Source organism: Saccoglossus kowalevskii, chromosome 19 (assembly GCF_978046115.1).
Source record: "Saccoglossus kowalevskii chromosome 19, keSacKowa6.1, whole genome shotgun sequence".
In the NCBI taxonomy this organism is placed as follows: domain Eukaryota; kingdom Metazoa; phylum Hemichordata; class Enteropneusta; family Harrimaniidae; genus Saccoglossus; species Saccoglossus kowalevskii.
The window spans coordinates 5,427,152-5,567,095 of record NC_140659.1 but is presented as its reverse complement, the minus strand read 5'-3'; the positions used below and the strand labels follow the sequence as shown (position 1 = coordinate 5,567,095).

The following is a 139,944-nucleotide window of genomic DNA, read 5'->3' as shown; positions in this document are numbered from 1 at the left end:
GCTGAAAAGTAGATGCAAAGTGCTGAAAAGAGAGGCAAAGTGCTGAAAAGTAGTGGCAAAGTACTGAAAAGTGTGGCAAAGTACGGAAAAGTTGTGGCAAAGTTGTTGAAAAGTAGTGGCAAAGTAGTGGCAAAGATCTGAAAAGTGTGGCAAAGTACTGAAAAGTTGTGGCAACGTACTGAAAAGTAGAGAGCAAAGTGCTGAAAAGTGTGGCAAAGTGCTGAAAAGTAGTGGCAAAGTACTGAAAAGTACTGGCAAAGTACTGGCAAAGATCTGAAAAGTCTGGCAAAGATCTGAAAAGTTGTGGCAAAGTACTGAAAAGTAGTTGCATAGTGCTGAAAAGTAGTGGCAAAGTAGTGGAAAAGTACTGACAAGTGTGGCAAAGTACTGAAAAGTTGTGGCAAAGTGCTGAAAGTAGTGGCAAAGTGCTGAAAAGTAGTGGCAAAGAACTGAAAAGTGAGGCAAAGTAATGAAAATTTGTTGCAAAGAGCTGAAAATTAGTGGCAAAGTATTGAAATGTGAGGCAAGGTAATGAAAAGTTTTGGCAAAGTGCTGAAAGTAGTGGCAAAGTGCTGAAAGTAGTGGCAAAGTGCTGAAAAGTAGTGGCAAAGAACTGAAAAGTGTGGCAACGTACAGAAAAGTGGTAGCAAAGTACTGAAAAGTAGTGGCAAAGTATTGAAAAGTGTGGCAATGTACTGAAAAGTGGTGGCAAAGTGCTGAAAAGTGTGGCATCGTACTGAAAAGTAGTAGAAAAGTGCTGAAAAGTGAGGAAAAGTACTGAAAAGTGTGGCAAAGTATTGAAAAGTACTGGCAAAGATCTGAAAAGTTGTGGCAAAGTTCTGAAAAGTGTGGCAAAGTACGGAAAAGTTGTGGCAAAGTTGTTGAAAAGTAGTGGCAAAGTAGTGGCAAAGATCTGAAAAGTGTGGCAAAGTACTGAAAAGTTGTGGCAACGTACTGAAAAGTAGAGAGCAAAGTGCTGAAAAGTGTGGCAAAGTGCTGAAAAGTAGTGGCAAAGTACTGAAAAGTGTGGCAAAGTACTGAAAAGTTGTGGCAAAGTGCTGAAAGTAGTAGCAAAGTGATGAAAAGTAGAGGCAAAGTGCTGAAAAGTGTGGCAAAGTACTGAAAAGAAGCGGCAAAGTGCAGAAAAGTGTGGCAAAGTACTGAAAAGTTGTGGCAAAGAACTGAAAAGTGTGGCAAGGTACTGAAAAGCGGTGGCAAAGTACTGAAAAGTTGTGGTAAAGTATTGAAAAGTGTGGCAATGTACTGAAAAGTAGAGGCAAAGTGCTGAAAAGTAGATGCAAAGTGCTGAAAAGAGAGGCAAAGTGCTGAAAAGTAGTGGCAAAGTACTGAAAAGTGTGGCAAAGTACGGAAAAGTTGTGGCAAAGTTGTTGAAAAGTAGTGGCAAAGTAGTGGCAAAGATCTGAAAAGTGTGGCAAAGTACTGAAAAGTTGTGGCAACGTACTGAAAAGTAGAGAGCAAAGTGCTGAAAAGTGTGGCAAAGTGCTGAAAAGTAGTGGCAAAGTACTGAAAAGTACTGGCAAAGTACTGGCAAAGATCTGAAAAGTCTGGCAAAGATCTGAAAAGTTGTGGCAAAGTACTGAAAAGTAGTTGCATAGTGCTGAAAAGTAGTGGCAAAGTAGTGGAAAAGTACTGACAAGTGTGGCAAAGTACTGAAAAGTTGTGGCAAAGTGCTGAAAGTAGTGGCAAAGTGCTGAAAAGTAGTGGCAAAGAACTGAAAAGTGAGGCAAAGTAATGAAAATTTGTTGCAAAGAGCTGAAAATTAGTGGCAAAGTATTGAAATGTGAGGCAAGGTAATGAAAAGTTTTGGCAAAGTGCTGAAAGTAGTGGCAAAGTGCTGAAAGTAGTGGCAAAGTGCTGAAAAGTAGTGGCAAAGAACTGAAAAGTGTGGCAACGTACAGAAAAGTGGTAGCAAAGTACTGAAAAGTAGTGGCAAAGTATTGAAAAGTGTGGCAATGTACTGAAAAGTGGTGGCAAAGTGCTGAAAAGTGTGGCATCGTACTGAAAAGTAGTAGAAAAGTGCTGAAAAGTGAGGAAAAGTACTGAAAAGTGTGGCAAAGTATTGAAAAGTACTGGCAAAGATCTGAAAAGTTGTGGCAAAGTTCTGAAAAGAAGTTGCAAAGTGCTGAAAAGTAGTGGCAAAGTAGTGGAAAAGTACTGACAAGTGTGGCAAAGTACTGAAAAGTTGTGGCAAAGTGCTGAAAGTAGTGGCAAAGTGCTGAAAGTAGTGTCAAAGTGCTGAAAATTAGTGGCAAAGTGCTGAAAAGTGTGGCAAAGTACTGAAAAGAAGTGGCAAAGTGCAGAAAAGTGTGGCAAAGTACTGAAAAGTTGTGGCAAAGAACTGAAAAGTGGGGCAACGTACTGAAAAGTGGTGGCAAAGTACTGAAAAGTAGTGGCAAAGTATTAAATGTGAGGCAAGGTAATGAAAAGTTGTGGCAAAGTGCTGAAAGTAGTGGCAAAGTGTTGAAAGAAGTGTAAAGTGCTGAAAAGAAGTGGCAAAGTGCAGAAAAGTGTGGCAAAGTACTGAAAAGTTGTGGCAAAGAACTGAAAAGTGTGGCAACGTACTGAAAAGTGGTGGCAAAGTACTGAAAAGTAGTGGCAAAGTATTGAAAAGTGTGGCAATGTACTGAAAAGTGGTGGCAAAGTGCTGAAAAGTGTGGCATCGTACTGAAAAGTAGTGGCAAAGTACTGAAAAGTTGTGGCAAAGTATTGAAAAGTAGTGGCAAAGTAGTGGCAAAGATCTGAAAAGTGTGGCATCGTACTGAAAAGTTGTGGCAAAGTACTGAAAAGTAGTAGCAAAGTGCTGAAAAGTGTGGCAAAGTGCTGAAAAGTAGTGGCAAAGTACTGAAAAGTGTGGCAAAGTACTGAAACGTAGTGGCAAAGTGCTGAAAGTAGTGGCAAAGTGATGAAAAGTAGAGGCAAAGTGCTGAAAAGTGTGGCAAAGTACTGAAAAGAAGTGGCAAAGTGCAGAAAAGTGTGGCAAAGTACTGAAAAGTTGTGGCAAAGAACTGAAAAGTGTGGCAAGATACTGAAAAGCGGTGGCAAAGTACTGAAAAGTGGTGGCAAAGTGCTGAAAAGTGTGGCATCGTACTGAAAAGTAGTGGCAAAGTACTGAAACGTAGTTGCAAAGTGCTGAAAAGTGTGGCAAAGTGCTGAAAAGTAGTGGCAAAGTACTGAAAAGTGTGGCAAAGTACTGAAAAGTTGTGGCAAAGTATTGAAAAGTAGTGGCAAATTAGTGGCAAAGATCTGAAAAGTGAGGCAAAGTACTGAAAAGTTGTGGCAACGTACTGAATAGTAGTAGCAAATTGCTGAAAAGTGTGGCAAAGTGTTGAAAAGTAGTGGCAAAGTACTGAAAAGTGTGGCAAAGTACTGAAAAGTTGTGGCAAAGTGCTGAAAGTAGTGGCAAAGTGATGAAAAGTAGAGGCAAAGTGATGAAAAGTGTGGCAAAGTACTGAAAAGAAGTAACAAGGTGCAGAAAAGTCTGGCAAAGTACTGAAAAGTTGTGGCAAAGAACTAAAAAGTGTGGCAAGGTACTGAAAAGCGGTGGCAAAGTACTGAAAAGTGGTGGCAAAGTGCTGAAAAGTGTGGCATCGTACTGAAAAGTAGTGGCAAAATACTGAAACGTAGTTGCAAAGTGCTGAAAAGTAGTGGCAAAGTACTGAAAAGTGTGGCAAAGTACTAAAAAGTTGTGGCAAAGTTGTTGAAAAGAAGTGGCAAAGTGCTGAAAAGTAGTGGCAAAGTGCATAAAAGTGTGGCAAAGTATTGAAAAGTACTGGCAAAGTACTGGCAAAGATCTGAAAAGTTGTGGCAAAGTACTGAAAAGTAGTTGCAAAGAGCTGAAAAGTAGTGGCAAAGTAGTGGAAAAGTACTGACAAGTGTGGCAAAGTACTGAAAAGTACTGACAAGTGTGGCAAAGTACTGAAAAGTTGTGGCAAAGTACTGAAAAGTTGTGGCAAAGTATTGAAAAGTAGTGGCAAATTAGTGGCAAAGATCTGAAAAGTGTGGCAAAGTACTGAAAAGTTGTGGCAACGTACTGAATAGTAGTAGCAAATTGCTGAAAAGTGTGGCAAAGTGTTGAAAAGTAGTGGCAAAGTACTGAAAAGTGTGGCAAAGTACTGAAAAGTTGTGGCAAAGTGCTGAAAGTAGTGGCAAAGTGATGAAAAGTAGAGGCAAAGTTCTGAAAAGTGTGGCAAAGTACTGAAAAGAAGTGGCAAGGTGCAGAAAAGTGTGGCAAAGTACTGAAAAGTTGTGGCAAAAACTAAAAAGTGTGGCAAGGTACTGAAAAGCGGTGGCAAAGTTCTGAAAAGTGATGGCAAAGTGCTGAAAAGTGTGGCATCGTACTGAAAAGTAGTGGCAAAGTACTGAAAAGTTGTGGCAAAGAACTGAAAAGTGTGGCAAGGTACTGAAAAGCGGTGGCAAAGTACTGAAAAGTTGTGGCAAAGTGCTGAAAAGTGTGGCATCGTACTGAAAAGTAGTGGGAAAGTACTGAAACGTAGTTGCAAAGTGCTGAAAAGTGTGGCAAAGTGCTGAAAAGTAGTGGCAAAGTACTGAAAAGTGTGGCAAAGTACTAAAAAGTTGTGGCAAAGTTGTTGAAAAGAAGTGGCAAAGTGCTGAAAAGTAGTGGCAAAGTGCATAAAAGTGTGGCAAAGTATTGAAAAGTACTGGCAAAGTACTGGCAAAGATCTTAAAAGTCTGGCAAAGATCTGAAAAGTTGTGGCAAAGTACTGAAAAGTAGTTGCAAAGAGCAGAAAAGTAGTGGCAAAGTAGTGGAAAAGTACTGACAAGTGTGGCAAATTACTGAAAAGTTGTGGCAACGTACTGAATAGTAGTAGCAAATTGCTGAAAAGTGTGGCAAAGTGTTGAAAAGTAGTGGCAAAGTACTGAAAACTGTGGCAAAGTACTGAAAAGTTGTGGCAAAGTGCTGAAAGTAGTGGCAAAGTGATGAAAAGTAGAGGCAAAGAGCTGAAAAGTGTGGCAAAGTACTGAAAAGAAGTGGCAAAGTGCAGAAAAGTGTGGCAAAGTACTGAAAAGTTGTGGCAAAGAACTGAAAAGTGTGGCAAGGTACTGAAAAGCGGTGGCAAAGTACTGAAAAGTGGTGGCAAAGTGCTGAAAAGTGTGGCATCGTACTGAAAAGTAGTGGCAAAGTACTGAAACGTAGTTGGAAAGTGCTGAAAAGTGTGGCAAAGTGCTGAAAAGTAGTGGCAAAGTACTAAAAAGTGTGGCAAAGTACTGAAAAGTTGTGGCAAAGTGCTGAAAGTAGTGGCAAAGTGATGAAAAGTAGAGGCAAAGTGCTGAAAAGTGTGGCAAAGTACTGAAAAGAAGTGGCAAAGTGCAGAAAAGTGTGGCAAAGTACTGAAAAGTTGTGGCAAAGAACTGAAAAGTGTGGCAAGGTACTGAAAAGCGGTGGCAAAGTACTGAAAAGTGGTGGCAAAGTGCTGAAAAGTGTGGCATCGTACTGAAAAGTAGTGGCAAAGTACTGAAACGTAGTTGCAAAGTGCTGAAAAGTGTGGCAAAGTGCTGAAAAGTAGTGGCAAAGTACTGAAAAGTGTGGCAAAGTACTGAAAAGTTGTGGCAAAGTATTGAAAAGTAGTGGCAAATTAGTGGCAAAGATCTGAAAAGTGTGGCAAAGTACTGAAAAGTTGTGGCAACGTACTGAATAGTAGTAGCAAATTGCTCAAAAGTGTGGCAAAGTGTTGAAAAGTAGTGGCAAAGTACTGAAAAGTGTGGCAAAGTACTGAAAAGTTGTGGCAAAGTGCTGAAAGTAGTGGCAAAGTGATGAAAAGTAGAGGCAAAGTGATGAAAAGTGTGGCAAAGTACTGAGAAGAAGTGACAAGGTGCAGAAAAGTGTGGCAAAGTACTGAAAAGTTGTGGCAAAGAACTGAAAAGTGTGGCAAGGTACTGAAAAGCGGTGGCAAAGTACTGAAAAGTGGTGGCAAAGATCTGAAAAGTGTGGCAAAGTACTGAAAAGTTGTGGCAACGTACTGAATAGTAGTAGCAAATTGCTGAAAAGTGTGGCAAAGTGTTGAAAAGTAGTGGCAAAGTACTGAAAAGTGTGGCAAAGTACTGAAAAGTTGTGGCAAAGTGCTGAAAGTAGTGGCAAAGTGATGAAAAGTAGAGGCAAAGTTCTGAAAAGTGTGGCAAAGAACTGAAAAGAAGTGGCAAGGTGCAGAAAAGTGTGGCAAAGTACTGAAAAGTTGTGGCAAAGTATTGAAAAGTAGTGGCAAATTAGTGACAAAGATCTGAAAAGTGTGGCAAAGTACTGAAAAGTTGTGGCAACGTACTGAATAGTAGTAGCAAATTGCTCAAAAGTGTGGCAAAGTGTTGAAAAGTAGTGGCAAAGTACTGAAAAGTGTGGCAAAGTACTGAAAAGTTGTGGCAAAGTGCTGAAAGTAGTGGCAAAGTGATGAAAAGTAGAGGCAAAGTGATGAAAAGTGTGGCAAAGTACTGAGAAGAAGTGACAAGGTGCAGAAAAGTGTGGCAAAGTACTGAAAAGTTGTGGCAAAGAACTGAAAAGTGTGGCAAGGTACTGAAAAGCGGTGGCAAAGTACTGAAAAGTGGTGGCAAAGATCTGAAAAGTGTGGCAAAGTACTGAAAAGTTGTGGCAACGTACTGAATAGTAGTAGCAAATTGCTGAAAAGTGTGGCAAAGTGTTGAAAAGTAGTGGCAAAGTACTGAAAAGTGTGGCAAAGTACTGAAAAGTTGTGGCAAAGTGCTGAAAGTAGTGGCAAAGTGATGAAAAGTACAGGCAAAGTTCTGAAAAGTGTGGCAAAGAACTGAAAAGAAGTGGCAAGGTGCAGAAAAGTGTGGCAAAGTACTGAAAAGTTGTGGCAAAGTATTGAAAAGTAGTGGCAAATTAGTGACAAAGATCTGAAAAGTGTGGCAAAGTACTGAAAAGTTGTGGCAACGTACTGAATAGTAGTAGCAAATTGCTCAAAAGTGTGGCAAAGTGTTGAAAAGTAGTGGCAAAGTACTGAAAAGTGTGGCAAAGTACTGAAAAGTTGTGGCAAAGTGCTGAAAGTAGTGGCAAAGTGATGAAAAGTAGAGGCAAAGTGATGAAAAGTGTGGCAAAGTACTGAAAAGAAGTGACAAGGTGCAGAAAAGTGTGGCAAAGTACTGAAAAGTTGTGGCAAAGAACTGAAAAGTGTGGCAAGGTACTGAAAAGCGGTGGCAAAGTACTGAAAAGTGGTGGCAAAGATCTGAAAAGTGTGGCAAAGTACTGAAAAGTTGTGGCAACGTACTGAATAGTAGTAGCAAATTGCTGAAAAGTGTGGCAAAGTGTTGAAAAGTAGTGGCAAAGTACTGAAAAGTGTGGCAAAGTACTGAAAAGTTGTGGCAAAGTGCTGAAAGTAGTGGCAAAGTGATGAAAAGTAGAGGCAAAGTTCTGAAAAGTGTGGCAAAGTACTGAAAAGAAGTGGCAAGGTGCAGAAAAGTGTGGCAAAGTACTGAAAAGTTGTGGCAAATACTAAAAAGTGTGGCAAGGTACTGAAAAGCGGTGGCAAAGTACTGAAAAGTGGTGGCAAAGTGCTGAAAAGTGTGGCATCGTACTGAAAAGTAGTGGCAAAGTACTGAAAAGTTGTGGCAAAGAACTGAAAAGTGTGGCAAGGTACTGAAAAGCGTTGGCAAAGTACTGAAAAGTGGTGGCAAAGTGCTGAAAAGTGTGGCATCGTACTGAAAAGTAGTGGCAAAGTACTGAAACGTAGTTGCAAAGTGCTGAAAAGTGTGGCAAAGTGCTGAAAAAATTGTGGCAAAGTACTGAAAAATGTGGCAAAGTACTAAAGTACTAAAAAGTTGTGGCAAAGTTGTTGAAAAGAAGTGGCAAAGTGCTGAAAAGTAGTGGCAAAGTGCATAAAAGTGTGGCAAAGTATTGAAAAGTACTGGCAAAGTACTGGCAAAGATCTTAAAAGTCTGGCAAAGATCTGAAAAGTTGTGGCAAAGTACTGAAAAGTAGTTGCAAAGAGCAGAAAAGAGCAGAAAAGTAGTGGCAAAGTAGTGGCAAAGTACTGAAAAGTGTGGCAAAGTACTGAAAAGTTGTGGCAAAGTGCTGAAAGTAGTGGCAAAGTGATGAAAAGTAGAGGCAATGTGCTGAAAAGTGTGGCAAGTACTGAAAAGAAGTGGCAAAGTGCAGAAAAGTGTGGCAAAGTACTGAAAAGTTGTGGCAAAGAACTGAAAAGTGTGGCAAGGTACTGAAAAGCGGTGGCAAAGTACTGAAAAGTGGTGGCAAGTGCAGAAAAGTGTGGCATCGTACTGAAAAGTAGTGGCAAAGTACTGAAACGTAGTTGCAATGCTGAAAAGTGTGGCAAAGTGCTGAAAAGTAGTGGCAAAGTACTAAAAAGTGTGGCAAAGTACTGAAAAGTTGTGGCAAAGTGCTGAAAGTAGTGGCAAAGTAATGAAAAGTAGAGGCAATGTGCTGAAAAGTGTTGCAAAGTACTGAAAAGAAGTGGCAAAGTGCAGAAAAGTGTGGCAAAAGTACTGAAAACGTTGTGGCAAAGAACTGAAAAGTGTGGCAAGGTACTGAAAAGCGGTGGCAAAGTACTGAAAAGTGGTGGCAAAGTATTGAAAAGTAGTGGCAAATTAGTGGCAAAGATCTGAAAAGTGTGGCAAAGTACTGAAAAGTTGTGGCAACGTACTGAATAGTAGTAGCAAATTATCTGAAAAGTGTGGCAAAGTGTTGAAAAGTAGTGGCAAAGTACTGAAAAGTGTGGCAAAGTACTGAAAAGTTGTGGCAAAGTGCTGAAAGTAGTGGCAAAGTGATGAAAAGTAGAGGCAAAGTGATGAAAAGTGTGGCAAAGTACTGAAAAGAAGTGACAAGGTGCAGAAAAGTGTGGCAAAGTACTGAAAAGTTGTGGCAAAGAACTAAAAAGTGTGGCAAGGTACTGAAAAGCGGTGGCGAAGTACTGAAAAGTGGTGGCAAAGTGCTGAAAAGTGTGGCATCGTACTGAAAAGTAGTGGCAAAGTACTGAAAACGTAGTAGCAAAGTGCTGAAAAGTAGTGGCAAAGTACTGAAAAGTGTGGCAAAGTACTAAAAAGTTGTAGCAAAGTTGTTGAAAAGAAGTGGCAAAGTACTGGCAAAGATCTTAAAAGTCTGGCAAAGATCTGAAAAGTTGTGGCAAAGTACTGAAAAGTAGTTGCAAAGAGCAGAAAAGTAGTGGCAAAGTAGTGGAAAAGTACTGACAGTGTGGCAAAGTACTGAAAAAGTTGTGGCAACGTACTGAATAGTAGTAGCAAATTGCTGAAAAGTGTGGCAAAGTGTTGAAAAGTAGTGGCAAAGTACTGAAAAGTGTGGCAAAGTACTGAAAAGTTGTGGCAAAGTGCTGAAAGTAGTGGCAAAGTGATGAAAAGTAGAGGCAAAGTGCTGAAAAGTGTGGCAAAGTACTGAAAAGAAGTGGCGAAGTGCAGAAAAGTGTGGCAAAGTACTGAAAAGTTGTGGCAAAGAACTGAAAAGTGTGGCAAGGTACTGAAAAGCGGTGGCAAAGTACTGAAAAGTGGTGGCAAAGTGCTGAAAAGTGTGGCATCGTACTGAAAAGTAGTGGCAAAGTACTGAAACGTAGTTGCAAAGTGCTGAAAAGTGTGGCAAAGTGCTGAAAAGTAGTGGCAAAGTACTGAAAAGTGTGGCAAAGTACTAAAAAGTTGTGGCAAAGTTGTTGAAAAGAAGTCGCAAAGTGCTGAAAAGTAGTGGCAAAGTGCATAAAAGTGTGGCAAAGTATTGAAAAGTACTGGCAAAGTACTGGCAAAGATCTTAAAAGTCTGGCAAAGATCTGAAAAGTTGTGGCAAAGTACTGAAAAGTAGTTGCAAAGAGCTGAAAAGTAGTGGCAAAGTAGTGGAAAAGTACTGACAAGTGTGGCAAAGTACTGAAAAGTTGTGGCAAAGACCTGAAAGTAGTGGCAAAGTGCTGAAAAGTAGTGGCAAAGTGCTGAAAAGTGTGGCAAAGTAATGAAAAGTTGTGGCAAAGTGCTGAAAAGTAGTGGCAAAGTGCATAAAAGTATGGCAAAGTATTGAAAAGTACTGGCAAAGTACTGGCAAAGATCTTAAAAGTCTGGCAAAGATCTGAAAAGTCTGGCAAAGATCTGAAAAGTTGTGGCAAAGTACTGAAAAGTAGTTGCAAAGAGCTGAAAAGTAGTGGCAAAGTAGTGGAAAAGTTCTGACAAGTGTGGCAAAGTACTGAAAAGTTGTGGCAAAGTGCTGAAAGTAGTGGCAAAGTGCTGAAAAGTAGTGGCAAATTGCTGAAAAGTGTGGCAAAGTGTTGAAAAGTAGTGGCAAAGTACTGAAAAGTGTGGCAAAGTACTAAAAAGTTGTGGCAAAGTTGTTGAAAAGAAGTGGCAAAGTGCTGAAAAGTAGTGGCAAAGTGCATAAAAGTGTGGCAAAGTATTGAAAAGTACTGGCAAAGTACTGGCAAAGATCTTAAAAGTCTGGCAAAGATCTGAAAAGTTGTGGCAAAGTACTGAAAAGTAGTTGCAAAGAGCAGAAAAGTAGTGGCAAAGTAGTGGAAAAGTACTGACAAGTGTGGCAAAGTACTGAAAAGTTGTGGCAACGTACTGAATAGTAGAAGCAAATTGCTGAAAAGTGTGGCAAAGTGTTGAAAAGTAGTGGCAAAGTACTGAAAAGTGTGGCAAAGTACTGAAAAGTTGTGGCAAAGTGCTGAAAGTAGTGGCAAAGTACTGAAAAGTTGTGGCAAAGAACTGAAAAGTGTGGCAAGGTACTGAAAAGCGGTGGCAAAGTACTGAAAATTGGTGGCAAAGTGCTGAAAAGTGTGGCATCGTACTGAAAAGTAGTGGCAAAGTACTGAAACGTAGTTGCAAAGTGCTGAAAAGTGTGGCAAAGTGCTGAAAAGTAGTGGCAAAGTACTAAAAAGTGTGGCAAAGTACTGAAAAGTTGTGGCAAAGTGCTGAAAGTAGTGGCAAAGTGATGAAAAGTAGAGGCAAAGTGCTGAAAAGTGTGGCAAAGTACTGAAAAGAAGTGGCAAAGTGCAGAAAAGTGTGGCAAAGAAAGGAAAAGTTGTGGCAAAGAAATGAAAAGTGTGGCAAGGTACTGAAAAGCGGTGGCAAAGTACTGAAAAGTGGTGGCAAAGTGCTGAAAAGTGTGGCATCGTACTGAAAAGTAGTGGCAAAGTACTGAAACGTAGTTGCAAAGTGCTGAAAAGTGTGGCAAAGTGCTGAAAAGTAGTGGCAAAGTACTGAAAAGTGTGGCAAAGTACTGAAAAGTTGTGGCAAAGTATTGAAAAGTAGTGGCAAATTAGTGGCAAAGAACTGAAAAGTGTGGCAAGGTACTGAAAAGCGGTGGCAAAGTACTGAAAAGTGGTGGCAAAGTGCTGAAAAGTGTGGGCATCGTACTGAAAAGTAGTGGCAAAGTACTGAAACGTAGTTGCAAAGTGCTGAAAAGTGTGGCAAAGTGCTGAAAAGTAGTGGCAAAGTACTGAAAAGTGTGGCAAAGTACTAAAAAGTTGTGGCAAAGTTGTTGAAAAGAAGTGGCAAAGTGCTGAAAAGTAGTGGCAAAGTGCATAAAAGTGTGGCAAAGTATTGAAAAGTACTGGCAAAGTACTGGCAAAGATCTGAAAAGTCTGGCAAAGATCTGAAAAGTTGTGGCAAAGTACTGAAAAGTAGTTGCAAAGAGCTGAAAAGTAGTGGCAAAGTAGTGGAAAAGTACTGACAAGTGTGGCAAAGTACTGAAAAGTTGTGGCAAAGTGCTGAAAGTAGTGGCAAAGTGCTGAAAAGTAGTGGCAAAGTGCTGAAAAGTGTGGCAAAGTAATGAAAAGTTGTGGCAAAGTGCTGAAAAGTAGTGGCAAAGTGCATAAAAGTGTGGCAAAGTATTGAAAAGTACTGGCAAAGTACTGGCAAAGATCTTAAAAGTCTGGCAAAGATCTGAAAAGTCTGGCAAAGATCTGAAAAGTTGTGGCAAAGTAATGAAAAGTAGTTGCAAAGAGCTGAAAAGTAGTGGCAAAGTAGTGGAAAAGTTCTGACAAGTGTGGCAAAGTACTGAAAAGTTGTGGCAAAGTGCTGAAAGTAGTGGCAAAGTGCTGAAAAGTAGTGGCAAATTGCTGAAAAGTGTGGCAAAGTGTTGAAAAGTAGTGGCAAAGTACTGAAAAGTGTGGCAAAGTACTGAAATGTTGTGGCAAAGTGCTGAAAGTAGTGGCAAAGTGATGAAAAGTAGAGGCAAAGTGCTGAAAAGTGTGGCAAAGTACTGAAAAGAAGTGGCAAAGTGCAGAAAAGTGTGGCAAAGTACTGAAAAGTTGTGGCAAAGAACTGAAAAGTGTGGCAAGGTACTGAAAAGCGGTGGCAAAGTACTGAAAAGTGGTGGCAAAGTGCTGAAAAGTGTGGCATCGTACTGAAAAGTAGTGGCAAAGTACTGAAACGTACTTGCAAAGTGCTGAAAAGTGTGGCAAAGTGCTGAAAAGAAGTGGCAAAGTACTGAAAAGTGTGGCAAAGTACTAAAAAGTTGTGGCAAAGTTGTTGAAAAGAAGTGGCAAAGTGCTGAAAAGTAGTGGCAAAGTGCATAAAAGTGTGGCAAAGTATTGAAAAGTACTGGCAAAGTACTGGCAAAGATCTTAAAAGTCTGGCAAAGATCTGAAAAGTTGTGGCAAAGTACTGAAAAGTAGTTGCAAAGAGCTGAAAAGTAGTGGCAAAGTAGTGGAAAAGTACTGACAAGTGTGGCAAAGTACTGAAAAGTTGTGGCAAAGTGCTGAAAGTAGTGGCAAAGTGCTGAAAAGTAGTGGCAAAGTGCTGAAAAGTGTGGCAAAGTAATGAAAAGTACTGAAAAGTTGTGGCAACGTACTGAATAGTAGTAGCAAATTGCTGAAAAGTGTGGCAAAGTGTTGAAAAGTAGTGGCAAAGTACTGAAAAGTGTGGCAAAGTACTGAAAAGTTGTAGCAAAGTGCTGAAAGTAGTGGCAAAGTAATGAAAAGTAGAGGCAAAGTGCTGAAAAGTGTGGCAAAGTACTGAAAAGAAGTGACAAGGTGCAGAAATGTGTGGCAAAGTACTGAAAAGTTGTGGCAAAGAACTAAAAAGTGTGGCAAGGTACTGAAAAGCGGTGGCAAAGTACTGAAAAGTGGTGGCAAAGTGCTGAAAAGTGTGGCATCGTACTGAAAAGTAGTGGCAAAGTACTGAAACGTAGTTGCAAAGTGCTGAAAAGTAGTGGCAAAGTACTGAAAAGTGTGGCAAAGTACTAAAAAGTTGTGGCAAAGTTGTTGAAAAGAAGTGGCAAAGTGCTGAAAAGTAGTGGCAAAGTGCATAAAAGTGTGGCAAAGTATTGATAAGTACTGGCAAAGTACTGGCAAAGATCTGAAAAGTCTGGCAAAGATCTGAAAAGTTGTGGCAAAGTACTGAAAAGTAGTTGCAAAGAGCTGAAAAGTAGTGGCAAAGTAGTGGAAAAGTACTGACAAGTGTGGCAAAGTACTGAAAAGTTGTGGCAAAGTGCTGAAAGTAGTGGCAAAGTGCTGAAAAGTAGTGGCAAAGTACTGAAAAGTGAGGCAAAGTAATGAAAATTTGTTGCAAAGAGCTGAAAATTAGTGGCAAAGTACTGAAATGTGAGGCAAGGTAATGAAAAGTTGTGACAAAGTGCTGAAAGTATTGGCAAAGTGTTGAAAGTAGTGGCAAAGTGCTTAAAAGTAGTGGCCACGTGCTGAAAGTAGTGGCAAAGTGCTGAAAAGTAGTGGCAAAGTGCTGAAAAGTGTGGCAAAGTACTGAAAAAAAGTGGCAAAGTGCAGAAAAGTGTGGCAAAGTACTGAAAAGTTGTGGCAAAGAACTGAAAAGTGTGGCAACGTACTGAAAAGTGGTGGCAAAGTACTGAAAAGTAGTGGCAAAGTATTGAAAAGAGTGGCAATGTATTGAAAAGTGGTGGCAAAGTGCTGACAAGTGTGGCATCGTACTGAAAAGTAGTGGCAAAGAACTGAAAAGTAGTTGCAAAGTGCTGAAAAGAGTGGCAAAGTGCTGAAAAGTAGTGGCAAAGTAGTGGCAAAGTACTGAAAAGTGTGGCAAAGTACTGAAAAGTTGTGGCAAAGTTGTTGAAAAGTAGTGGCAAAGTGCTGAAAAGTAGTGGCAAAGTGCATAAAAGTGTGGCAAAGTATTGAAAAGTACTGGCAAAGTACTGGCAAAGATCTTAAAAGTCTGGCAAAGATCTGAAAAGTTGTGGCAAAGTACTGAAAAGTAGTTGCAAAGAGCAGAAAAGTAGTGGCAAAGTAGTGGAAAAGTACTGACAAGTGTGGCAAAGTACTGAAAAGTTGTGGCAACGTACTGAATAGTAGTAGCAAATTGCTGAAAAGTGTGGCAAAGTGTTGAAAAGTAGTGGCAAAGTACTGAAAAGTGTGGCAAAGTACTGAAAAGTTGTGGCAAAGTGCTGAAAGTAGTGGCAAAGTGATGAAAAGTAGAGGCAAAGTGCTGAAAAGTGTGGCAAAGTACTGAAAAGAAGTGGCAAAGTGCAGAAAAGTGTGGCAAAGTACTGAAAAGTTGTGGCAAAGAACTGAAAAGTGTGGCAAGGTACTGAAAAGCGGTGGCAAAGTACTGAAAAGTGGTGGCAAAGTGCTGAAAAGTGTGGCATCGTACTGAAAAGTAGTGGCAAAGTACTGAAACGTAGTTGCAAAGTGCTGAAAAGTGTGGCAAAGTGCTGAAAAGTAGTGGCAAAGTACTGAAAAGTGTGGCAAAGTACTAAAAAGTTGTGGCAAAGTTGTTGAAAAGAAGTGGCAAAGTGCTGAAAAGTAGTGGCAAAGTGCATAAAAGTGTGGCAAAGTATTGAAAAGTACTGGCAAAGTACTGGCAAAGATCTTAAAAGTCTGGCAAAGATCTGAAAAGTTGTGGCAAAGTACTGAAAAGTAGTTGCAAAGAGCTGAAAAGTAGTGGCAAAGTAGTGGAAAAGTTCTGACAAGTGTGGCAAAGTACTGAAAAGTTGTGGCAAAGTGCTGAAAGTAGTGGCAAAGTGCTGAAAAGTAGTGGCAAATTGCTGAAAAGTGTGGCAAAGTGTTGAAAAGTAGTGGCAAAGTACTGAAAAGTGTGGCAAAGTACTAAAAAGTTGGGCAAAGTTGTTGAAAAGAAGTGGCAAAGTGCTGAAAAGTAGTAGCAAAGTGCATAAAAGTGTGGCAAAGTATTGAAAAGTACTGGCAAAGTACTGGCAAAGATCTTAAAAGTCTGGCAAAGATCTGAAAAGTTGTGGCAAAGTACTGAAAAGTAGTTGCAAAGAGCAGAAAAGTAGTGGCAAAGTAGTGGAAAAGTACTGACAAGTGTGGCAAAGTACTGAAAAGTTGTGGCAACGTACTGAATAGTAGTAGCAAATTGCTGAAAAGTGTGGCAAAGTGTTGAAAAGTAGTGGCAAAGTACTGAAAAGTGTGGCAAAGTACTGAAAAGTTGTGGCAAAGTGCTGAAAGTAGTGGCAAAGTGATGAAAAGTAGAGGCAAAATGCTGAAAAGTGTGGCAAAGTACTGAAAAGAAGTGGCAAAGTGCAGAAAAGTGTGGCAAAGTACTGAAAAGTTGTGGCAAAGAACTGAAAAGTGTGGCAAGGTACTGAAAAGCGGTGGCAAAGTACTGAAAAGTGGTGGCAAAGTGCTGAAAAGTGTGGCATCGTACTGAAAAGTAGTGGCAAAGTACTGAAACGTAGTTGCAAAGTGCTGAAAAGTGTGGCAAAGTGCTGAAAAGTAGTGGCAAAGTACTAAAAAGTGTGGCAAAGTACTGAAAAGTTGTGGCAAAGTGCTGAAAGTAGTGGCAAAGTGATGAAAAGTAGAGGCAAAGTGCTGAAAAGTGTGGCAAAGTACTGAAAAGAAGTGGCAAAGTGCAGAAAAGTGTGGCAAAGTACTGAAAAGTTGTGGCAAAGAAATGAAAAGTGTGGCAAGGTACTGAAAAGCGGTGGCAAAGTACTGAAAAGTGGTGGCAAAGTGCTGAAAAGTGTGGCATCGTACTGAAAAGTAGTGGCAAAGTACTGAAACGTAGTTGCAAAGTGCTGAAAAGTGTGGCAAAGTGCTGAAAAAAAGTAGTGGCAAAGTACTGAAAAGTGTGGCAAAGTACTGAAAAGTTGTGGCAAAGTATTGAAAAGTAGTGGCAAATTAGTGGCAAAGATCTGAAAAGTGTGGCAAAGTACTGAAAAGTTGTGGCAACGTACTGAATAGTAGTAGCAAATTGCTGAAAAGTGTGGCAAAGTGTTGAAAAGTAGTGGCAAAGTACTGAAAAGTGTGGCAAAGTACTGAAAAGTTGTGGCAAAGTGCTGAAAGTAGTGGCAAAGTGATGAAAAGTAGAGGCAAAGTGATGAAAAGTGTGGCAAAGTACTGAAAAGAAGTGACAAGGTGCAGAAAATTGTGGCAAAGTACTGAAAAGTTGTGGCAAAGAACTAAAAAGTGTGGCAAGGTACTGAAAAGCGGTGGCAAAGTACTGAAAAGTGGTGGCAAAGTGCTGAAAAGTGTGGCATCGTACTGAAAAGTAGTGGCAAAGTACTGAAACGTAGTTGCAAAGTGCTGAAAAGTAGTGGCAAAGTACTGAAAAGTGTGGCAAAGTACTAAAAAGTTGTGGCAAAGTTGTTGAAAAGAAGTGGCAAAGTGCTGAAAAGTAGTGGCAAAGTGCATAAAAGTGTGGCAAAGTATTGAAAAGTACTGGCAAAGTACTGGCAAAGATCTTAAAAGTCTGGCAAAGATCTGAAAAGTTGTGGCAAAGTACTGAAAAGTAGTTGCAAAGAGCAGAAAAGTAGTGGCAAAGTAGTGGAAAAGTACTGACAAGTGTGGCAAAGTACTGAAAAATTGTGGCAACGTACTGAATAGTAGTAGCAAATTGCTGAAAAGTGTGGCAAAGTGTTGAAAAGTAGTGGCAAAGTACTGAAAAGTGTGGCAAAGTACTGAAAAGTTGTGGCAAAGTGCTGAAAGTAGTGGCAAAGTGATGAAAAGTAGAGGCAAAGTGCTGAAAAGTGTGGCAAAGTACTGAAAAGAAGTGCCAAAGTGCAGAAAAGTGTGGCAAAGTACTGAAAAGTTGTGGCAAAGAACTGAAAAGTGTGGCAAGGTACTGAAAAGCGGTGGCAAAGTACTGAAAAGTGGTGGCAAAGTGCTGAAAAGTGTGGCATCGTACTGAAAAGTAGTGGCAAAGTACTGAAACGTAGTTGCAAAGTGCTGAAAAGTGTGGCAAAGTGCTGAAAAGTAGTGGCAAAGTACTGAAAAGTGTGGCAAAGTACTAAAAAGTTGTGGCAAAGTTGTTGAAAAGAAGTGGCAAAGTGCTGAAAAGTAGTGGCAAAGTGCATAAAAGTGTGGCAAAGTATTGAAAAGTACTGGCAAAGTACTGGCAAAGATCTTAAAAGTCTGGCAAAGATCTGAAAAGTTGTGGCAAAGTACTGAAAAGTAGTTGCAAAGAGCTGAAAAGTAGTGGCAAAGTAGTGGAAAAGTACTGACAAGTGTGGCAAAGTACTGAAAAGTTGTGGCAAAGTGCTGAAAGTAGTGGCAAAGTGCTGAAATGTAGTGGCAAAGTACTGAAAAGTGAGGCAAAGTAATGAAAATTTGTTGCAAAGAGCTGCAAAATTAGTGGCAAAGTACTGAAAAGTGAGGCAAAGTAATGAAAATTTGTTGCAAAGAGCTGAAAATTAGTGGCAAAGTACTGAAATGTGAGGCAAGGTAATGAAAAGTTGTGGCAAAGTGCTGAAAGTATTGGCAAAGTGTTGAAAGTAGTGGCAAAGTGCTGAAAAGTGTGGCAAAGTACTGAAAAGAAGTGGCAAAGTGCAGAAAAGTGTGGCAAAGTACTGAAAAGTTGTGGCAAAGAACTGAAAAGTGTGGCAACGTACTGAAAAGTGGTGGCAAAGTACTGAAAAGTAGTGGCAAAGTATTGAAAAGAGTGGCAATGTATTGAAAAGTGGTGGCAAAGTGCTGAAAAGTGTGGCATCGTACTGAAAAGTAGTGGCAAAGAACTGAAAAGTAGTTGCAAAGTGCTGAAAAGAGTGGCAAAGTGCTGAAAAGTAGTGGCAAAGTAGTGGCAAAGTACTGAAAAGTGTGGCAAAGTACTGAAAAGTTGTGGCAAAGTTGTTGAAAAGTAGTGGCAAAGTAGTGGTAAAGATCTGAAAAGTGTGGCAAAGTACTGAAAAGTTGTGACAACGTACTGAAAAGTAGTAGCAAAGTGCTGAAAAGTGTGGCAAAGTGCTGAAAAGTAGTGGCAAAGTACTGAAAAGTGTGGCAAAGTACAGAAAAGTTGTGGCAAAGTTGTTGAAAAGTAGTGGCAAAGTGCTGAAAAGTAGTGGCAAAGTGCATAAAAGTGTGGCAAAGTGCTGAAAAGTAGTGGCAAAGGGCTGAAAAGTGTGGCAAAGTGCTGAAAACTAGTGGCAAAGTAGTGGCAAAGTCCTGAAAAGTGTGGCAAAGTCCTGAAAAGTCGTGGAAAAGTGCTGAAAAGTGTGGAAAAGTACTGAAAAGTGTGGCAAAGTAATGAAAGACAAATTAATCGAGATGCAGAAAGCAGACACATCGTTGAAGAAGTATTATAATAAGAGAGAACCAGAAGTGAGAGGGCACCATACAACCGAGTTCCAGGTATATGGAGGCTTGCTATATCGTGTGTATCGGGATCATTCAGTTCCAGGAGGCAAGACAGTCAAGTGGTTGTGTCGAAACTGTTGAGGACTCGTGTTATGGAGATTGCCCATGATTCAATATTTGGTGGACACATGGGGATAAAGAAGACAGAAGACCGGATTGTGACTAGCTTTTATTGGCCTGGGCTACATCAAGATGTTACCTGTTTTTGTAGGTCGTGTGATGTGTGCCAGAAGACTGTTTCAAAGGGATCAGTTGTGAAGGCCCCATTAGGTAAGATGCCTTTAATTGATATGCCATTCAAGCGTGTGGCTATAGATTTGGTTGGACCAATTACACCAGCCAGTGACAGAGGTCATCGATACATCTTAACTATGGTTGACTGTGCTACACGGTATCCAGAGGCGGTTCCACTTAAAAGTATAGATACAGAGACTGTAGCCGAGGCGTTGATTGACTTTTATAGCCGATTGGGGGTTCCAGAAGAAGTACTAAGTGACATGGGGACTCAGTTTGTGTCAGAATGTATGCAAGAAGTATCAAGATTGCTCAGCATTAAGAGACTGACGTCTACGCCCTATCACCCCATGTGTAATGGACTGGTGGAAAAGTTTAATGGTACTTTGATGTTAAAGATGTTAAAGCGGTTGTGCCATGAACAACCAAGGCAATGGCATCGGTATATTAGTGCTTTACTCTTCGCATATAGAGAGGTACCGCAGGAGTCAATTGTTTTTTCCCAATTTGAGCTGTTATATGGTCGAACGGTTAGAGGCCCAATGAAGATCCTTAAAGAGTTATGGACCAAATAAAGCGATACTCCTGAGATAGTTAATAGTTACCAGTATGTATTTGAGTTGAGAGATCGGTTAGAACAGACTTTAGAGATTCCTCGAGAGGAATTACAAAAGGCACAGAACCGGTACAAGTGTTACTATGATCGTAAAACGAAGAAGCGAGTGCTTAAGGAAGGAGATAAGGTGTTAATTTTGCTGCCAACTGACAACAACAAGCTATTGATGCAATGGAAGGGTCCTTATGTGGTGGAGCAGGTAATAGGCGAAAACGAGTATCGAGTAAGGGTAGGTGACAAAGTGAAGAAGTATCATGTATATATGTTAAAGTTGTATGTTGAGCGGGAGACGTCACCTCAACAAGATGGAAGTGAGACAAGATACTCACCAAATACGGCCATAGACTTGATGAATGCTGTGCGCGCAGCTACAGTGGGGTGCAACGAGTCAGATGAAGAGAATGCTGTAGACGAAGATAATCTTCTAGAGTTGGGAACTTGTAAACCCAAGGAGTCAAGTAAAGATGTTCAAATTGGTACAGACCTGACAGAACACCAGAGAAAAGAACTGGTGGGTTTAGTCAATACTTATGATAAGGTGTTTACTGACTTGCCAGGAAAGACCAAGATAATCAGTCATAAGATTTACCTGACAAATGATACACCAATACGATCTAAGCCATACTCACTACCATATGCAATAAGGGAGAACCTTAGACAAGATATTGAAGATTTGTTAAAAATGGGAGTAATCAGGAAGTCCACACCACCCAATGTGTCACCAGTGGTGATTGCAAAGAAGGATGGATCGAATCACATATGTGTAGACTATAGGAAATTAAATAAGGTCACTGTAACCGACCCTGAGCCAATGGTAACAACAGGGAACATACTTCAGAGGCTACATAATATTAAGTTCCTGTCAAAAATTGATTTAAGTAAGGGTCATTGACAGATACCAGTAGCTGAAGAAGATATACCAAAGACAGCATTTGTTACTCCCGATTGAACTTATGAATTATGAAGGATGCCATTTGGAATGAAGAATTCGGGAGCTACTCTGGTGCGGGGAATCAGGAAATTATTGTCAGGTATGGAGGGGGTTGGAAGCTATATAGATGACTTGATAGTTTATTCAAGGTGCTGGGATGAGCATGTTCAAGTATTAGTGGTACAATCTCCGAACAAAAACGACTTTTTAGACTTTTACATTCTTTATTCTAAATTTAACTGCGGGGTTCTATATGAAATGACTTAGGGGAAATATACACGCATATCTACCAAATTTTCAATCGCTTTTCACATTCTAGGCTCCTTTTTAACATTTTACGGCTGGCTCATATGACAGGCTGCTAACATCGAAGGGTTTCACATGGATTTTATTCATTTTCCATACTTTATAAAGGCAGGGTTCAATATTACAACAACTTAGGTCAAATAAACACGCAAATCTATCAATTTTGCAATCGCTTTGCACAACTTTGCACACTGTTTTATCAGCTTTAGAACAGCTAGGTGCAGAGTGCAATAACTGTTTTTTGATTGAAAATACAAGCATATTTTAAAACTCTTCATGAACATGAAAATTTACAGTAATTTCCACAAATTTGTACAAAAAATGTTTGACATTAGAATAGGAAATAATGCACAAAAGTTACGTAATTGTATTTTCAATGTGAATTGGAAAACCCAAAAAAAATTTACCGACTGTTTTCTCAGTTGGCCTCCAACCACGACCTATTGATCTTTACTTCTGTGATCGGTCGATAAACTGACCGCTCACCTATGAGAATGATTTGAAATTTATTGAAATTGGAGACCTTTTAATGTTTGGCAATGTTTCAAAATCTAAGTGCTTCGACGGCAGCTACGATATTCAAATGGCATTTTACGAGATATTTATTAACTTTTCCGAACTTTTGACTACAGGTCTCGATAATGTAACAACATAGATATAATTTCCATGTAAATCTGACAACTTTGCACTAGCTTTTCACAACTTTGTAAGCACATTGTTTATCCTCTTACACTTGAGTAGTGGTACAATCTGCGAACAAAAATGACTTTTTTAGACTTTTACATTTTTATTCTAAATTTAACTGCGTGGTTCTATATGGAATGACTTAGGGGAAATATACACGCATAGCTACCAACTTTTCAATCGCTTTTTCACATTATAGGCTATTTTTTACATTTTACGGCTGGCTCATAGGACAGGCTGCTATCATCGAAGGCTTCAAATGGATTTTATTCATTTTGTATACTATGTAACGGCAGGGTTTGATATAACAACAACTTAGGTCAAATAAACACGTGTGACACGGATTTCCGACATAAATGGGGAGTGTCAGCAAAAATAATAGATTCTAGATCCAGGTTGTGCTTACGTATAACTTTTATTGACTGAGTTTCACGCCGTCGAGCAGGAAGAGCAATACACAATGGGTTCACTGAGTTTCACGCCGTCGAGCAGGAAGAGCAATACACAATGGGTTCACATGAAATAAAAACAAAAGCAAAAAATAAGCATCGATAACACGCTGGTTGTAAGAGTTGAATGTGCATCGTCATAGCAACCACTGATAACGTCGGCCCACGATTTCACACAATCACGTTCATTACATAGTAACCTGCACTATAGCAAAAGTTATATCCCAAGTTGAGTAACAAGTAACATTGAATCGAATATAACTGGTACTGAAAACATGATCAAAACAGCATAAAAAGCGAGTATCACGAAGCAAATAAAGTTCAATGTCTATGAAAGTTATCGTTCGACAGCTTCATTGATAACACAGTACAGCGTGTAGCATGTAGCGGCGATGGCATCATGACTTCTAAAAATAACGATTAAATGATAGAAACTGAACAGAAATAACTACAATCTCGTCAAATCAATTCCTAAAAACATACTGTACAAATACTGAAAGGCTGAATTACAGATGCAAATAATAAAAGCGAAAATAAAGCAGTTTCTGAACGGTCATAGTGTAACACCAACCTGAGTTTCACGCCGTCGAGCAGGAAGAGGCCCAAGTAGGGGATTTCCCTGACCACGTGACTCAGGTCAAACACCTCCGGCCGCATAGCGTTGCAGGCGGATCGAAAATAGAACAGGGGTGGACTACTCTGTTCTATATGAGTGTACAGGGAATTATTCTGTCCCGTTGCATTACGCTCATTCCTTGCATTTTGGTATTGTATAAATAATAATAAATAAAATTAAAGGGGTGTCCCAAACAGCTCGTCACATCCTCCCTCTGTTTGTCGAAACGACGTCCTCGGCGTTTAACTAATCCCAAGGCTAAACACTTTGCACTTTAGCTCCTTCCTTTGATTTTGTGAACATTGACATGAGGTAGTCTGCAAATCTCGCAGGTGGTTGTCTAACTCGCTGTGGATAACGTTGAATTGGTTCTGAGGTTGATTCAGAGTTCTGGCATGATGTATTACTTGCTAGTGTACGTGAGATATCTTGAGTTGAGTTAGTGGAAACTTCTCTTGGAATGTGTAAAGATTCTGTCACATTTATTTGTGTTCCTGTGGGTGAGCATGATGGTTGCTCTGTTAAAGCAGTTGGGCTACCTGTGACAATTGGTGGCTCAGCCTGTATAGTTGGGTTTGGCTGATGTTGAATGACATTGTTCAATGTTGAGGTAGTTTCTGTTACAGAGAAGTGTGGGGTTATATCTGTTTGAATGGATGTTAGTGGTGTCTGGCTAACAGAGAATTCAACAACATCCCCATTAGGTTCATCTTCGCTATCACTCAGATCATCTATGTCTGGATTTGGCTCTTGGCAGGTTGTTTCCTTTTGTTGTTTATGTGGAATATCTAGATTACTAGGTAGGAATGTACAAATTTTAAGCATATTGCGATGTAGGGTTCGCTCCTTGCAACTAGTTTCTGACCGTACAACATATACAGGCGAGTCTGGTTCCAGTTGTTTGACTATTAAATATGGTTCAGATTCCCATTTGTCACCAAGCTTATGCTTGCCAGTTTGTTTTAGTTTAGCTAGCACACGGTCTCCTGTATTGAATGGTATAGCCTTAGCTTTCTTGTCGTATCTGGTTTTCTGACGATTCCTAGCCTTATCTGCATGTTCTGTTGCTGTTTTGTAGGCGATTTTTAGTCTTTCTCGCAGAGATTTGACATAATCTGATGGATCTACACCCACACTAGATTGGCTGTTAGCTTTGTCAGTGTGGAAAATCAGGTCTACGGGAAGGTTTGGGTGACGACCATACATTAAATAATGCGGAGAGTAACCTGTTGAATCGTGACGAGTGCAGTTGTATGCATGAGTCATTGCTTCAAGATACTCCTTCCAATCTGTTTTCTGTGATTGATCCAAGGTGCCTAGCATATTCATGAGAGTTTGATTGTATCTTTCGGTCATGCCATTCCCTTCTGGATGATAAGGTGTGGTATGGGTTTTGGACATCCCAGCCATCTCACAAAGCTCCTTGACGACTGCGCTTTCGAAATTTCTACCTTGATCTGAGTGTAGTCTCTTGGGGAATCCATATTGAGAAAAGAAGTATTTCCACAGTATTTTGGCCACTGTTTTAGCTTTCTGATCTGGTGTTGAGTAGGCCTGTGCATATCTCGAAAAATGATCGGTAAGAACCAGTACATTCTCGATGCCGCCTTTAGATGGCTCTAAAGTTAGAAAGTCCATACATACCAGCTCCAAGGGCGCAGAAGTACGAATACTCACAAGTGGTGCTCTGTCTGCCGCTGGTGCAGCCTTGCGCAAACAACATCGTTTACACTCCTCACACCACACTTTCACTTGTGTGTACATCTGTGGCCAATAAAACCTACTACGAATAAGGTCCAGTGTCCTCTCAAAACCAAGGTGTTCCATATGGTCATGGAGAGCTTCAAAGATAGATCTACGCAGTTTAACTGGCAGGACCAATTGGTAGACTGGGTCTAAATTAGACAAATTCACCACACGGTAAAGTACACCTTCTCTCACACAAAGCTTATCCCATTGTCTCACGATCATCTTAGCCCTACTGTTCAAACTGTCTATCTGTTTCCTATTTGGCTTTCTCTGTAGTTTTCTGTAGGAAAGTGCAGGGGCGACCTCAACATCTTCCAGTTGATTTAATTCTAACTCCACAGGGGTCATGACAGGTAATGTGTTCGTCCCATCATTAGAAGTAATATCATACTCTGCGCTCTTTGTAGGTAGCTCAATATGTTTGTGCATACCACAAACTCCACGAAAAGTGTCTGCGACTTCACTCTGTGGCATTCGCGATAGTCCATCAGCGTTTGCATTATTTTTTCCAGGTCTGTATTTGATGTCAAAGTCAAATAATGCAAGCTGTGACACCCATCGTTGCCCTGTTGCGTCTAACTTTGCCGTTGTCTGAACATAGACGAGCGGGTTATTGTCCGTTAAAACAGTGAAGGTGTTGCCATATAGATGTTCCCTGAACTTATCTGTGACTGCCCACTTTAGGCATAGAAATTCCAGTTTATGGGCTGGATACCTGGTTTCAGCGGGTGCCAGACCTCTGCTGGCATAAGCTATTACTCTCTCTCTCCCTTCCTGTACTTGTGCTAGTACTGCCCCCAAACCTTCTCCTGAAGCATCGACCTGTAAAATAAAGGGTTTACTAAAGTCGGGGTAACCAAGCACTGGGGCAGTAGTCAACTTCTCCTTGATTTGTCTGAAGCTACTATCACATTCTTCAGACCATACAAAAGCGGTTGGGATACTCTTTGGCTGTTTACTACCCTTCTTCTTCTTCCTTGGGTCTCCTGAAGTCAACCGAAACAAAGGTGCTGCCAACTTTGAATATCCCTTGACAAACCTCCGATAATACCCTGCGAACCCAAGGAACTGAAGCACTTCCTTTCTGTCTGCTGGTGTCTTCCAAGACCTGACTTTGTCAGTCTTCTCTGGGTCGGTTGATACACCATGGCGGGAAACAACATGACCTAAATAATGCACTCTCTCTTGCAGCAGATGGCACTTCTGAGGTTTAAGTTTCAACCCATGTTCACATAACCGATTGAACACCATTTGTAACCTATCTACATGTTCCTCAAATGTTCTTGAAAAAATGATTATGTCGTCAAGGTAGATCAACAAAGTACTGAAGTTTTGGTCACCAAAGCATGTCATCATAAGGGGCTCAAATGTAGCTGGAGCATTTTGGAGGCCAAAGGGCATTCTATTCGCCTCAAACAAACCCATTGGGGTAGTAAATGCTGTCTTTGCTCTATCTTTCTCGGCTATCTCCACCTGCCAATAGCCAGCAGTAAGGTCAAGTGTTGAAAAATATTGTGCTTGACCAAGAGATTCCAATGCATCGTCAATGCGAGGGAGTGGAAATGCATCTCGTATTGAGCGGAGATTTAGCTGCCTATAATCAATACAAATTCGCGGTGTTCCATCCTTTTTTCGAACAATCACTATCGGAGAGGCATATGGACTCTTACTTGGACGGATAATGCCAGCAGACTGCATGTCTTCCAGGTGTTTCTTCACTTCCTGATATTGAGATGGTGGTATCCGTCTAGGGGGTAGACGGAATGGGTGGTCATCAACTAATGGAATCTCATGTTGGATTGTTGAGGTTTTACCATAATCAAGGGCATGCTGTGAGAACACATCATTGTTCTTTCTCAGTAACTCCTTTAGCTGGTCCAACTCATCCCCATTACTCACTGCTGACTGACTCAAGTCAACGTCAGGTAGATTGGCTTCTGTGTTATTTGAACTACGACAAGCAGCTGACTTAACATGTCTATGTGATCTACCATATTCATGACCTGAACCATGGTGTGCATTTTTCTGTTCCACTGTACTACCCCTTTTGGTAAAATCATTCTCAGATTCTTCTGGGGTGCCTGGGAAGTCCTGAACCATAATAACTGCATGTAGATCTGCAACATGGACTCTAGGCCGGATGGTCACTGGTCGCTGATTTAGGTTATTTACTCTAACCTTAATCAAACCACTATCTACATTAACTAACATTCGGCCAACCACTAGTCCATGGGGTAACTGACTATCTATAGGGTTCTCTACCAGCGCAGTATACGACTTCCCCTTTGGGCCTCTTGGTACTGTGCACAATACATGAGCCTCTTGCCCTGGAGGTATTTCCATATGGCCACGTCCAACACTTCTGGCTGGCCCAATACAACCAGTCTTACCTCCAAGCTCAGTTTTCTGTAAAGTCTGATATGTGTTGTACCACACCTTCGACTTCTTACGTACAACACTCTCATAACATTTACCATACACAGCTCTCAATGCATTCTGACTTCTACGAATCACATTTGTTCCTATTAACAAGGGAACATCCTTGCGGTACTCAGTCACAGGGACAACAAAGGTAGGCACATGGAGATATTGTTGCCCAAGAAACATCAAATCAACATAAATAACTCCATAATGAGGCACATCCGATCCACCAGCTCCTTCAATCTCCACATCAGACGGTTCACATTCCAGGCTTCTAAGCTTTTGGTGTGCTTGACAGAATTCATCTGTCACAGTGGTAACCTGAGAACCAGAATCAATCAATGCACGGCATATTTTGCCATTAATTTTGACCTCTGCCTCATTTAAAGGTCCAACAACTTGTTGCACTGTCTCTGCACTCCAGCTGGAATTTCTGTTAACTTGAACTGGGGGACATTTAACACTGTCACCTGTGGATAGTCCCTTTTCCACAGGCTTTACTCGTTTAAAGGCTTGTTTCCTTTCCCTGCTGCCCCACCATCCTGTGGTGTATTACGACATCCAATAGCAATGTGACCGGGTTGTTTACATCGAAAGCAAATTATCTCAGAACTATATGACTGAGTGCTTTGAACTGGTTTGTCTACTTTGTCAGACGCAGACTGACCTTTTGATTCTAACCTATCTAGCTGACTGGATTGCTGCTCCTGAGTCAGGACTATTTTATGTAGCAATGATGTAACCTCTGCAAGATCATGGGTAGTTGAACCTGCAGCAGCACTGCTGTCTGTGTAATGACTATCTTTAGACTTTTGCGGTTGACTCTGTGATTTCTTAACTTTCGATGCAGCAGGTATGGCTCTCTTCTCTCTGGCTATTTGTCTGAGTTCCTGTTGTAATCTATGGAATGTCATTCGCCTCGGCTCCATTGGTGCTAGTCTATTGTAGAGGTCAGTATCATTTATGCCCTTCATGAACTGTTGGGTCAATTTGTAATCCCTGTCAGAGAAGGGGTTTCCACAATTTTGTGTTTCTTCGATGGTTCTCATAATGTCCTCTAACATGATTGCATAAGTTGAAGCAGACTCACCAGACTTCTGTCTTCTCTCATAGAAATCAGCCATTGGGTCAAGTGAAAGTAACCCATCACCATATTCCGCCTTCAGTTCATCCAGTGCATTCTGTGGTCTCTGTTGCTCTTTGGGCAAATTCAGCACCAGTTTACGAGCTTCCCCACTCAAATGTCGCACTATTGTTGAAAATTTTACCTTTTCAGGCATAGCTCCAGCATCCATCAGGTATTGTATATCTCTTATCCAGTCCTCTATGAGTATTTTACCATCAAGCTGACCATTAAAAACAGGGACATTACGAACTTGATGTGATGACGTAATGTTATATATGTGGTTCAACCCGTGGGTTTAACACTACAGGTTGACTAAATTGTGGTACTGGAATTAAAGGTGGTTGCAAATACTGTCCTGTGCTTTGATTGCCCGGGTGGTATGGTGTCGATGTTGCCACTGGTAAACAATCTGACATGTTGTATGGAATGGGTGGCTGGCTCTGATATTGTTGCTGTGCATACCTCTGGTGTGTATTAGAGTGCACCGGGGTCGCTGTGGGTATGCTGCCAGTAGGTGGTGGAGTATATTGTTCACCCATTGGTACTGGACCATCCATAGTTAGCAAATCGTGTGGGTTTCCATTTTCCATGATGATACCATACAGTCAGTCACATGTAATGAAGAATACTACAACAGTTTACCACACACTGGCTCCAATAACATTACAGTTGAACTTCATACAAAGTCGAACTGGCTCCGCCTGTCCTGCACAAATAATCCTAGATCCTGGTCTCGGCACCAAAAGATGTGACACGGATTTCCGACATAAATGGGGAGTGTCAGCAAAAATAATAGATTCTAGATCCAGGTTGTGCTTACGTATAACTTTTATTGACTGAGTTTCACGCCGTCGAGCAGGAAGAGCAATACACAATGGGTTCACTGAGTTTCACGCCGTCGAGCAGGAAGAGCAATACACAATGGGTTCACATGAAATAAAAACAAAAGCAAAAAATAAGCATCGATAACACGCTGGTTGTAAGAGTTGAATGTGCATCGTCATAGCAACCACTGATAACGTCGGCCCACGATTTCACACAATCACGTTCATTACATAGTAACCTGCACTATAGCAAAAGTTATATCCCAAGTTGAGTAACAAGTGACATTGAATCGAATATAACTGGTACTGAAAACATGATCAAAACAGCATAAAAAGCGAGTATCACGAAGCAAATAAAGTTCAATGTCTATGAAAGTTATCGTTCGACAGCTTCATTGATAACACAGTAACCTGAGTTTCACGCCGTCGAGCAGGAAGAGGCCCAAGTAGGGGATTTCCCTGACCACGTGACTCAGGTCAAACACCTCCGGCCGCATAGCGTTGCAGGCGGATCGAAAATAGAACAGGGGTGGACTACTCTGTTCTATATGAGTGTACAGGGAATTATTCTGTCCCGTTGCATTACGCTCATTCCTTGCATTTTGGTATTGTATAAATAATAATAAATAAAATTAAAGGGGTGTCCCAAACAGCTCGTCACATCCGCAATTCTACCAACTTTGCAATTGCTTTGCACAGCTTCCACGCTGTTTTAACAGCTTTCGTGCAATTAGGTGCAGACTGCAAAAACTGTTTTTTCATTAAAAATACAGGCATATTTTAAAACTCTCTATAATCTTTTCAATGTGCGTGATGTAACAAAAAAGTACAGCTAGTTTACTCAGGGAGTCTCCCATGCAAGCACTAACCACGCACGTTGTGTTTTACTTCAAACATTTATCGTTCATCTAATCAAACGGCTGCATGGATTATTTGAAATTAGGCAGTTGGTGGCTATTTCATGTTTTTGGATGATTGCACAAGTACCTTCTAGACTTAACCTATGATCTCTACATACTTGGAGTAGCACTACCGTAATTTAACAGCAATTTACGATATATTTGTTCACATTTTCGAACTTTTCATGATAGGACTTGTTAATATGATATCACAGGTAACGATCCCGAATGAAACTATCAACTTTGCAATCGCTTTTCACAACTTTGTAAGAAGTTCGTTGTCGATTTTTCGGTTGACTATTGTGATAATCTGCTTATATATCAGGAATGTTCGGGACATTTACTTAATGGTCTCAAAAGTTAACTGCGAGGTTGTCATGATAATGACTTAGGAAAAATATACAAGCAACTCCGCCAATATTTCCTTCGTTTTTTTTCCAACTTTGCACGCTGTTTTCTAACATTTCACAGTCAGCTCATGTGAACATCTACAGGTTGCTTTCATCAGGCTTTCATTTAATTTGTCGACTTTACAACGGCGCCTTTCTATATATAAAGAACAACTTAGGTCATCTATACAAATACATCTACCAAATCTTCAATAACTTTGCTCAACTTTGCAATCATTTTGAACTGTGCGTTAACAGCTTAAATCTCACTTCGTGCCAACAGAATCAATAACTTGTTATTAAAAATTTGAAGGGATTTGCAAACTTCCCATTGATTAATAAAGTTACTAAAATTCCACGATTTTTTTACTATAAATGATTGACATCACAGTGAGAAATAATGCAGAAACATTGCCCTATATCTTTTCCATGTGCGTGATGAAACAAAAAAATAGCAGCTAGTTTACTCAGAGACTCTTCCATGCAAGTACTAACCACGCCCGATTGTGTTTTACTTTAAACATCTGCCATTCATCAAACCACACAGCTGCCTGGAATATTTGAATTTAGGCCAAATTGGCGGCTATTTCATGTTTGTGGATGTTTTATATTCAAACATATTCAAACATGCTGAAAAATTATCGACCGATTTCTAATTTGTCTTTTATATCTAAAGTCCTTGAACGTGTCGTTGCATCCAGAGTGAAACAACATTTAGAGAATTATTCGTTGTATGAAGAGTTTCAATCAGCGTATCGGACCGCACATAGCACTGAAACGGCTCTTTTGCGGGTCGCTAACGATGTACTATGCAGTATTGATAATTCTAAGAATTCAGCTGCTCTCGTACTTTTGGATCTTTCAGCCGATTTTGATACTGTGAATCACAGGATTCTCATCGATAGGTTGAGATCAAATTTTGGTTTAAATGGTCTCATCATCAAATGGTTTGAGTCGTATTTGAGTAACCGCATTCAAAAAGTGAAAATTGGAAATGTATTTTCTGATATGACGTCTATATTAGTAACCGGTGTTCCACAGGGCTCCGTCTTAGGGCCATTATTGTTCTCAATGTACATGCGTCCATTGGGCGAGTTATTGCGACGTCACGGCGTAAAATATCATTTTTACGCCGATGACACACAGATTTATTTATCGGTTTCTGAAGATGATCAAATTCGCGCCCGGGTGATACTTCAGACATGTATTCAAGATGTTAGCGATTGGATGTCTTGTAATTTCCTACTTTTGAATGTGTCGAAAACTGAATTTGTGTGCATGTCGTCTCGGAGATTCTCACAAGACTCGTGTCCTTTGTCTAGTATCGCAATTGGTGAAGAATTGGTTAGTGCTTCGTCAAGTGCTAGAAACTTAGGTGTCTTGTTTGATTCGCAGCTATCTATGGAAACACACATTTCTACTATTTGTAGATCTGGATATTCCCATCTAAGAAATATTAATCGTATTCGTAAATCATTATCCCAATCTGATACTGAAAAGTTGGTACATGCTTTCATATCTTCTCGCTTAGACAGCTGTAATTCATTATTGTCTGGTCTCCCTGTAACTAAGATAAAACCTCTTATTCGTGTACAAAATGCAGCAGCCCGCCTTGTCACTCGTGCTCGAAAATATGACCACATTACAGACATTTTTATTAAACTTCATTGGTTACCAGTTGTACAAAGAATCAATTTCAAATTACTTTTACTAGTGTATAAATCTTTGTATGGTTTTGCCCCAAATTATCTATGTGAATTAATCGAATTTTATGTACCGAGTCGTAGTTTAAGATCTGAATCGAAGTTTCTTATTAAAACTCGTCAGATGTGTAGTAAAAAGTCCAAGGTGTTATACAAAGACCGTGCTTTTGAAAATTTAGGTCCTAAACTTTTTAATGAATTACCTCTGTCTGTTCGTTCTAGTCCTTCAGTAGACATTTTTAAATCCAGACTGAAAACGCACTTATTTAAATGTGCTTTTAATATTTGACTGATTGTTTATTGTATCAGCGCCTTTGATCTTCATATGTTGGAATTGTTGCGCTTAATTAAATAGAGTTATTATTATTATTATTATTATTATTATTATTATTATTATTATTATTATTATTATTTAAAATCGCTTGCACAAGTAACTTATACAATTGATCTATGGCCTCTACATGCTTAGAATGACACTACGGTAATTTAACAGCAATTTACGAGATATTTGTTCACATTTTCAATGGCTTTTCACAACTTTGCGAGCAGTTTCTTGTCGTTTTTTTTCGGTTGACAGTTGTGATAATCTGATAGTATGTGTAACGAACTTGCACATGCGGTATTATCGACTAATGTGGTCATAGAAATGTGATCATTATTACCTGACATAGAGAAAGTCGTTGACAGCTTTTTGAACTTATGACCCTAGACGTAAAAACAGATTTTTTACTTCCATGGTTCAGTTTTGTCGTCAACGTGTTAGTTTTTATTTCAGTGCGATCCACTAAAGTTCTTTTTATTTGTAAATATTTAAATCAGAGCATAATATTATAATACAATTCTTCTGATGTTTTACGTGACATAGCAAACATTTACGGCCCATAATTTAGTGAAATCTACGCAAATGCGTTCATGGAGACTAACATGAATTTAACAGAAAGTCACTGACACGTATTTTGACTTCTGAACCCGATTTTGCATAGACGCATAGTTCACTTTTTATTTCAGTACGATCCACTATAAATTTTCTTCTAATCGGGTTATAATTGTTTACATTAAAAACAATGCTAGCTATAACGTTAGTCGTTCGGTGCTACGGCGGTAAAGCAAAGTGACACAGCAAATATTTATAGCTGGTAACATTGTGAAATCGACGCTTTCGGCAGAAACGTTTATACTACGATATCCTTAAAATGCACAAACATCAATTTGTTCTAGTCCGCTCGAGAAAAGGAGGCTGTGCACTGAATTGCCAGCTCATGAATATTCTTGCATAAATTTGCATATTGCGTGGAGCTCCGCGGTTACCGGGCTGGAAACCGCCGGTTTGATTTTGATCACCTTCCTTACTGGCTGGACATTATTATACAACTATTGACAGTATCGAGATGGACATGTGCAGTGCATTGCACAAAGTTTAATAAATGGACTATTGTGTTATGTGCTACGCTGCTTAAATGTATATATACAGATATATAGCCATACTGCAATAAGTTGAATAACATAATTCCAATCCCATGGTTTAAAAACGGTATTACTTTCAGTTTGCCCGCTTGATCACAAGAGGGCATCAACTTTAGCTACAGCTTGATGAATGTTTTTTGAACAAACATTATACAATATGTATAAATAAGAACAATCTACTTAATATAATTAATTCGGACACTGGTGGCGCTGTGTCATTACCACTAAAATCTGTATCAGGACAGAAGAAGACATGTCACAAAACCACCAGACGTCATAGTACATAGGTTATACATGTGCTAGCCAATAATGGGAGAGTCATTTTAGCAGGGTCGAAGGGACCGTCATTGTATTTATATATTTTTAAAAAGAATAGTTCACCAGTCCACCTCTAAGCTGTAGTTACCAACTGTGCCTACGACCCGTTACTCATACACAATATGAAGACTTACTGTGTCTTTAACAACCTTCACACCTTTACGATAATAATGACACGCTAAGACACCTTGAATTATAATTTTCTCCGTAAAGCCTGGATTTTTATTTTCTATAGATGTCTAGTCATTATACTCTACACCACACACAGTCGGTATAATAGCATTATCCCATTTGGAATACCCTTTTGTTAAATGATCTCTCCATAACGTGCACTGGAGATGGTGTCACGCAGTCCTGGTCAATTATTGTCGTTTACCAAGACTGCAAATGACGCCAATCTAGCAATATCAGTAATAACGCTACATTTTTTCGATATGCCCCATAGGACCGAGGGTAATCGTACTTTAACTTTGATTTACACCATGGCAACCGATTCATGCTGTTATTTACAAACTAAATATTCATGTGTAACTAACTAAGTATATTCTATTACATTGTCTCTGCTACTCTTTATATTTCGTATTTATAGCGATGATTTCGTTTTTAAGAACCGGGCAAATGCTATTTTGTGATGAACGTGTTTAGTCAGTTTCTCAGAAGGCACTGGCCAAAGAGGCATTACTTTTATAACACGCTTGTAAGAATTCTCATGAAATGAGCGTCGAGTAATGCGGCTCGGATAATACTGACGAAGACACGGTTCGACCAAGCGTCGATATTGAGCGATCACCGATTTATCATATACAAATCATAACGCAAAAGTCTTTTAAAACATCCGTTAATATTTTCATCGTCAATATCCAAACTATAACTCAATTTCATCTTCAAACATACGTAAAATGCACTTTCCTCTATTCCTTATTTAATTGTATACATTGTACTACCAAAGTTTGAAATAGCCTCCCAATAACACTTGATATGACACAGCCGTGAATAAGTCAAATAAAGAATCACAAGTGTTCACGAGAAAGGTAACGCTATTTATAATGGTTAATATTTAAACCCATTTGATGATATGATCGGCCGTGTGCTACGTGCAAATTGACTTGATAGATGATATCGATGATGGTACCACTTCAAGTAATGTGTCTTGTCATATCTTAGCGACCTTTGCGCCCGGCACCTCGCTCTTAAGAATTTGTTCACAGGCTTTTTGTCGTTGTCGCCCTAGTTGCCAGTTTATTGGCCGCATGGTCACACTGTTCGGAAGTTATACATCGGGGAGTTTTGTGAATCACTTTTATCATCCTCTTCATTATCATTCAATTTAGAAGATGACGTCATTGATGAACACATATAGTGTGTTGTTATTGTGCATGTTTGCGAACTTCCAGGTAGGAATGTGATTTGTATCAATGTCAAACAAGGACAAAATGAACCTCAATATCGATTATACTCATTTACTAATAGTAGAAATACATTCTAGTTTCGACATTTGTTTGCTCGAATCGAACGTATTCGTGGATAATATAATTTATAACGTCATTACTATTAGTACAGCAAGTCAAACTACAAATAAATTGTATGAGTATATCTTAACTCAAATTTGATCACGGTGACAACAATAAGAAATATAGTAAATCGCAGTGTTTTCAAAAACGCAATCAAGCGGGAGTTCACATTTAGCTCCATGGACGGTGAAACTCCAGGTTGAATTTCGTAATTTTTGCAGATTGTGAAGAGTGACATTGTGTGACATGGTTTTGCATGGCTGTTTGTGGTTTCAACTATGGCGTATGTACACTTGTAACTTGTATGTAAGCTGAGGAAATCAGCGTTTATTTTTTTTTTAAATCGCTGGCGTGCAGTTTTCTCTCTGGTCGACACCACGCTTAATGAAAATAGATCTTCGAAAATGAGATTATGTCATGTTACAATGCTGTAACTAACAAAAGGCTTTAAACTACATATAAAATGTGTATAATCCAAGTCCCGGGTCCCTGTGTCGAATCATATAATATCAACAACAACGAAACAATTAACTCGACATTATGTTTTTCGTTTGGTTATACAGTAGTCAATTACATTGCCGTACTGTTCATTATCATTGGTCTATTTGTACCACATGACGTGCAGTCCTGTTATCAGGCTTGGCAGTGATTGACATCTATGCACGGACATGCGAACTAGTGTGATTCTGCCATATCTACACAGATTTAGTTTCCCTACATTTGATCTTTTCACGTTAAAAAAACCCTGCTTAACCTGTTTCACTATTACCTAAGTATTCGCTCGTCGCTTGCTTGTTTACCGCGCTGTCGAAGATACCGTTACACGTATACATAATTTGGCGGTATAATAACTGTCAAACGGACCCCACAGTACTGCTAAATAATAGAATATGGACGGGGATATTCGCTTAAAAACTGTGCTCGACTTTCTTGTCCCTGCCGAGTCTTTACATATTGCTTATTTTAATTGACATTGTATTAACGCTCTATAATGTGATAATCAATTTATTTTTATATTATACTGGATGTATAACCTTATTTCACATTGTCCTGCGTCAGAGGTCATGGTTAAGTATGGCATAGTTTAGGGATGGTACGCCTTGGTACAATGACAATGAACATGGTTATCTCGTAGACAACCTTTGGCCATATACTAATATCACGTGATGTTGCCGACACTGTTAATGTTGTCTTTTTCAATTTAATGACACTTTACAAATAAAAGAGCAGAATTAAACTATGTATACCCTATTATAAAATTGCTGCAACGGCGGTCTTCATTGGTCGATTCGTACCACGTGCTGCTCAGTAATTAGACAATACCAGAACAGTGCTTGGAGACTATAAATGAGCGCACACATAACATTGCATAGTAATACGCAATATCCAATGTTTGCTCAGAATTGTACAGATCGTTTCAACAGCAAATCAATTAAGATTCGTTCATTTCAATCACTCCTGGTCATTTTCGTTCGAAAAATTATTCAGTATGGTGTTTTCGTAAGTCATTTGCTTGTGAACGTCATCGACTAGCACATGGGTTATACTGTGTAGCATTCTCCTAGCCAATCGAACATAGTGTTGATGTCACGTTGGCGGATTTAAACAATACGTATACAATTATTATTACAACCCACAAAATAGACAACTCAAGCAACAATCACAAAACTGTCCCCAAAACACATTTGCATCATGCTTAACACAGCTATTACCTAAATACACTTCGACGTGTGCGTGAAACTTTTGGGACATAAACAAAATCAGGAAAACAAATGAAATCAGTTGTCCAAGAGTTCAACTTAAGTCATGACACTGTCAATTGAACATTATTTAGGAATAATACGAAACGTTGGATGTTTACCTAAGTACTTAATTAAATCCAATAAAAAAGTGGAGTTGTGGTTTTGGAAGCCCTTCATGAGTTCATGATTCATCGGGATCTGTGATAGAAATCTTACACTTTTAAAGAAGGCTGCCTCGTTCTAAGCCTCGTAAGTGTAATATCAGGGGGTAAAATCTTTCTCCTCTCGGGGTCTCCACACTGTCGGGGGAATCTCGTCTCGTCTCTCTCTCTCGTCCCCTTGAGGTACGGGATCGGAAAAGTCACTTTAACTTTACAGTCAAATAAGGCACACACAACGAAATACGTTTCAGCTCTCGTCTTAGTCGGTCTGTCGAGCACTCTGTAAGACACAGCGCCCTGGGGAAAAGTCCCCAAGACTCTCACAAGGCTGAACCAAGACTCGCCCAAGACTGGACTGCGTCAAGGCTCGCCCCAAGACTCTCTCGGACTGACTGCGTCTGTCGTGGAGTATTCGCCAAGACCAACTCAAACTCTCTTTATTCATTTTCAAAACTCTAACCAATTACAGAGCAGTAAAAAGACTCTAGGGCGTAACCTTCAATCATAAAGCCAATCACACTAAGTACTGAATACGTCATATCTTTGATTAATCGTTCACTACATTAATAACTATGAATATAAACTGTCAGAATGGCGACGATTATCTCGTAATTAGTTCCAAATCACTGAGCCAAGTTCCGTCCAAAACTTCAAATAGGCCTACACGATGACAGACATAACACAGCAATTCGCTAATAATCAGTTAATTAAGTCGGTCAACAGATACGGGAAAAACGAATTCATGACACATCCCTTCACCCAAACTGAGATATGCCTCTCGGCATTGCACATTCACAAATCAAAGATACCGTCAGCCACTCATCGTCATACGGGTTAAATACAATACTAAGAAAAGGAATAAATCAAAAAGAGTAAAACACACTAATTAAGTACAATGATTATAAAGTCTAAATACAATGGTTATAAAGTCACAAATATCAACGGTTATAAATCAAAAACAAGGGAAAGGCTACCAAACGACTCACTTTTCTCAAAACGGTTCGCTGAGGTGACCCTTCGCTGCACTGTCTCCGTTACTAAGGTTACAAACTCTATATCAAAAGGTCAAAAAAACTAAGGCGTGGCGGTGTAACCAAGCGATCAGCCAATCGCTGCAGTCGACAGCATGATCACGTGATTACCAGGGATGCGTCTCTCGGTTAAAGCATTGCAAAGCGGTAACTAATAAACAATGAATAAAAAGCTATTAATCAAACTCCTGTCATATACGCTTATAAACTTCAACTGAACTCAAAAGTCGTTAATCTAAACAAAAGCCATACGGCGTGGAAACAGAATGCAAAGACAAATTCGCTTTCATAACACATTACTCCTCTGGCAAGAAGACGGGAAAGGCAAAACGATAGAAACTACTGAGTTACATATAATCCTGTCAATCATGAACAAAAGCTTGCGTTATCAAACAATACATATATAAAAGCACCAAACTCTCATCCCAAAAAGACATTAAAAAACGTTATAAAGGCGCTCTCAACTCAAAAAGCATCAGAAGTATTCCGGAAAACAACACATAAACAAAAACAACTCTTAAAACGTCGATATCTCTGTACTCGACAAATCTCAAAACTCTGAAAAACTCATTGGGGCATAACTTTCCCCATCATAATCCGTACTCATAAACTCATAAAAACTCCATAAAACATCACAAAACTCATAACACTGTGTTGCAAATACTTGTCCACTGAAACGCGCTTAAATCGTTGTAAAGGACCTCGCACGTCACTAAATATCAGTTCAAAACAAAGATCTGGGCGCTTACATACATACAATTCGACATCACTAAAAGAAACGGTAAGAAAAAACGATAGGAAAAGCAAGCAATACATTACATTACTGAACAATAGGGTTAGGATTGTGAAAAGAGTTCAACGTCCTTGAGTTACACAGTGTCAGTTACAGTGTCCAACGAGCGGTTCTCTAAGCAATACACAGATAGCTAAAGTCAAAGTCTATAAGCGTCTCTTCTCTTGTCGCGTTAGTCCGGGTCGTTCTTTCATCTTCTTCTTGTCTTTAATGTCGCTCAATTCTTAATTATACAGTCCTATACGATACTGGTCCTTCATAAGGGGTTCAGAAGTCTTAATCTCTTCAGTGTCGTTCATCGGTGCCATACTGTTAACGGTGTTAGTCGTCAAGCGCGGTTTCCGAGTCGTCTCTGCCATGGAGCTGGTTAGTTCGGTTCGCAAGAAAAACACACCTTCGCCATTTCACTTCTCTTCTCAGGATGTCAATGTGTGTAAAACACCTGCCCGGGATCTCCACTCACGTATCAGGGGTAAAATCTTTCTCCTCTCGGGGTCTCCACACTGTCGGGGGGAATCTCGTCTCGTCTCTCTATCTCGTCCCCTTGAGGTACGGGATCGGGAAAGTCACTTTAACTTTACAGTCAAATAAGGCACACACAACGAAATACGTTTCAGCTCTCGTCTTAGTCGGTCTGTCGAGCACTCTGTAAGACACAGCGCCCTGGGGAAAAGTCCCCAAGACTCTCACAAGGCTGAACCAAGACTCGCCCAAGACTGAACTGCGTCAAGGCTCGCCCCAAGACTCTCTCGGACTGACTGCGTCTGTCGTGGAGTATTCGCCAAGACCAACTCAAACTTTCTTTATTCATTTTCAAAACTCTAACCAATTACAAAGCAGTAAAAAGACTCTAGGGCGTAACCTTCAATCATAAAGCCAATCACACTAAGTACTGAATACGTCATATCTTTTGATTAATCGTTCACTACATTAATAACTATGAATATAAACTGTCAGAATGGCGACGATTATCTCGTAATTAGTTCCAAATCACTGAGCCAAGTTCCGTCCAAAACTTCAAATAGGCCTACACGATGACAAACATAACACAGCAATTCGCTAATAATCAGTTAATTAAGTCGGTCAACAGATACGCGAAAACAAATTCATGACAGTAAACAAGCGCCTCTTATTAAAGTGTAGGAAGACTTATAACTGTTTTACTCAAATTTTACAAGTTATTAATAGCTGTCTCTTTAAAAATTAATTATATGTGATCTTAGCATATTTAGGGAGATCGTGTTGTTGCGTCAGTGCAGAGTGTACTTTGTAATTTGTCTGTATTAACATATGTATACTGCTCTAATTTCTGACTTGTTAACGACATCAACACTAAAGAATGCCCAATAATAAATAAAAATTACATACATATTTTGTATGAGTTTTTGTGATAACGGTGAATCATAGACTTATCACGCACATCCAACCATATCTACACACTTCTAACTACTAGTATATAAAAGTCTTACATAGCATGCCGGGAAAACTGCAGTGCAGTACCTCAATTGCATTAGTAACAAAATAATTCCTATGTATGGTAGATAGTACACTGTTTCCCTAATAGGTTTTAGATTTACTTATATTTTCATACTTATTTTATTATTTTATTTTCATAATGTAGGTCATTGACGGGGAGTATCCATATGTACATGAAGACGGTATGTGTATATGGTATGGAGAGTGTGGTGAAAGTCCATCTGACACAGAAACAGGAAAAACTGTTAACTGTTTATATAATGATGTACCAAAGCCTTTAACGGATGAACTTGGCCTCAACATTTTGTTAGAACTCTGTCCAGATTTGATATATGTAGATAATATAACAGGAGATTACATGACATGTTGCGACACAGATCAAATAGTCACGTTACAGAAACAAACAGCATTTCCACAGTCTGCCTTTGCTCGTTGCCCGGCATGTTTAGCAAATTTCATGAACCTGTATTGTCAGGTTACTTGTAATCCACATAACAGTAAGTTCGTCAACGCCACGAGAACAGGCTACATCGAATATTACAATCAAACACAAATATACGAAGTAGACTACTATCTTAGTAAGAGATTTGCTGATGGCACATTCTACTCGTGCAATGAGGTCATCTATCCATCCACAAACTCCCCGGTGATTGGACTCATGTGTGGGCCTTATACGGCCGAAGACTGTACAACACAGCGTTGGTTGGACTACATGGGTAGTGCTGATAATGGAGTAACACCTTTCCAAATGAATTTCATTCTAGCAGAGAATGACACAGAGTATGGACACGGAATAGAACCTTTTGACATGCCTTTTGTACCGTGTAACATTGCACCGTACGACGACACGTACCCTTGCAGTTGCCAAGACTGCACGGCGGCATGTGGAGACGCCCTGGAACGACCACCAGAAGAGGCACCATGGATCATAGCTGGTTTAGACGCCGTCTTGTTCATAATGATATTGATATTCTGTTCATTTGTAATAATATACCTGGCATTTTTAGCTTTTTATTATATAATAATTAAAAGCAAGGATTCATATGAGATTGGGAAGCAGGACTTGTTAGTATCACCTGAGCAAATCACCTGCTTTGACAAAACGGCATTCTGCCTGGATAAATACCTTAACAAAGTATTTCGCTACTGGGGCATATTTGTGACGTCACACCCAATAAAAGTAATTGCCATCGCCCTTATAATCGTCATTATTTGTGGTCTTGGAAACATTTTCATAGTCATCACTGTTGATCCAATCGACCTTTGGGTTCCCGAAGACAGTCAATGCCTAAAAGAAAAGGAATACTACGATACACACTTCCAACCGTTTTGGAGAGTGTCGCAAGTGATAATCACACCAACTAATCACAATGCGTCTGTCTATGCAGCGTGGCCTGATGGACGCCATGAGAACTTCGGGCCAGTTTTGCAAAAAGACTTCTTACATCAGGTGATGTTTAATTTAATATTAAGTATATACTCATTTTGAGTGTCTTCTATGAAATGTATAAATATTTATATATGTAAATGTATATACTTTCATATTACGACTGGGCATATAAATATTAGATGTATTAATTTGCTTTTGAACATCTGGTTAAATATTTAATTTTCACGCTTGCTGCTATTGTTATTATTGAAATTCATTATTTAGTGGTGTCAAATTGAGACAGCAACTTTATTTTCTGGTAATTTTGTAAACAGAACTTGAACGCTATCTTGAACGAAAATGAACTAATGGTACATGTTCAATAATTGCTTTCAGACTTTGGTCATGCAAGATTATTTAAACTACATGAAGGTATACTATGAAGCCGATGACGAATATTTCACTCTGGAAGACATATGTTATGCCGCTCTTGCTCCAGATAACACAAAATGCACGATACAGAGTGTTTTGCAGTATTATCAAAATGACCATGTGTTGCTGGATAAAGTGGTACCGCCCAGTGGAGATGATGAATATTCAGCGGATTACAGAGATCATTTCTTGTATTGTGTAAAGTAAGTAATTTAGTAATGCTTACGCATTTTGATTTTTTTTTTCACATACACATATTGTATTATGTCTGCAACACTGGACGCATGTGCTAGGTTTTATGGGCACTGTTTGCATTTTCTGTTATTATTGTAAAATACTGAACATCATCTTTAATAACTTTTTCTTCGTTTAAATTATAATATTCTTACAATTGTCTGAACTACTTAGAGCGTGGATTTAAGATATCGTATTGTACTTCTCCAGCTCCCCTGCATCAATGCAAGATACAACGCCATATGCCGAGCAATGTCTTGCTGAATATGGGGGTCCTAATTACCCATATACATGTATGGGAGGATATGATGGTAAGATGTAATTTAAAATTAGTATTTTTTTTAATCTTTCACTAAACATAAATATACTTTTCTGGTTATGTTAATTATGTAATAATTATGTAATAATTATAAGTATATAATTGTTCGTCTAGATGATAACTACAACAACGCCACCGCTTTGTTGGTGATATTTTTGAATGACAACTATATAGACAATGACAAGGCCGTGGACAAAGTTAAAGTTTGGGAAAAGGCTTTCTTAGATGTTGTATCCAATTGGAATAATTCTAATTTTAGCCTTTCCTACTTCGCAGAGGTGAGAAAATGTAATTACATTCAACAGAAAGTGAATACATTTGCATTGAAAGTTGAAGCAATATTCGAAAGTAGTATGTGTTGTGTTATGACGTAGCATATACTTGACGCTACTTTTGTGAATAAAACCAGTGTGAATATTTGTGAATATACTATATTTCAGCGTTCAATTGAAGACGAGCTGATTCGTGCAAGTCAAGCAGATATTCTTACTGTCGCTATGAGCTATGTGTTTATATTTTGTTATATTACCATAGCTCTTGGTGAAATCTACCAATGTGATCGTTTGCTGGTAAGTATTTTCAAATATTTCTATTCGTAACCAGTTTTATTATTCCAAATATCTGCTCATCGTTCTTAGATGGTAAGCATTTATTTGATATTTTTGTTATTGTTGTCGTGGTATGTTGTTGTTGTTGTTGTTGTTATATGTAATGTTTAAAACGATATAGGAGGTGATATAGTCAACTACATAAATAGCTTTCATCGTAACGCCATAAGTTACAGCGTGCAGTAATTTTGCGGTATTGCATTGGGTATTTTCATCCTACCATATTAGGAAACGCGAAGTCCAAACATGAAACGATTAAGTAAGTGTCCTCTAATAAAAAAACATGGCTGCCCCCATGGTTTGACCGGTCCCACAAGCACAAGCACAAAGAAGTTCGCTAAATCTAAACGTTTTGTATTTCGGCATTCAGATGATGTATTTCTGAGAGGAAAAGATGTATAATAATAAGGTTATTACGATGATACTACAAAGCATGCTCGTAATAACTTCATAGTATGTTTATATATCTGAGCTTACTAAACACATAACCATCCTGAAACATACATATGTGTATTTGCATCTTTCTATTCACAGATTGACTCCAAAGTGACCCTCGGACTTGGTGGCATACTCCTCATTCTGTGTTCAGCCTTTGCTGCTATGGGAGTATATGGTTATATCGGTGTCGAGTCTACATTGATAATAATAGTGGTAGTGCCATTCTTATTGTTAGCTATTGGTGCTGATATGATGTTTATATTCGTTCTCGATTATCAGGTGAGTACATAATTTTATTTCAGCAAATAGGAAAATCAAGTAAAGCTTACTTTGAAAGTGATTTTATTTGTGCTTTCATTATCGAATAAAATATGCTTTTCTGTTGATATTATCCTGTTAGTCGGAGCACTGATCCACGTGTTTTCACATTTTTTCTCTTTCCTTCACGTTTTACCAGCAACCTGTTTTAGTCGCATGTTCAAATGTATATCACATTTGTATTGACAAACAATTACCATGATTAGTGCATATTAACATGATAGTTTCAATATTTTCAGAGAAGTACGCGTAGGTCTGGTGAAACAAGAGAAGAAAATTTAAGTCGTGTGTTAGGTGATGTAGCGCCTAGTATGGTGCTGTCGTGCCTTTCTGAATCAGTTGCATTCTTTTTGGGTAAATATTAATTGATTTGCTACATTGAAACTGGACACAGCTTTGGATGTTGTGTCCACAATGTCGACTGAGCACTCGATTCTTTCATATGTTTTCATCATAGCAACTGTTCATTTGATGCAATCATGCAGTTGTCCCTAGATTTTATTTGACCGTCACGTCAGCTGTTTATTTGATCAAATCGTGTATTTTCCTGTTATTGATTTGACTGTTGTGTCAGATATTCATTTGACTCATTCACGGATTTGGCCACCACATCAGCTGTTCATTTGATCTTTTCTTGTATTTAATCTATATGCGATTTTATCAGCTGTTCATTCGACCCAACGTTTTCTTTATATAGGTGCTTTAACTACCATGCCAGCTGTTCGTACATTTGCATTGTATGCAGGGCTTGCCGTATTGTTCAATTTTTTGTTACTAGTCTCCGCATTTGTTGCTTTAATGTCACTGGATCTCAGGCGACAAGAAGTAAGTACACTTTCGAATGATATTAAAGATAGTTTAAAAACAATGGTGCATAAGATGCTCCTCAGATATGCATTTACGGCGATATATAATTAAATTTGTTCTGTTCAATGCCATGATAAAACCGGAGTTCCCCCTTTTTATTTACGCTACACTTAAACTAGTTCATATACATACACAAAAATAAAAGCGTGTAGAGGCAGCAATACGTAATACACAATGGAAACTGGAGAAATCAGCCTGACATGTACACGAACATCAACTGCGTTCACATTTCTCAAAATTTACTCTTGTTCCTTTAAATCTTATTTCTCAATTCGCATGCTATGAACTTCAATATATATCACATAATTTGCATATCTCATAAATGTTTGTTTAGATCCGTGTAGTTATCTTGCGTAGCTTATAGTCATTGCTTTTTCAGTTTCACCCATACAGCTGATTGATGGACAAAATCATGAATTACATGTGTCGTGTTAATGTATACATGTAACGACATAGAGGAACGCTGTAGCAAATATTTAAATAAATATCACAAAAGGATTGATCAAAATCTGAAAACTGAATGACAAAAAGTATTTGTTATATTTAGACAAGAAATATAAAGCAACTTCCTCCAGAAAAAAATGTTGTCATTGTCTTAACCACGACTCTCTTGAAAATAATTGTGCCGGTCATGTTACTTATAAATCATATTCCATGTGTTATTAGGATGGACGGTACGATATTATTTGCTGCGTTGCACCTAAGAAAAAAAGACCAGCTCCAAAACATAAAGAGGTGTTGCACAGTTTCATGAAAAAATACTACGCTCCATTCATAGTTAACAAGTGGGTTCGCCCAGTCATTGTAAGTACATTATACAAAATTTACGCTGATTTTGTATACACATAGTATATTGGCAATTGTCAAATATCGTAATTCATGTTACTATTCTGCCTTCAGATTATCTCGTTTGTTGGATTCATGTGTTGTTGTATAATATGGCTAAGTCAGTTAACCATTGGATTAGACGCGTCATTATCGATGCCACGGGTGAGTTTTTACAATTATTTGGGATTATACCATAATACTATCTGCCAAAATAAATTCTCATACAACAGTCTCCAGCAGATAAACGTTTGGCCATTGTGTGCGAAATCCCGGTTGTTGATAATTTGTCAATAATATATAAACTAAAACATTATATACCACACATTGCATGTGTCACTACTACTGGGAGTGTGGCCAAACTTGGGAAAGGCGCTGATGCTAAAAGCCGATCCCATCTCATACATGATTACGGCAATCAGATATTACTTACATTAACAGCGATTAGAGTATAATAGTGAAAGCACAAACTAAAAACACGTTAAAAGCATAGGGGTGTGAGAATTAATCATGAATCGAGGTGTTCGAAGTATAGTTAAATCAATGAAAAATACATTATCACATAAATTAAATCCTCATTGCACTGCACCAATTATATTAAGAAGTTGATCCTGTATTAACTACATCAACAATAACGTACTAACCTCAATTGGTTTGCTTCTAGGATTCTTACGTAATTGATTTCTACGAAGATTTAGCCCAGTATTTAATGGTTGGTACACCTGTATACTTCGTCGTGGCAGGTGGCTACAACTACTCGACGATTGAAGGACAGAATAGAATATGTGGTGGCGCTGGGTGCTTCGAAGATTCGCTGACACAGCAGATATACTATGCCTCAAAGGACCCCGAGTTGTACGTTAAATTAAATATACACATGATACATGTAACCATTGAAACCACACCCAAACCATTCATAGTTGACTTAGTTGATCAAATGTCGCATTACCACCTTGTTTGACTATAAGCATCATACAGTCTATGGATTTTGTGGTGTTCTAAAAGCATCCTAAAACCAAATTTAAAAGTATCTTCTCAAGTGAGTTAATAAAACAATTAAAAGTGTGTTTGTTTTGACGATTGAACACAACGGCCCCCAGTGCATACTACTTCTGAGCGCTCCAATATGTCACCTTTTGTTGTCATGCCAACTAATCGCATCATTGCCCATGGTTATTACAATAATCGGTGGGAGATTGGAGTGATTGGATGATTAATACCATGTGACATACTATATCAATTTGAATATTCGGTAGAGAAAAGTGTAAAAGCCAACTTTGGCAGTTATTTAAGCACATCAGTATTTGTAATGGTTAACAAGGAAAATAAAAGAGAAACAAAACTAATTTATTCAAGAAGTGCTTTTTTTCACAGATAGAAATAGGTATGCACTCTCCGAACTGGATATATAACAAACTAAACAAATTAGCTCAACTCGGGGAGCGCGGAAAATATTTCTGCGGGACGGTTGTTCACATGAGTTTTTTTATTACAGTACCACAATTGCTATGCCCGCCATGTCTTGGATAGATGACTATCTGGATTGGTTACAGCCAACACTCACTGTGTTCAGACCATGTTGTCGAAAGTATCGGTTTAATGAAGACGAATTTTGTCGTTCTGATGGTAAGTGAATCACGATTGTTTACAAATGTGTTGCAAATCACCTCAAAGTGATATACCAGTGATAACTTGAGTGATATTATAATAATAATAATAATTTCAAATCATGTAGTATTTTATTCATACAATTTAACTGTATGTAAACAGTGTTGACTTCTTCGTGGACAGACGTGGTTAGTTGTTTTGCTGGAAGAAGTGTATTCCTTGAATAACATGCTTGAAAGAATCAGCAGTACTGTAGAACTGTTTGCCGATGATACAAAATTGTCCGGTGGTTTCTAAAATGCCCCCAAATGACTCTGAATATTTGACTATGCACCAGCGACATTAAATGTAAAGAACTCAGTTATTCACACCAAATATTGATCATTCATTGTCAACACTGATAATGATATTTATAGACGACATTGAAGAAATTGGGAGTGTCATGTCGCTTGTAATGTACACCCCTTCAAGCTATATAGAGCATATTAGTGTAGCATTTATCATTTGAGTATATTCCCCAAATCCTCTCAACGTTTTTAAAGCCCCAATATGGTTACGTAATTTGGTAGCAATGATTCACCGTTAGCAGATTAGCACATAAAATACATGATTTAATATTGTGTTATTACTACGGTTTTGCAGATCCTGGCTTAGAACTTCCTGATCTTCCCATATGGTTCCCACCGCCGATTCCGCGACCGAGCTTCTTGCCTGACATTGAACTACCGTCTCCAATCCCAGACCAACTCCTCACTATAAACTGCGTGCCTTGTCTTGACTTGGAGCAAAGTGGAGAAAGACCAACTATAAAACAGTTTGAAGACTACATGCCATGGTTTCTTGATGATTTGCCGACAGTATACTGTCAGAAAGGGTTAGTTGATTGACTCCTGGATATGAACATGTTTTTATTTTTTATTTTACTGCATATTATAAATAGTCACCTGTACATGTTTAATCAGATGAAAATACGTATTTTTCTACAAATAATTAATTTACATTTACAATTAACACCAGATGATTCTCTCATGTATCTGGTAATGTACGAATGAGGGATCATCTTTAAATGCTTTCTTTACTCATATCAATTATTTACAGAGGAAAAGCAGCTTATTCCGCTTCTGTTGAAATGATAGAAAATAACACTGCATACTGGGGTAGGTTATGCACGTTATATCTCAATTTTATATAATAGATAGGTTGTTCAATTGTGACCAATTAGATTGGTGGCTAATATTATATTATATATCGATGACCAAAGGTAGGGTGGACTGTTTTTATGATTTCAAATTAAACATCAATATAATTGTTATTTGTAGCTACCAACTTTATGACGTATCACACGGTACATGTGACGTCACAGGAGCAAACGAATGGTTTAGCTAAAGCACGATACATAGCCGACAACATCACATTGTCTTTGAATGCCGATGGCGGTGATTACTATGTCTTCCCCTACAGGTTTGTAATCAACTTATATATTTAACCGTATATGAGTGTGTTTTGGAGAAGGGTTTGGGGAAAAAACTTGTTTTAAACATTTAAGAAATGAAACATTGAACTTAGATACAAAAATCATACGAATGTCTATCAAGTAAGGTGAACGGTGATGTAATTATTAGTGTATAGGATAGTCACAATATAACATAATCTGAAATAATTTCATATAATTTCGTTTCAGCGTTCCTTACATCTATTACGAGCAGTACTTGACAATGGTTGAAGACACCGTCTACCAATTGACAATAGCCTTATTGGCCGTTTTCTTTGTCAGTTTTCTTCTGCTTGGATTTGATCTGCTCTCTTCCATCTGCATAATTCTGACTATCACTATGATAATTGTAGATATGTTAGGGTGTATGTATCTATGGGACATCGATCTCAATGCCGTATCGTTGGTAAACCTCGTTCTGGTGAGTCTGCAAACAAACACCCTAATGAAATTACCATCAGATAAATGGATTTTGTTATTTAGAAACATATTTATATATATTCTTGGATATTAATACTGGTTTGAAGTATGTATTTGTATTGTTCAAGTGCGTCTCAAAACCTGACAATAAATGCTAATTTTGTTCACAATATTTATTTCATACAGGCTATTGGTATTTCTGTGGAATTCATATCACATGTCACTCGGTATTTCGCACAGTGTACGGAAAAGACTAGAGTTAAGAGGGCAGAGGCTGCACTGGCGCATATGGGCAGTTCGGTAAGATTGAATCTGCCTTTATATGTATGATGGTTCTATGTCTCGTACACAATCAGTTTCTGTGGGGCTATGATATTATAATGTATTTAACAACACCTAACATTTATTGTGTTGAAGCATATTATATTGTAAATTGACAACGTCTTTTTGACAATATATATGATCGGTTTTTTTTTCTAGATTCTGAGTGGTGTTGCGTTCACCAATTTAGCGGGTATTATTCCATTGGCATTTGCTAACTCCCAGTTGTTTGAAGTGTTCTACTTCCGAATGTTCCTATTGATCACGATTCTTGGATGCGCACATGGCATCATATTCCAACCAGTACTTCTCATATACTTGGGTAAGTCAATAGCCATGGCTAGTCGACGTAGTTGTATTATGGCAAACATTGTGAACAATGCACTATTTTACCTGAATGTACTGTGAAGGGCTTAATAATATGTGAAAGCAATTAATATATTTGACGGTCACGTATGAACAATAAACTGCCCTTCACGTGTTAACAACCAACGTATTTACGTAAATGAATACAAGCTACTTTACATGTTGAACGATTGATTGATTTACATATTAGTCTGAACAACTGCCCGACGAACATCTGTCAAAATATGTCGGTATGTACACCAAACTGATTGACATGCGTGTACAATGAACTGACTCATGGTTATATCGTGTAAACTTCCCACATGTTAATCGATGCATCACGCTGTATTTCTAACAGGTCCAAAAGTGAACAAAGCCACATTGCATGCCAAGCAAAATATCGATGATTTTACAAACACTAATATTAACATGGGAATTGACAATATAGCACTAGATGGAATCAATGATGACGTAACAGAGAGTAAATCTAAAAAGTACCCAGATTCAATAACAGTGAACGACGGTAAGTCATCAAAATGAAATCAGCAATGTAATTTATTTTAGTCTTAGTCATTGTTATCAAGGTTATGTTAGTACTTTATAAAGGTTTGGGGTTGTTTATTTACCTGTCTAAGCCCAAAAGTGTTGATGCTATTTTTAGCTTCCGCAATATTTGTCCAAATCCAAATCAGCAATGCTTATGTTAGCAGCCTGGACAAATATTTTAAGAGACGTCTAAAGTAATGATGTCATTTTCGAACCATTTTATACATATATAGTTTTCTAAAACTTCGTTCCATGTATTTCTCCAAACCAAACATTTATAGGATATGCCAAAAATAATATTTACTCGGTCTAATTTTGAATTTATTGTATTTTAACTGAATGTAAACTTTTCTTGGTAATCTACCCATCTCCTTCCTGATCACTTGATCTGTTATAATCAATCATAAATATACATATAATATAATGTAATCTACTCATATTTCCAATATACTTGTTAGTGTGTCATTAACCTTGCTTTTCCGTTCATGGTATCCATTGACAATATTCCTAGCTAGTGTTACCAAATTTAACATCTTGCTATTAATGATGTATCATCTGCATAACGTGTGTTGTTATTCATATACCCGCCTCATTTACATATAGTATAACAACACAACGTGCACACAGTGTATTTTAAGTTCATAATGTTCTGTTTGTTTTTATAGGTCCATGAATTAACAAACGTAAACGGCGAATGACGCAGTAAATGGCGACATACTTCGTCACCTTGGCAATAACCAACCCACCACACTTATGTATTCAATGTGGACAATGTAACAGCATTACAGTAAAATCAGGGGTACTCATGTGTGATATTAACTTGCGTGATGTTAACGTTAAGCATTATTAATTGTATAATTTAATGACAAAGTCCACCAGATTAGACATTCATCATGTGAATGTCAACAGCGGCTAATACTCACTCGCTTGTATATGAAAAACACACTGCGACAGTTTTTATTTTATAATGTTGCGTAATACTTGATGGCAACAGAAATGTCATATAAGATACAAAATGACTTTTATAACTAATCAAATTATTTTCAATATTTTTAGTTTTCATAGTTTCTCGATACAATGGCACAGTTACGATGATTTAGCTAGTTTTACAAATGTGAAAATAACACGACATAGATAATATAAAGACGGAAAATTTAATTACGAACTATTTTCGAAAATCGCTTGTCAAATGTTTATTGAACTTAATATATGAACGTTTTTACCAATATCCTAACCATATGATTCCATTGAACACACGGCCAGTACAAGACGGTCGTACACAGATGCAATGCTCAATGCAAGTGAATCTAAACAACTATAAGTTTTTATTTTTCAATGAATGTAATATGTGCATTGAAGTTAATTTATTATAATGATGTCGATATCATATAATGTCGCAATAATATTGTTTTCAAGTACACGTAACTCATAAAAGTCAAATCCTGTTTTCAATTTAAATATGGAATTAGTTTTTTTTTGTTGTACATTTTACATCATTCATTTTAATATGAATGCGTATTGTAATGTCTTTAGTAATGTATGAATGGTGAATATTCGCGGCAGCAAACATCCGGATATTTTCACCGCCTGGCAAACACAACTGGTGTAAACAGTGAATGAAAACTTTCAAAACTGTGCTTTGGACTAGTTGAGATTATCCAGAACAGTGTAACAATAGTACTCGTACATATATATAAATTTGAGTTGATAATATTTGGTAATCGTTGTCCTAAGTATTAAAATAGCTTAACGTTTGGAGCAATGGCACTTTAATGATGGTATAGAAGTAAATGTATAAATGTATAGGTAGAACATAAGAACCATGAAGAATATAAGTGCCATTGCTCGAAACCTCTAGCTATTTTTAATAGTTATTTAGGACAATGATTACCAGATATTATCTACTATATATCATATTTATCAGAGCGAGCATCGTTTATTTATTAACTACATATATAAATTGTGTTGCTCAGGAATACTTCATAGTTGAGTTTCTGCTGTTTTTTCGACTTTAGCTGTTTTCATCGGCGTTCCACAGCTGCTCGCCGAAAGCCCATAGAAATACATGGCAACATAGAACTGTCTGTGACATGGATCCACCCCGAGAATAGAATGAATGTAGACTAATGATCGACAAATTAACCCCCTTGTTGACATAAAATCAGAGATATCATAGCAGTGTTTGTAAAGCAACAAGCGCAGCGTTCTTTACTGATAGTGGATGATTTTACAACTCTTTCCAACATAAAACAATTGTTAAATGATAACAGAAAGTAACTTTTAAACTTTTAATCAGCTGCCCCTAAGCCACTCACTATTCAACATTTCCCACCAACCAGAACACTCAATTTTCAACAATGGCTACCAACCCAGTCACTCAATCTTCAACATTGGCTACCAACCAGAACACTCAATCTTCAACATTGTTGGCTACCAACCAGAACACTCAATCTTCAACATTGGTTACCAACCAGAACACTCAATCCTCAACATTGGCTACCAACCAGGTCACTCAATTCTCAACATTCCCCACCAACCAGAACACTCAATTTTCAACATTGGCTACCAACCAGGTCACTTAATCTTCAACATTGGCTACCAGCCAGAACACTCAATCTTCAACATTGGTTACCAACCAGAACACTCAATCTTCAACATTGGTTACCAACCAGAACACTCAATCCTCAACATTGGCTACCAACCAGGTCACTCAATTCTCAACATTCCCCACCAACCAGAACACTCAATTTTCAACATTGGCTACCAACCAGGTCACTTAATCTTCAACATTGGCTACCAGCCAGAACACTCAATTTTCAACATTGGCTACCAAACAGGTCACTTAATCTTTAACATTGGCTACCAGCCGGAACACTCAATTTTCAACATTGGCTACCAACCAGGTCACTTAATCTTCAACATTGGCTACCAACTAGGACACTCAATCTTCAACATTGGCTACCAACCAGAACACTCAATCTCCAACAATGGCTCCCAACCCAGTCACTCAATCTTCAACATTGGCTACCAACCCAGTCACTCAATCTTCAACATTGGCTACCAACCCAGTCACTCAATCTTCAACATTGGCTACCAACCAGGACACTCAATCTTCAACATTGTTGGCTACCAACCAGAACACTCAATCTTCAACATTGGCTACCAACCAGGACACTCAATCTTCAACATTGGCTACCAACCAGGTCACTTAATCTTCAACATTGGCTACCAACCAGAACACTCAATCTTCAACATTGGCTACCGACCAGGACACTCAATCTTCAACAATGGCTACCAACCCAGTCACTCAATCTTCAACATTGGCTACCAACCAGGACACTCAATCTTCAACATTGGCTACCAACCAGGTCACTTAATCTTCAACATTGGCTACCAACTAGGACACTCAATCTTCAACATTGGCTACCAACCAGAACACTCAATCTTCAACATTGGCTACCGACCAGGACACTCAATTTCCAACAATGGCTCCCAACCCAGTCACTCAATCTTCAACATTGGCTACCAACCAGAACACTCAATCTTCAACAATGGCTACCAACCCAGTCACTCAATCTTCAACATTGGCTACCAACCAGAACACTCAATCTTCAACATTGTTGGCTACCAACCAGAACACGCAATCCTCAACATTGGCTACCAACCAGGTCACTCAATTCTCAACATTTCCCACCAACCAGAACACTCAATTTTCAACATTGGCTACCAACCAGGTCACTTAATCTTCAACATTGGCTACCAGCCAGAACACTCAATTTTCAACATTGGCTACCAACCAGGTCAATTAATCTTCAACATTGGCTACCAGCCAGGTCACTTAATCTTCAACATTGGCTACCAGCCAGAACACTCAATTTTCAACATTGGCTACCAACCAGGTCACTTAATCTTCAACATTGGCTACCAACTAGGACACTCAATCTTCAACATTGGCTACCAACCAGAACACTCAATCTTCAACATTGGCTACCAACCAGGTCACTTAATCTTCAACATTGGCTACCAACCAGAACACTCAATCTTCAACATTGGCTACCAACCAAAACACCCAATCTTCAACATTGGCTACCGACCAGGACACTCAATCTCCAACATTGGCTACCAACCAGAACACTCAATCTTCAACATTGGTTACCAACCAGGTCACTCAATTCTCAACATTCGCTACCAACCAGAACACTCAATCTTCAACATTGGCTACCAACCAGAACACTCAATCTTCAACATTGGCTACCAACCAGAACACTCAATCTTCAACATTGGCTACCAACCAGAACACTCAATCTTCAACATGGGCTACCAACCAGAACACTCAATCTTCAACATGGGCTCCCAACCAGAACACTCAATCTTCAACATTGTCTACCAACCAGAAAACTCAATCTACAATATGGGCTACCAACCAGAACACTCAATCTTCAACATTGGCTACCAACCAGAACACTCAATCTTCAACATTGGCTACCAACCAGAACACTCAATCTTCAACATGGGCTACCAACAAGAACACTCTATCTTCAACATGGGCTACCAACCAGAACACTCAATCTTCAACATTGGCTACCAACCAGAACACTCAATCTTCAACATTAGCTACCAACCAGAACACTCAATCTTCAACATTGGCTACCAACCAGAAAACTCAATCTACAACATTAGATACCAACCAGAACACTCAATCTTCAACATTGGCTACCAACCAGAACACTCAATCTTCAACATTGGCTACCAACCAGAACACTCAATCTTCAACATTGGCTACCAACCAGAACACTCAATCTTCAACATTGGCTACCAACCAGAACACTCAATCTTCAACATGGGCTACCAACCAGAACACTCAATCTTCAACATTGGCTACCAACCAGAACACTCAATCTTCAACATGGGCTACCAACCAGAACACTCAATCTTCAACATGGGCTACCAACCAGAACACTCAATCTTCAACATAGGCTACCAACCAGAACACTCAATCTTCAACATTGGCTACGAACCAGAACACTCAATCTTCAACATGGGCTACCAACCAGAACACTCAATCTTCAACATTGGCTACCAACCAGAACACTCAATCTTCAACATTGGCTACCAACCAGAACACTCAATCTTCAACATTGGCTACCAACCAGGACACTCAGTCTCCAACAATGGCTCCCAACCCAGTCACTCAATCTTCAACATTGGCTACCAACCAGAACACTCAATCTTCAACATTAGCTACCAACCGGAACACTCAATCTTCAACATTGGCTACCAACCAGAAAACTCAATCTTCAACATTGGCTAATAACCAGAACACTCAATCTTCAACATGGGCTACCAACCAGAACACTCAATCTTCAACATTGGCTCCCAACCAGAACACTCAATCTTCAACATTGGCTCCCAACCAGAACACTCAATCTTCAACATTGTCTACCAACCAGAAAACTCAATCTACAACATGGGCTACCAACCAGAACACTCAATCTTCAACATTGGCTACCAACCGGAACACTCAATCTTCAACATTGGCTACCAACCAGAAAACTCAATCTACAACATGGGCTACCAACCAGAACACTCAATCTTCAACATTGGCTACCAAACAGAACACTCAATCTTCAACATGGGCTACCAACCAGAACACTCAATCTTCAACATTGGCTACCAACCAGAACACTCAATCTTCAACATTGGCTACCAACCAGAACACTCAATCTTCAACATTGGCTACCAACCAGAACACTCAATCTTCAACATTGGCTACCAACCAGAACACTCAATCTTCAACATTGGCTACCAACCAGAACACTCAATCTTCAACATGGGATACCAACCAGAACACTCAATCTACAACATTGGCTACCAACCAGAACACTCAATCTTCAACATGGGCTACCAACCAGAACACTCAATCTTCAACATGGGCTACCAACCAGAACACTCAATCTTCAACATTGGCTACCAACCAGAACACTCAATCTTCAACATTGGCTACCAACCAGAACACTCAATCTTCAACATTGGCTACCAACCAGAACACTCAATCTTCAACATGGGCTACCAACCAGAACACTCAATCTTCAACATTGGCTACCAACCAGAACACTCAATCTTCAACATGGGCTACCAACCAGAACACTCAATCTTCAACATTGGCTACCAACCAGAACACTCAATCTTCAACATTGGCTACCAACCAGAACACTCAATCTACTGGGGATTATACGTTTGACAATATGCCTACTGTGAATTGTAATAGGTAATTGTAAGTCTGCAATTAGGAGTATTAAATAGAATTCAGTTGGTCTACTGGGGATTTAAAAAGGAGTAATACAAGTGACCTGACGATCGAAATAGCTCAGCTGTTGTACAAAGACATTGTGCACCTCAAATATCAAAGTAATCAGGTTGGTAGTTTTCAAGAAGAATTCTAAAATATCATTTTTTTACCAAAAATGACAAAAATACTTGCCAAAAATAGAGATAAAAATTAACAAAATGGATAAGAGGTCCACCCAAGGTACTTAAATATAACGTATCAAAGCAATCAGGCTAGTACTTCTCAAGAGAAAGTTGAAAACAATTTTTTTTACTCAAAATGACAAAAATATTTGCCATTGAATCAATGAAACAAATCTAACTCAGGTCCACCCAAGGTACCTAGATGCCAAGTATCAAAGCAATTAAGTTGGTAGTTTTCAAAAATAATTAGAAAATGAAATTGTTGACATGATGACGAACAATCACCTATATAAGCAGCTCAACTCTGTCATCTAAGATGACAGCAGAGCTAAAAGGTGACAGTTGGTCTACTAAAATTAAAAGTAAATGAGATGGTGGTTTTTCTACTGGAGATTAAAATAACAATGTTTTTTTTCAGTAGTAAAAGATTAGCTAACAGTGATCTTGCCACAGAAACAAAACAAATAATTTGTGGGATAAGGGTTCGCAGATTTTTAGTAAATTCACAGATCTGAAAGGTTTATGTGAGGGCAATTTTTGAAGAGCTCACATGTACTGAAGGGCCCAAGGTGAAACCATGGCCAAGGATAATCTTATAAGTGAGCTGAAGGACCATTTCAAAAGAAGTTTGCCAAGTTGCACAAACCAGGTGAATAGAGTGAACTCATCAAAAGAGTGAATTTTGAGTTAGTGCACAAATCCATGATTTGCACAATTTCCTTTAAGCCAAAAAAAATGGTTGGATGAACACTAGAAAATCATCCTTAGTATATCAGTGAAGACTGTCCAATCAGGTCAGTCCAATTGGGAGAAAGTTTTGTTTACTTGCAAGAATGTTATAATGGCGTGCAGGGCATTGATTCATAATCAAATATGATATATTGGGAAACAGACTTTTATCCCATCCAGAAATTCATAAAGAATGCCAGAAATTTACATTTGCTACAAACCAAGAGAATTTAGACTCAAATACAGATGATTTGGCTAAATATCATCAATGGGTTGCATGTTCTTAATAATTTTGTCTTGCATATCTACTAAACAAACAAAACCTATGATAGTCTGTAAACCTGAGCACACCTGAAAATTAATGACATGTTTGAATATCTGTAGTTTGGACTAGAAATAATAACTCAGCTCATGCAGTATACATGGTCATCAACATGTATAATAAAACGATGGTCCATTCATTCTTCAACAACTTACTGGAGTGACCATGTTATAAACTTGTGATTCATATTTACATATTAGATACATAACCATGTTAGAGGTTAGTCACTGGCGCCATTGTAAACATGTATCGGTAGAATCAAAGCTATTGAATGAGGTGTACATGATTTATGCAGACAATGCCAAATTTTTCCAAATTTATAAAGGCAAACTGTAAATATAATACCAGTACATAAAATAAATGTAATACATTTAAAATTTATAAATAACAAATGGCCTGTCAGTGTATGTAGTGCCACAGTGACTGTTTATGATTACAGAATTAACATGTGAGAACGAACAATGTTATTAACATACAATACTTTGCATCTTTTCCATATAAGGGTCAAATATCATAAACTAAATACATATTGTATTATCAAGCAATCATTTGATATCTGCATAATCAACTATGCTCTTAACACACTTGTATTCAAGGTAATTTGATAATAAAAGGATCAAACCAAAATCATAAAATAATAAACACAAAAATATCCAATCAAATTATGGAAGTAAACAAGCAGCCTATCGGCTGAGATAGCTCCGCTGTTAGCAATGCACATTTCAATTAAAGAACTGAAGACATCATTAGAAAATGAACAATATGAATAGTATCAAAGCAATCTGACTTACAGTTTTTAACAAGAAGTCGAAAATATCACTTTTTACCAAAAATTACAAAAATATTCACCAAAATAAATTAGAGAATTGAAGATATCATCACAAAATGGACAAATCTGAGAGAGGTCCACATGTAGTACCTATATATGTAATATCAAAGCAATCGGACTTGCAGTTTTTAACAAGAAGTCGAAAATATCACTTTTTACCAAAAATATTCACCAAAATTAGAGAACTGAAGATATCATCACAAAATGAGCAAATCTGAGAAAGGTCTACATGTAGTATCTATATATGTAATATCAAAGCAATTGAACTATTGGTTTTTAACAAGAAGTCGAAAATATTCACTTTTTACCAAAAATTACAAAAATATTCACCAAAATTAGAGAATTGAAGATATCATCACAAAATGAACAAATCTGAGAGAGGTCCACATGTAGAACAGTACCTATATATGTAATATCAAAGCAATCGGACTTGCGGTTTTTAACAAGAAGTCGAAAATATCACTTTTTACCAAAAATGACAAAAATATTCACCAAAATTAGAGAATTAAAGATATCATTACAAAATGAACAAATCTGAGAGAGGTCCACATGTAGTACCTATATATGTAATATCAAAGCAATTGCAATTGCGGTTTTTAACAAGAAGTCGAAAATATCACTTTTTACCAAAAATTACAAAAATATTCACCAAAATTAGAGAATTGAAGATATCAACATGAAATGAACAAACCTAAGAGAGGTCCACCCAAGGTACATATACACCAAGTATCAAAGCATTCAGGCTTGTAGTTTTCAAGAAGAAGTCGAAAAAGTAAAACATTGACACGGACGACAGACGACAGACGACGACGACGGACAATCACTCATATGATAAGCTCCGCTTGACAAAGTCGACAGCGGAGCTAAAAATTAGTGCAATCATTATTTTTCATGAAATATGAAGACAATAATTTGTTGATATTCCAACAAGATTATGGACTAGATGATGCCTAAGATTTTGAGACTTTAATTAAATAAAATCTACGAAGAAGTGAATTGGTCAGAAGCATTGCATCTGATCTTGCCTACAGGTCAGTCTGCACATGCAAGTTCCTATGGTAATGTACTTAAGTCATGGAGACAGCCAACCAGTGATAACACAGAATTCTGTGCCCACTACATATTTACATAACAATTCACCAAGCCATTTTTAAGTGTATTCACATAGGCTAACAAGCTTATTGGTTAAAATGAATTAAGGAAGCAAGGAATTTTCAGAATCAATTTTACATCAAAAATAGAAGTTAGTCAAGTAGTACTATTCTGTGTTAATCAGTACAGTATATCATTAGGTGAATAGCAAATCGATGATAGATGTTTTACACCAGAATATATTCCATTAAAGTAAAACAATATGTACAAATACTAAATACATTGTCAACTGTCACTAATTAACGATCAATTCAAAGAAAGCTTTTATTTGATTTGCTGTAATTTATTTAGAATTTGAATCTGAGAAATAAGTATAGATTAAACAAATTATTAATACACCTTAATTAAATAACAAATACATAACAGATTCTTGAAACTAAAAATTCTGTATAGAAAAAAGCATAATGTCTTGGTGAAGAATGTAACAAAAACTTGTCCTGAATGCAAAAAAAAAAAAATCAGGCAGGTATGTAGACAGAACAAGGTATGATTACTCATATTAAATATGAGAGCTCAAAATAGCTTTATAAAAAATAAAAAACAAATTAAAAAATCTGTAATGAAGATATTCATTGATTAAATATTAATTTATTATTTGCTGTGTTTGTTGTTCTTGTGTAATTAAGTGAGTTGTCATACAGCAATTAAATGTAAATTACTGTATAGCATGTCTTTTTAGCTAGCGTGTTATTTTAGCTAATTTAGCTAATCTGTAATTTCGCTAATTCAAAAAGTCACTAATTTAAAATAAAGTACATTTTCACAATGAGATTGTTGACACTTTAGCTAAATTTAGATTCAGTTAATTCATGCATGGATTCAAATTCGGTAAAATATCATGTAGCTATTTAAACATGTTTTACAGTATATACTAGTGTGTAGATATACTGTATTAAGTACAAATAACCATAAATGAACAATCTAACATAACAACCATCCCTTAATTAATACATTGCCAGCTGATATCATTTAATGATAACTGGCAATGTGTTAAACCAGGTTTTTAGTATACTGTAAAATACATTATTTTCACTTGAAATTAATTTTCACTATTTTCGCTGAAGGAATGATTCAGTGAAAATAAAATCCATCGAATATATCTTTTTTCTATATTTCACATTCAATTTGTCAAAATAAGTTCCATACAAAACATCCAAAATGTCTTTTCAACGAAAATTAATTCCAGCTTAAATGAAGTATTTTACAGTACTCAAGCAATTACAGAATGCAATAAAGGTTTTCACAAAGTCCTGTTATGTAATGATAAGCTAGACTAGCAGTGTTGGTCTACTTCATTGAGTATGTACCATATCTTCACCAAGGTACGCGAACAGAGCTCATCCCTTTAGTGCAATCTGGCTAATTTACTATTACACTGAAGGTTAAGACTTGAGATGTTTTACACATGAATGTAGAATATCAAACCCATTGTGTTCTTTCAGTTTCTTCATATGTCTGCGATATAAAATTCAAATAAAGATATTTTAAGCAATGTAATACAATACCTAATATTTCTACACAAAGAATTAGACATTTGATGACAGAACTAATACAGGTATCAAACTCCCTAGTGAGAGATTGTATACATCATTTATGACCATGTTGTAATCAGGTCTACCAGAATTTACTAAAAATGAGAATGATTTTCTGATTTTGAATGACATAACAGACCATAGGAATATGAGATATTTGCTATCAAAACCTTGATCTGCCCCTGCTTCAGACTTTTCAAGACCAATTATTAGCAAATGTTAACAACAAACTGAAATATATCCCTCACATTGATTTGAATATTATGCAATCACATTATACATATATCCTATCTTTGTACATGCAAGGCATGAAACATTAAGTGATACAGAGTGATCACAATAGTGATTTTTGATTTACGGGTAAGTGAAACTAAATTACATTAACAGATGTGACTGATAACTTTTATTATGAAAACCTTAACATCCCTTTGGCAGGCCAGTCACACTGGTTCTCACAAATGCTAAATAAACTGAAACATACATGAAATGAAATATTGTCCACCTATGCAAATCTGTTTGTGCAGGATTTTTACGATTGTATGTCCTTACTGACATCAACAAAACTGGAGGTAGTTGTGGCAAAGGGTAACCTCATTCTCCCATATACAAGAACTCTGCAACCGGATGCAGTTTTATTGTCATACCCAGGATCACAATAGTGAAACAAGCAGCCTCTCGCCTGAGATAGCTCCGCTCTCAGAAATGCACATTTCAATCAAAGAATTGAAGACATATCGTCACAAAAATGAACAAATCTGAAAGAGGTCCACCTGTAGTACTTTTATTTATAATATCAAAGCAATCGAAAATATCACTTTTTACAAAATCCAACTGTAAACAGCCGATAAATGCTTGATTTTGATGATTTTTCAATAAAAAATGGTCGCCATTCAGGCATCTTGAATCAGATCTGATACGATTTGATATGCACGCACACACACACGGTCACATGGATGCACAGAGGTCAATCCATAAGTCCCTGTTTTCAGACTGTGCCAAACAGGGACTAACAAATGTAAGTAAGACAAAGTCAAAAGCAGAGCAAAAAAAAAAATGTGTCACAACTGGCGTCACTTTGTAAATTTTGCAATTTAACTATTTGTTTCTTCAAATGTTTTCGTGATCACATAAAAAAACACACATTTTAGATGAGAATCATAAAGGAGATTACTGCACACCTACCTTACATCATTTGATACCAGCTTAGCTACAGCAATGGCGCAGTTCTGTTTGATGGCAGAATTCAATGAGTCTGTTCTGGCCAATAATTCCTGTATGATATTAGTATCCACCAAACTAACACAGATCTCACGGTCCTGACACATATTGGCAATACATAGTGCACTGTCTGCAACAACTATGTCTTCACACTCGCCCAATGATGCTCTCAAAACTTTCAGTTCTACACAAATGAAAGGAGTGAATATAAACTTTATACAAAATAACTTTTCAGTTAAAATTAATTCCAGCTAAATTAAAGTATTTTACAGAATAAAAGTTGTGAGTACTTGGGCACACGTTTATGGGTCATCGTACATTTCAACATAGTCACATTTAGCATATTTATGATTACTATAATGTTCAACAGAGATGTTTCACTAGTATTCTAACATCAACTACAAGTAGTTTTACCTGGATCACACTCCACAACTGTTTTCCTCGCTCCCTCATTGTATCTTGTAACAACAGCAAGAATTTTAACAGCATGAATTAGTGTTGTCTCCTCACCATCCTGTAAATAATGAAAATACCTTTACGTATCAATAGGCAAGTTCCATGGTTAGCTGAGAAACTTGTGCACTCTTTGTCTGCATAGAGGGCTTGATTTTGCTGTGTAAATGTTTGATAGCTCATCAGAATGCTGGAAACCAGGAAATGAAGCGAAAAATTGCACAAACTAGAAATCAACCCCCACATCTCGCAACCGACCAATAAGCATTATAACACAAACTTCGTCTATTTTTTTTAAATAATTTTGTTACACCAGGCGACAGTTCTGGACATGGAGTGCCACTGTTTTCTCTCCTGACTTTTTTATATGTGCAAATTGCAAGTGCTAGTGCTTCATGTTTGGGACTACATGACAGTGCTGTGTGGCCATCTCTCCGTCAAATGGCAATTTTAATGCGCTATCCTGACGTCAAACACAAGCACCTGCGCACCTTAACCAAGGTTCCCCCGAAGTCGCATTCATTAGTGAATGAATCTCGGCCAGTGGAATTGGCCTTCCCATTGAGTCTGTGGCACACAGGGTAGGGGTCGACCCGATGTTCAGCCTAAGGTAGGATTTGAACTTGGGTCTACCGATCTGATGCGACAACCACTATGCTACCAGTGAATACCATTATACAAATGTGACAGAGATACTTACAGGTAATAGATGCATAATATGCATTGGTAGAAAGTGTTGACAAGCAATGTTTATACATTCTTCACTATATGATATAAGTCTACTTATCAAACCATAACTTCTCTGTTTAATATTGTCATCATAATTTGTCACATACTCTACACTCGCTTTGATAATTTCTTGTGCCATGGATTTCAATGCATCACTTGTTTTCAAGGAAACATTCATCATCATTCCTAACATCACCACAATAATACGATCATCAGATTCTAAATTCTGCAAGAAAATAATTTAGAGACGTTACATGTTAACTATGTGATATTATTTCTCGTCTCTCTCACATTTATGATGCTTAACTTGAAATATCATCGCCGATATAGTATGATAAACTTTACGAAATGCACATAATCTTATACATGATTTAAGAGTAGAAAAAAATCATGTGACAGTTCCACACAAAAATTCAGACTGGGTAACAACAATTACAATTCAAATTTGTTTTTTTTGTTGTTTTAACATTTAGAGTTGGTTATGCGATAAAATAGTTATTGATTTTAGTCTTGTGTAGCAAATAGTTCTGGTGTTTATCAAGTCATAAAATAAACACGAGTGAAATTGGTCAAAATAGTTGATGCCATGTTGATAAGGTGTTTTCCTGAACAAAAATGGCCATTATAGATCAACAAATTGAAAAAAAACAACAAGCCAAAAAACAGTCTTCGTCAGTTATCAAATTTAAGATATATAGTTTTGTTTATAGTAATATAGTTGAAACATAAACATATGGATCCAGAAGCTGATGCTTGATTATGATGACTTTTTAACATTAAAATGATTGACATCTAGTCATCTTGTATCTGATTGTCAAACAAGTACTTTTAAATACTGACTAATATTTCTCTGGAACAGCATTAATTAAAACAAAATGGCCACCAGTCGACCATTTTGAATTGAATCATCTAACCAATTAATCTGTATATCTATGAGACCAATGTTTTTGGTCGGTTTTCAAAGGGAGTTGGTTTTATCAGGGTGGACGTGGTCGCAAAAAAATCAATAATAAACAATAATAGGAGTCACTCACTTTATATGCATGTCATACAATCGCATTTATTATGAATACAATTTATTTACATGGATAAAAAAATACACATAAGTACACAAGGTGTTATAAATAAAGAACAACACTAGTGTACAATGCATAACGAAACAAAAGGTACGTCATTTTTGTTGTTTCAAAGGACTAGAATAAATGACCTGTTTGTTTAATTAGCATAATTTATGTTGAATTTTGATGAAGCCAAAACAAAGTTTTAGGAAATTGATAACAGGATATTGGAAATAAAATGCCAGTCTATTATCTCATGAAAAACTTGTCCAATGTTGACTGCTTTTTAGCACAGCGTTTTTGTAGAGTTACTGCTTTGGTGATTGATTTTAAGTTCTGAACGCGGGTAAATAATGAGTCCTTACTCAGTGCAAAGTGATGTAATTTTGTCAACATGGATATTACATCTTCATGTGCCATTTCACTGCCATTGTTGGAGTCTGTGTTCTCAATGTTATCACAATCGATATTTGTATCATCACAATCTCCGCTGTCTTCTTCTGTCTTGTGTTCCTGTTCCCAATTGCCACTGTACATATCGTCAGTGAGTATGTTGTCGTCAAAGTTGACATACTGCTCCACGCTACACAGGGCCCCAGAACAAATTTGTAATTTCTTGTCCTCCTGTCCCTCATTGTCATCAGTTTCAGCAATATCAGCATTAAATCCACCCTTAGCGAAACAATTTTTGATGGTTTCTTTGTTGGTTTCACTCCATGCCGCATTAATCCAGTAAACAGCGTCTAACACATTGACAGATTTCGCAACTTTGCTAGCACTCTCGGCTGTGCCAATTTTAGCAATTACTGAAGGTAACAGTCTCTTTCGATATCTGGCTTTGAATGCACAATAACTCTTTGATCCAATGGCAGTGACACCGATGTTGTATTTGCGGGAAAGAACTTGGTTTTAATGCGTGAAAGTCTATTGTCCAGACCATGAGATATAGCATTGTCTATAAACAGTATAAAAAAAATTTCACTGCCCTTGCCTGTTAAAACCATGTCCACAACATGATGTTAATTTCTTCAAATTTGGACGTTGTTATGATTCGTCGATGGGAACCATCATCATTTTCTTCGTACTGTCTCAGGTAGTCAGCTTTCTTTCTTATGATGTCAGTAGCAGTCATTTTGCCGATGCCATATTTTGACCTAGTTGGTGTCGAGTTAATTTTGACGACTGTGCTTCCTTGATGAGTTTCACTTTGTCAGCGAGGGTAAGCTCTGTTCTCCAGCGTTTCGGTTGTGGTTAAGTCATGGCAATAACGTAATGCTGTATAGCGATAAATCGTAGTGAATAAGTGAATAAGTTAGATTTTAATGATCGGCTGCCGTATGCAGAATAATTTTTGTCTCAGTTCTGGTTTCATTATTTATAGGGATTTTTTTTGTTTTAGGTAATAATTGTACACAAGAATTGAAATAATAGTAGAAGTACACAGGGGTCAGTCTGGCCAGGATTTTTAACAAAGAAGTCTATATGTGTTTTACAGGACCAATGAAACCAGTCGGTGTTCACAGGTAGTCGGTTATCATATGAAATTTGAACAGAATTAAAGCATGTCAGAGATATGGCTCTAGAACTACATTCATTAAAACAAAATGGCCGTCAGTCAGCCAATTTCAAAAAAAAAAAAAAAAAAAAGATGTACTTCAAGGTCTCATTATGTTAAATGTATGTATCAAGTTTGATTGATTATATTATAAATCTATGCACCATGAATAGATTTATAATGCATCATACATGTTTTAGACTTTTAAAATTTACATACTAGGATTTTAACGCAACCTTCCCAGAATCCTTTGTGAGTAGTCATTTGATCTATTAACGATGACTCAGCAGCAAAAGTACCAATAAATAACAGACACGAAAGCAGCAACCTTTTCTCAATTTCCTCATGTTTTTTCTGCAAGAAATTTCACAACACGCTATTTTTAATAATTTTATTTACAATTTAAATTCACCAAAAATGATGCACCCGTCTAATTGTCAGTTTCACCCTACATTTGTCAGTTGTACAATGTAAATATTGTCAGTTGTACCCATGTAATTGTCAGTTATACCCAGGTTATTGTCAGTTGCTCCCATGTAATTGTCAGTTGTACCATGTAATTGTCAGTTATACCCAGGTTATTGTCAGTTGCTCCCATGTAATTGTCAGTTGTACCATGTAATTGTCAGTTGTACCATGTGATTGTTAGATGAACACATATTATTGTCAGTTGTACCCATGTAATTGTCAGTTGTACCCATGTAATTGTCAGTTGTACCCATGTAATTATCAGTTATAGCCATGTAATTGTCAGTTGTACACATATTATTGTCAGCTGTACCCATGTAATTGTCAGTTGTACCCATGTGATTGTCAGTTGTACCCATGTGATTGTCAGTTGTACCATGCAATTGTCAGTTGCACCCATGTTATTGTCAGTTGTACCCATGTAATTTTCAGTTGTACCATGTAAATATTGTCAGCTGTACCTATGTGATTGTCAGTTGTACCCATGTAATTGTCAGTTGTACCCATGTAATTGTCAGTTGTACCCATGTAATTGTCAGTTGTACCATGTAATTGTCAGTTGTACCCATGTTATTGTCAGTTGTACCATGTAATTGTCAGTTGTACCATGTAATTGTCAGTTGTACCATGTTATTGTCAGTCGTACCATGTTATTGTCAGTTGCACCCATGTAATTGTCAGTTGTACCATGTAATTGTCAGTTGTACCATGTAATTATCAGTTGTACCCATGTAATTGTCAGTTGTACCATGTTATTGTCAGTTGTACCATGTTATTGTCAGTTGCACCCATGTAATTGTCAGTTGCACCCATGTAATTGTCAGTTGTACCATGTTATTGTCAGTTGTACCCATGTAATTGTCAGTTGTACCATGTAATTGTCAGTTGCACCCATGTAATTGTCAGTTGTACCCATGTTATTGTCAGTTGTACCGTGTAATTTTCAGTTGCACCCATGTAATTGTCAGTTGTACCCATGTTATTGTCAGTTGTACCATGTAATTGTCAGTTGTACCCATGTTATTGTCAGTTGTACCAAGTGATTGTCAGTTGTACCATGTGATTGTCAGTTGTACCCATGTAATTGTCAGTTGTACCCATGTAATTGTCAGTTGTACCATGTAATTGTCAGTTGTACCCATGTTATTGACAGTTGTACCATGTAATTGTCAGTTGTACCAAGTTATTGTCAGTTGTACCATGTAATTGTCAGTTGTACCATGTAATTGTCAGTTGTACCTATGTGATTGTCAGTTGTACCTATGTGATTGTCAGTTGTACCATGTGATTGTCAGTTGTACCATGTGATTGTTAGTTGTACCATGTGATTGTTAGTTGTATGCATGTAATTGTCAGTTGTACCGTGTAATTGTCAGTTGTACCCATTTTATTGTCAGTTGTACCCATGTAATTGTCAGTTGTACCCATGTAATTGTCAGTTGTACCCATGTAATTGTCAGTTGTACCCATGTTATTGTCAGTTGTACCCATGTAATTGTCAGTTGTACCCATGTGATTGTCAGTTGTACCATGTGATTGTCAGTTGTACCATGCGATTGTTAGTTGTACCATGTGATTGTCAGTTGTACCCATGTTATTGTCAGTTGTACACATGTAATTGTCAGTTGTACCCATGTAATTGTCAGTTGTACCATGTAATTGTCAGTTGCACCCATGTAATTGTCAGTTGTACCCATGTAATTGTCAGTTGTACCATGTAATTGTCAGTTGTACCATGTAATTGTCAGTTGTACCATGTTATTGTCAGTTGTACCCATGTAATTGTCAGTTGCACCCATGTAATTGTCAGTCGCACCCATGTAATTGTCAGTTGTACCATATAATTGTCAGTTGTACCATATAATTGTCAGTTGTACCATGTAATTGTCAGTTGTACCATGTAATTGTCAGTTGTACCATGTAATTGTCAGTTGTACCCATGTTATTGTCAGTTGTACCATGTAATTGTCAGTTGTACCATGTAATTGTCAGTTGCACCCATGTAATTGTCAGTTATACCATGTAAATATTGTCAGTTGTACCTATGTGATTGTCAGTTGTACCATATTATTGTCAGTTGCACCCATGTTATTGTCAGTTGTACCATGTTATTGTCAGTTGTACCATGTTATTGTCAGTTGCACCATGTAATTGTCAGTTGCACCCATGTAATTGTCAGTTGCACCCATGTAATTGTCAGTTGCACCATGTAATTGTCAGTTGTACCATGTAATTGTCAGTTGCACCCATGTTATTGTCAGTTGTACCATGTGACTGTCAGTTGTACCCATGTAATTGTCAGTTGTACCCATGTAATTGTCAGTTGTACCCATGTTATTGTCAGTTGTACCATGTAATTGTCAGTTGTACCATGTAATTTCAGTTGTACCCATGTAATTGTCAGTTGTACCATGTAATTGTCAGTTGTACCCATGTAATTGTCAGTTGTACCCATGTAATTGTCAGTTGTACCATGCAATTGTCAGTTGTACCATGTAATTGTCAGTTGTACCTATGTGATTGTCAGTTGTACCCATGTAATTGTCAGTTGTACCATGTAATTGTCAGTTGCACCCATGTAATTGTCAGTTGTACCATGTAATTGTCAGTTGTACCCATGTTATTGTCAGTTGTACCATGTAATTGTCAGTTGTACCATGTAATTATCAGTTGTACCTATGTGATTGTCAGTTGTACCCATGTAATTGTCAGTAGTACACATGTAATTGTCAGTTGTACCATGTGATTGTCAGTTGTACGCATGTGATTGTCAGTTGTACCCATGTTATTGTCAGTTGTACCCATGTAATTGTCAGTTGTACACATGTAATTGTCAGTTGTACCCATGTAATTATCAGTTATAACCATGTAATTGTCAGTTGTACACATATTATTGTCAGCTGTACCCATGTAATTGTCAGTTGTACCCATGTAAATATAGTTATCGTAATCTGTCATATTGTGAGCAGCTATTTCGATCCACCTGGACATCCCAATATCCCAGTTACCTCGGGCATGTGCATATGCATATTTTTTGAGTTGGAACGTTTATGCGAGAGCGAGATTGTAGCGGGATCTTGGTATCATGTCACGGTAGTTGCAAACCTCAAGTAATGTACTAAGTACCTCTGGTTGTACCCATGTAATTATCAGTTGTACCCATGTGATTGTCAATTGTACACATATTATTGTCAGTTGTACCCATGTAAGTGTCAGTTGCACCCATGTAATTGTCAGTTGTACCATGTGATTGTCAGTTGTACCTATGTGATTGTCAGTTGTACCATGTGATTGTCAGTTGTACCCATGTGATTGTCAGTTGTACGCATGTAATTGTCAGTTGTACCATGTAATTGTCAGTTGTACCATGTAATTATCAGTTGTACCCATGTAATTGTCAGTTGTACCATGTTATTGTCAGTTGCACCCATGTAATTGTCAGTTGCACCCATGTAATTGTCAGTTGTACCATGTTATTGTCAGTTGTACCCATGTAATTGTCAGTTGTACCATGTAATTGTCAGTTGCACCCATGTAATTGTCAGTTGTACCCATGTTATTGTCAGTTGTACCGTGTAATTTTCAGTTGCACCCATGTAATTGTCAGTTGTACCCATTTTATTGTCAGTTGTACCATGTAATTGTCAGTTGTACCCATGTTATTGTCAGTTGTACCATGTGATTGTCAGTTGTACCATGTGATTGTCAGTTGTACCCATGTAATTGTCAGTTGTACCCATGTAATTGTCAGTTGTACCATGTAATTGTCAGTTGTACCCATGTTATTGACAGTTGTACCATGTGATTGTCAGTTGTACCAAGTTATTGTCAGTTGTACCATGTAATTGTCAGTTGTACCATGTAATTGTCAGTTGTACCCATGTTATTGACAGTTGTACCTATGTGATTGTCAGTTGTACCAAGTGATTGTCAGTTGTACCATGTAATTGTCAGTTGTACGCATGTAATTGTCAGTTGTACCGTGTAATTGTCAGTTGTACCCATGTTATTGTCAGTTGTACCCATGTAATTGTCAGTTGTACCCATGTAATTGTCAGTTGTACCCATGTAATTGTCAGTTGTACCCATGTAATTGTCAGTTGTATCCATGTTATTGTCAGTTGTACCATGTTATTGTCAGTTGTACCATGTTATTGTCAGTTGTACCATGTTATTGTCAGTTGCACCATGTTATTGTCAGTTGCACCCATGTAATTGTCAGTTGTACCATGTGATTGTCAGTAGTACCATGTGATTGTCAGTTGTACCATGTGATTGTCAGTTGCACGCATGTAATTGTCAGTTGTACGCATGTAATTGTCAGTTGTACCGTGTAATTGTCAGTTGTACCGTGTAATTGTCAGTTGTACCCATGTTATTGTCAGTTGTACCCATGTAATTGTCAGTTGTACCCATGTGATTGTCAGTTGTACCCATGTGATTGTCAGTTGTACCATGTGATTGTCAGTTGTACCATGTGATTGTCAGTTGTACCCATGTTATTGTCAGTTGTACAAATGTAATTGTCAGTTGTACCCATGTAATTGTCAGTTGTACCATGTAATTGTCAGTTGCACCCATGTAATTGTCAGTTGTACCCATGTAATTGTCAGTTGTACCATGTAATTGTCAGTTGTACCATGTTATTGTCAGTTGTACCCATGTAATTGTCAGTTGTACCATGTTATTGTCAGTTGTACCCATGTAATTGTCAGTTGCACCCATGTAATTGTCAGTTGCACCCATGTAATTGTCAGTTGTACCATATAATTGTCAGTTGTACCATGTTATTGTCAGTTGTACCATGTAATTGTCAGTTGCACCCATGTAATTGTCAGTTGCACCCATGTAATTGTCAGTTGTACCATGTAATTGTCAGTTGCACCCATGTAATTGTCAGTTATACCATGTAATTGTCAGTTGTACCATGTAAATATTGTCAGTTGTACCATGTAAATATTGTCAGTTGTACCATATTATTGTCAGTTGCACCCATGTTATTGTCAGTTGCACCCATGTTATTGTCAGTTGCACCATGTAATTGTCAGTTGCACCCATGTAATTGTCAGTTGCACCATGTAATTGTCAGTTGCACCCATGTAATTGTCAGTTGCACCCATGTAATTGTCAGTTGCACCCATGTAATTGTCAGTTGTACCATGTAATTGTCAGTTGCACCCATGTAATTGTCAGTTGCACCCATGTAATTGTCAGTTGTACCATGTGACTGTCAGTTGTACCCATGTAATTGTCAGTTGTACCCATGTTATTGTCAGTTGTACCCATGTTATTGTCAGTTGCACCCATGTAATTGTCAGTTGCACCCATGTAATTGTCAGTTGTACCATGTTATTGTCAGTTGTACCCATGTAATTGTCAGTTGTACCATGTAATTGTCAGTTGCACCCATGTAATTGTCAGTTGTACCCATGTTATTGTCAGTTGTACCGTGTAATTTTCAGTTGCACCCATGTAATTGTCAGTTGTACCATGTGATTGTCAGTTGTACCATGTGATTCTCAGTTGTACCATGTGATTGTCAGTTGTACCATGTGATTGTCAGTTGTACCATGTGATTGTCAGTTGTACACATGTAATTGTCAGTTGTACCCATGTAATTGTCAGTTGTACCATGTAATTGTCAGTTGCACGCATGTAATTGTCAGTTGTACCCATGTAATTGTCAGTTGTACCATGTAATTGTCAGTTGTACCATGTTATTGTCAGTTGTACCCATGTAATTGTCAGTTGCACCCATGTAATTGTCAGTTGCACCCATGTAATTGTCAGTTGTACCATATAATTGTCAGTTGTACCATGTAATTGTCAGTTGCACCCATGTAATTGTCAGTTGTACCCATGTTATTGTCAGTTGTACCATGTAATTGTCAGTTGCACCCATGTAATTGTCAGTTATACCATGTAATTGTCAGTTGTACCATGTAAATATTGTCAGTTGTACCTATGTGATTGTCAGTTGTACCATATTATTGTCAGTTGCACCCATGTTATTGTCAGTTGTACCATGTTATTGTCAGTTGTACCATGTTATTGTCAGTTGCACCATATAATTGTCAGTTGCACCCATGTAATTGTCAGTTGCACCCATGTAATTGTCAGTTGTATCATGTAATTGTCAGTTGTATCATGTAATTGTCAGTTGCACCCATGTAATTGTCAGTTGCACCCATGTAATTGTCAGTTGTACCATGTAATTGTCAGTTGTACCATGTAATTGTCAGTTGCACCCATGTAATTGTCAGTTGTACCCATGTTATTGTCAGTTGTACCATGTGACTGTCAGTTGTACCCATGTAATTGTCAGTTGTACCCATGTTATTGTCAGTTGTACCCATGTTATTGTCAGTTGCACCCATGTAATTGTCAGTTGCACCCATGTAATTGTCAGTTGTACCATGTTATTGTCAGTTGTACCCATGTAATTGTCAGTTGTACCATGTAATTGTCAGTTGCACCCATGTAATTGTCAGTTGTACCCATGTTATTGTCAGTTGTACCCATGTAATTGTCAGTTGTACCCATGTGATTGTCAGTTGTACCCATGTGATTGTCAGTTGTACCATGTGATTGTCAGTTGTACCATGTGATTGTCAGTTGTACCCATGTTATTGTCAGTTGTACACATGTAATTGTCAGTTGTACCCATGTAATTGTCAGTTGTACCATGTAATTGTCAGTTGCACCCATGTAATTGTCAGTTGTACCCATGTAATTGTCAGTTGTACCATGTAATTGTCAGTTGTACCATGTTATTGTCAGTTGTACCCATGTAATTGTCAGTTGCACCCATGTAATTGTCAGTTGCACCCATGTAATTGTCAGTTGTACCATATAATTGTCAGTTGTACCATGTAATTGTCAGTTGTACCATGTAATTGTCAGTTGTACCATGTAATTGTCAGTTGCACCCATGTAATTGTCAGTTGTACCCATGTTATTGTCAGTTGTACCATGTAATTGTCAGTTGCACCCATGTAATTGTCAGTTATACCATGTAATTGTCAGTTGTACCATGTAAATATTGTCAGTTGTACCTATGTGATTGTCAGTTGTACCATATTATTGTCAGTTGCACCCATGTTATAGTCAGTTGTACCATGTTATTGTCAGTTGCACCATGTAATTGTCAGTTGCACCCATGTAATTGTCAGTTGCACCCATGTAATTGTCAGTTGTACCATGTAATTGTCAGTTGCACCCATGTAATTGTCAGTTGCACCCATGTAATTGTCAGTTGCACCCATGTAATTGTCAGTTGTACCATGTAATTGTCAGTTGTACCATGTAATTGTCAGTTGCACCCATGTAATTGTCAGTTGTACCCATGTTATTGTCAGTTGTACCATGTGACTGTCAGTTGTACCCATGTAATTGTCAGTTGTACCCATGTTATTGTCAGTTGTACCCATGTAATTGTCAGTTGTACCATGTAATTGTCAGTTGTACCCATGTTATTGTCAGTTGTACCATGTAATTGTCAGTAGTACACATGTAATTGTCAGTTGTACCATGTAATTGTTAGTTGTACCATGTTATTGTCAGTTGTACCATGTAATTGTCAGTTGTACCATGTAATTATCAGTTGTACCTATGTGATTGTCAGTTGTACCCATGTAATTGTCAGTAGTACACATGTAATTGTCAGTTGTACCATGTGATTGTCAGTTGTACGCATGTGATTGTCAGTTGTACCCATGTTATTGTCAGTTGTACCCATGTAATTGTCAGTTGTACACATGTAATTGTCAGTTGTACCCATGTAATTATCAGTTATAGCCATGCAATTGTCAGTTGTACACATATTATTGTCAGCTGTACCCATGTAATTGTCAGTTGTACCCATGTAAATATAGTTATCGTAATCCGTCATATTGTGAGCAGCTATTTCGATCCACCTGGACATCCCAATATCCCAGTTACCTCGGGCATGTGCATATGCATATTTTTTGAGTTGGAACGTTTATGCGAGAGCGAGATTGTAGCGGGATCTTGGTATCATGTCACGGTAGTTGCAAACCCCAAGTAATGTACTAAGTACCTCTGGTTGTACCCATGTAATTATCAGTTGTACCCATGTGATTGTCAATTGTACACATATTATTGTCAGTTGTACCCATGTAAGTGTCAGTTGTACCCATGTAATTGTCAGTTGTACCATGTAATTGTCAGTTGTACCATGTAATTGTCAGTTGCACCCATGTAATTGTCAGTTGTACCATGTAATTGTCAGTTGTACCATGTAATTGTCAGTTGTACCATGTGATTGTCAGTTGTACCCATGTGATTGTCAGTTGTACCCATGTAATTGTCAGTAGTACACATGTAATTGTCAGTTGTACCATGTGAATGTCAGTTGTACGCATGTGATTGTCAGTTGTACCCATGTTATTGTCAGTTGCACCCATGTAATTGTCAGTTGTACCATGTAATTGTCAGTTGTACCTATGTGATTGTCAGTTGTACCTATGTGATTGTCAGTTGTACCATGTGATTGTCAGTTGTACCCATGTGATTGCCAGTTGTACCCATGTTATTGTCAGTTGCACCCATGCAATTGTCAGTTGTACCGTGTAATTGTCAGTTGTACCTATGTGATTGTCAGTTGTACCATGTGATTGTCAGTTGTACCATGTGATTGTCAGTTCTACCATGTGATTGTCAGTTGTACGCATGTAATTGTCAGTTGTACCATGTAATTGTCAGTTGTACCATGTAATTGTCAGTTGTACCATGTAATTGTCAGTTGTACCCATGTAATTGTCAGTTGTACCATGTGATTGTCAGTTGTACCATGTGATTGTTAGTTGAACACATATTATTGTCAGTTGTACCCATGTAATTGTTAGTTGTACCCATGTAATTGTCAGTTGTACCCATGTAATTGTCAGTTATAGCCATGTAATTGTCAGTTGTACACATATTATTGTCAGCTGTACCCATGTAATTGTCAGTTGTACCCATGTAAATATAGTTATCGTAATCCGTCATATTGTGAGCAGCTATTTCGATCCACCTGGACATCCCAATATCCCAGTTACCTCGGGCATGTGCATATGCATATTTTTTGAGTTGGAACGTTTATGCGAGAGCGAGATTGTAGCGGGATCTTGGTATCATGTCACCGTAGTTGCAAACCCCAAGTAATGTACTAAGTACCTCTGGTTGTACCCATGTAATTATCAGTTGTACCCATGTGATTGTCAATTGTACACATATTATTGTCAGTTGTACCCATGTAAGTGTCAGTTGTACCCATGTAATTGTCAGTTGTACCATGTAATTGTCAGTTGCACCCATGTAATTGTCAGTTGTACCCATGTTATTGTCAGTTGTACCATGTAATTGTCAGTTGTACCATGTAATTGTCAGTTGTACCATGTAATTGTCAGTTGTACCATGTGATTGTCAGTTGTACCATGTGATTGTCAGTTGTACCATGTGATTGTCAGTTGTACCCATGTTATTGTCAGTTGTACCCATGTAATTGTCAGTTGTACCATGTAATTGTCAGTTGTACCTATGTGATTGTCAGTTGTACCATGTGATTGTCAGTTGTACCATGTGATTGTCAGTTGTACCCATGTGATTGTCAGTTGTACCCATGTTATTGTCAGTTGCACCCATGTAATTGTCAGTTGTACCATGTAATTGTCAGTTGTACCATGTAATTGTCAGTTGTACCTATGTGATTGTCAGTTGTACCATGTGATTGTCAGTTGTACCATGTGATTGTCAGTTGTACCAAGTGATTGTCAGTTGTACGCATGTAATTGTCAGTTGTACCATGTAATTGTCAGTTGTACCATGTAATTGTCAGTTGTACCATGTAATTGTCAGTTGTACCCATGTAATTGTCAGTTGTACCATGTGATTGTCAGTTGTACCATGTGATTGTTAGTTGAACACATATTATTGTCAGTTGTACCCATGTAATTGTTAGTTGTACCCATGTAATTGTCAGTTGTACCCATGTAATTGTCAGTTGTACCATGTGATTGTCAGTTGTACCATGTGATTGTCAGTTGTACCCATGTAATTGTTAGTTGTACCCATGTAATTGTCAGTTGTACCCATGTAATTGTCAGTTGTACCCATGTAATTGTTAGTTGTACCCATGTAATTGTTAGTTGTACCCATGTAATTGTTAGTTGTACCCATGTAATTGTCAGTTGTACCCATGTAATTGTCAGTTGTACCCATGTAATTGTTAGTTGTACCCATGTAATTGTCAGTTGTACCCATGTAATTGTCAGTTGTACCCATGTAATTATCAGTTATAGCCATGTAATTGTCAGTTGTACACATATTATTGTCAGCTGTACCCATGTAATTGTCAGTTGTACCCATGTAAATATAGTTATCGTAATCCGTCATATTGTGAGCAGCTATTTCGATCCACCTGGACATCCCAATATCCCAGTTACCTCGGGCATGTGCATATGCATATTTTTTGAGTTGGAACGTTTATGCGAGAGCGAGATTGTAGCGGGATCTTGGTATCATGTCACGGTAGTTGCAAACCCCAAGTAATGTACTAAGTACCTCTGGTTGTACCCATGTAATTATCAGTTGTACCCATGTGATTGTCAATTGTACACATATTATTGTCAGTTGTACCCATGTAAGTGTCAGTTGTACCCATGTAATTGTCAGTTGTACCATGTAATTGTCAGTTGTACCATGTAATTGTCAGTTGCACCCATGTAATTGTCAGTTGTACCATGTAATTGTCAGTTGTACCATGTAATTGTCAGTTGTACCATGTAATTGTCAGTTGTACCTATGTGATTGTCAGTTGTACCCATGTAATTGTCAGTAGTACACATGTAATTGTCAGTTGTACCATGTGAATGTCAGTTGTACGCATGTGATTGTCAGTTGTACCCATGTTATTGTCAGTTGCACCCATGTAATTGTCAGTTGTACCATGTAATTGTCAGTTGTACCTATGTGATTGTCAGTTGTACCATGTGATTGTCAGTTGTACCATGTGATTGTCAGTTGTACCCATGTGATTGCCAGTTGTACCCATGTTATTGTCAGTTGCACCCATGCAATTGTCAGTTGTACCGTGTAATTGTCAGTTGTACCTATGTGATTGTCAGTTGTACCATGTGATTGTCAGTTGTACCATGTGATTGTCAGTTGTACCATGTGATTGTCAGTTGTACGCATGTAATTGTCAGTTGTACCATGTAATTGTCAGTTGTACCATGTAATTGTCAGTTGTACCATGTAATTGTCAGTTGTACCCATGTAATTGTCAGTTGTACCATGTGATTGTCAGTTGTACCATGTGATTGTTAGTTGAACACATATTATTGTCAGTTGTACCCATGTAATTGTTAGTTGTACCCATGTAATTGTCAGTTGTACCCATGTAATTGTCAGTTATAGCCATGTAATTGTCAGTTGTACACATATTATTGTCAGCTGTACCCATGTAATTGTCAGTTGTACCCATGTAAATATAGTTATCGTAATCCGTCATATTGTGAGCAGCTATTTCGATCCACCTGGACATCCCAATATCCCAGTTACCTCGGGCATGTGCATATGCATATTTTTTGAGTTGGAACGTTTATGCGAGAGCGAGATTGTAGCGGGATCTTGGTATCATGTCACCGTAGTTGCAAACCCCAAGTAATGTACTAAGTACCTCTGGTTGTACCCATGTAATTATCAGTTGTACCCATGTGATTGTCAATTGTACACATATTATTGTCAGTTGTACCCATGTAAGTGTCAGTTGTACCCATGTAATTGTCAGTTGTACCATGTAATTGTCAGTTGCACCCATGTAATTGTCAGTTGTACCCATGTTATTGTCAGTTGTACCATGTAATTGTCAGTTGTACCATGTAATTGTCAGTTGTACCATGCAATTGTCAGTTGAACCATGTAATTGTCAGTTGTACCATGTGATTGTCAGTTGTACCATGTGATTGTCAGTTGTACCATGTGATTGTCAGTTGTACCCATGTTATTGTCAGTTGTACCCATGTAATTGTCAGTTGTACCATGTAATTGTCAGTTGTACCTATGTGATTGTCAGTTGTACCATGTGATTGTCAGTTGTACCATGTGATTGTCAGTTGTACCCATGTGATTGTCAGTTGTACCCATGTTATTGTCAGTTGCACCGAGGATGTAATTGTTAGTTGTACCCATGTAATTGTTAGTTGTACCCATGTAATTGTTAGTTGTACCCATGTAATTGTCAGTTGTACCCATGTAATTGTCAGTTGTACCCATGTAATTGTTAGTTGTACCCATGTAATTGTCAGTTGTACCCATGTAATTGTCAGTAGTACCCATGTAATTATCAGTTATAGCCATGTAATTGTCAGTTGTACACATATTATTGTCAGCTGTACCCATGTAATTGTCAGTTGTACCCATGTAAATATAGTTATCGTAATCCGTCATATTGTGAGCAGCTATTTCGATCCACCTGGACATCCCAATATCCCAGTTACCTCGGGCATGTGCATATGCATATTTTTTGAGTTGGAACGTTTATGCGAGAGCGAGATTGTAGCGGGATCTTGGTATCATGTCACCGTAGTTGCAAACCCCAAGTAATGTACTAAGTACCTCTGGTTGTACCCATGTAATTATCAGTTGTACCCATGTGATTGTCAATTGTACACATATTATTGTCAGTTGTACCCATGTAAGTGTCAGTTGTACCCATGTAATTGTCAGTTGTACCATGTAATTGTCAGTTGCACCCATGTAATTGTCAGTTGTACCCATGTAATTGTCAGTTGTACCATGTAATTGTCAGTTGCACCCATGTAATTGTCAGTTGTACCATGTGATTGTCAGTTGTACCATGTAATTGTCAGTTGTACCATGTTATTGTCAGTTGTACCATGTAATTGTCAGTTGTACCCATGTGATTGTCAATTGTACCATGTGATTGTCAGTTGTACGCATGTAATTGTCAGTTGTACCATGTAATTGTCAGTTGTACCATGTAATTGTCAGTTGTACCATGTAATTGTCAGTTGTACCCATGTAATTGTCAGTTGTACCATGTGATTGTCAGTTGTACCATGTGATTGTTAGTTGAACACATATTATTGTCAGTTGTACCCATGTAATTGTTAGTTGTACCCATGTAATTGTCAGTTGTACCATGTGATTGTCAGTTGCACCCATGTAATTGTCAGTTGCACCCATGTAATTGTCAGTTGTACCATGTAATTGTCAGTTGTACCTATGTGATTGTCAGTTGTACCTATGTGATTGTCAGTTGTACCATGTGATTGTCAGTTGTACCATGTGATTGTCAGTTGTACGCATGTAATTGTCAGTTGTACCATGTAATTGTCAGTTGTACCATGTTATTGTCAGTTGTACCCATGTAATTGTCAGTTGTACCCATGTGATTGTCAATTGTACCATGTGATTGTCAGTTGTACGCATGTAATTGTCAGTTGTACCATGTAATTGTCAGTTGTACCATGTAATTGTCAGTTGTACCCATGTAATTGTCAGTTGTACCATGTGATTGTCAGTTGTACCATGTGATTGTTAGTTGAACACATATTATTGTCAGTTGTACCCATGTAATTGTTAGTTGTACCCATGTAATTGTCAGTTGTACCCATGTAATTGTCAGTTGTACCCATGTAATTGTCAGTTGTACCCATGTAATTATCAGTTATAGCCACGTAATTGTCAGTTGTACACATATTATTGTCAGCTGTACCCATGTAATTGTCAGTTGTACCCATGTAAATATAGTTATCGTAATCCGTCATATTGTGAGCAGCTATTTCGATCCACCTGGACATCCCAATATCCCAGTTACCTCGGGCATGTGCATATGCATTTTTTTTGAGTTGGAACGTTTATGCGAGAGCGAGATTGTAGCGGGATCTTTGTATCATGTCACCGTAGTTGTAAACCCCAAGTAATGTACTAAGTACCTCTGGTTGTACCCATGTAATTATCAGTTGTACCCATGTGATTGTCAATTGTACACATATTATTGTCAGTTGTACCCATGTAATTGTCAGTAGTACACATGTTATTGTCAGTTGTACCCATGAAAGTGTCAGTTGTACCCATGAAAGTGTCAGTTGCACCCATGTAATTGTCAGTTGTACCCCTGTTGTTGTCAGTTGTACCCATGTAATTGTCAGTAGTACACATGTAATTGTCAGTTGTACCCATGTAATTGTCAGTAGTACACATGTTATTGTCAGTTGTACCCATGTAATTGTCAGTTGTACCATGTGATTGTCAGTTGTACCCATGTTATTGTCAGTTGCACCCATTTAATTGTCAGTTGTACCATGTAATTGTCAGTTGTACCTATGTGATTGTCAGTTGTACCATGTGATTGTCAGTTGTACCATGTGATTGTCAGTTGTACCATGTGATTGTCAGTTGTACCATGTGATTGTCAGTTGTACGCATGTAATTGTCAGTTGTACCATGTAATTGTCAGTAGTACACATGTAATTGTCAGTAGTACACATGTAATTGTCAGTAGTACACATGTAATTGTCAGTTGTACCCATGTTATTGTCAGTTGTACCCATGTTATTGTCAGTTGTACCGTGTAATTTTCAGTTGCACCCATGTAATTGTCAGTTGTACCCATGTTATTGTCAGTTGTACCATGTAATTGTCAGTTGTACCCATGTTATTGTCAGTTGTACCATGTGATTGTCAGTTGTATCATGTGATTGTCAGTTGTACCCATGTAATTGTCAGTTGTACCCATGTAATTGTCAGTTGTACCATGTAATTGTCAGTTGTACCATGTGATTGTCAGTTGTACCATGTGATTGTCAGTTGTACCATGTGATTGTCAGTTGTACGCATGTAATTGTCAGTTGTACGCATGTAATTGTCAGTTGTACCGTGTAATTGTCAGTTGTACCGTGTTATTGTCAGTTGTACCCATGTAATTGTCAGTTGTACCCATGTGATTGTCAGTTGTACCCATGTGATTGTCAGTTGTACCATGTGATTGTTAGTTGTACCATGTGATTGTTAGTTGTACCCATGTTATTGTCAGTTGTACACATGTAATTGTCAGTTGTACCCATGTAATTGTCAGTTGTACCATGTAATTGTCAGTTGCACCCATGTAATTGTCAGTTGTACCCATGTAATTGTCAGTTGTACCATGTAATTGTCAGTTGTACCATGTTATTGTCAGTTGCACCCATGTAATTGTCAGTTGCACCCATGTAATTGTCAGTTGTACCATATAATTGTCAGTTGTACCATGTAATTGTCAGTTGTACCATGTAATTGTCAGTTGCACCCATGTAATTGTCAGTTGTACCCATGTTATTGTCAGTTGTACCATGTAATTGTCAGTTGCACCCATGTAATTGTCAGTTATACCATGTAATTGTCAGTTGTACCATGTAAATATTGTCAGTTGTACCTATGTGATTGTCAGTTGTACCATATTATTGTCAGTTGCACCCATGTTATTGTCAGTTGTACCATGTTATTGTCAGTTGCACCATGTAATTGTCAGTTGCACCCATGTAATTGTCAGTTGCACCCATGTAATTGTCAGTTGTACCATGTAATTGTCAGTTGCACCATGTAATTGTCAGTTGCACCCATGTAATTGTCAGTTGCACCCATGTAATTGTCAGTTGTACCATGTAATTGTCAGTTGTACCATGTAATTGTCAGTTGTACCATGTGATTGTCAGTTGTACCATGTGATTGTCAGTTGTACCATGTGATTGTCAGTTGTACCATGTGATTGTCAGTTGTACGCATGTAATTGTCAGTTGTACCATGTAATTGTCAGTAGTACACATGTAATTGTCAGTAGTACACATGTAATTGTCAGTTGTACCCATGTTATTGTCAGTTGTACCCATGTTATTGTCAGTTGTACCCATGTTATTGTCAGTTGTACCGTGTAATTTTCAGTTGCACCCATGTAATTGTCAGTTGTACCCATGTTATTGTCAGTTGTACCATGTAATTGTCAGTTGTACCCATGTTATTGTCAGTTGTACCATGTGATTGTCAGTTGTACCATGTGATTGTCAGTTGTACCCATGTAATTGTCAGTTGTACCCATGTAATTGTCAGTTGTACCATGTAATTGTCAGTTGTACCCATGTTATTGACAGTTGTACCATGTAATTGTCAGTTGTACCAAGTTATTGTCAGTTTTACCATGTAATTGTCAGTTGTACCATGTAATTGTCAGTTGTACCTATGTGATTGTCAGTTGTACCTATGTGATTGTCAGTTGTACCATGTGATTGTTAGTTGTACCATGTGATTGTTAGTTGTACGCATGTAATTGTCAGTTGTACCGTGTAATTGTCAGTTGTACCCATGTTATTGTCAGTTGTACCCATGTAATTGTCAGTTGTACCCATGTAATTGTCAGTTGTACCCATGTAATTGTCAGTTGTACCCATGTAATTGTCAGTTGTACCCATGTTATTGTCAGTTGTACCATGTTATTGTCAGTTGTACCATGTTATTGTCAGTTGCACCATGTTATTGTCAGTTGCACCCATGTAATTGTCAGTTGTACCATGTGATTGTCAGTTGTACCATGTGATTGTCAGTTGTACCATGTGATTGTCAGTTGTACGCATGTAATTGTCAGTTGTACGCATGTAATTGTCAGTTGTACCGTGTAATTGTCAGTTGTACCGTGTAATTGTCAGTTGTACCCATGTTATTGTCAGTTGTACCCATGTAATTGTCAGTTGTACCCATGTGATTGTCAGTTGTACCCATGTGATTGTCAGTTGTACCATGTGATTGTTAGTTGTACCATGTGATTGTTAGTTGTACCCATGTTATTGTCAGTTGTACACATGTAATTGTCAGTTGTACCCATGTAATTGTCAGTTGTACCATGTAATTGTCAGTTGCACCCATGTAATTGTCAGTTGTACCCATGTAATTGTCAGTTGTACCATGTAATTGTCAGTTGTACCCATGTAATTGTCAGTTGTACCATGTAATTGTCAGTTGTACCATGTTATTGTCAGTTGCACCCATGTAATTGTCAGTTGTACCATATAATTGTCAGTTGTACCATGTAATTGTCAGTTGTACCATGTAATTGTCAGTTGTACCCATGTAATTGTCAGTTGCACCCATGTTATTGTCAGTTGTACCATGTAATTGTCAGTTGCACCCATGTAATTGTCAGTTATACCATGTAATTGTCAGTTGTACCATGTAAATATTGTCAGTTGTACCTATGTGATTGTCAGTTGTACCATATTATTGTCAGTTGCACCCATGTTATTGTCAGTTGTACCATGTTATTGTCAGTTGCACCATGTAATTGTCAGTTGCACCCATGTAATTGTCAGTTGCACCCATGTAATTGTCAGTTGTACCATGTAATTGTCAGTTGCACCATGTAATTGTCAGTTGCACCCATGTAATTGTCAGTTGCACCCATGTAATTGTCAGTTGTACCATGTAATTGTCAGTTGTACCATGTAATTGTCAGTTGCACCCATGTAATTGTCAGTTGTACCCATGTTATTGTCAGTTGTACCATGTGACTGTCAGTTGTACCCATGTAATTGTCAGTTGTACCCATGTTATTGTCAGTTGTACCCATGTAATTGTCAGTTGTACCATGTAATTGTCAGTAGTACACATGTAATTGTCAGTAGTACACATGTAATTGTCAGTAGTACACATGTAATTGTCAGTTGTACCCATGTTATTGTCAGTTGTACCCATGTTATTGTCAGTTGTACCGTGTAATTTTCAGTTGCACCCATGTAATTGTCAGTTGTACCCATGTTATTGTCAGTTGTACCCATGTTATTGTCAGTTGTACCCATGTTATTGTCAGTTGTACCATGTGATTGTCAGTTGTACCATGTGATTGTCAGTTGTACCATGTGATTGTCAGTTGTACCCATGTGATTGTCAGTTGTACCCATGTAATTGTCAGTTGTACCATGTAATTGTCAGTTGTACCCATGTTATTGACAGTTGTACCATGTAATTGTCAGTTGTACCAAGTTATTGTCAGTTGTACCATGTAATTGTCAGTTGTACCATGTAATTGTCAGTTGTACCTATGTGATTGTCAGTTGTACCTATGTGATTGTCAGTTGTACCTATGTGATTGTCAGTTGTACCATGTGATTGTCAGTTGTACCATGTGATTGTTAGTTGTACCATGTGATTGTTAGTTGTACGCATGTAATTGTCAGTTGTACCGTGTAATTGTCAGTTGTACCCATGTTATTGTCAGTTGTACCCATGTAATTGTCAGTTGTACCCATGTAATTGTCAGTTGTACCCATGTAATTGTCAGTTGTACCCATGTAATTGTCAGTTGTATCCATGTTATTGTCAGTTGTACCATGTTATTGTTAGTTGTACCATGTTATTGTCAGTTGCACCATGTTATTGTCAGTTGCACCCATGTAATTGTCAGTTGTACCATGTGATTGTCAGTTGTACCATGTGATTGTCAGTTGTACGCATGTAATTGTCAGTTGTACGCATGTAATTGTCAGTTGTACCGTGTAATTGTCAGTTGTACCGTGTAATTGTCAGTTGTACCCATGTTATTGTCAGTTGTACCCATGTAATTGTCAGTTGTACCCATGTGATTGTCAGTTGTACCCATGTGATTGTCAGTTGTACCATGTGATTGTTAGTTGTACCATGTGATTATTAGTTGTACCCATGTTATTGTCAGTTGTACACATGTAATTGTCAGTTGTACCCATGTAATTGTCAGTTGTACCATGTAATTGTCAGTTGCACCCATGTAATTGTCAGTTGTACCCATGTAATTGTCAGTTGTACCATGTTATTGTCAGTTGTACCCATGTAATTGTCAGTTGCACCCATGTAATTGTCAGTTGCACCCATGTAATTGTCAGTTGTACCATATAATTGTCAGTTGTACCATGTAATTGTCAGTTGTACCATGTAATTGTCAGTTGCACCCATGTAATTGTCAGTTGTACCCATGTTATTGTCAGTTGTACCATGTAATTGTCAGTTGCACCCATGTAATTGTCAGTTATACCATGTAATTGTCAGTTGTACCATGTAAATATTGTCAGTTGTACCTATGTGATTGTCAGTTGTACCATATTATTGTCAGTTGCACCCATGTTATTGTCAGTTGTACCATGTTATTGTCAGTTGCACCATGTAATTGTCAGTTGCACCCATGTAATTGTCAGTTGCACCCATGTAATTGTCAGTTGTACCATGTAATTGTCAGTTGCACCATGTAATTGTCAGTTGCACCCATGTAATTGTCAGTTGCACCCATGTAATTGTCAGTTGTACCATGTAATTGTCAGTTGTACCATGTAATTGTCAGTTGCACCCATGTAATTGTCAGTTGTACCCATGTTATTGTCAGTTGTACCATGTGACTGTCAGTTGTACCCATGTAATTGTCAGTTGTACCCATGTTATTGTCAGTTGTACCCATGTAATTGTCAGTTGTACCATGTAATTGTCAGTTGTACCCATGTTATTGTCAGTTGTACCATGTAATTGTCAGTAGTACACATGTAATTGTCAGTTGTACCATGTAATTGTCAGTTGTACCATGTTATTGTCAGATGTACCATGTAATTGTCAGTTGTACCATGTAATTATCAGTTGTACCTATGTGATTGTCAGTTGTACCCATGTAATTGTCAGTAGTACACATGTAATTGTCAGTTGTACCATGTGATTGTCAGTTGTACGCATGTGATTGTCAGTTGTACCCATGTTATTGTCAGTTGTACCCATGCAATTGTCAGTTGTACACATGTAATTGTCAGTTGTACCCATGTAATTATCAGTTATAGCCATGTAATTGTCAGTTGTACACATATTATTGTCAGCTGTACCCATGTAATTGTCAGTTGTACCCATGTAAATATAGTTATCGTAATCCGTCATATTGTGAGCAGCTATTTCGATCCACCTGGACATCCCAATAACCCAGTTACCTCGGGCATGTGCATATGCATATTTTTTGAGTTGGAACGTTTATGCGAGAGCGAGATTGTAGCGGGATCTTGGTATCATGTCACGGTAGTTGCAAACCCCAAGTAATGTACTAAGTACCTCTGGTTGTACCCATGTAATTATCAGTTGTACCCATGTGATTGTCAATTGTACACATATTATTGTCAGTTGTACCCATGTAAGTGTCAGTTGTACCCATGTAATTGTCAGTTGTACCATGTAATTGTCAGTTGTACCATGTAATTGTCAGTTGCACCCATGTAATTGTCAGTTGTACCATGTAATTGTCAGTTGTACCATGTAATTGTCAGTTGTACCATGTAATTGTCAGTTGTACCTATGTGATTGTCAGTTGTACCCATGTAAGTGTCAGTAGTACACATGTAATTGTCAGTTGTACGCATGTGATTGTCAGTTGTACCCATGTTATTGTCAGTTGCACCCATGTAATTGTCAGTTGTACCACGTAATTGTCAGTTGTACCATGTAATTGTCAGTTGTACCTATGTGATTGTCAGTTGTACCATGTGATTGTCAGTTGTACCATGTGATTGTCAGTTGTACCCATGTGATTGCCAGTTGTACCCATGTTATTGTCAGTTGCACCCATGCAATTGTCAGTTGTACCGTGTAATTGTCAGTTGTACCTATGTGATTGTCAGTTGTACCATGTGATTGTCAGTTGTACCATGTGATTGTCAGTTGTACCATGTGATTGTCAGTTGTACGCATGTAATTGTCAGTTGTACCATGTAATTGTCAGTTGTACCATGTAATTGTCAGTTGTACCATGTAATTGTCAGTTGTACCCATGTAATTGTCAGTTGTACCCATGTAATTGTCAGTTATAGCCATGTAATTGTCAGTTGTACACATATTATTGTCAGTTGTACCCATGTAATTGTTAGTTGTACCCATGTAATTGTCATTTGTACCCATGTAATTGTCAGTTATAGCCATGTAATTGTCAGTTGTACACATATTATTGTCAGCTGTAGCCATGTAATTGTCAGTTGTACCCATGTAAATATAGTTATCGTAATCCGTCATATTGTGAGCAGCTATTTCGATCCACCTGGACATCCCAATATCCCAGTTACCTCGGGCATGTGCATATGCATATTTTTTGAGTTGAAACGTTTATGCGAGAGCGAGATTGTAGCGGGATCTTGGTATCATGTCACCGTAGTTGCAAACCCCAAGTAATGTACTAAGTACCTCTGGTTGTACCCATGTAATTATCAGTTGTACCCATGTGATTGTCAATTGTACACATATTATTGTCAGTTGTACCCATGTAAGTGTCAGTTGTACCCATGTAAGTGTCAGTTGTACCCATGTAATTGTCAGTTGTACCATGTAATTGTCAGTTGCACCCATGTAATTGTCAGTTGTACCCATGTTATTGTCAGTTGTACCATGTAATTGTCAGTTGTACCATGTAATTGTCAGTTGTACCATGTAATTGTCAGTTGTACCATGTAATTGTCAGTTGTACCATGTAATTGTCAGTTGTACCATGTGATTGTCAGTTGTACCATGTGATTGTCAGTTGTACCCATGTTATTGTCAGTTGTACCCATGTTATTGTCAGTTGTACCCATGTAATTGTCAGTTGTACCATGTGATTGTCAGTTGTACCATGTGATTGTCAGTTGTACCATGTGATTGTCAGTTGTACCCATGTGATTGTCAGTTGTACCCATGTTATTGTCAGTTGTACCATGTAATTGTCAGTTGTACCATGTGATTGTCAGTTGTACCTATGTGATTGTCAGTTGTACGCATGTGATTGTCAGTTGTATCATGTGATTGTCAGTTGTACCATGTGATTGTCAGTTGTACGCATGTAATTGTCAGTTGTACCATGTAATTGTCAGTTGTACCATGTAATTGTCAGTTGTACCATGTAATTGTCAGTTGTACCATGTAATTGTCAGTTGTACCCATGTAATTGTCAGTTGTACCATGTGATTGTCAGTTGTACCATGTGATTGTTAGTTGAACACATATTATTGTCAGTTGTACCCATGTAATTGTTAGTTGTACCCATGTAATTGTCAGTTGTACCCATGTAATTGTCAGTTGTACCATGTGATTGTCAGTTGTACCATGTGATTGTCAGTTGTACCCATGTAATTGTTAGTTGTACCCATGTAATTGTCAGTTGTACCCATGTAATTGTCAGTTGTACCCATGTAATTGTTAGTTGTACCCATGTAATTGTTAGTTGTACCCATGTAATTGTTAGTTGTACCCATGTAATTGTTAGTTGTACCCATGTAATTGTCAGTTGTACCCATGTAATTGTCAGTTGTACCCATGTAATTGTTAGTTGTACCCATGTAATTGTCAGTTGTACCCATGTAATTGTCAGTTGTACCCATGTAATTATCAGTTATAGCCATGTAATTGTCAGTTGTACACATATTATTGTCAGCTGTACCCATGTAATTGTCAGTTGTACCCATGTAAATATAGTTATCGTAATCCGTCATATTGTGAGCAGCTATTTCGATCCACCTGGACATCCCAATATCCCAGTTACCTCGGGCATGTGCATATGCATATTTTTTGAGTTGGAACGTTTATGCGAGAGCGAGATTGTAGCGGGATCTTGGTATCATGTCACCGTAGTTGCAAACCCCAAGTAATGTACTAAGTACCTCTGGTTGTACCCATGTAATTATCAGTTGTACCCATGTGATTGTCAATTGTACACATATTATTGTCAGTTGTACCCATGTAAGTGTCAGTTGTACCCATGTAATTGTCAGTTGTACCATGTAATTGTCAGTTGCACCCATGTAATTGTCAGTTGTACCCATGTTATTGTCAGTTGTACCCATGTAATTGTCAGTTGTACCATGTAATTGTCAGTTGCACCCATGTAATTGTCAGTTGTACCATATAATTGTCAGTTGTACCATGTAATTGTCAGTTGTACCATGTAATTGTCAGTTGTACCATGTAATTGTCAGTTGTACCATGTGACTGTCAGTTGTACCCATGTAATTGTCAGTTGTACCCATGTAATTGTCAGTTGTACCCATGTAATTGTCAGTTGTACCCATGTAATTGTCAGTTGTACCCATGTTATTGTCAGTTGTACCATGTTATTGTCAGTTGTACCATGTTATTGTCAGTTGCACCATGTTATTGTCAGTTGCACCCATGTAATTGTCAGTTGTACCATGTGATTGTCAGTTGTACCATGTGATTGTCAGTTGTACCATGTGATTGTCAGTTGTACGCATGTAATTGTCAGTTGTACGCATGTAATTGTCAGTTGTACCGTGTAATTGTCAGTTGTACCGTGTAATTGTCAGTTGTACCCATGTTATTGTCAGTTGTACCCATGTAATTGTCAGTTGTACCCATGTGATTGTCAGTTGTACCCATGTGATTGTCAGTTGTACCATGTGATTGTTAGTTGTACCATGTGATTGTTAGTTGTACCCATGTTATTGTCAGTTGTACACATGTAATTGTCAGTTGTACCCATGTAATTGTCAGTTGTACCATGTAATTGTCAGTTGCACCCATGTAATTGTCAGTTGTACCCATGTAATTGTCAGTTGTACCATGTAATTGTCAGTTGTACCCATGTAATTGTCAGTTGTACCATGTAATTGTCAGTTGTACCATGTTATTGTCAGTTGCACCCATGTAATTGTCAGTTGTACCATATAATTGTCAGTTGTACCATGTAATTGTCAGTTGTACCATGTAATTGTCAGTTGTACCCATGTAATTGTCAGTTGCACCCATGTTATTGTCAGTTGTACCATGTAATTGTCAGTTGCACCCATGTAATTGTCAGTTATACCATGTAATTGTCAGTTGTACCATGTAAATATTGTCAGTTGTACCTATGTGATTGTCAGTTGTACCATATTATTGTCAGTTGCACCCATGTTATTGTCAGTTGTACCATGTTATTGTCAGTTGCACCATGTAATTGTCAGTTGCACCCATGTAATTGTCAGTTGCACCCATGTAATTGTCAGTTGTACCATGTAATTGTCAGTTGCACCATGTAATTGTCAGTTGCACCCATGTAATTGTCAGTTGCACCCATGTAATTGTCAGTTGTACCATGTAATTGTCAGTTGTACCATGTAATTGTCAGTTGCACCCATGTAATTGTCAGTTGTACCCATGTTATTGTCAGTTGTACCATGTGACTGTCAGTTGTACCCATGTAATTGTCAGTTGTACCCATGTTATTGTCAGTTGTACCCATGTAATTGTCAGTTGTACCATGTAATTGTCAGTAGTACACATGTAATTGTCAGTAGTACACATGTAATTGTCAGTAGTACACATGTAATTGTCAGTTGTACCCATGTTATTGTCAGTTGTACCCATGTTATTGTCAGTTGTACCGTGTAATTTTCAGTTGCACCCATGTAATTGTCAGTTGTACCCATGTTATTGTCAGTTGTACCCATGTTATTGTCAGTTGTACCCATGTTATTGTCAGTTGTACCATGTGATTGTCAGTTGTACCATGTGATTGTCAGTTGTACCATGTGATTGTCAGTTGTACCCATGTGATTGTCAGTTGTACCCATGTAATTGTCAGTTGTACCATGTAATTGTCAGTTGTACCCATGTTATTGACAGTTGTACCATGTAATTGTCAGTTGTACCAAGTTATTGTCAGTTGTACCATGTAATTGTCAGTTGTACCATGTAATTGTCAGTTGTACCTATGTGATTGTCAGTTGTACCTATGTGATTGTCAGTTGTACCTATGTGATTGTCAGTTGTACCATGTGATTGTCAGTTGTACCATGTGATTGTTAGTTGTACCATGTGATTGTTAGTTGTACGCATGTAATTGTCAGTTGTACCGTGTAATTGTCAGTTGTACCCATGTTATTGTCAGTTGTACCCATGTAATTGTCAGTTGTACCCATGTAATTGTCAGTTGTACCCATGTAATTGTCAGTTGTACCCATGTAATTGTCAGTTGTATCCATGTTATTGTCAGTTGTACCATGTTATTGTTAGTTGTACCATGTTATTGTCAGTTGCACCATGTTATTGTCAGTTGCACCCATGTAATTGTCAGTTGTACCATGTGATTGTCAGTTGTACCATGTGATTGTCAGTTGTACGCATGTAATTGTCAGTTGTACGCATGTAATTGTCAGTTGTACCGTGTAATTGTCAGTTGTACCGTGTAATTGTCAGTTGTACCCATGTTATTGTCAGTTGTACCCATGTAATTGTCAGTTGTACCCATGTGATTGTCAGTTGTACCCATGTGATTGTCAGTTGTACCATGTGATTGTTAGTTGTACCATGTGATTATTAGTTGTACCCATGTTATTGTCAGTTGTACACATGTAATTGTCAGTTGTACCCATGTAATTGTCAGTTGTACCATGTAATTGTCAGTTGCACCCATGTAATTGTCAGTTGTACCCATGTAATTGTCAGTTGTACCATGTTATTGTCAGTTGTACCCATGTAATTGTCAGTTGCACCCATGTAATTGTCAGTTGCACCCATGTAATTGTCAGTTGTACCATATAATTGTCAGTTGTACCATGTAATTGTCAGTTGTACCATGTAATTGTCAGTTGCACCCATGTAATTGTCAGTTGTACCCATGTTATTGTCAGTTGTACCATGTAATTGTCAGTTGCACCCATGTAATTGTCAGTTATACCATGTAATTGTCAGTTGTACCATGTAAATATTGTCAGTTGTACCTATGTGATTGTCAGTTGTACCATATTATTGTCAGTTGCACCCATGTTATTGTCAGTTGTACCATGTTATTGTCAGTTGCACCATGTAATTGTCAGTTGCACCCATGTAATTGTCAGTTGCACCCATGTAATTGTCAGTTGTACCATGTAATTGTCAGTTGCACCATGTAATTGTCAGTTGCACCCATGTAATTGTCAGTTGCACCCATGTAATTGTCAGTTGTACCATGTAATTGTCAGTTGTACCATGTAATTGTCAGTTGCACCCATGTAATTGTCAGTTGTACCCATGTTATTGTCAGTTGTACCATGTGACTGTCAGTTGTACCCATGTAATTGTCAGTTGTACCCATGTTATTGTCAGTTGTACCCATGTAATTGTCAGTTGTACCATGTAATTGTCAGTTGTACCCATGTTATTGTCAGTTGTACCATGTAATTGTCAGTAGTACACATGTAATTGTCAGTTGTACCATGTAATTGTCAGTTGTACCATGTTATTGTCAGATGTACCATGTAATTGTCAGTTGTACCATGTAATTATCAGTTGTACCTATGTGATTGTCAGTTGTACCCATGTAATTGTCAGTAGTACACATGTAATTGTCAGTTGTACCATGTGATTGTCAGTTGTACGCATGTGATTGTCAGTTGTACCCATGTTATTGTCAGTTGTACCCATGCAATTGTCAGTTGTACACATGTAATTGTCAGTTGTACCCATGTAATTATCAGTTATAGCCATGTAATTGTCAGTTGTACACATATTATTGTCAGCTGTACCCATGTAATTGTCAGTTGTACCCATGTAAATATAGTTATCGTAATCCGTCATATTGTGAGCAGCTATTTCGATCCACCTGGACATCCCAATAACCCAGTTACCTCGGGCATGTGCATATGCATATTTTTTGAGTTGGAACGTTTATGCGAGAGCGAGATTGTAGCGGGATCTTGGTATCATGTCACGGTAGTTGCAAACCCCAAGTAATGTACTAAGTACCTCTGGTTGTACCCATGTAATTATCAGTTGTACCCATGTGATTGTCAATTGTACACATATTATTGTCAGTTGTACCCATGTAAGTGTCAGTTGTACCCATGTAATTGTCAGTTGTACCATGTAATTGTCAGTTGTACCATGTAATTGTCAGTTGCACCCATGTAATTGTCAGTTGTACCATGTAATTGTCAGTTGTACCATGTAATTGTCAGTTGTACCATGTAATTGTCAGTTGTACCTATGTGATTGTCAGTTGTACCCATGTAAGTGTCAGTAGTACACATGTAATTGTCAGTTGTACGCATGTGATTGTCAGTTGTACCCATGTTATTGTCAGTTGCACCCATGTAATTGTCAGTTGTACCACGTAATTGTCAGTTGTACCATGTAATTGTCAGTTGTACCTATGTGATTGTCAGTTGTACCATGTGATTGTCAGTTGTACCATGTGATTGTCAGTTGTACCCATGTGATTGCCAGTTGTACCCATGTTATTGTCAGTTGCACCCATGCAATTGTCAGTTGTACCGTGTAATTGTCAGTTGTACCTATGTGATTGTCAGTTGTACCATGTGATTGTCAGTTGTACCATGTGATTGTCAGTTGTACCATGTGATTGTCAGTTGTACGCATGTAATTGTCAGTTGTACCATGTAATTGTCAGTTGTACCATGTAATTGTCAGTTGTACCATGTAATTGTCAGTTGTACCCATGTAATTGTCAGTTGTACCCATGTAATTGTCAGTTATAGCCATGTAATTGTCAGTTGTACACATATTATTGTCAGTTGTACCCATGTAATTGTTAGTTGTACCCATGTAATTGTCATTTGTACCCATGTAATTGTCAGTTATAGCCATGTAATTGTCAGTTGTACACATATTATTGTCAGCTGTAGCCATGTAATTGTCAGTTGTACCCATGTAAATATAGTTATCGTAATCCGTCATATTGTGAGCAGCTATTTCGATCCACCTGGACATCCCAATATCCCAGTTACCTCGGGCATGTGCATATGCATATTTTTTGAGTTGAAACGTTTATGCGAGAGCGAGATTGTAGCGGGATCTTGGTATCATGTCACCGTAGTTGCAAACCCCAAGTAATGTACTAAGTACCTCTGGTTGTACCCATGTAATTATCAGTTGTACCCATGTGATTGTCAATTGTACACATATTATTGTCAGTTGTACCCATGTAAGTGTCAGTTGTACCCATGTAAGTGTCAGTTGTACCCATGTAATTGTCAGTTGTACCATGTAATTGTCAGTTGCACCCATGTAATTGTCAGTTGTACCCATGTTATTGTCAGTTGTACCATGTAATTGTCAGTTGTACCATGTAATTGTCAGTTGTACCATGTAATTGTCAGTTGTACCATGTAATTGTCAGTTGTACCATGTAATTGTCAGTTGTACCATGTGATTGTCAGTTGTACCATGTGATTGTCAGTTGTACCCATGTTATTGTCAGTTGTACCCATGTTATTGTCAGTTGTACCCATGTAATTGTCAGTTGTACCATGTGATTGTCAGTTGTACCATGTGATTGTCAGTTGTACCATGTGATTGTCAGTTGTACCCATGTGATTGTCAGTTGTACCCATGTTATTGTCAGTTGTACCATGTAATTGTCAGTTGTACCATGTGATTGTCAGTTGTACCTATGTGATTGTCAGTTGTACGCATGTGATTGTCAGTTGTATCATGTGATTGTCAGTTGTACCATGTGATTGTCAGTTGTACGCATGTAATTGTCAGTTGTACCATGTAATTGTCAGTTGTACCATGTAATTGTCAGTTGTACCATGTAATTGTCAGTTGTACCATGTAATTGTCAGTTGTACCCATGTAATTGTCAGTTGTACCATGTGATTGTCAGTTGTACCATGTGATTGTTAGTTGAACACATATTATTGTCAGTTGTACCCATGTAATTGTTAGTTGTACCCATGTAATTGTCAGTTGTACCCATGTAATTGTCAGTTGTACCATGTGATTGTCAGTTGTACCATGTGATTGTCAGTTGTACCCATGTAATTGTTAGTTGTACCCATGTAATTGTCAGTTGTACCCATGTAATTGTCAGTTGTACCCATGTAATTGTTAGTTGTACCCATGTAATTGTTAGTTGTACCCATGTAATTGTTAGTTGTACCCATGTAATTGTTAGTTGTACCCATGTAATTGTCAGTTGTACCCATGTAATTGTCAGTTGTACCCATGTAATTGTTAGTTGTACCCATGTAATTGTCAGTTGTACCCATGTAATTGTCAGTTGTACCCATGTAATTATCAGTTATAGCCATGTAATTGTCAGTTGTACACATATTATTGTCAGCTGTACCCATGTAATTGTCAGTTGTACCCATGTAAATATAGTTATCGTAATCCGTCATATTGTGAGCAGCTATTTCGATCCACCTGGACATCCCAATATCCCAGTTACCTCGGGCATGTGCATATGCATATTTTTTGAGTTGGAACGTTTATGCGAGAGCGAGATTGTAGCGGGATCTTGGTATCATGTCACCGTAGTTGCAAACCCCAAGTAATGTACTAAGTACCTCTGGTTGTACCCATGTAATTATCAGTTGTACCCATGTGATTGTCAATTGTACACATATTATTGTCAGTTGTACCCATGTAAGTGTCAGTTGTACCCATGTAATTGTCAGTTGTACCATGTAATTGTCAGTTGCACCCATGTAATTGTCAGTTGTACCCATGTTATTGTCAGTTGTACCCATGTAATTGTCAGTTGTACCATGTAATTGTCAGTTGCACCCATGTAATTGTCAGTTGTACCATATAATTGTCAGTTGTACCATGTAATTGTCAGTTGTACCATGTAATTGTCAGTTGTACCATGTAATTGTCAGTTGTACCTTGTGATTGTCAGTTGTACCATGTGATTGTCAGTTGTACCATGTGATTGTCAGTTGTACCATGTGATTGTCAGTTGTACCATGTTATTGTCAGTTGTACCCATGTAATTGTCAGTTGTACCCATGTGATTGTCAATTGTACCATGTGATTGTCAGTTGTACGCATGTAATTGTCAGTTGTACCATGTAATTGTCAGTTGTACCATGTAATTGTCAGTTGTACCCATGTAATTGTCAGTTGTACCATGTTATTGTCAGTTGTACCATGTGATTGTTAGTTGAACACATATTATTGTCAGTTGTACCCATGTAATTGTTAGTTGTACCCATGTAATTGTCAGTTGTACCCATGTAATTGTCAGTTGTACCCATGTAATTATCAGTTATAGCCACGTAATTGTCAGTTGTACACATATTATTGTCAGCTGTACCCATGTAATTGTCAGTTGTACCCATGTAAATATAGTTATCGTAATCCGTCATATTGTGAGCAGCTATTTCGATCCACCTGGACATCCCAATATCCCAGTTACTTCGGGCATGTGCATATGCATATTTTTTGAGTTGGAACGTTTATGCGAGAGCGAGAATGTAGCGGGATCTTTGTATCATGTCACCGTAGTTGTAAACCCCAAGTAATGTACTAAGTACAGTGCGATGCGCCTCAAAAATCACGAGCGGCGAGGCGAGGGTGCACCGTGGGCTAGCCCGGCGAGCAGGGAGGCGCAGTGAAAAACTAGCCTTGAATTTGCGTGGGTGCGCCGAATTTGTGTGGGTACGCCGGATTAAAAGAGGCTCGCCTTTTCCAAAGAGTGCGCCATAATGTTAGCAGGTCGGCGTGCTGCTTTTCTAAAGGAAGTTCGTTTCTTTCACTATTTACGCTTTGTGAAGTAATGCTGTATTTGGGAAATGCGTGGACCTTAAAATTAAGGTCTTTGGAAAAAACTACGTGACTTTTACGTTCTCCAGAAGAGCGTGTACAGTACGCGACCGTAACTGTAAATTCAAACACGTACAGACAGTGTACATTTCGCTTTGTTTCTAGTCAAGTCAATAATAAATAAATCAACGGCAATTTAAAAAAAAACTCTGCAGGAGAATTAATTTACATCTGTATGTTTCTGGTGAATTTCTTCTGTTGGTTATTTATTATTTAGAGAATACGTTATTTATTCCACGGATCGTCGGTTTTGGGGGGATTGTGGTTTGTTGAAACAAAGCTTTCTACCAGCCGTGTTTCGCACAGCAGCAATTCGATTGGCCATACAATGTACTTTGTATCTTATTGTGCGTGCGTAAAACACGGTAAAGGACCAGAAAAATGTACAAAGATAATCGCACGCACGCCCGTTGATTCGACCACTTTTAATTATGTTTTGTTTCGACTATACTATGTAGTGTACAGGTTAAAGGAACTAAATTATTAGTTGTCAGTATATTTTAAAATCGGTGGAAGAAACAATTTACAAATTTGGTTAAAATCTGATCCGGTTTGCAGCAGCTCGTCAACGCGGTGACAGGTCAACTCAAATTGATCACGCCACAGTTGCCGCCGACAACTGACTTGATAACACGGTCGTTTGCTACACATTTTCATGTTTTCCCAAAACGCTGTTTAACAATCATGACCAATCCAACAACTTTCGTTGGGAAATTATTTTTTTTTGTTTTACCTTCGTCGCTCAGACTTCGATACCAACTAATTACATACCAATGACGTAAGCTACTGCGTGGCGCAGCGGTAAAACTTTGACTTTGCGTAATGCTAATTTATTTGATACCGCGTTCGAATCCTGCGCGCGATATATATTTTTTTCCTCGTACAAATTTGTTTTTACTCTAAATATAGATCATATAAATCAAATCATGAATAATAATTTTTAAATGGATTTATTTGAATACGAAAGTGTATAACATTTGCTTGTATTACGTGTAAAAATGTATTCTGTTCTTATACTGTAAATGCGCGTTCAGTGCAGGCAGCATTTTATCAGTCTACGTCAAAGTAGGTCATTGCCTAGCAACAGTCACATGCTCAGTCAGTTGCAGTGATTGTTATGCCACAGTCGGTTGTAACATGAAAATAAACATGGTTATCAAGATTAAAGAAAAAAATAGGAATGTGAAAATATCAACTGATTCCCAGCGAAAAAAACAATACCGTCTCTTCACTCCCGAACGATTGGTTAAAGTCTCTAGTTCAAAACAGGTTTTATAATAAGTAGGCACTGATTGCCAAGTGATTACATGTCTTGTCTCATTTCATATTTGGGACATGAGAGTTGAGGGAGTTTTGTACGGTGGTCATTTGTTTGCCGATTTCGCCGGGAATTGGCTGATATTTTCGCAGGCATTTCGGAATATATATTATGTTGCCGAGCCATTGGTGCTTCAAAGTTCGGCATGTTTTTGACATAAAATCTATAGATTAATAAAAAAAAAAAACACGGGAACCCCGGACTTTTTTTAAGTTGTACCACACATATAGACAGGGCACGGTTTCTAGGTTATTCTAGTAACCGTGGACATGGGGGCCGACAATACACCGATGTTTTTTTATTCAACATTGTTACAAGCGATCATGGCATGAATGCTGCAGGAGGTTGGGGATTTTGGGAAGTTTAGTTTTTAGAAGACTGCCTATTTATATTTAAAATGAATTCAATGCATCATTTATATTTAAGGTAAGTCATTGCACATTTGATCCAATTATATTAAAATAAAACAACAATTCTGTTGAATGCAGCAATATCATCTGTTTTGTTTCGTTTCGTGTGTGACCTTGTTAGTATTCAGTGAAAGGGCGCGCCGGGTGCGCCCCTCTAAAACCGTATGACGTTAACGATATGCTCCTCAAACCAGGAAAGACTTACATCCACTCTCTTATGATCAATTTCTCAAAAATCTAGATTAACACATTTGCGTACGTCATACAATAATTTAAAAAAAAGGATAAATATCGTATTCTTTTTCGCTTTTATTTTTGAAAAATATAGGAATACACATATACATTTTATGCCTATATAAAATGTTTTAAAACCCTATGCATGTAAGTTGAAGCTGACCTTGCGAATATCCAGTGAAAGGGCGCGCCCGGTGCGCTCCTCTAAAACCGTATGAAGTTAACGATATGCTGCCCTAAAACCAAGAAAGACTCACATCCGCCCTTTCTTATGATCAATTCCTCAAAAATCTAGATTAACACATTTGCGTACGTCATACAATAATTTAAAAAAAAGGATAAATATCGTATTCTTTTTCGCTTTTATTTTTAAAAAATATAGGAATACACATATACATGTACTGTGAAATAATGAATATTAGTTAGAATTAATTGTCTCAGGCAAGGCTTTTTGATATTTCGTGTGGAATTTATTTTCACTATGGATGGGTTGAACGCAAAATAAAAAAAGGTATATTCACTGGGTTGTATTTTCACTGAATCAGCCCTTCAGCAAAAAAAATTCAAAGCGGAAATAAAGTATTTTACAGCAGTCAATGTGTCATGCGATAAACAATAAACGAATGACATGCAATAAACGAACGTGTCGCGATAATTTGTATAGACAACACGAAGGCGAGAAAAACAGAAAAGTGTTATATTATGCAATCGTTGGATTACTTTCACTATGGCGATTCATATTTCAGGTGACTGTTTTTATTAACGTTACCCCCATTTTACTCGCGCCTGCCTTTTCGTTGTTTCAGTTTAGGCAATTTTCGATTTTCGGTACTCCTATGAAATATTGCGTTATGTGTGAGCGTCGTGGGCCGAACGTCTGCTGCAAAAATGGAGTGATTTTGAAACTTTGATTTCTCCTTTGTACCCATAGTTCATCAAAAAAGGCCATCGTCAACTAAACATCGATATTTTGACGTCACTAGCGAAAATCTGTTAATGTTTTCACATTCCAGATTGGGTATTTAATAATGTAAAAGTTTTGCTATCGTATTTTTCTACAGTCTGATTGATTGCAGAGATTACAGCTGTTCAAAGTTGCGTTCGAACCTACTTTAATACATTGTAACAAAGTCGGCGCCGGGGATCTCCCGTCTGTACGCAACTTGGCCAAAATAAAAAGCATTTGAATACTGCTCGGGAGAATATGTGACACGATTGAATACAACAGCATAACACCAGGAAATAGTGATCGATCCGTGTCGGTGTGACTGAACTGTGCGGTCATGAACCGTCATATTTAAAAAATACCCGTTCGTCCACACAGGTCTTCAAATAGCATTCTAGAAATTCTCAAGCAACATGATTATAATATAATCTGAATATAATATGTTCATTGTAGCTTTGAGAATTCCGTCATTGTTATTGTGGCAGATCATACCACTACAAAGCAAACAATAGTTGCAAGTGTCTAGGAAAAGTGTATTACCGTACCAATAATTTTACTGTCAATGCGACTTCAAATAAATAAAATCGTTATAGGTAAAACTATTCATTAAAACTAGGTTTATGCCGTGACCTGTAGCAGTAGCAATGTTACCGTCGAGCAGGAACAAACTGAAGGCAGCGACTTGCATGATGGATAAATGTCCAACGGCGGCGGCCTGCGTACATCACACATATTGCTGATTACCAAAAAGTCCACATCAAGGCTTGCTAAAACACGCAAGTTGATATATTTTGACGAATGTCACCATGGGATTCACTTTCAATCATAGTTAAAAACCCAGGTAAAACGGCCATGCTTTCAAACTCACATCACAAGTTGCGGGAATAAATATTAATTTGTGTTCGTTTTTGGTACAAATATTCTGATTGGTTTGTTTTCGAGTCAATCGTGGCTTTATCCAATCAAATACGCTGTTATATAATACCAGGGTTCACGCAGTCAAAGTAACTGATTCGGGTGTAAATTATTCTTTTAAGTATGTATTTCTATATAAATGCTATTATTTTTATAGAAACTGCAGATCGAGATTCTTCTAGTATTTAGATTTGATTCCATTTTATCACATTGCCTGTTGGAGACGACAATACCATGCATTCTAGTTAGTTTAATGAATCACTGCTTGTAATGTAGCAGTGATGCCAAAGGTAAAGTGCCACGCCCACTGTGTCCTAGATTTCGACTCAAATATTTGCACGATTGTACATTTTGCACGAAGCTACGAACAAATATCAAGTTTTTTGGCTATTGTCATGGCAACAGTAGGCAACATTTGTTTTTTCAAATGTGTCTACTTTTCAAGAGTGCAGGTGTGTCCAAATTTGCCTAAATAACTGTCGACGCCAACACTGCTATTTAACCATTATGGAAAAAGTTTGATAAATTGTGGAAAAAATACAAATTAAAAATGTCATAATCTGAAAGTATGCGCCTGTGAGATCGGCATTAGAAGGACATTACGAAAACACATGGAGCAGGTAAATGCGACTGCGCTAGGAAATCATCTGGTAAACATGTGTTACGCAACTAAAAGCACTAATCCTAACGGCGTAATCCCCAATAAGCGTCGCTAGTTTGTTCCCTAGTAGTCCGGGGGCGTGAAAACGACACACACGCACAGAAGTGATCATAAGATACATCCTATCAGAGCGGATCGCAAAGAGTGGGAAAAGTGGGAAAATACGTGACAAAATCGCGGTAGTAAAAATTGAAACATGTAGGGTTCATGTACGTTTGGAAAATGCTGACAGGTGAATTGAACTGCAGAATTGTGCGACTATTTCTCTTTCGTTTGTGAGGCGAACCGAGAGGCGAGCCGGGGCGAGCTTGGCGAGCCGGGGCGAGCTTATTCTATATCAGTGATAAGCTGTATTTAGTAGTACAAGTAATCATTAATTACGTTGAAATGTAGTATGGACGAAAACATATAATTTTGTTGTTGCTCGATACTCCATACCAAAGAGCAAATGAATTAAAATTTATGACGAACTAAACATGTTGAATTTGCTGAAAACGCAACAGTATTCAGTAAATTATAAATCAAAACAACTAATACTCATGTGCAGTGACTGTTATAGAATGTCACTGTTTCATCGAGTTATTGGATTTGTGTGGCAAGTTTTATATATTCCGAGCCTTTATCTCATGAGTACTTGTTTCGTTACTTTTCTTTACCTAGAACCTATTGAATGTTTGTTTGCGTTTTGAAAGGGGCAATATTGTCATTCAATACAGATGACTTGCTTCCCAGCAAGGGGAAAGGGGTATTTCTCCGTAGGGTACACAGATCTCTATGATAGCTAGATCACTCTCAAAGACAAGTCATTTTAATAATTATTGGGGAAAAAATACACTAAACAGTATACTGTGCAAAGTGGTTTATTCAGAATAAAGTGTCATTCTATGTTTGAAAGAATCTACAGACGATTAGAGGTCACCCAGGGAATCATCAAGTGACAAAGTTGACAAGTTAACTTCATTTTATCGCGGGAAAGTTCAATTTTCAATTATTTTTATTAGTTCAATGAATTTTAGTATATTGTATGTCCGAGATGCTGGTGATCAACTTGGCATGGTATTTATTTGCCAGAATTTCATTAAAAATGTTTGTTGCGTTTTACCCTTCGATAACTTCATCGATGTTTTATTTTCGAAATACGATGTGTTTAACCATGGAACTACATGTAGAACTAACATGTATACCTAATGGTTACTTACTGTCCCGAGTAATCATAGTTAAAAGGACTGGAGATTTGTATACTAGTATTTGGATTTTGGTGTTCACCAGCCAGTGCTAGCCGATGTTCCCTCCAATGCGTGAACACAAATCGCTATAGCCGATATGCAAACACTGGCTTAGCCCGTGCTTGGTCTAGCCTGAACTTTACTATTGTGTCTAATTGTTTGATACCAGTATGGTGCCAGCTGAACTCAGGATATTTTCCATGGAGCCAAACCAGCTAAATAGTACGACTTTGCATAATATAATATTCCTCTATAACATTTAATGCGTCAATATTTAAACGATAATAGGTATAAACTGTGGTGATTCAGACACAAGATCTTATTTTTTCTGGATTTGTGGCTGTTGAATACATTACGTAATGATGAATTTATGCTAAAACAATGGATGTTTATTTGGCCTTCGACCATCCCCATATTTCTAAAGGCATTTTGTAAGCAACTGCTAGACACGATATCAGCGATTGCGTAGAAGGAATAGATGTTTATTATGTAAATGTACAACACTTGTAAAACAATGACCCGTGTATTATAATTTCGTCTGCTCACAACCTCGTGATAGAATGCAAGTCAAAGGGAATTAAACTATTTCTAATTTTCAACTTTGTAATACTAGTAAGAAATGTAGTAGATTGAATATAAAGTATGACCGAAAAAGCGTACATTGGACAATATATTAGTCGTTTACCCGCGAAGACCAATTTTTGAAAATTGCAAATGTCACGTTGCAACACGTTGTTCGCGCTATAAACATGCATAAATTACACCATTTACTCACATCAAGACCAAAAATGACAGACTGGTTCGTCATATTGACGGACTATACCTTCCGGCAAGTGTACGGCCCACAATTACAACTACATGTTTATAATCGGCCGACGCACTGTAATTTCGCATAAACATTGGAAAAAACACCGAAAGCAAGGACAGCGAAAAACAGCCAAATTCATAATCCAATTAAAAAAAACATGAAAACATATGTATGTGTACTGGTATAGTCAAAGTTAATTAAAGATTTTTTTTAGTAACCGTGCTCGCAGTATACCACATGAGTTATTTATTTTAAAAAAAATCAAAATTACCCCTACCATAATGAATAATTACGCAAAAAACACAAGAAAAGTTTCGACATTGTTTATTTTATTGCCGAAAAAATTTGTATAGTACCAACATGTATTGAGACCTGCTCCCTGGCAATGGGCCGTCACAAGTTTGAATATATCCTGTTACCCTCCAGACATATACATATACATATACTTTGTGGTCGGACTAGTTCCCACAAATTGTGTCTGTTTCATTTTGCCGGCATAAGGAACAATTTGAGGTATCTTCGAGAATAATTTGTAAATTTATAGAACAGTGACACGTCAAACGTAATTCAGTAACAATGGTCCGCGCTGTATCAAATCTAGACTGGCAAAGTCGGGACTTCTTTTTTGTTTTAAAAAATATAATTAATGGTCAATTAAGCCTTTTTAACGTGATCGCAAAAACTAGCGTAAAAGAACTGAAACAATTAATTATTTATTTTTGTAAAACAAAAAAGAAGTCCCGACTTTGCCAGTCTATATTAAATCATGGAGGTAGATCTACCCCCATGATCAAATCAGTCAAAGTCTCTGTGTGCCAGTTAACGTTCACCGCATTACCCGTAGACAAGTATAAATTGCGAAAACACAGGAAATAAAATGAGAATAGACAGTGATGCATAAATTGTAATCCAGTGCACTCGCCTGCTGTCACATCGAAACACTGTACTGTCCACTTGTTTTAGCCCATGACCTGCCGTATTATTGGTTATCATGAGTATTGAAAATACAACCAAAAATGCAATTAAAGTATAAGAGATTGCGAAACGTAAATTTTTAATTTAGTAAATTACAATTCAGCGGCGTTGCAAAGAACGATAGCCAAAACCACGCCCACGTGCCGAAGCACGTAGGCAAACTGTCAGTGAGCTCGCGGTCAACTACCGTTCAACTGCACTACCGGTACGAGACAAACAACAACTCGTTCGCATTAAATTAAAAATGGGTATAAATTGTCGAAGGAATTGCGTTCTAACAAACTGTAACTTAGTAAACTGATGTACTGACAGTGCACCGAAAACACACAAATAAAACAAAATCGATACTAGCATGGGGACTCGAACTATTGACAAATACACGTGCCACTACGCTGTCGGACAATCAGGCGTTGAAATTGACGTAATTGAAGAGTATACAGGGAAGATTGAATAAATAAAAGGAAATTGTTTTAATTATTACATTTTAAATGATGTAATTATTCGAAATAATTAGCTAGACACCCGGTCACAACCGCTCACTTTCTATCTCGTCGTTCCATAACCTTTACTATCGTTTCAGTCATTCTTTGAACGATTATGTTTAACTAAATATTGCTACACTACAGCAAGTTATTATCAACATTGTCTGTAAATGTACAGCAATTGCTTCCAATGTTGTTGCAGTTGTTTTGCTACAATAAAGTTTGTTTTGATACATTTGCGACACACCCAGACTTCAAGTCGCCGCTCCACTGTCCAATCACGCACTCGTTGAATGTGACTGTCACATTCACCTGCGATTCGCGAAAAGATAGTTGAGCTGTATTTAGAAGGAAAATCTTTTGCTGACATAGCGAAAAGGGTTGGCGTGACGAAATCTACTGCGGTCCACAGCAATGCCCGAAACTTAATGATAACGACAACGTGTTACAGCACATCGAATTATACAAGAAAACTAAGCCAAGTATTTATTTGAGGGACATTAGAATAAATTTAATTGCCGAAAATGTGTGTACCATCGATACTGTCCCGTGCTTGTCGACTATTCATTGTGCTATTACTAAATATTTGGGGATGAGCCGAAAGAAGTTGACCAGTGTTGCCGCCGAGTCTAGGACGGAACGCATCTAAGAGTGGACTCTGGATTTCATAGATATTGTTACCAACTATGATGTAGAGCAACTACATTGGTTTGATGAATCATCCGTTATTAAAACTACTGGAAAGCGTTGTGGGTCCAATGACGTGGCTAGAAGTCTGGGTGCGTCGCAAATGTATCAAAACAAACTTTATTGTAAGTTCACACAGCGGTGTCATCCAACGACCTACATTTGCGGACTCGAGGGACGACGATTTGCGTAAAATTCCAAAACCGGGCAATGCCACATTTTCTTACTATCAATCACATTTAACCTATTTAAAATAGGAATTTGAAATCCACCTGGGTACGTGTTTCAATACACACATTTCTTTTTTCGCTCTCGCTATATCCGATCGAATCGGAACTCGACATTACGGTTCGAACAGGTTCATATTTCACACCATGCCATTTTATTACCGGATGTTTTATTAAAAGAGCACGAGCACGAGTACTAACAACTTTCTGTGGGAAATCATGCTCATTATGCAACGGCAAGTGCAGAGAAATTGGGCACGTGTACACAGACAATGAACTGAATATGTACGTCTATTTCGATTACGTTCGGTTCTAGTACTTTCCTGAAAGGCAACGCCAATATATATGCACAAAATATATCTTGTGAATTATCGATCTTTATTGGTTTCTTGAAAGATTGGGCAAAATTTTGTTTCTCAAGAGTAGATTCTATTACTTTTTTTAGTATTGACACATTTTTAATATTGCATACGTTTTTAAGGAACGTAAATATTTTCTGTGTTTCTCATTACACCATTTTCACGCGCCTCGATGCGGCGCACTTATTGCAAGTTAGGTGCGGCGCGCCTATTGACTATTGTGTGCGCCGGGCGCGCCTATTGACTATTGTGTGCACCGGGTGCGCCGAGTGCACCATTTAAGCGGTGCACAATGGGCTAGCCTGTTCATGATTTTTTAGGCGCATTGTACTGTACCTTTGGTTGTACCCATGTAATTATCAGTTGTACCCATGTGATTGTCAATTGTACACATATTATTGTCAGTTGTACCCATGTAATTGTCAGTAGTACACATGTTATTGTCAGTTGTACCCATGAAAGTGTCAGTTGTACCCATGAAAGTGTCAGTTGCACCCATGTAATTGTCAGTTGTACCCCTGTTGTTGTCAGTTGTACCCATGTAATTGTCAGTAGTACACATGTAATTGTCAGTTGTACCATATAATTGTCAGTTGCACCATGTAATTGTCAGTTGTACCATGTAATTGTCAGTTGCACCCATGTAATTGTCAGTTGCACCCATGTTATTGTCAGTTGTACCATGTAATTGTCAGTTGTACCCATGTTATTGTCAGTTGTACCATGTAATTGTCAGTTATACCATGTAATTGTCAGTTGTACCATATAAATATTGTCAGTTGTACCTATGTGATTGTCAGTTGTACCATGTTATTGTCAGTTGTACCATGTTATTGTCAGTTGCACCCATGTTATTGTCAGTTGTACCATGTTATTGTCAGTTGCACCATGTAATTGTCAGTTGCACCGATGTAATTGTCAGTTGTACCCATGTTATTGTCAGTTGTACCATGTAATTGTCAGTTGCACCATGTAATTGTCAGTTGCACCCATGTAATTGTCAGTTGCACCCATGTAATTGTCAGTTGTACCATGTAATTGTCAGTTGTACCATGTAATTGTCAGTTGTACCATGTAATTGTCAGTTGCACCATGTAATTGTCAGTTGTACCCATGTTATTGTCAGTTGTACCATGTGATTGTCAGTTGTAACCATGTAATTGTCAGTTGTACCCATGTAATTGTCAGTTGTACCATGTAATTGTCAGTTGTACCCATGTTATTGTCAGTTGTACCATGTAATTGTCAGTTGTACCTATGTGATTGTCAGTTGTACCATGTGATTGTTAGTTGTACCATGTAATTGTCAGTTGTGCCATGTAATTGTCAGTTGCACCCATGTAATTGTCAGTTGTACCCATGTAATTATCAGTTGTACCCATGTTATTGTCAGTTGTACCATGTAATTGTCAGTTGTACCCATGTTATTGTCAGTTGTACCCATGTTATTGTCAGTTGTACCCATGTAATTGTCAGTTGTACCCATGTTATTGTCAGTTGTACCATGTAATTGTCAGTTGTACCATGTAATTGTCAGTTGTACCTATGTGATTGTCAGTTGTACCATGTGATTGTTAGTTGTACCATGTAATTGTCAGTTGTGCCATGTAATTGTCAGTTGCACCCATGTAATTGTCAGTTGTACCATGTAATTATCAGTTGTACCCATGTTATTGTCAGTTGTACCATGTAATTGTCAGTTGTACCATGTAATTGTCAGTTGTACCATGTAATTATCAGTTGTACCCATGTTATTGTCAGTTGTACCATGTAATTGTCAGTTGTACAATGTAATTGTCAGTTGTACCATGTAATTATCAGTTGTACCCATGTAATTGTCAGTTGTACCATGTAATTGTCAGTTGTACCATGTAATTGTCAGTTGTACCATGTAATTATCAGTTGTATCTATGTGATTGTCAGTTGTACCCATGTAATTGTCAGTAGTACACATGTAATTGTCAGTTGTACCATGTGATTGTCAGTTGTACGCATGTGATTGTCAGTTGTACCCATGTTATTGTCAGTTGTACCATGTAATTGTCAGTTGTACCCATGTTATTGTCAGTTGTACCATGTAATTGTCAGTTGTACCATGTAGGTGTCAGTTGTACCATGTAATTATCAGTTGTACCTATGTGATTGTCAGTTGTACCCATGTAATTGTCAGTAGTACACATGTAATTGTCAGTTGTACCATGTGATTGTCAGTTGTACGCATGTGATTGTCAGTTGTACCCATGTTATTGTCAGTTGCACCCATGTAATTGTCAGTTGTACCATGTAATTGTCAGTTGTACCTATGTGATTGTCAGTTGTACCATGTGATTGTCAGTTGTACCATGTGATTGTCAGTTGTACCATGTGATTGTCAGTTGTACGCATGTAATTGTCAGTTGTACCATGTAATTGTCAGTTGTACCATGTAATTGTCAGTTGAACCCATGTAATTGTCAGTTGTACCATGTTATTGTCAGTTGTACCATGTGATTGTTAGTTGAACCCATGTTATTGTCAGTTGTACCATGTAATTGTCAGTTGCACCCATGTAGATGTCAGTTGTACCATGTAATTGTCAGTTGTACCATGTAATTGTCAGTTGTACCTATGTGATTGTCAGTTGTACCCATGTAATTGTCAGTAGTACACATGTAATTGTCAGTTGTACCATGTGAATGTCAGTTGTACGCATGTGATTGTCAGTTGTACCCATGTTATTGTCAGTTGCACCCATGTAATTGTCAGTTGTACCATGTAATTGTCAGTTGTACCTATGTGATTGTCAGTTGTACCATGTGATTGTCAGTTGTACCATGTGATTGTCAGTTGTACCCATGTGATTGTCAGTTGTACCCATGTGATTGTCAGTTGTACCCATGTTATTGTCAGTTGCACCCATGTAATTGTCAGTTGTACCATGTGATTGTCAGTTGTACCATGTGATTGTCAGTTGTACCATGTGATTGTCAGTTGTACCATGTGATTGTCAGTTGTACCATGTTATTGTCAGTTGTACGCATGTAATTGTCAGTTGTACCATGTAATTGTCAGTTGTACCATGTAATTGTCAGTTGTACCCATGTAATTGTCAGTTGTACCATGTGATTGTCAGTCGTACCATGTGATTGTTAGTTGAACACATATTATTGTCAGTTGTACCCATGTAATTGTCAGTTGTACCATGTAATTGTCAGTTGTACCATGTGATTGTCAGTTGTACCATGTAATTGTCAGTTGTACCCATGTAATTGTCAGTTGTACCCATGTGATTGTCAATTGTACACATATTATTGTCAGTTGTACCCATGTAATTGTCAGTTGTACCATGTAATTGTCAGTTGCACTCATGTAATTGTCAGTTGTACCATGTTATTGTCAGTTGTACCATGTGATTGTTAGTTGAACCCATGTTATTGTCAGTTGTACCATGTAATTGTCAGTTGCACCCATGTAGATGTCAGTTGTACCATGTAATTGTCAGTTGTACCATGTAATTGTCAGTTGTACCTATGTGATTGTCAGTTGTACCCATGTAATTGTCAGTAGTACACATGTAATTGTCAGTTGTACCATGTGAATGTCAGTTGTACGCATGTGATTGTCAGTTGTACCCATGTTATTGTCAGTTGCACCCATGTAATTGTCAGTTGTACCATGTAATTGTCAGTTGTACCTATGTGATTGTCAGTTGTACCATGTGATTGTAGGTTGTACCATGTGATTGTCAGTTGTACCCATGTGATTGTCAGTTGTACCCATGTTATTGTCAGTTGCACCCATGTAATTGTCAGTTGTACCATGTAATTGTCAGTTGTACCTATGTGATTGTCAGTTATACCATGTGATTGTCAGTTGTACCATGTGATTGTCAGTTGTACCATGTGATTGTCAGTTGTACCATGTAATTGTCAGTTGTACGCATGTAATTGTCAGTTGCACCATGTAATTGTCAGTTGTACCATGTAATTGTCAGTTGTACCCATGTAATTGTCAGTTGTACCATGTGATTGTCAGTCGTACCATGTGATTGTTAGTTGAACACAAATTATTGTCAGTTGTACCCATGTAATTGTCAGTTGTACCATGTAATTGTCAGTTGTACCATGTGATTGTCAGTTGTACCATGTAATTGTCAGTTGTACCCATGTAATTGTCAGTTGTACCCATGTGATTGTCAATTGTACACATATTATTGTCAGTTGTACCCATGTAATTGTCAGTTGTACCATGTAATTGTCAGTTGTACCATGTAATTGTCAGTTGCACCCATGTAATTGTCAGTTGTACCATATAATTGTCAGTTGTACCATGTAATTGTCAGTTGTACCATGTAATTGTCAGTTGTACCATGTAATTGTCAGTTGTACCATGTGATTGTCAGTTGTACCATGTGATTGTCAGTTGTACCATGTGATTGTCAGTTGTACCCATGTTATTGTCAGTTGCACCCATGTAATTGTCAGTTGTACCATGTAATTGTCAGTTGTACCTATGTGATTGTCAGTTGTACCATGTGATTGTCAGTTGTACCATGTGATTGTCAGTTGTACCATGTGATTGTCAGTTGTACGCATGTGATTGTCAGTTGTACGCATGTAATTGTCAGTTGTACCATGTAATTGTCAGTTGTACCATGTAATTGTCAGTTGTACCCATGTAATTGTCAGTTGTACCATGTGATTGTCAGTTGTACCATGTGATTGTTAGTTGAACACATATTATTGTCAGTTGTACCCATGTAATTGTTAGTTGTACCCATGTAATTGTCAGTTGTACCCATGTAATTGTCAGTTGTACCCATGTAATTATCAGTTATAGCCATGTAATTGTCAGTTGTACACATATTATTGTCAGCTGTAGCCATGTAATTGTCAGTTGTACCCATGTAAATATAGTTATCGTAATCCGTCATATTGTGAGCAGCTATTTCGATCCACCTGGACATCCCAATATCCCAGTTACCTCGGGCATGTGCATATGCATATTTTTTGAGTTGGAACGTTTATGCGAGAGCGAGATTGTAGCGGGATCTTGGTATCATGTCACCGTAGTTGTAAACCCCAAGTAATGTACTAAGTACCTCTGGTTGTACCCATGTAATTATCAGTTGTACCCATATGATTGTCAATTGTACACATATTATTGTCAGTTGTACCCATGTAATTGTCAGTAGTACACATGTTATTGTCAGTTGTACCCATGAAAGTGTCAGTTGCACCCATGTAATTGTCAGTTGTACCCATGTTATTGTCAGTTGTACCCATGTAATTGTCAGTAGTACACATGTAATTGTCAGTTGTACCCATGTAATTGTCAGTTGTACCATGTGATTGTCAGTTGTACCCATGTTATTGTCAGTTGCACCCATGTAATTGTCAGTTGTACCATGTAATTGTCAGTTGTACCTATGTGATTGTCAGTTGTACCATGTGATTGTCAGTTGTACCATGTGATTGTCAGTTGTACCATGTGATTGTCAGTTGTACGCATGTGATTGTCAGTTGTACCCATGTTATTGTCAGTTGCACCCATGTAATTGTCAGTTGTACCATGTAATTGTCAGTTGTACCTATGTGATTGTCAGTTGTACCTATTATGTGATTGTCAGTTGTACCATGTGATTGTCAGTTGTACCATGTGATTGTCAGTTGTACCATGTGATTGTCAGTTGTACCATGTGATTGTCAGTTGTACCATGTAATTGTCAGTAGTACACATGTAATTGTCAGTTGTACACATGTAATTGTCAGTTGTACACATGTAATTGTCAGTTGTACCATGTAATTGTCAGTTGTACCTATGTGATTGTCAGTTGTACCCATGTAATTGTCAGTAGTACACATGTAATTGTCAGTTGTACCTATGTGATTGTCAGTTGTACCTATGTGATTGTCAGTTGTACCATGTGATTGTCAGTTGTACCATATAATTGTCAGTAGTACACATGTAATTGTCAGTTGTACCCATGTAATTGTCAGTAGTACACATGTAATTGTCAGTTGTACACATGTTATTGTCAGTTGTACCCATGTAATTGTCAGTTGTACCATGTAATTGTCAGTTGTACCTATGTGATTGTCAGTTGTACCATGTGATTGTCAGTTGTACCATGTAATTGTCAGTAGTACACATGTAATTGTCAGTTGTACCCATGTAATTGTCAGTAGTACACATGTTATTGTCAGTTGTACCCATGTAATTGTCAGTTGTACCATGTAATTGTCAGTTGTACCTATGTGATTGTCAGTTGTACCCATGTGATTATCAGTTGTACCCATGTTATTGTCAGTTGCACCCATGTAATTGTCAGTTGTACCATGTAATTGTCAGTTGTACCATGTAATTGTCAGTTGTACCATGTAATTGTCAGTTGTACCCATGTGATTGTCAGTTGTACCATGTGATTGTCAGTTGTACCATGTGATTGTCAGTTGTACCCATGTGATTGTCAGTTGTACCCATGTTATTGTCAGTTGCACCCATGTAATTGTCAGTTGTACCATGTAATTGTCAGTTGTACCTATGTGATTGTCAGTTGTACCATGTGATTGTCAGTTGTACCATGTGATTGTCAGTTGTACCCATGTGATTGTCAGTTGTACCCATGTTATTGTCAGTTGCACCCATGTAATTGTCAGTTGTACCATGTAATTGTCAGTTGTACCTATGTGATTGTCAGTTGTACCATGTGATTGTCAGTTGTACCATGTGATTGTCAGTTGTACCATGTGATTGTCAGTTGTACGCATGTAATTGTCAGTTGTACCATGTAATTGCCAGTTGTACCATGTAATTGTCAGTTGTACCATGTAATTGTCAGTTGTACCCATGTAATTGTCAGTTGTACCATGTGATTGTCAGTTGTACCATGTGATTGTTAGTTGAACACATATTATTGTCAGTTGTACCCATGTAATTGTTAGTTGTATCCATGTAATTGTCAGTTGTACCCATGTAATTGTCAGTTGTACCGTGTAATTATCAGTTATAGCCATGTAATTGTCAGTTGTACACATATTATTGTCAGCTGTACCCATGTAATTGTCAGTTGTACCCATGTAAATATAGTTATCGTAATCCGTCATATTGTGAGCAGCTATTTCGATCCACATGGACATCCCAATATCCCAGTTACCTCGGGCATGTGCATATGCATATTTTTTGAGTTGGAACGTTTATGCGAGAGCGAGATTGTAGCGGGATCTTGGTATCATGTCACCGTAGTTGCAAACCCCAAGTAATGTACTAAGTACCTCTGGTTGTACCCATGTAATTATCAGTTGTACCCATGTGATTGTCAATTGTACACATATTATTGTCAGTTGTACCCATGTAATTGTCAGTAGTACCCTTGTAATTGTCAGTTGTACCCATGTAATTGTCAGTTGTACCATGTAATTGTCAGTTGCACCCATGTAATTGTCAGTTGTACCATATAATTGTCAGTTGTACCATGTAATTGTCAGTTGTACCATGTAATTGTCAGTTGTACCATGTAATTGTCAGTTGTACCATGTGATTGTCAGTTGTACCCATGTTATTGTCAGTTGCACCCATGTAATTGTCAGTTGTACCATGTAATTGTCAGTTGTACCTATGTGATTGTCAGTTGTACCATGTGATTGTCAGTTGTACCATGTGATTGTCAGTTGTATGCATGTGATTGTCAGTTGTACGCATGTAATTGTCAGTTGTACCATGTGATTGTCAGTTGTACCATGTGATTGTCAGTTGTACCATGTGATTGTCAGTTGTACACATGTAATTGTCAGTTGTACCATGTGATTGTCAGTTGTACCATGTGATTGTCAGTTGTACCATGTGATTGTCAGTTGTACCCATGTTATTGTCAGTTGCACCCATGTAATTGTCAGTTGTACCATGTAATTGTCAGTTGTACCCATGTAATTGTCAGTTGTACCTATGTGATTGTCAGTTGTACCATGTGATTGTCAGTTGTACCATGTGATTGTCAGTTGTACGCATGTGATTGTCAGTTGTACGCATGTAATTGTCAGTTGTACGCATGTAATTGTCAGTTGTACCATGTAATTGTCAGTTGTACCATGTAATTGTCAGTTGTACCCATGTAATTGTCAGTTGTACCATGTGATTGTCAGTTGTACCATGTGATTGTTAGTTGAACACATATTATTGTCAGTTGTACCCATGTAATTGTTAGTTGTACCCATGTAATTGTCAGTTGTACCCATGTAATTGTCAGTTGTACCCATGTAATTATCAGTTATAGCCATGTAATTGTCAGTTGTACACATATTATTGTTAGCTGTAGCCATGTAATTGTCAGTTGTACCCATGTAAATATAGTTATCGTAATCCGTCACATTGTGAGCAGCTATTTCGATCCACCTGGACATCCCAATATCCCAGTTACCTCGGGCATGTGCATATGCATATTTTTTGAGTTGGAACGTTTATGCGAGAGCGAGATTGTAGCGGGATCTTGGTATCATGTCACCGTAGTTGTAAACCCCAAGTAATGTACTAAGTACCTCTGGTTGTACCCATGTAATTATCAGTTGTACCCATGTGATTGTCAATTGTACACATATTATTGTCAGTTGTACCCATGTAATTGTCAGTAGTACACATGTTATTGTCAGTTGTACCCATGAAAGTGTCAGTTGCACCCATGTAATTGTCAGTTGTACCCATGTTATTGTCAGTTGTACCCATGTAATTGTCAGTAGTACACATGTAATTGTCAGTTGTACCCATGTAATTGTCAGTAGTACACATGTAATTGTCAGTTGTACCTATGTTATTGTCAGTTGTACCCATGTAATTGTCAGTTGTACCATGTGATTGTCAGTTGTACCCATGTTATTGTCAGTTGCACCCATGTAATTGTCAGTTGTACCATGTAATTGTCAGTTATACCTATGTGATTGTCAGTTGTACCTATGTGATTGTCAGTTGTACCATGTGATTGTCAGTTGTACCATGTGATTGTCAGTTGTACCATGTGATTGTCAGTTGTACGCATGTAATTGTCAGTTGTACCATGTAATTGTCAGTAGTACACATGTAATTGTCAGTTGTACCCATGTAATTGTCAGTAGTACACATGTAATTGTCAGTTGTACACATGTTATTGTCAGTTGTACCCATGTGATTGTCAGTTGTACCCATGTGATTGTCAGTTGTACCATGTGATTGTCAGTTGTACCATGTGATTGTCAGTTGTACCATGTGATTGTCAGTTGTACCCATGTGATTGTCAGTTGTACCCATGTGATTGTCAGTTGTACCATGTGATTGTCAGTTGTACCCATGTTATTGTCAGTTGTACCCATGTAATTGTCAGTAGTACACATGTAATTGTCAGTTGTACACATATTATTGTCAGCTGTACCCATGTAATTGTCAGTTGTACCATGTGATTGTCAGTTGTACCCATGTGATTGTCAGTTGTACCATGTGATTGTCAGTTGTACCATGTGATTGTCAGTTGTATCCATGTTACTATCAGTTGTACACATATTTTTATACCAGAGTATGTAAGCAATGGCAAAACACAAAATTTACCCACTGTAGCACAATTCTGCTTGCACAAAAAAACAGTATGAAATTAATTCTCACCAAAAGTTTTTCTATCAATGGTAGAACTGGATCCTTAATTCTAGCATAAACTTTGTGAAGAAATCTAAAATGACAAAAATATTGTTTTAAAGTAATTTCAATCTTTATAACAACTGCATCTCTCAATTTTATATATGAATTACTATATGCCATACAAATGACGTAACGTAACACTCGTAAAATGTTTAACACAAAACCTGTTTAGTATGCATGAAAATAGTAGGATTATAGACCAATGTATAGTGGATGTTGATGTGACCTTCAATAAAACAGCAAGTTCTATTATTGTTTTCAGTGCTGGGCGTACAATAAATGTAAATTTTCCTTAACCTTTTCACCACAAATTCAAAAAATAGTCCTGTTTATAGTTTGTATTTTCTTTCAGAAGATTGGGACAAAATTAGCCAATTGTTTTGAATAAAATCTAAAAATTGACTTAAATTTTGTCTGTTGGCTCCAACATTAGGGTTGATTTCCAGAAATATTGAAGAATATAAGAAAAAAGTGAAGAAATTCAAACAAGAAAAGTTAAACTATTCACCTTTTTTCTGTTGCTAGATTAGTTAATGTGTCAACCGCTTCCTTTGATACTTTGCTGGATGCCATTATGAGTTCAAATAAACTTTGTATTAATCTGTAAGTAGCATTATAAAAATAAATGATATTATTGCTGATTTTGTAACTATCGATGAAAATAACAAATTCCATTAATGTATTTCAAAGGGAAATGATTGCCGATATGTGTTGTATGCAACACGTTGTTTGTATAAACATTGAATGTAATACTGTAAAATACTTTATTTTTGCTGAAGGAATGATACAGTGAAAATAAAATACAGCGAATATATCTTTTTACCTATATTTTACATTCTACATTTTACATTTTCCTCAAAACTCAGAGAAAAACATTCAAAATTCCATTCAAAACACTCAAAAAGTATTTTCAGCAAAAATTAATACCAGATAAAATAAAGTATTTACAGTACATGATATCATTTCAACCACATTTGAATGCATTAAAATTATGTGAAAATACTGGTACACACCATATTTGACCCACATATATACATGTTGCTATGCATACAATGTAGCATGGGACCCATGCTGAATTCACAGTTTCAGGTAGAAGGAATATTTCATACTATTTACTGAGTGGTTAAAAAAACAGACGTTTTAAGCTTTCTGAAATGCATTTTGTTTGGCATTGCATAGAAAGGTAACGAAAATTTGTGACAGTATACATAACTTTATACATGTAGCACCGTAAAGTCTGTATTAGAAGCTGCATCCCTAATAGAAGCCATACCCATTCTTTTTTAACAATTGACAACTAAAAATTCACCCTTTCTCATATGTGTAGATGCTCTAATAAAAGCCGCATCCCCTCCTGTTGCATTGTACCATTTAATAAAAGCCGCAGCTTCTAATACAGATTTTACAGTAATAGCAATTACTGTATTCAGGAAGGAAATTCAACAGGTGGTCATTAGTTTACAAGATTTACATAGTTGTTTGGGTTGAAATGATAAATGAAATAAAATGATAGAATTTAAATACAAAAGTCTATTGAATGCTTCGTCATTTACTCATTTATAATTCAACGCATATCATATGACATTGACAGAACCATTCTAATGCATATATTTATGGAGAAACTAAATTGGTATCCACAATAACTCAGTTATTCCTACTTGTTGTGATTGATGTTGTGGGTTAGAACCCTTTTATTGGCCTGCTTTTTCAATAGTTAAGAAGAACCCTATTTCTTTGCCAGCTCTGAATGTTGCACCTTGACTAAAGATGCACAAGGTTCAGGGCCAGGTTTACATATTATGTACAGTCAAATGTGTGGTATAGCAGCCAATAAAGCAATTCCAGTAAAATAGTCTGTATTTATAGACAGGTGTTTTTTACATTTGAGGCTGAAAGTCAAACATTTTACATAATATTTGTCCAGAAAATAATTACATGATGCAGTAACATATTTTGTAAACTGCTAATGTAAATCAAACCTTAATTCCCCCTTGGTTAAGACTGTGTCACTATTGTCTCAGTGCAACGTCTGGAGATGATAAGACAGAGGGGGATTATCCTTAATTATTGAAAATGTTGGGCAAGTTTAAACCCACAACCACAGCAGATAGACTATCGCCATTTCCATTGGAGGAGACGGGGAAAGTAGGAAAAAGGTTCATTTCAATGTGAAGTGATACGCTTTGAATTATTCATGAGCGAATGGCAAAGCTTACAATACATAATTTGTATTTATGTAAATTAACATATGCTCACTGCTGTGTAACAACTAAATGCTGAATCTTTCAGTTTTGTAATTTTGTTAAAGTGTCATTAAAAAACACTCGCTCGATAGTGTGGGGTAATAGATATAATGCCCACATTTAATAAATATACGTCCAGATCAATAAATCACACAAGGTACATCTATAATATATCAAACAAACATCTACTGACCTCACAATGTCTAGTTTGTTGACTATGGCTTTTTTACCAACATCATTCTGAGACATGGTATACATAAAAACTACACATGCCTCCGTGATCTGTGGGTATTGTGAAGTCTCCAACATATCCATACACTTATCTAATAATTCTGGCATCTCTGAAAGCACTTTTTGATTCTCTTCTGAAAATGAACAATGTGGATTCAAATAAAAACCTACAGTGGATTGAGTTTTCCGAAATCACATATACATATTTTGTAATTTTTGATTTCAAATACTTTCTTTTAATTAAATTCATCATAAAAATTAACTTATCTATACATATATATAAAGTTGAACCGCAATTAAGTTATAGCAAAAAAAAAGAGTGCAGCTCATTGACAAAATAAAAATAAAAAACTTACATACATGTGCCAGTAATTATACTGACACCATTTTGTTTTTTTTAATTGGCTTTTAATAACACACACAATAGTTGCTCTATTAGAAGTACATCTCCAATAGAAAATACCGTAAAAGAAGCCGCACCCACATTTTTGAATAACTGAGAACCAAAAATTCACCATTTCTCATATGTGTTGATGCTCTAATAGAAGCTGCATCCCTTCTGTTGCAAAATACTATTTTAATAGAAGCCACGGTTTTAATACAGATTATACAACACTATTTATTGTAGATGAATCCTTAAAATATGACTCATTTTTACCTTTCATTTACATATGCTACTAATAAAGCAAATATGGTATACTTATTTTCTTACCAATATTTTTACAAGATGCTGTGTAAAGATCCAAAACCGTGGAACATAAGTCAACTTGCTCTGATGATAAGTTGTCTGACATAGTCATGCATCTGAATAAAAAATTAAATTTAACATTTGTGAAAATCAACATGCAAATTTTCATTTTGTTGGAATCAATACACATTTTGCTTTTCAGCTCAGGCAGTCGGTGTATTGACAGGAAACGCGAGCATGGAGAAGACCGGGTAGGGGTTTAGTTCTCTCAAAATAAGCTTAGGACAATTTGTTATAATAGCAATTATAATGTCATGGGATGTTTCTACTTTGCCATATTTTGTGTGTAAACTTAACTGAAAACATATAGGGTTTTGTCTGAAATGATTGAACAAACTTATTTTGAAAAAATGTACAGTTAATTGGTGACGTCTGGTGAGCATCTAAATTACTTGCCACTGTTCTATAATACTGATAATTACTTGCCACCGTTCTATATACTGATAATTACTTGCCACTGTTCTATAATACTGATAATTACTTGCCACTGTTCTATAATACTGATAATTACTTGCCACTGTTCTATAATACTGATAATTACTTCCCACTGTTCTATAATACTGATAATTACTTCCCACTGTTCTATAATACTGATAATTACTTCCCACTGTTCTATAATACTGATAATTACTTGCCACTGTTCTATAATACTGATAATTACTTGCCACTGTTCTATAATACTGATAATTACTTGCCACTGTTCTATAATACTGATAATTACTTGCCACTGTTCTATAATACTTATAATTACTTGCCACTGTTCTATAATACTGATAATTACTCCACATTAACAGTAATAGTATTTTGAATTCATTACAGATAATTTCCATATTTGGAAAAAATGTCACATTTTAATCACATAATTATGAACCGTAACTATGTACATGTATATATCATATAGAGGCACATTCAATCAGACATATGTGATCAAATACGTTACGTTACCTCTTATTAATTTATATTTAATAGAAATATGACAAAATGTCTTTAACTTAAGTTGTATTACTTATTAAATAATTTGAAAGTCTACCATATCTATTAGAATGAGCCATGAACCAAAAAAGCAGTAACTGTAACTATAACAGTGTTCACAAGTTATGTGAATCAGAACCCAACTAATTCATTTATTATCTGGACATCCTGTAATCCCAGCATATGACATTGTTTTGCATCCATCTTTGAAACATGCTAAACACAACTAACTTAAGGAGTATAATAGGTTCCATGCTAAACACAACTAACTTAAGGAGCTTAATAGGTTGCATGCTAAACATAACTAACTTAAGGAGTTTAATAGGTTCCATGCTAAACACAACTAACTTAAGGAGTTTAATGATTTCCATGCTAAACACAACTTAGGGAGCTTAATAGGTTGCATGCTAAACATAACTAACCTAAAGAGCTTAATAGGTTGCATGCTAAACATAACTAACTTAAGGAGTTTAATGGTTTCCATGCTAAACACAACTAACTTAAGGAGTTTAATGGTTTCCATGCTAAACACAATCTAACTTAGGGAGCTTAATAGGTTCCATGCTAGACATAACTAACTTAAGGAGTTTAATAGGTTCCATGCTAAACACAACTAACTTAGGAAGCTTAATAGGTTGAATGCTAAAAACAACTAACTTAAGGAGTTTAATAGGTTCATGCTAAACACAACTAATTTAAGGAGTTTAATAGGTTCATGCTAAACACAACTAACTTAAGGAGTTTAATAGGTTCCATGCTAAACACAAGTACTTTACGAAGTGTAATAGGTTCATGCTAAACACCACTAACCTAAGAAGTTTAATAGGTTCCATGCTAAACACAACTAACTTAAGGAGTTTAATGGTTTCCATGCTAAACACAACTAACTTAGGTAGTATAATAGATTGCATGCTAAACACAACAAACTTCAGAAGTTTAATAGGTTCATGCTAAACAACTAATTTAAGGAGTTTAATAAGTTCCATATTAAACACAACTAACTTAAGAAGTTTAATAGGTTGCATGCTAAACACAATTAACCTAAGAAGTTTAATAGGTTCCATGCTAAACACAACTAACTTAAGGAGTTTAATAGGTTCCATGCTAAACACAACTACTTTACGAAGTGTAATAGGTTCATGCTAAACACAACTAACCTAAGAAGTTTAATAGGTTCCATACTAAACATAGCTAACTTAAGGAGTTTAATAGGTTCCATGCTAAACACAACTAACTTAAGGAGTTTAATAGGTTCCATGCTAAACACAACTACTTTACGAAGTGTAATAGGTTCATGCTAAACACAACTAACTTAAAGAGCTTAATAGGTTCCATACTAAACATAGCTAACTTAAGGAGTTTAATAGGTTCCATGCTAAACACAACTAACTTAAGGAGTTTAATAGGTTCCATGCTAAACACAACTACTTTACGAAGTGTAATAGGTTCATGCTAAACACAACTAACTTAAAGAGCTTAATAGGTTCCATACTAAACATAGCTAACTTAAGGAGTTTAATAGGTTCCATGCTGAACACAACTAACTTAAGGACCTTAATAGGTTCCATACTAAATACAACAAACTTAAGGAGTTCAATAGGTTCCATACTAAACACAGCTAACTTAAGGAGTATAATAGGTTCCATGCTAAACACAGCTAACTTGAGGAGTTTAATAGGTTCCATGCTAAACACAGCTAACTTGAGGAGTTTAATAGGTTCCATGCTGAGCACAACTATCTGAAGAAGTACAATAGGTTTCACATTCACAGTTCACTTGAATACAAAATATATTATGAATTATCATATCATGTTATGTTAGAAGTAGCCTAAAGGCAGAGAATAGAAAAAACGCAAGAGGTGGATGTTTATCACAATATTAACATATATACGATGTCATTATAGACATTTGGGCTATCTGATGACATGTGAAACAAGAAAGCTTCACATAGAATTTTGATTTTAATTTAACAATTTTAAATGTGACTTGAAGATGCTGTAATTTGTCAATCAGAGCTGAAACTCAATCACAATCAACAGCCCATAATGGTGAATGCTTCCACCAAGTTTGAAGTAAATCGGCCAACACAGACAGATATCTGGTTCTGGACATGATTTTAGAGTACTGGTATAAAAAAAATGGCCACCAGTCTGCCATATTTGAGCCAATCGAATTCCTCGTACATGTACCGTACTCGACCGCGTTAGCACCCATGCCCGGGCAAGCGGCCACCCCCACTTTTGCACAATTTTTATATTTAGGGTCATATTCGGCATGCAACTAATTTAAAACTTGCTCTTGCGTAACGAATCTTGGTAATCATTTTTATACGATACAGCGTGGATATCAACCGCTGTGAACATGTTGTGAATGCGTAGAATACGGTAACCGTGGTTAAACTACGCTCCGACGATGACCTGTTAATACAAGTATAAAATGCGGTAAATATTTCATGTCATATTCAGTTTACCTCTCAAAAATGGCTAGTTACTAGTTTTTTGGAAAAACCATGTCGTTTATTCGCTGAAATCAATTCCAACAGATCATACTTCGACATCGATAATTCACTTCCGCATTGCGTTACCGGAAAGTCTTCGGAAATTTCCGAAGAAATGCGTCACTACAACACAGCATTCTGATTGGTTAATAACCAACTTGACCCATTAGGTCAAACGACGCTGCTGCAGGTCAAATCTGCAAATGCATCGTGGCGGAAAGTGATTTTCATCAAAAGTTTGCGTACAATTCAACACCTTCGTCAGTGGAGATAATATGACAATTTTGACTTCCACTGTGTTCCAACAGACTCAAATGTTTTTAATTTTGTGAATTCTGGTGGTACGTAATTAATATTGTAATAAAATGTGCATATTTTTTTGATCATTTCTGTTTCTTCATTGTGAAAATCAATGACGACTCAACTAATTTTGTAATTTGATTTTCCCTCAAAGACGTAATCTGTCACACAATGAATCAAATTTTTGATTTGCAAATTTTTTCAAGGGGAGTGCTCGGGTAAATGCCCACCCCTAAAAATCATACTTTTCTGAGTTAAGGCCCCTGGGCGCTAACGCGGTATATGTATCAGACTAGGTGTTAAATATGTGCAAGGTTTGACGAAAATTGGTCAAAGTAAATCTGAGATACAGCTTTGGATGTACACATGGGTGCAACAAAATGCAATGTCACATAGTTTGATACCTACCTGATGATCACTTCATTGCTGGAGATGATGGAAAACCCACCATGTGTTCTAAATAATGTACAAGACATTTCTGAAACATAGAAAAAAAGTAAAAACATTATTACACATATTTACTGTGCAGTGAAGACTGGTGAGACTTTTCAGTATATTGTATTTTTCAGAATCTGGGAATAAACTTTTAAGATGTATAAATTATAAACCCATTAGAGCCATAAATTTTTTTTACATATTATTTTATTTTTTTATTTTTATCAGGTCACAAGCGCATAGACAATAAACGGAAACGCTATCAATTTGGGAATCAGAAATTGAACTCTATGAGGTCTCACAAAGCCAAAAGCCTTTATAACGAGTCACATATGGCAATTTCAATTTCTATTTTAACTTGTACTGTAATTATGATGACCAAGGGATTTACACCAAATGTGCCATCACTTTCTCATACATTTGGCGAAATTTTCCTTTGCATATGCTTTAATTGAATTCCCAATACGAAAATATACCCACATTTCCGAAATAGATAATGTTTGTTGGAGAGTGCTTAATCCATTTTTAACTTACTATCCTTCAACATAGGCACCAACAACTGGCAACCACCAGTATAATACAAAGCTGGTTGGTCTTCTTTTTTTATTTTTTTCAAAAGTTCAGCAATAGTTTGGATTTCTTCATTGCCTTTTTCGTATAAAAGTTCAACTTTTTTTTCTGCTTTTGCAGCAGCTTTGGCTAATTTTGCTGCAGCAATATATTCTGAAAAGAAAGAATAACAAACAACTAGGTGGTCAAAAGAACTCGTGTGTCTGGTAAGAATATTGTTGTCATCAAGCAATGAACATTCACTACACTAACTACAGCGCATGCACACGAAAATAATTTGCGTTTGTTAAGGACATATCAACCTACAAATCAATAACACATCCATGAGGTCAAATATTCAATGAGATAACATAACCCCAACCCTCCCAGTCAAAAACTAGAAAGACAAATAGTTTTCAAGAAGTCAAAACTATTTTTTTTTACTTAAAAAGGTAATCAAAGAAAGCTTAGAAAGAACGCCCGTGTGCTGAGAGTATTGAAGACACATTAAAAATTAATTCAAAATTACTTGTACATGAGATATTGATGGAAAAGCTGAAAACTAATTATGTAAATCAGGTAACTAATTATGAAAAAAATATGAATTATAATGCTAATTAGAGAATTAATATGAACAAATTTTAACCCAAAATTAATCAGGCCTGTCTATTGTTCTAGAGCATTTATGTACCAAATTTTATTCAAATGTGATGATCAGTAATTGAGATATCAGTGTTAATTAATTATGTTAATTAGGAGATTAATAAGCATAAATATTTACCAAAAACTAATTGGGTTTCTGCATAGTTCTCTTTAAAAGTTTCATTAAAATCCAATTTGTGGTTCTTTATATATCAGAGGAACATTATGCAAATTAGGTAATTAATATCCATTTAAAACTAATCAGGTCTCTGCATAATCCTAGAAGATCTATGTAGCAAGTCTCATTGAAATATGATGATTACTACTTGATATATCAAAAGCTGAAAATTAATTAATTATGCAAATTAGGTAATTAATATGTACTCATATTACCCTAAAAACTATCAGGTCTGTGCAGTGTCCTATGACATCTATGTACCAAGTGTCATTGAAATGTGATGATTTCTACTTGAAATATCAAAAGCTGAAAATTAATTAATTATGCAAATTAGGTAATTAATATGTACTCATATTACCCTAAAAACTATCAGGTCTGTGAAGTGTCCTATGACATCTATGTACCAAGTGTCATTGAAATGTGATAATTTCTACTTGAAATATCAAAAGCTGAAAATTAATTAATTATGCAAATTAGGTAATTAATATGTACTCATATTACCCTAAAAACTATCAGGTCTGTGCAGTGTCCTATGACATCTATGTACCAACTTTCATTGAAATGTGATGATTACTACTTGAAATATCAAAAGCTGAAAATTAATTAATTATGCAAATTAGGTAATTAATATGTACTCATATTACCCTAAAAACTATCAGGTCTGTGCAGTGTCCTATGACATCTATGTACCAAGTTTCACTGAAACGTGGCAATTACTACTTGAAATATCAAAAGTTGAAAATTAATTAATTATGCTAATTAAGTAATTAATATCTACTGATATTACCCCAAAAACTATCAGGTTTGTGCAGTGTCCTATGACATCTATGTACCAAGTTTTATTGAAATGTGATGATTAGTACTTGAGATATCAGTGGAAAAGCCGAAAATTGATTAATCATTATGCAAATTAGGTAATTAATATTGGACAGATTTTTACCCAAAACTAATCAAATCTGTGCATTAGTTTGGAGCATCCGTGTGCCAAGTTTCATTAAAATCCAATGAGTGGTTCTTTAGATATCAGTGGAACAGTCATGGAACAGCTAAAAATCAGCTCATTATCATGCAAATTAGGTGATTAATATGCATGGATTTTTACCAAAACCTAATCAAATCTGCGCATTGGCCCAGAGCATCTATACACCAAGTTTCATCAAAAACTGATGCATGGTTCTTGAGATATCAGTGGAACAGACGGACACACATACACACACACACACACATACACACACACATACAGACACACTAACTGCAAAGACTCCCTTTTTGTGCTTCGCACATGGGAGTCAAAAATATTTGTTTAAAAATATACTATAGATTATATTGATAAAAATCAGATACAGGTCCACTCACAGTACCTACATATCAAGTATCAAAGCAATTGGGCAAGCAGCATAAATAGACAAACATTGGGAAGCTTTAATTAACACAATAATTTGCATACTTTCTAAATTTATGTATTTTAAAGTTTGTTGCATAAATGCAGACAAAATTTTATGCAACACTTGCCGCAATGTATTTTTGTATATTATGGAGGATAATTTTTGGATGCAATTTTGCAATAGCGCCCTCTATACTTCATACGTACTTGTGTAAGAATCTCTAACATCAGGGTCATAGGTCAGAGCAGCTAGTTGTCAGGTGTCTTATTGAGTTACCAAGATCCACAGATCAACTATACTTGTCAATTAAACAGAGCTTCATACATGAGTCTAACAGCTGACATAATAGAAGTGCACCCTCACACATCGCATTTTAAGGAAATGTCAACATAATATAAACACTGTTGCAACAAACAGACCTCTAGAATGCAGATATTCATGTTAAATATTTTAAGATGGCTACCTTTCACTATTTTCTCTTGTTTTGGATCAAATTCAAGGACCTCTTCATAAGTTGAGATGGCTTTAGTGTACTTCTTTTTAGCTAGATAGGCCCTGCCTTTCGTTATGTATGCTTTAACACACTTCTCGTCTATTCGCATAGCGAAATCACAGTCTTCAATAGCTTTGTCATATTCACTGATTTTGATGTATGCCTGTAAAAGAATACATAGACTCTAATGTGAGAATTAGTTTTATTACCTTACCTGCATATAAAAAAAAAAAAAAAAACCCTAACTGTCAAATGTCTAATATAACCTGTCACATCCAAATGATGATCACTGTGAATGTCCAATAATGACCTCACTATGAGACATTGATAAATAATGACCTCACTTTGAGACATTGATCTAAATAATGAACTCACTTTGAGACAGTAAATTAAATAATGATCTCACTTTGAGACAGTGATCTAAATAATGACCTTAATTTGAGACAGTGATCTAAATAATCACCTCACTTTGAGAAGTGATCCAAATAATGACCACACTTTGAGACAGTGATCTAAATAATGACCTCACTATGAGTCAGTAATCTAAATAATGACCTCACTTTGAGAAGTGATCCAACTAATGATCCACTTTGAGTCAGTAATCTAAATAATGACCTCACTTTGAGAAGTGATCCAAATAATGATCTCATTTTGAGACAGTGATCTAAATAATGACCTCACTTTGAGAAAGTGATCCAAATAATGACCTCATAATCAAACATCTAAACCTTAGTAACTTGCTCCCCTCTTTGTGTTTAAAGCTGATGTTGGATTTAATTTGATGCAAGTAAGTGCATAATATGAGGTTATGACAAGAATACCACAAAGTATGCACGAGGGCAGTAAGGTGATCCTATCGACTAACGTGTAGTTGAGGTCAATGCATTCCTGTACTGCCTGAGTTCATACTTTGAGGCATTCTCATGATAAACCTATTATTATACGTTATTTTCCTGCTTGTTTTAATGAACGAAACAACTAAAAAAGTGTTGTTTGTAATGGATGTGACATTGAGGTGACACACATTTTCTAAATAAGAAAGTTATTCCTGGGATATATTGTTTCCAGTGTCAGATGTATACTGGTAATTATAATAAATAATCTTTACCTGTGCTCTATTGGTGAACAAGTCTGAGTAATCTTTAATGATGTCCATTGCATCACTGTACAGTTCAATAGCTCGTTTAAAGTCACCATTTTTAAATGCTAGATTGCCTTTATCTTTAATGACAGTGGCTCTTTTTCTACTTGCTTGTTTTCTTTCATATCTAGCTTGTGCGTCTGCTTCCAAGTTTTTCAAGAATGCATCCTGGTCTACCTGTCCATCTGGTTCTGAAGGCTGCAAATTAAACATATTTTGAACCACAATTAAAAACATATAAATGAAATAACATTTCCAGGTACTGTAAAATGCTTTATTTTCGCTTGAAATTAATTTTCACTATTTTCACTGAAGGAATAAAATAAAATCCAGCAAATATACCTTTTTCCTATATTTTACATTTAACTTGCCAAAAATCAGTGAAAATAAATTCCATACAAAACACCCTAAATGTTTTTTCAGTGAAAATAAATTCCAGCTCAAATTTATTGGAAAGTGGATAAGTTTTTGGTATTTGAATTCATGAATAGACTTCCACATTAAGTCAGCTATGTTGTTTTATCCTATATACACTGTAATAGTCAAGTGTGACTCAAAAACAAAACTGAGACCATAAAACTATGTGGATTGAACTCACTGCTGGTTCTGGTGTGTCATACTTATATGCATCTTTATTGATCACTGTTCTATTGACTGTCTTAGATACATGCTCCTTGGTTAGTTCCTCATCTGCTTTTTGTATGAATTCCTCCTGAACCTCTTTGTCATCACTGCTCATTCCAGTAACAATACTCTCTATTAAATTAAAATATATATATATATACATATATGTATATGTATATGTATATGTATATGTATATGTATATGTATATGTATATGTATATGTATATGTATATGTATAAAGCCACAAAAAAAAAAAAAAAAAAATTCTGGTTCTGATATGTTCACAAAAATTATGACACTTTTTTTAACAATATTTTTGCCAGAAAAAAAGTTGTAAGAGTCCTTTTTTAAACTGACACACATGCCGACCAGAAACAAATCTTTTTTTTCTACTCAATAAATCATATGAAAATTTGTGCTTACAACTGGTTTTTAATCCGTGTCGAAAACGTGCGCAGAATGGTCGTTTTGTGCACGTTTTCGACATGGCTTATCAGCTACCTCAAGTGCCAAATCCATGAAATAAACAACCAATGTCAATAGAGTAGCCTAGGTGTTAAATGGATTAAATGGACTGGCAAACCAACTTCTGCATAGGTATGTTTCTAAACGCTTGCTTTTTAGCTGATTTAGTCATCATTTTTGAACTCAGAAGCCCGCAAAACCTGATATTACATGTGAGAACGAAACAAATCCGTCGAGATTTCACGTTTTCCCGTAAAAGGGATGCTGGCTGTTCCCTCTCTGGACTCCCTCCTCGCCTATACTAGTACTGGTACTACCATGGATTAGTACCTTCCATGGTACTACCAACTCTAACCATGTCCCCATTTGGTGACGCATGTCAACTATAAATGGGCATCAATACTCATTTCGCCCAATATTTCGCTTTTATAGCATTTTATAACATATCACTTAATTTCCGACCGGAAACACGACCATGTTTTTATCCCTTTTTTTTTCTCACTCACTTATTAAAAACACTGACCGCTTGTTCAAACACTGAACACTGGCACATGAGTTGTTGAAATGGTTGTTTTATTGCTAAAGTTTGAGGATTCAATGAGTATTAACCATTATTTAATTTCGAACGACACTTCCAAACCATCATACTTTGTTTCGTTCGCGAACGTACAGCGGGACTGTGTTCCGTTTGAATCCAGGGCTGCTATATCGTTTCAACAACATGATTATCGAGACAATTACATGATACAGGCAATGCTAACTCCTTGGGGCAGAGAGCAGATACACCAGGAACATATTGATGCCACGGCCATGTATTTAAAATGCGAGCATGCAGACGGGCGATATTTCTGGGTTCGCGCGCTCGAAAAAATAAGCGAAAATTATTCAACAGGCGGTTGCAAAAGCGATTAAAAATGATAATCGAAAAGCAGAAGCGAGCAGGAGGTTGGGTGAAATTAGTACTGTACATTCAGGTCCTTTGTAAAAATACGATCGGCCAAGATCTATATCATTCTGAGGCACGCTAGAGACAGACAAAATGCAGTTTTAAATATTGACACCATTCGTATTTTTTAAATGAGTCAAAAAATAAATAAATTGTATGCTGCTTAAGCGATGATGGATCGAAACAGACTCGTTTTGCAAGTTTTAACGGCTACGTTCTGCTGAAGATATAAGACTTCACTTTCGGAGTTATTACCGAAGATAATGTACAACAGCAAAAAACAACAACATTTGGTTATATGAAATAGAGTAGCATTCATGTAGGTTCAATCAGTACTGTTGTATCGTCTATTTCGTCAACCGAACGTTACTACCTGTACCTGCTCGTCGATTATTATTGCAAATGTCATTTTTTTCCAGAATCAATTGGGTATAAGTACGTTATTTTAGAATGATTTTCATTTGGTTTCACCAAAGACAATTGTCTTTGGTTTCACGTGATAGTTAATCTGATTTATCATATAGCATTACAAACAGGAAGTCCTTGGCATGGGTCAGAGTACTAGTATACCCCAGACCACTCGTTTTGATGAATGGTCTGGGTGTGGCTTGTGGGTAAGAATAGAAAATAAATTTCGGTGAGGTTGTGATTATTTGGATTTTTGAGAACGGATTTTTACTATTGAAATGAAATTATCACGTCTAGGGGTGAATTGTTAATAGGTGAAGTGATGTTAAAAACATAAGTAGTTCATCTTCTTGCGTACACCGCAACAACAAAGGTTTATTTTTTAACACAGATCGCCAGTCAAGGAGGTGGCGTTTGGACGTAACCCCGGAGTTAAACCATAGACAATATAGTAGGAAGGACAAGCAACTCCAGCGATTCTATTGTAGCAGGGTAGGCTGGAAAAAAGTTAAGCTGATTTAAACTAACCGTTAACATAAACTAAATATTTATTTCCATTTCTCGTTAAGGTAGAGATGCCTGACAGGTATTTTAATTAGTTAATTAGGCAACCAAGATGACCTCCCTTGTCCACAAAACTATATACAACCAAAACAAAGTCAGCTTGGACATTCAGTTGTGAGACATGACAAAATAAACGGGCATCAACATCGAAAATAGCGAAGATTTGCGTTTTCTTGATCGTCACGTAAAAGAAACCCTTTGAAACGCTAAAAAAAAACCGAAAATAGTGAAAATAAAATAATAAAGACAATCGTGCCTCATTTATTCACAAGTATTTGAGTTATTTTGTTGAAATTATTAATAAAAACAGGGTATAACGTAGGTAGACATGCATTCAGGCTGAAAGACTGGACGTGTAGTCAAGATGGCGACAGACGTGAAAACGGAAAACGGAATGAAAGTCTATTAAAAAAATGCGAGACAGACAACAACAAAAAACAAGTGTAGTCAGTGAAAATAACAAAATTTGACGATTCATGCATCATGAAAACAATAATATTCGTGTATTTTGTCGAATACGGGGTACAAACTTACACATGCATTCCGTTTGAAAGAGTGTGAATAAGTAGTCAAGATGACGACAGACATGAAAACGGACGGATTGAAAGTTAATTTCAAAATAAGTGCAAGACAGAGAACAACAAAAACCGAGCACAGTCGGTGGAAAATAACATAATAAGAAGATTCATGCATCATGAAAACTAAAATATTCGAGTATTGTGTCGAAAACGGGGTACAACCTTAGACATGAATTCGGGTTGAAAGAGTGTGAATAAGTAGTCAAGATGACGACAGACATGAAAACGGACGGATTGAAAGTTAATTTCAAAATAAGTGCAAGACAGAGAACAACAAAAATAGAGCACAGTCGGTGGAAAATAACATAATAAGAAGATTCGTGCATCATGAAAACTAAAATATTCGAGTATTTTGTCGAAAACGGGGTACAACCTTAGACATGAATTCCGGTTGAAAGAGTGTGAGCTATTGTCAAGATGGTGACAGATGAGAGAACATACGGATTCAAAGTCTGTTTGAAAAAAAAATGCGTGGCAGAGAAAAATAAAAAACGAGCATAGTCGGTAAACAATAACATAATAAGATTCATGCACCATGAAAACAAAAATATTTTGTCAAAAATGGGGTACAGACTGAATATAACATGTACGGAAACATTACTGCCGTCTGAAACTAACTTTTAATTTTCGCATGGAAGTAAATATGACGTCATTGTTTACTTGCTCATCATAATATTCCAGCCCTGCTTACGTTGGGCATACGGCGTTTGACATTGGTGTTACTATACTACTATACTGTCTATGGTTAAACAGGGCCCAAATTGATAGGGAGTAAAACATGGGAAGTGGAAGAGCTGTCCATGCATTGACCAATCACACAAGAGCTCACAAACACCAACGAAATATTTATTGTTGTACTTAAGTAAGGGGTTTGGCACTAAAAGCAATGGAACGTTTATAGGCTTAACGTTGGATTTAGATCGTGTTATAATCCAAATCCCCTACTAAGACTTGTAAGCACCAATTTTCATTGAAACCGAAATTGTCATCTAAGCGTTAGGCCGTCGCTGATTGGCTGCTGTGCTGGAATGCCAGTTTTTAGTTTCAAATACCATGACTTAGTGTTCTATGTTCTTCGCGTAATTAGGTGTTCGTATGCAAGGGATTTTTCCACACAAAAACGACAAATTCGGCCGAATTTTGTTATCGGTTGGCTTAATATAACCCCAACGAACCGTATTTTTGTGAAAGATTGGTATTTTTGTCCTGATTTGTAGGAATCTGAAAAACGCGTTTCACAACTTGTCTCTTATTTAGTTTTATGCATCATTCAAGATGGCGGCCCCCATATAGTAAATATCGTATTTATTTTATTATCACGTGTGCGCCAGCTGACTGTGATAGAGACTGGGAGATATAACAACACAGATATATCTGACAGAAAATGTCTATGTTGTGAAAAGAACACCATAGAGGAATAAGAAAATTTTCTGTTAACATGTGATCTTTACGCTGGAGAAAGAAAAAGACTTTATCAGCTGTTATCAGCTGTTAATAAAGAAAAACTAAAATATGTTTTAAATAATAAAGATGAGAAAATAATAATAGAAGTAGCAAAATACAAAGAAAACTGTTTCAAAACAAGAGAGGTAAAACTGAAAACAATATAGTCAGCTAACTCAAGATAAGGTCATGTACATGCATTAGTAAACCAAACATTCACCAACACAAATATGGAAAAGATTCCAAATTACTTTACCATTATTTTTTTTTCTACTTTTATTTGCTTGTCATTTTTGTTTTTTTTTATTTTCCTGTGTGTATTTTTATTCTCACTTCAATTGTTTGTTTGTCTTTATTCACATCTGTATTGCATTTTAGTCAAAATCCTAATAGGGATACAAACGCAATAAAGATAATTATTATTATTATTATTATTATTATTATTATTATTATTATTACTTGAAGCTTAGTATATATATAACTGGTGTATTGATTTCTATTAAATATTTAATTAATAATACTTCAATGATAGATTTATGTACAACATTGTTGATGTTATGAATATACATAGATTTAAAAAATATCTGAATTTGTCTTGTTTTGTGTTCAACCGTTCGTTGTTACAGTGCACATACTCATGTGAAACAGGAAGCTAACGGTATTTCTACGTTCCTGCCCTGAGATAAATTTATTCTGGAACTAGACTTGCGTTAATATTATTGGTAACAAGTACTATGAATTGAACCAGATGGAGTATCACTCTACTAATTTGTTCAAGACCTTTTGCTATGTAGAACAGCTTCGATTCATATGCAAATTTACGCCATTGTTTTAGTCTGCAACTTACCCTGGTTATGTAAATGTTGGTGGAATGTTTACCCACAACAAGGTTTTGAAAATAAATTGAAATTATGTAACTAATGCATCACATACAGTAAATTTCGATCAATGATGGATTAAAAATGCAATATATGTTAGATAATCAGATCACTAGATTAAATGGCGGTGGTCGGGGTACAGTCACTTCTCCCGAAATTCACTTCGCCCGAACTCCTTCGCCTGATTATCGGTTCGCCCAATTACCGGTTCGCCCATTTTCCTTTTCGTCCGATTTACCGATGTTACACAGTAGGCCTACTGGGGGTTTCGATTCGAAATGTACATCTGGTAAAATGCATAAAATCTACCATATGATCGCATTTTAGTCAGGGTTTTATTGCCGATGCAAACACTGCAACTGATGTCCGCCATTGCGGGAAGTCATCCCCATTCACAATAGAGGGGCGGCCGACAGACAATGGGACAGGTATGCATCGGCCGTCATACACAGATTTTTCACTTGTTTCACCATCGAGGTGAGTTGACACTATAGGCTACATACATTATCTAAATATATATAATTTCCATAATGCACTGTATCCTTGCTATTATAAACATATCAGGTACCACGAACACCATGCAGGTACACCCCAAAATCCAACAACTAGCATGGGGAGATTTATTTTATAAATACCTTATGTTTAATTAAAAAATAAGTACTCAGTCTTTGTTTACCCACTAAATACATTTTTTAATCTGTGGTGTACTCACTGCATTCACACCCTATACTAGTACTAGAAAAGGGATTAGTGGGGCCGCAACGGCATAAAATTACGTTACAACCCCGTTGTAAACTTCACGTTCGTCACCTTTTAAAAATAAATTTCAACTTCTATGTTATCTTGTTTTGACTACACGTAAATACCAAACATACGAGGAATCAGGCGAACTGGTAATCGGGCGAAATGGCAATCGGGCGAAATGGTAATCGGGCAAACAGGTAATCGGGCGAAACCGTTTGGGCGAAGTGGTAATTGGGCGAAATGCCCCCAATTCGCTGTTGTGTTAATATTGGTAACAAGTACTATGACTTGAACCAGATGGAGTATCACTCTACTAATTTGTTCAAGACCTTTTGCTATATAGAACAGCTTCGATTCATATGCAAATTTACGCCATTGTTTTAGTCTGCAACTTACCCTGGTTATGTAAATGTTGGTGGAATGTTTACCCACAACAAGGTTTTGAAAATAAATTAACTAATGCATCACGTACAGTAAATTTCGTTCAATGATGAATTAAAAATGCAATAGATAATCAGATCACTAGATTAAATGGCGGTGGTCGTCGCACCGCGTCCAGTTCGACATGGGACTCATAGCGATCTCGACATATACAACGCTTGTAAAATACATTGTTTGTTTACATGAAACTTTAACATACTAGTATGCTGCGTGACGACTGTGGGACTTCAATATACCAGGAATAACACGCATCTGTAGTCTAGAAGTGGTACGCCTGCTGGTAGATTTTGAGGGAGGGCTTCAAAAGATTCACAGTCAATTCGTCCCAATTCACATTCGTCCCAACACATTCGTCCCACAAGTCGATTCGTCCCACAAGTCGATTCGTCCCAATTCACATTCGTCCCACAAGTCGATTCGTCCCAATTCACATTCGTTCCATTTCACATTCGTCCATTTTTTTTTAATTTTTGGTCAGCGTTACGATTTTGAGCAGGGTCAATTTCTATGCCAACTGTTACTGACACGCTAACTAATAACTCCACGTTGCGTGTACGGTGTATTTGTATTTATTAACTAATAACTCTATGTTGCATGTGCGGTGTATTTGTATTTATTAACTAATAACTTGTACGTTGCGTGTACGGTGTATTTGTATTTATTAACTAATAACTCTACGTTGCGTGTGCGGTGTATTTGTATTTATTAACTAATAACTTGTACGTTGCATGTACGATATATTTGTATTTATTAACTAATAACTTGTACGTTGCATGTACGATGTATTTGTATTTATTAACTAATAACTCTACGTTGCATGTAAGGTGTGTTTGTATTTATTTATTAACTAATAACTTGTACGTTGCATGTACGGTGTATTTGTATTTATTAACTAATAACTCTACGTTGCGTGTACGGTGTATTTGTTTATAACGTCGGCAAAAACAAAATGGCATAATGAACAATTACGCATGCCAGTGCATGACGTGTACGTGAACAGTTTGTTGTTTGGATTTTTTTATGTTTATTTGGCGAGTTAGTAGTGGGCTAACCTTAAATCTGACGAATCGATCGACTTGTGGGACGAATCGACTTTGGGACGAATCAACTTGTGGGACGAATCGACTTTGGGACGAATTAACTTGTGGGACGATTCGACTTGAGACGAATCGACTTGTGGGACGAATTGACTTGGGACGAATGTGATTTGGGACGAATCGACCGTCCCCCCTTCAAAAATTTCGACAGCTTAGTACTCAACCACGGTTCTTTTTTTAGTGTGTCCAAACACTCGGACCCGACTAGAGGATTATTATTATTATTATTATTAGCATGGAATCCAGTCATTCTGAGTACACTCAGGGATTATTATTTGTAGATTTGTCATATTATACGATCATAGACAGAATCTAGTCTAGTACTGCAAGCAGCGGAAAGAGGCCTACCTACAAGACCGTACTCAGCTACGATACTACAGCAACGGAAACACAATATACATACATTGCAACGCGTCCATGTTGTTAACCGTTTCTATTTCAACATATTTCAAATCGCTTCACACACACAAAGAAGTAAACTAGATTGTATTTGACAACTTACGCAACTTATCGACTTTGGCGAGAAACTCTTCCAGATCATCGTCCCCTGTGTTCCCAGCCATTTTGAAAATAAAATAAACTTTGACCCAAGAACAAACTAGAACAAAATATGTGAACACTAGAGGGCGACAAACCATGATGAGCTGACCCAACATGTTATGGTCTACATACATGTAGCGACAAGGCAGTACTGTACAATATCCTGCCATTTTTCACGCTAATTAGGTGGATAATTTTCAAATTAATAAAATGTCCAGGAAATTATGATAATTCTGATTTAACATTTTACACATAGGTGATATTCCGAGGTTATTTCCATTGATAAGCTGTGTCGGTCCGGTGGTAAAGACTCGCGGGCCGGATTTTGGATGAGAGCACAGTCACTCTACTAGAAGTGACCCACATCCAATTTAAGAATGTGTAAGGGTTCTTTGAGGGTGCTTTCGCTAAAAAATTTACGTTTTTCACCAACAAATGTTATACATTTGCTACGGGGCGACGCCCTAAGTCGTGGAGTCCACGTGTGGTCATGACAACGCGTGCAAAGTAATAAGACTATTGGTTGAACAATTAACACTGTCGATTATAAAAATGAGGGGTTCGAGCGTAATAGGGAGAAGAGGACCGAGCATATGATGACAATTGTAATTATAATAAATACCTGACTATGTTATCATACTACTGGTGTTTTGGTGACTGAATGGTGCATATAAGTGTCGAGCGAACCCACTGGACTACCATGGTACTGCTCACTGCCTTGCGAGTTACCGAGTTACCCATTTCCGGATGTGTACATTAACCTCGCGAGCCACTCACTTACATAACAACCCTGAAAGACCGGCGCAACCTGCATTGTCAAAATCGTGACAGCGGTGCATCATGAGAGCACCCCTTCCCTGGGTGTCGATATATACCGACAAGTGGGCAAATGTGTCTGGAAACTAGTCTAAATTAACTTTAAAACTTGGTTCATGCTGTAATAATTTCATTATATATATGGCAAAATGGACTCATCACCTATTTCGAGACAAAAAAAAAACATAGTCTGAGAAGGGGTATACATTTGTAGCCAATTGTCTGTAAAGGCAGGCACCTTTTTCGTATAGTGGTAGCCTAGAAAGGGGTAGGAGTCTGGGGGTGAGAGGCACAATCCTAACACCCCGGAATAATATTGTTCTTGCAAACAGCTCATTTTGTACATTGTGCAGTGATATTATCGTGGCCTGTACCACACTCCATATCCGGTGTGCATTTAATAACAACGAGTTAAATTAGCATATGCCATGTTCACCAGTAATCCCATCATTTAGCTGGTCGATTTGATTAACCAATAAGAAATCTAGTAGATAACGTATGCACTAATATTTTCCGTGACATTTTAAGCACAAATTGCATAAACCAATCCCCACAGACAAAAGTTGCATAATTAGTCGATCAAAAGGTAGAGCTACATCTACTGGTAAGCCAATACATGTAATGATAAACTGTTTTAAAGTGGGAAGTATTGATTTATTCACCTTTAATTTGAAGACATAAGCTTTATATAATCCATAGGTATATCTGATCACTCAAACACAATCTCAGGGCGCTATTTTGAATGTAATATACTCAAGGTAGCGAGAAGGGTTTTGTGACGTTTTCGAATAAAACATTTTCTGTCTGTTGTCTCGTTCAGAACAGTAATTTAGCTTATATATTTCAAAAGACTAAGTATAGAGGTACAAGTTCGCACAAACTGGACAGTCATTGTTTACCTAATTGTCACGTGATATCAAAAATGGCGAACCTTGTAAAAATTACTAAGTCCGCGATTGCGAGAGCACACTGCCTAGTGAAATAATATAATATTAATTTATTAATTGTATAATGGCCTCCGGCCCATTACAATCATGCAAATTAATTATTGACAAGAAATAAATTTACATTACAAAATATGTATGAAAATATAGATGAAGAGTGTGTCAATAGATAATATAAGCCCTATATAATAATGTGATGGGGATATTAATATATATATACATACAAGCTTATTAGGTTATTCTCATTTGATCTTTGATTAAAAAACACTTTTAAATAAATAGAGCCAAAGAGTTAATGATTTGGCTTTTAGAGGAACTTAATAGTTGTACTAGAGTATTCAAATTTGGGGGTTGTGTCTCATTTGGAAGATACTTTTTCCTGATTGTGTCCCATTTTAGTAAAAAATGATATTCATCATCAATTTCTTGCAGGCACAAATGACAAATACGGCTCTCCCTAGGGATATTATTATGTCTGCCTCTTTCTATTTCTAAGGGGTGGCACGCACATCTTAATCTTGCTATTGCTCTGCGCAATTTTAATTGTGGCAATGTCACATAGTTTTCAATCCCAAAATTTGTTTTGTATTGTCTATAATACTGCGTTTTTTCGCCAGAACAAACGTCTATATACCAATCTGTAATTCCAGTATCTTTGACCCTTTCACAAACTTTATACAAGAACATATCAGAGTCCCCCACCCCTTGATTAAACAGACATAACCAAATCCATATTTAAATAGCAGTTATTTAATTTCTGTGGCCCATGACCTTTGTCCTTTTTCGTCCAGTGAAAGTAGCATCCGGTAAGCTTTCTGGGGTAATCTGTTTTCATCCATGCTAGTAATTTTTAACCAATATTTCACACATCGTTTAACATGGTAACAAAATAAGGGTAGCCTCCCACAATCTCCTAATACTGTACAAGTTGGAGCATTTTTACCTACACCGAGGTATTGCCTACAATAAGATGTATGTACACTTTCTAAATGTTGATATTGACCATATCCCCAAATTTCAGACCCATATGTAAGTACAGGTTGAATTAAGGTGTCAACAATCTTAAAATACAAGTCTGCTTTAAAACATTGCATATTTCCTAAGTATCTTTTGATTGCAATCAATTTCCTTTTGTCTTTTATAGCTAAATTTTCTGTGGTAATATTAAAAGAGCATTTACATGACATTACCAATCCCAAGTATTCATATGAACTAACAGTACTAAGTTGCTTGTTCCCGAAGTACCACTTTTCATATTTACTGAGATATCCCCCATTTCTGTATACTACAATTTTAGTTTTATTTAAGTTGATATTTAGATCCCACTTGTTTGTAAACTCATACAATATACTAATTAGTCTTTTCAAGCCCAAAACAGAATTTGAAAATAAAGCAATGTCGTCAGCATACAATAATGAAAACAACTCTAACATGTCGTTCGGGATCAATTGTATTCCTCTATACCCAGAGTCATCCAACATGCATTGTAGCTCATTAATGTAAAATGAGAATAAAATAGGGCTGATCATGCACCCTTGTCGAACCCCATTCTTCAATTCAAAGAATCTCGAAGTGACTCCTCCTTCACGAACACATGATTTGACGTCT

General features: G+C 37.3%; 2 protein-coding genes and 1 long non-coding RNA gene across 3 annotated transcripts; 2 read left to right on the top strand and 1 right to left on the bottom strand.

Moving 5' to 3' along the window:
• The first annotated feature begins 34,551 nt into the window (after window positions 1-34,551).
• On the top strand, window positions 34,552-49,590 carry LOC102807592 (NPC intracellular cholesterol transporter 1-like). The gene is made up of 19 exons (XM_085494063.1): window positions 34,552-34,611; window positions 40,077-41,381; window positions 41,697-41,935; window positions 42,177-42,277; window positions 42,400-42,563; window positions 42,726-42,854; window positions 43,428-43,610; window positions 43,889-44,003; window positions 44,347-44,474; window positions 45,183-45,320; window positions 45,417-45,506; window positions 46,006-46,196; window positions 46,837-46,967; window positions 47,691-47,823; window positions 48,048-48,106; window positions 48,269-48,410; window positions 48,631-48,862; window positions 49,048-49,161; window positions 49,342-49,590. Exons 1-19 carry the CDS (start codon window positions 34,552-34,554, stop codon window positions 49,588-49,590), a joined length of 3,903 nt encoding a protein of 1,300 aa, XP_085350189.1.
• Window positions 49,591-49,861: 271 nt separating this feature from the next.
• LOC146730244 (uncharacterized) lies at window positions 49,862-50,892 on the top strand. Its single transcript, XR_014927398.1, has 2 exons — window positions 49,862-50,050; window positions 50,739-50,892. It is a non-coding gene; the product is annotated as an uncharacterized LOC146730244 (long non-coding RNA).
• An 8,743-nt stretch (window positions 50,893-59,635) lies between these two features.
• Window positions 59,636-136,624, bottom strand: LOC102805441 (tetratricopeptide repeat protein 12-like). The gene is made up of 15 exons (XM_085493537.1): window positions 136,539-136,624; window positions 128,447-128,604; window positions 127,816-128,046; window positions 126,678-126,870; window positions 123,995-124,183; window positions 123,434-123,503; window positions 119,221-119,312; window positions 118,471-118,642; window positions 116,543-116,635; window positions 116,002-116,065; window positions 66,341-66,475; window positions 63,480-63,734; window positions 62,741-62,840; window positions 62,291-62,510; window positions 59,636-61,031 (listed from the first exon to the last, which is right to left on the bottom strand). The coding sequence occupies exons 1-15, from the start codon at window positions 136,597-136,599 to the stop codon at window positions 60,959-60,961; spliced, it is 2,106 nt and encodes a 701-aa protein (XP_085349663.1). The 5' UTR covers window positions 136,600-136,624; the 3' UTR covers window positions 59,636-60,958.
• Between the last annotated feature and the right edge of the window lie 3,320 nt (window positions 136,625-139,944).

Bases quoted from the DNA above. Each gene is read 5' to 3' on its own strand.
- LOC102807592 (XM_085494063.1), top strand. From the start codon at position 34,552: ATGACGTCATTGATGAACACATATAGTGTGTTGTTATTGTGCATGTTT. The intron at 41,936-42,176 runs GTAAGTAATTTA...GTACTTCTCCAG, and splicing joins CATTTCTTGTATTGTGTAAA to CTCCCCTGCATCAATGCAAG. The intron at 46,197-46,836 runs GTACGTTAAATT...TTTTTATTACAG, and splicing joins GCCTCAAAGGACCCCGAGTT to TACCACAATTGCTATGCCCG.
- LOC102805441 (XM_085493537.1), bottom strand. From the start codon at position 136,599: ATGGCTGGGAACACAGGGGACGATGATCTGGAAGAGTTTCTCGCCAAA. The intron at 126,871-127,815 runs GTAAAGATTATT...ATTCTTTTACAG, and splicing joins TGTTCACCAATAGAGCACAG to GCATACATCAAAATCAGTGA. The intron at 61,032-62,290 runs GTAGGTGTGCAG...TTTATATCGCAG, and splicing joins CTGGTATCAAATGATGTAAG to ACATATGAAGAAACTGAAAG.